Source organism: Sarcophilus harrisii, chromosome 3 (genome assembly GCF_902635505.1).
Source record: "Sarcophilus harrisii chromosome 3, mSarHar1.11, whole genome shotgun sequence".
Lineage (NCBI taxonomy): Eukaryota > Metazoa > Chordata > Mammalia > Dasyuromorphia > Dasyuridae > Sarcophilus > Sarcophilus harrisii.
Genome location: NC_045428.1, coordinates 3,489,817 through 3,630,106, shown reverse-complemented (window position 1 = coordinate 3,630,106; position 140,290 = coordinate 3,489,817). Strand labels below are relative to the sequence as shown.

Here is a 140,290-nt window from a genome sequence, read left to right as displayed (position 1 = left end):
ACGAGAAGGGGTACTGGTGCAGGATGGCGATCCCGCCCACTGGGATCTGGGGAGACACCACGATGCCCCGGCAGTGAGCCCCCGGATGGCCCAGGACAGAAAGCACTGAAATTTGGGGGGGGGAAGGAGAATCGGGGCCCCAGGAGAATGTTCAGGGTCTTACTGAAGCTAGAAGAAAAAGTCTGAGACACTGTCCTAGCAGCCGGCTTTTATTGAGCTCCCTGGGGTTACACATACTGTCCTTCTCCTCTCCATGGTGTGAGCCCTGCTGCAAGTGGGACCCTTCCAATTACCCCCATTTATATGTGTTTTCTCTTACTGCTTTCAAGCATTCTGAAGGCTAGGGAATACATGGGGAAACCCCCCAATGGAGTCTTACGTGGCAGGTCTTTTGGCTTGGCTTGACAATCATGGCTTGTGTTGGGACTCCTTGGATGTGGAAATCTTTCCCAGAGTTTTCCATTTCCTGTTTCAAAAGTGGATGTTTCATTTCATTGGTTTCATCCTGTGTCTCCATTCTATTGAGAGCTCAGGCCATATATATATGTTTATTTGCTGAGGCATTTGGACGTAAGTGACTTGCCAGGGTCACACAGCCAGGAAATGTTAAGTGTCTGAGATCAGATTTGAACTCAAGTCCTCCTGATTCCAGGACTGATGCTCTGTCCACTGCGCCCCCTCGCTGCCCCTCAGGCCAATATTCTTTGAGAGAGAATCCCAAAGCATGGGACACCTGTGGAGGGGGCCATCAGCAGGCAGCCGGAGGAGAAACTAAGCTAGGGGAAGATGTGGCTTTCACTGTGGCTGGGGCAGCCATCACCCTAGAGGTAACGGGCAATCCTGCGAGTCATTCACGTGCTTTGTCCCCCTTTCTCGGCAGAGAAGTGACATATCAAGGCACATCCAGGGTCTCTGAACAGCTCAAAGACAATTCCCAGAGGGCTTTTGGTGCCTTGATGATGCGCATTGTGTGTCCTTCCTTCAATAACACTGCTGCCCTCTACCCGTTCTCCTGAGACTCTTCCCAGTTGAGACCATTGGCTCCAGGACACAAGTCCCTGAGAGCCTGGCCAACATACACCTTCGATGAAAGCCCTTATGACAGCCCCAAATTATGCCTGATGCCCGCACTAGGAGCCCCTTATCCCAAGGGCCAGAGCACTGTATTCAGCAGCCCCCTCCTATCCGGTGCAGGGAAGGCCAGCTTCGCCCTGTGCTTGTAGAAAAGGAAACCCCCCAAGAGGAACAGGAAGCTTTCTGGTCAGGGACGCGGGCACCGGCTCCAGCTCCCAGTCACCGGCACCTCTCCCTCCCAGCTCCCCCTCCCTCTGCCAAACAAAGCACGCTTGCCATCTTAGCCGTTATGTGCCCGGCATCGTTCTTACCTCTGGGGACTAAAAAAGGGCCAAAAACAAACAAACAAACAAAAGCAAGCATCCCCTGCACTCGGGGAGCTCTCCATCTATTGGGGGAGAGAGCCTGCAGACATCTATGCATACAATGAGGACATGGGGTGGTCTCAGAGGAGAAGGTTAACAGGGGCTAGAAATGCCTCCCCTGGAAGGTGGGACTTTCACTGATGCTTGAAGAAGGTGGGAGGTGGTGATGAGGAAGGAGGGCGGGTTAATCGGGGAAAATGGCCATGCAGGAGATGGAGTGTTGTGTGTGAGGAGCTGCAATGAGACCCGGCCCACCGGGCTGCCCTGTGCTGAGGGAATGGGATGTGAGAAGCTGGAAATGAGGCAGAGGTGGGGAGGGGCTGGTGCACAAACAGAGCCCCTGATCTGACTGGCACTGGGGCACCCATGGTCCCTAACAGACCCACAATCTGTTCTTTGTTCAAACAGGGTGGGGCAGACAGAATAGACAGAGGGGTCACCAAAGAGCCATTTTCCTTTGACGAGCTGGCTCCCTCATCCACAGACACATCCAAGCTGCTACAGACGATCTGAGCACCAGCCCAGATCAGAGCTTACCCAGTTGGTGGCTTCAAACATCTTGATGTCGAGAGGGTCTCCTTGGATGGTCCCATCCAGAACGATGAGGGAGTGGCAGCTGGCCATGGCTCCACAGAGGGGCCCCCAGGGCAGAGCGCTGCCAGAGGAGAAGCTGTGGACCTCCTGGAAACTAAGGGAGGAAAGGCAAACGGACTCACTCCTTCAGTGGGGTCACCATTGCTTGGGGGCAAGGCCAGTGGGAAAGGTGGAGCTCTAGGGATCCAGGTGTTCTGTTTCTTTCTAGGCACGAGTGTGTTGGATTTTTCTGCTTGCCCCTTTCTGGTGCTACGTGTCAGGGACTAACCTGGGCTTCTTGCTCTTAGTAAGCGACTAGCAAGAAAGGAGGTCCAAAACATACCACTGATGTGTCTCCCTCTCATACCTCGCCTATGCTATAGTTCCTAAAGAATCACTACCTGAGGTCCATCTTCTCCATCCCCAATTGCTCCCACCAGTTACCTCCTCTCCTGTTATAGTTCCTAAAGGAGAGCTATCCAGAATCCTCCTTCTCCAACCCCAATTCCTCCCACCAGCTCTCCTCCAACATGGTTTAGAGATGCTTCCTTTTCATTTGCATTTACTCCAATTTGCCAGTATCCACATGAAAACATGACGGTCAGAACTCGGCACAGAACAGGTATGACCAAGCTCACCCTCATCGAGGGTTACGACACTAAGAGCTTGCAAATAAAATATTGCAGCCCAAATCTAAAAATGATGTGATCACTAAGGGTTGACTCTTGGAATAAGACTGAAAGCAGTAGATTTGGGGAGAGAAAGGGAAGAAGGAATTGCAAAGAGTTAAGCTTTATCCTCAGTGAATTTACATAGAAAACCAAACTCAAAAAAAAAATACTATGGCCCTGACCAGAATCACCCCCTAAGACCTCAGTGAAGATGACCCAGGCCATAGGAATGATAGCTACTCCTCTCCCACCCTGCCTCAGCCAGACCAGCAGCCATCCACCAAAGCTAGCTCCCATTGCTATCAGCCGGGGGAACAACCCATGTGGAGAAGGTGCCCACCAACAACTTCCACTCGTAGGACAGAAGGAAAGTCTGATTTCCAGCCTGGTTTCCCTTTCCCTTAGTCAGAGGGATAGCTATGAAGGTTGTTGCATTGCAGACAAACTCTACCCATAGTGCTTTTCAAGTGACAATGCCAATGGGGAGTCAGGTAAGGGTAGGGGATCCCCCCACATGCCAGGTCAGGTCCTTTGCCATCTTGCTCTGCCTTTCTGCTCATTTACCTACAGGTAGAACTGTGGGAAAGCAAAGAAAAGGAGGAAATCCCTTAAAGGGAGAAAATATTTGCAACTCAATCAAAGTCTATTCTTCTATTCCTGAAAGGTGTCAAAGGATAGGTGCAGAGTGTTGAAAGGATAGGGCTTTGTGCCCTCCTTCTCACCCCACTTCATCCCATCATCCCTCCAAGGTACTCACCCATTCCTATCCGAAGGGACCACACCCCAGAGATCCAAGCCATCCTTGGTTAAGGTGCCAGTCTGGATAAAAAGAAACACTTGCATTCACTAGGAAGAACTGAGAACTCCAGAAGAAACTCAATTACAAAGTCTTTCACCAATATTTCATGTGTGTCACAAAAGTATTGTAAAAAGCATCATTAGCTCCATGATTAAGCTCCTAGGTCAGGAAATTGAAATAGCAGGGCCCTGAAAGGCAGTGCTAATGCCCTATGACCAGGGTGAAGAGCAAGAGAGGGCTGAGATTTCCTTGCAGCATTATATTTCCATTAGGTAAACTTCCCTTCATCTCAGATCATGTTTTAGAGCCCGAGAGAGTAACCTGATTCATTGAGAAGATAAATATCATAACTGGGATCCCACACAAAGCTTCCAATGACAAGAATAATGTGGACTCAAAGACAGAATGATGCTACGATATAATAGATAAGTGGACAGGGTAGATTTTCCTCTGTTGTTTCCTCTTTCATGTCTGAAGCTGCTCCCTAAGAGCTGTGGAGCGCTAAATCCCTCTTAACAACCTGCCAACTCTTACCCTCCCTCTCTTGGCGTATCAGAACCTTGGACAGTGTTTATCAGGCTTCAAACGCTAACTTCACTTCCATCCTCTATGACTTAAAGCTGCATTAAGGCATGTGTGACTAAATGCAATTCCATTATTCGAGCCCTGGAACCCTCCTGCCTCATCATGACTGTCTAAACAAAGAAAAAAATGTCAAAAATAGAAGAGTGGAAATTTCTCACTTTGAGACATTCTGAAATGAAGGTTTTGGAGAAAAGTCTTGAAGGTGCCGATCTCTAGGGCACAATCTCTCTAGCTAAACCTGCCAGGATCCTATGGCTGTGCTTTATCCATCGCTTTTATAGTTGTAATCAGTTGTACGTCTTAGAATCCTAGAGGTGACAAAGACCTAATGAGTATGACCTTAGAGAGGTCATGTGTTCAATATGACCAGCTTTTAGAGGGCTACAGCATCAGGGTGTAGACTTGTAGAGGTGATAGTGGCCTCATGGATTATCTTAGAGAGGTTGTGTGCTCCACAGGACTGGCATTTAGAGGGCTCCAGACTTCAGGTCTTAGAATTATAGAGGAGGTGCTAGAGTCTCAAAAAGACTACCTTTTAGAGGGCTCAAGACTTCAGGTCTGTGAATTCTACAGGTGATTCTAGAGTCTCAATATGACTACTTTTAGGGGGCTCCAGAATTCACATCATATTCTAGAAGAGATAGAGAATTCAAGTATGATCTTACAGAGGTTGTGTGCTCGAGATGACTAGTTTGTAGAGGACTTCATTTCTTTAATTCTAGAGATGGTTCTAGAGTCTCCATATGACTAATTTTTCTAGGACCCTAGCTTCAGGTTTAGAATTCTAGTACTGATTAAAAAGTCCTGATTTCCTGTATCAGAATTCTAGAGATGATCCTAGAGTCTCAATATGACTAGTTTTCAGAAGGATCCAGACTTGAAGTCTTAAAATTCTAGAGGTGGTTCTAGATTCTCAATCTGACCAGCTTTTAGGGGGCTCCAGACTTCAGATCATAGAAACAGGAACACTAGTGTTGAAGATGAGAGTGTAATCACAGAAAGACCCCTTTGCTATGTCTGTCTATATAGAGTTCATCCCATCTCTTTGACATGAGGTGGGGGAGAGGGGAGCCCCAGACCTTGTCGAAGCAGATGAGGTTGAGCTGGCCACAGATGTTGATCCTCTGGGGGCTGATGCAGAAGATGCCGTTTTTTTTCAGCCTCCGCTGAGCATAGATGATCCCCGTCGTCAGGGCGGCCGGCAGCGCGGGGGGGACCGCTATGGTGATCACATCTAAAGCCTTCTTCACCACATCCTCTGCCGGCTCCTGGGAAAAGGGTCCCCCCTCCTGCTTAAGCGACGGAGACCTCCCAGGAAGGCGCTGAAGCCTTGGGGGCGGCTAGCTCGGGGCTAGGAGCCCTGAATTCAAATGCTGCCTCAGAGCAGTGCTACATGGTGACTTAACCTTTGTGAGCCTCAGTTTGCTACACTAGAATGGGCTCATGGCCATAGCCCCCCACCCTTAGGACACCTCCCGCCCCCGCCCGGGGACTTACGCCGCTGAGCACGTAAACGCAAATGGTGTAGACCATGCCGATGGTGGCGGTCCCGATGAGGCACAGGAGGAACCTGACGGCGTCTCTGTAGAGCTGGAAGTTCATGGGCTTCGGGTAGAGGATGGACCTCACCAGGTCCCCTTTGGCGGTGTTGAACCCTGCGGCCACAAGCACCCGGAGATGGGCAAGTCGTCCACCCCCCCCGCCCCCCCCATCCCAAGCGGGGCTCCAAGCGCCGGGCGATGGCTCAGAGGCCACCAGGTGGCGCCGCTCCTCTCCCCATTCCCACCCTGCCCACCCTAACCCTAACCCTAACCCTAACCCACCCTAAATTCGCGGCTGCCTCAGTCTTCTCTGCCATAAAATGGGTTTAACCAGAGCGGCTACCTCCCAGGGCGGTTGTGAGATAACGACACAGGGTTGTGCAAACTTTAAAGCCCGGTGTCACTGCGGTTCCCGCGGCTCCCACCCGCTCCCGGGTTTCACCTCGGGAATGAGCAGGGGCCAGGAAGCCTCCCTCCCGCACTGACTCAAACACCGCCGCCCCGGGCCGAGCTTGGCCCGCCCCCGACCTCGCTCCGGGCCGGCTCCCCTAGTTCCAGACCCCGGCTCCGGCTCGGACCCCCCTCCGCCGGCCCAGACCTCCCGAGGGCGCTGGCCTTGCGTCTGGCCTGGGTCCGCCCGAGCTCTGCCAGGGTCTGTCTGGGGCCCCATCTGCGGGGGCCTTTGACTCCATCTGACCGGTTAATTCCTGCCCCCCTGCGGCTCCCACCCCTCCCCGCACCTGCAGGGGCCCCGGGGCAGGGCACACCAGGCCCCGATCTCGGGGAACAGTTCCAGGTGCTAGGGAGGGGGAGGGGAGGGAGAGGAGAAGGGGAGGAGGAGGGAGAGGAAGAGAGGGAGGAAGGAGAGGGGGAGGAGGAAGGGAGGGGGAGGGGAGGAGTTCCCCTATCAATGACTGATTTCCATGCCATTGCACTGTGCCACAGTTGCCATGCCACAGGAACATTTGTCGGAGGGCCCTGAGAGCCCTTCCTTTCTCCCCTCCGGATCCGCTCACAAACACGTGAGTCCATACGCGTGTACGCCCCCCAGACCCCCCAACGCCACGGTGCACAGGCAGCGGAGGCCACCAGCGTGTCCGCAGGCTTTTCCCACACACGTACACCTGTGCCCACGGCCCGGCACGCACGTGCGTCCGCGGGCTGGACCAGGCCCCAAGCCTTTGGGGAGCTCGGGAAGACAGTGCTGGCACAACCACGGGAGGTTCGGGGTGGCCGGGGGCTGCGGGAGGGCGGGGCACTGACCGGTCTGCAGGACGACGGCCCGCACTGCTCCCGGGCCGGCCGACTTGGTCTGGATGACCTCGGTGCCGCAGAAGAGAACGTGCCTCTTGTAGTCCTCTTCCCCATGCAGCTTCCAGGGCACCGTGTCCCCCACCCTGGGCAAGGCTGTTTTGATGACGGGAATGCTCTCCCCTGAAGAAGAGAAGGCTCTCGTTAGGCAAAGCTTGGTGGTGCCCACGGGCGTCCACCCGCCAGGGGGGCAGATACCCCACGCCTAAGATGCACAACTGCCTCTTTGTTAAGTGAGACTTAGCAGCCCCCAAACTGAGGAAGAGCTTGATGGCACCTCAGGAATGGGGGCCTTGCTCCCCCTTCCCCCCAAACCACCAAACAGCTGAGGGGTATGTAGGACACCGTCTGTCCTCAGTCTGCCTGCTCCTGTTCTGGGCAATGGAAGAGAAGGATTAGATTCTAACCCTCAAATGGGCACGGGATCCCCGGACTCAGAGGCCCACCCAGTTCTGCACCCAATTCCACCCAAGCACTGGAGATGGTTGAGCGTTTCATAGGCGAGCTGCAAGGCCGCTGGCTTTCATGTTTCTCCACTGGCTTGGCTGGCACACTCACACCTGGGCCATGAATCATCCTCCTCGCTACCTCTGCTTCGGGAGCAGACAGCCCTTCAGACTGGCCAGAGACCAGGGGCGGCCCAGGAAAGGATTCAGACTCTCTCAGGACAAGGGTTATGTAAATATGGTCCTGATATTAATTCTAGGGGAGAGACACTGAAGGACAACTTCTCCTCTCAGCATTTCTGACACACGGGAGCCTGTCAAATAACCTTCAAGGCCCCAGACCACTTTGTAAGACTAAAGTTTATAGGCAGGCTGCCAGCCTGATCAGCAGAGGGAGTTTCCACACCAGAAATTCCCACATAAATGGAAAAGTGAAGTCACAAATACTTCCTCACTCCCCACCAAAGAACAAACGAACCAGCACCTTGGACAGTACTGTTTTGTGAGCATGATGGTTTGGTAGCCACCATCACAGATTGAAGCCTGTCTGTGACTCAATTAGTCAGCATTTATTAAACACCTACTAGATGCCAGACACCATGCTAGGTTCAAGGGCTATGGATCCAAAGAATGAAACAATTCCTACTCTGAAGGCACTAAGGCTCTGATAGGTAAAGAAGTCCCGCAGAGTTGCCTGAATTATGAGATTGTGTGACTAGAGCCACAAAACTAGCAATATCAGAGGAAATATTGAACCAAAGCCCTTTTGGACACCGATACTCAGAATCTAGCCACTAGGCTACACTGTCTCTAATTTTTACATAATAGGTGATTGATAAAGCTGTATCGGGTTGCATTTTGGATAAGAAGAAGGAAGAGAAAGAGGTCCCACAGGGATTCAATTGGCAGAGCCAAAATTTGCTCCCCAGATCTCTGGCTCCAAAACAAAAGCTCTTCTTCCTCTTCCATAGCATCTGTTATTCCTAAACACACAACTGTCTTCACCAGGGGCTACTGCTGAGAACCGGAAGCTTTGGCTGTGGTTAATGTCATCTGATTTTTTAATGTATTGTCACTGCAGGACAACTTAGTATTCATCTATTTATTGCAAATGAAGCAGAAGGGTCAAAACTCCACATCAGATTCTGGCCTTGCATTTACACTCTGTGTGACCTTCAACCATTCCATTCTTCTGACCTCAGTTTCCTCATCCATGAAATGAGGGAGTGAGACTTTATAAGACTTCCATGTCAATTCTCTAGTCTCTCAGTCTCAGTTTCATGAGGTCTGTGGGAGTGCTCCTCAGTCACCCAGTTCCATATTCCCCTCCCTGTTCCCTTTCACTTCAAGGCCCGCCATCGCCACTGAATTAAGATTATTCTCAAGTCACCAAGAGGACCCAAGCATGAGGTCCCCTGAGATCAAAGTTCTGGCTGAGGGGACACTGGGCTGCAGCTTTAGACAGTCCACAACACCCCAAATTTTAAGCACCGAGAGCTTCTTCCCACCTGTCAGCATGCTTTCGTTCACAACGCATCCTCCATCAATGAGAATGGCATCACATGGTAGCTGCATTTTGTTCCCACTCAATGATAACAAATCTCCAGGGACCAAGTGGCGGGACTCTAACTCTTGGGTACCTGCTGAAAGTTTGAAGGGACAGATATTGAGTCTGAATCACTCTCCTCTCCCAAGAGAAGCACCCCCAGCCAATGAGTCAATGCCAGTTGTTAGGACAGAAAAAGTGAAAGGAAAGGCTATGGCTGCTCACCCCCAAAAGCTAACAGAAGACTACGTGGCGAGGAACAGGGTGAAGATGAAGCTTGTCCCTGCATCAACATTTACATCCCACTTTCTGTCCTTTTTTCCAAGAGATGGGATGACTGGGTCATTCCAATCTAGAAGGTAAATGGGAATAACCAGAAGGGACTCACCTTTTTTCCTGCACACAGTGACCAGGACGCTATTATGAGATTCAACTAACCGGTGGAGCTTTATGGATTGCTAGAAATGCAGAGGTGGACACAGGAAACAGTGTTAATGCTTAGGATGCCCGGTCGAGGAGTCGGCCTTGGCAAGCCAACATGGAATATTAAGAGCCAAGCAACTGAGTTAACTAGCCCCAAGGACAGGGATAGAGATCCCAGAGTTCTGACACTAAGCCTGATCATCCCTTTCTCTGGGGATCAAGGAAGAGACGGAAGTAAGACTGACCCCAGAGAGGAATGCCCCAGCATTCTTTATGCCCTTGAAAGTGGTCTTCAGAATCAAGAAACACTAGAAAAATCTGGAATTAGGTAAGTTATACACAATTAATGTAACTCACTATATATGCCTATGTCGTGCCTGGCCCTGTGCTAGATGGGAAGTCCAAAGACAAAAAAAGATCTAGGTCCTGCCATCGAGGACGCTACGTTCTACTAGACCTTTCCACTATTACTGTGACTGGCCTCCAGAACATCCCACAAACAGGACATTCCACCTCTTGGCTCTCAGCATTTTCTCTGGCTGTTGACCAATGTTTCCCCCCCTTCTGCTCCCACTGGCTTCCGTCTTCAATAGGAAGGCTTCCCCAATGCCTCAACTCCAGAACCTTCTCTCTGCTAATTATTTCCCATTTATATTGCAGATAGCTTGCTTTGTATGTCTTGGTTTTCATGCTTTCTCCCTTATTAGATGGCAAGTTCTGTCTTTTGACTCTTTATATCCCTAGGATTGAGCGCAGGATCTGGTACATGGTAGGTGCTTAATAAACATTTATTATATTGTACTAATTATCTTCCTAGAACACATACTTAACAGTTACATTCACTTTGATGCATGTATCCTCAAAGCAACTTACTAGAATAGGGACCCATAAAAACGTTGGACTTTTAGGTTCTTTACCCCATATCTCCCCTCTCTCCTTGCAGTTTCAGAACCTCCAGATAAAATCCTGCCCTCTACAGGAAGCTTTTTCTAATCCCATTTAATGTGAGTCTATTCTTTGTTAGTTATCTGTAATTTTGCACATTTCTCCTCTCAGGAGAAATTAGTGACTCACCTAGCAGACAGCAGGGAGTTAATAAATGCTGAAAGGTTATATAGTTGTTTATATGTTATCTCTCCCATTAGACTGTGAGATCCTTTGAGAGTAAGGACTTCCTTTTGCCTGCTTTTGTAATCTCCAATACTCGACACACAGTAGGCACTTAATAAATGCTGAAATCCAAGCTCTTTAGAGAATGGAAGCTCATCTCCCTGCTTCCAAATGCTGCTCCTAGATCCCTTCCATCAAGGCTCTCTCAGCTAAAGACTCACCTCGCGAAGGTCATACACCGTTAAGGTGATGGAGATGATGGACATTATGATGATGGCAACAGCGTATTCCTTATAGTCTTCACTGAACCACAGGCAGACACTGAAGAGTTGGAACACGTAGAATGGATTGAGAACCTATTGATGCCCCCCCAAAAAAGAAGAGGAAAGTGTGACCACAATGGCACTCCCCAGCCATGACAAGAAGGACATCCCCAGAGTGTGACCACAGTGGGACTCCCCAGGCATGACAAGAAGGACATCCCATGACTTGTCGCCAACCATCCATGTTTGTTTCCATCTCTAAGTCAGTTGGTAAGCCTGTTTATCAAAATGCATGGAGTAAAGATGGTGTTTTCTTTTTCATGACCAAGGCAGAGTGGAAACTGTTCAATTTGAATCCAGCTTTGATACCAGCTCCTACCAGAGGTACCCACTATCTTTAGGTTATCATGTCAGTTTCCTCTCCTTGGGTTCCCCAGGGCAATGAAAGTTGCCACCAAATCGAGAAAAGCTCATTATTAAGCCAGTGTCTTTTTCTTATCCGTCTGTGTGGTTGGTGCTGCTTTTCTTCCATGCCTGAAACCTCAGAGAAAATGGACATTTCTGGTGTGTTGATACTTATTCCTTGAGGCAATATTGTAGGGAATGGAGATGGAAAGGACCTCACTTCCTTCAAGTCCTAAATTTTGTCTTCTGCATGAATCCTTTCTCAATTCTTCCCAATTCCAGCACTTCTCATCTCTTAATTATTTCCTTTTTATTCTGGATACAGCTTGTGTGTAGGATTTGCTTGCTGTCTCTCTCTTTGGAGGACAGGGTCTTTTGTCTCTTTCTGCACTTTGCACAGGGCCTGACACACAGTAGGCACTTAATAAATGTTTACTGATTGACTGATGGGAGAGTACCATGTTTATGAAGATATGGTGATGTGGTATTAGAGGCAAAATGGAGGCATTGTGGGACAACTCTGGCTTCTTCTGTTCAGGAACAGAAGTATTTATTGGAAAGATTATTATGTCTCCTCCAAGACAAAGGGTGGAACTTTTTATCTTAGGTATACTATGATGTTTACTCTAACATCATAGTATAAAAAAAAAAAGGCTCAGCATGAGCGTAATGAAATAAGAAGTATTTCACACCTATACCAGGCCTGATGTGTCATATTTTTACAATGCACCTGTGAACCTCTGTGGGATAGAAGGTGAGATATGGAGAGAGAAACAGAATCAGAGATAGAGACAAACAGAGAAAGAGAAACAGAGACAGACAGAGAGAAAAGAGACAGCAAGAGAAAGAGAAAGCAAGAAAGGAGAGGACAAGAAAAGAAAGAAAGAAAGAAAGAAAGAAAGAAAGAAAGAAAGAAAGAAAGAAAGGAAGGAAGGAAGGAAGGAAGGAAGGAAGGAAGGAAGAGAAAAGAAAAGAAAGAGAGAGGAGAGGAGGAGAGAGGGGAGCAAGGGAGGGAAGGAAGAAGGGAGGGAGGAAGGAAGACTCACTCAAGGCTGGAGGAAAGAAGTGAAGGAGAAAAGAAGACAAAAAAAAAGGAAAGAGAAGAGAAAGGAGAGGGGAGGGGAGGAGATAAGAGAAGATGGCTTCCACCTATAATGTTTCTTATTAAAGATCTATAAGCTGGTTTTCAAGACAAAACCTAATCGATGTACTTGGTGGAGGAGGGAGCGGAGGAGAGAAACCCTGGTTACCTCCTTGATGAGAAGTTTCCAGATGGGCGTGATCTCCACGTCGATGGCATTGGGGCCACATATCAGCCTCCTGGGGAGAATGAAGATTAATTACAGACTGGCCCAGCAGCTTCCTTCTGCCCACCCTTGTCCTAAGCGGTCCCCCCTGCTTCTCCTCCCTGAGCTCCTTGGAGATTATTCCCCCACCTCCCCCATTAAAATGCTCTTGCAGGAGAGAGGGCGCTGTCCAAACACCCGGTGCTTAATCAGGTGCCCACAATGCCGGGGCTGTGGCCTTTGCGGAGCGGGATCCCCCACAGGTGTCTGCGCTCGCCAGACCTGTTTGCAGGGCAGAGTGAATGGGGCAGGCTGACTTGCAGGGGCAGGGGGCACTTGGCACCTGACGGCTTCTCTTCTCTGCCTTCTCCCTGGGCCTCGGAGGGTCCCTATGCGCCTCATAGAAAGGGACCGGGTCATTTGCAGCACAAGTTACTTTCTTCAAGTGAGGGACCAGGAGCCTGACAGTCACACACACACACACACACACACACACACACACACACACTCATACACACACATACACAAACAAAAACACACCTTCACAAACATACTCTCACACACTTTCACTAATAAACATTCACACACACTCATTGACTCTCACACACATTTACACTCACAGGCACACACACACACACACACACACACGCATATACATTCAGTCTCACTCATACATTCATACACACACTAACACATACTCTCTCTCACACACACACAACCTTCTCCACGTCATCAGAGAATGCGTAAAAGCCAGTGCAGTTGTGGGGCCTTTAGGTCACTGCCTGGGATATCTGTAGAGTAAGGAACCGGACACAGAGCCCTGGGTCTGACCCACAAGGACACGTGCCGATCGTCCTCTGTCCTTTCCTGAAATCATCAGGACCCCCTAGGATGTGCTCTTCCAGGACCCCAGGACATATGCCACACGTGCTCCGCCAGGACTCCTAGAACATGTGCCTGCCGTGCTCGGCTCTGACCGGCCTGGAGACAAAGGGAGCAGAGCCGGCCAAAGCCTTTGCCCTCTGAGAGAAGCGTTCTCCCACATTCTGACACTCTGACACAGAATGGCCCCGGTGACCTCCCAGCCCCTATCCAGAGACCCCCAGATCCTCTAAGGGCCAGGGCCTCGGGCACCTGCTCTGGCCTCTGGCCCTGACCAAAGGCCAGGGTTCGCTTCCTACCGGATCTCTTGCTCTTCTCTGCTCAGGCCTGACCCAAACTTCAGGTGTATCTTAGCAGCCGAGAAGTTGTCCTCCAGGCACCTGAAAGAACAGACAGAAGCTCTCACCATGAAGCCAAGGGGCAGGAGCGGGGGAAGAGGGGGCAGGAACCAAGGGAGCAAGAGTCGAGGGGCAGGAGCTGGGACCTCGGGGGCAACTGCTGGAGTCCACTCACCCAACCTTCTGGAACTGCTCTTCCGAGTTGTTCCAAACATACCTGATCTTCTGCACCTGAATGCACCTCACCTGCCAAGAAAGAGACGCCGACAAGCCATGAGAGACCATCCCGACCGGGAGCCGGCCCGGGCATTGTGGGACCATTCTGCTTTCCTGCTTGGGGATGGCTCCATGGGGCTCATGTCCTAGTGGAGGCATAGACAGGAAGGCAGTGTGGGGTGGGAGAGAGACGGCCATCCTTAGGGTCGGGAAGACCAAGGTCAAATCCTCCTCAGGATTTGAGTCTGGGAGAGTCAGTGAACCAATCAAAAAGTGCCTTTTCCAGACTATGACCTCATATTAGAAATTAAGCCAGAACAATAAATTTAGGGACCTTACATCCTCAAAGAGAAAACAAAATAATCACTTTTATAAATAATCTAATGACGTACTTAGAGAGCCCAGAATAGTCAACTTAGACGTGTGGAAACAAAATTTCACTGAAATAGGATGATATAAAATTGTTCTTGAATGAATAAATGGGTGGTGAGTGGATGACTGAATGAATGAATGAATGAATGACATACTCTACAAGGTCAGGAGCCGAAGGTAATGTGGGCACAAAGTATTCTAAGAAAACTTAGGGGGTAAGAACATTTTCAGCAGGAGAAATTTGGGAAGGCTTCCCAGAAGAAGTGGTGCCAGAGCCGAGCCCCAGGAAGGTGGCAGCCTGTGAGCCCCGGAAAGGTGGCAGCCTGTGCAAAGTGCAGGCCAGACAGCAGTCCACTTTGCCTGGGCCCTGGGTCCAATCCCACCTCTGGCATCAGCCCTCCCATCCCCAGAACAACTAATGAGCCTCTTCCCCTCCTGCTGCTCTGTGGTTTGTGTGTAATTAGGTAGCCACATAAACAATAGTTCCCTGTGGGTAGGAGGGGTTTTGTTGGGTTGATTATATTTCTATAACCGTATCTCACAGGTTGTGGCAAGAACAAAAGAGAACGTTGTTGGAGAGCTTAGCACGGGGCTGGCACACAGTAGGTGCTTCATAAATGCTTGTTCCTTTCCCTCCCTCTCTGCTCTCCTTCCCTTTCTATACCTTCAGCTCCTCCTGGTACACTGGTACAGGCGGGTGGGCATTTAACACAGAACTCGCTCCATCTACCCAGTGGTTACAACTTTCTGAAGGCGCCCGTACCAGTATCTTTGCCACAGAACCCCTGCTGGGGTCACAAAGATCCACACATAACTGAAAGGAGGGAACAACAATGGCCCCCTCTTCCCAGGGTTCCTGAGTGTGGCCTTTAAGGCTTGACTCATTCTGACTCCCCACTACTTTTCTTACTCAGGGTCACAGGGATCTCATGGGTGTCCTTGGGGCTCTGGGAAAACATGGCTCCCGGCTGCTCCTGGAACCGGGAAACCTTTGGAGAAGGGTTGGCCCCTCCCCACTCAGCAGGTGGACAAAGGATCGTGGACTCCCTGGTGTAACCACAAAGCACCCACTCGGTGTTTGTGGACTTGATGATGATACTGGAGCCCCTTTTGGCTCAGGGCTAGGTTCCCAGGACTCCTGGGCCATTTCTGAAGCTCCTGAGTGACCAGCAATCCTAGCTGTCCCATGACAGCCAAGACTTCGACATCGGCCTGAAGGTTTGTGAGCATCCCTGGTCCCTTCTGGCAGGGGACGAGGGTCCCGGAGCCTCTTCCTTGGGCAACCCGGATTTCCTGGAGGTTGGGATTCGAAGTTATTCCACAGGAGGATCAGACTGGGCAGTAACTGGCCAACCCAGGATTAGCTGATTGTCCATGGGCTGCTTCCTGGCCAGCCTCAGGGATCCTGGTTAGCCCTCCTACCCTCCAGCCTCTGGGGACGTCCTAGAGGTGACATCACTGGGCACATCCTCAGGGAGCTATGTCACCGAATCCTGAATCCCACAAAGCAAATTGCAGTGACCCAGTGGCCACGTGGGGCAGTGGAAAGGGGGGAGTCTCCCTTGGATCAGCTGCCTTCTGCTCCCACTCTCGGCCCCCTCTGGGTCGCCAAACCTGTAAGGCCCCTGTGGACTTTAGATCTCAGAAGAAGTCATTTCATGTCCTGGACTCAGTTTCCTTATTTGTGAAATCAGGAGGGTCCCTGTGGTCCCTCCAGCTCGAGAGCGAGGATCCCAAGACTTCTGTGCCATGTATCCTGCTCTATTTGGTAGGTATGGAGCAGTTCCCACCTGAAGAGAACCCCCAACATCCCCCGCGAACTAACTGCTCACTCTTTGTGACCCTTTTTTTCTTCCTTTTTTAAAGCAGAACTCAATAAGTTCAGGAGCTGGCCAAGGTCCTAGTCTGGTCACTCCCTGCTTCCCCCATTCTTGCAAGTGGTGCAGCCCCAAGGTACGAGGCCAGGCAGGGTAATGGTTAGAGCATGGGATAATGTTTCAGATTCTGCTTCTCACACTTAGGGGCAAATGGCAGGACTCTCTCAGCCTCAGCCTTCTCATCTACCCAATGGGATCAGTGCCCTCCCCCCCCCACCTCCCACAGGGCACCAGGTGCAGCAGTTTTGCTCATTTTAAAATTTAAAATTTAAATGCGGACACATCTCCCCCCCCCCCCCCAGCCTCCCCCTTGGACGCCTCTCTGCCCAGAAAGGCTCCACAGTGCAACCCAACACAGCAGGTTGGGGGGGGGGGGGGCTCGCCAGCCTCGGGGCGCAAGATCCTAGAGGTCATCAAGCCCGACCTCTGCACATCAGGGAGCAGGGAGTCTAGAGCGCCTCCTGCTCGCTCAGCGTGTGGGATTCGAACCTGGCCCTCCGTCAGGAGATCCAGGGATTCCCCCCACTTCACCACACTGCTTTGGGGGAGTACCGGAGGCAGGGGAACCCCCCAGAGAACCTGTGATCCCGACGGGCCCCCCCCACATCCGTGCCCGGCACTGCTCACCTTTAACTCGGGCCTGAGGATGGCCCGGTTGATGACATAATCCTCGTCGGCGATGAGGGGGTGGTCCGGCGTGAGGCTGACTGAGCCCTTCAGGGAGGACAGGTTGATCCATGTGACCTTTTTTCGAGAATATATTTGAAATTCATCCTGATGAAATAGACCCCCAGCCACCAAGAAGAAAGGAAAAGGGTCAGTCAGCCCAGCGGTTAGCCTAGGGTCAGCCCAGGGTGCTCCCGCCGGGTTTCCTCTAGGTGGCCCCAAGCTTGGCGCAGGGTCTTTCTCTGTTTCCTCACTGGGCATCGTGGCCCAAGGGGCAAACACACACAGATACAACCTTTCTAGACACCCAAGGGGCACAGTACTACTCATATTCCTCCCTTTGATGGGAAGTTTGGGGTCAGAGAAGAACTGCTACAACCTTTCCAGCCTGCATCCACATATCTGTGTATAGCATTATCATGCACCAATATCTGCCTGCAGGGTATTATATATACTATAACCATATACATATATATATATATGCTATAAACCTGTGCTATTTTTAGGACTATTTTAGCCACCTAAGGGACACTCACGTTCCTCACATCCAGAGGAAATATTGCCCACAGTGTTGGAACCTGAGGGACTGGCAAAAGAAGTCACCGCTCCCAGGTGAACAACGTGTGTCTCTGTTTGTAAAATGGAATGGAGAACTGAAGCAATTTCTGAATAATTCAGAGCTTGAGCCCACTTTTATTGATCATGGCAGTAGCTTTGACTCGTTTCTGGCCTTAATTATCTGGATCATTTTCCCCCTTTTTTCCTGGTAGATTTCTACTACCAGAACAACTGGGTCAAGTATAAAATGATCATGTCAAAGGACGGTGGGTGTGAGGCTGGTTTTCACAAAGAAACAAGGGGGGATGCAGAGGAAGTGGGATAAAAGAACTATGTGACCAAAATTAAAAGAGCTGGTGACTTAGTGAGAGGAAAAGGTGATAAGCCCACGTGGTCCATTGTGGAAAGAGAATTCAAGGAAGATCCCCAGCATGGTGAATGGACTTTCTTGGAGATTTTGGGGAGGACCTGGATGAAAGTCACCCAGGATGATTAGAAATTATGGGTGGAGGGAACCTCCACATCATCAAGATGGCAGACTAGTGTCTTTTAAAGCAGGTGTGGATACACTAGCTCTCCAGCTGCCACAGCTTGGTCACCACGTACACGCGACCAGCAGTTTAGATTGCAGAACCCTTTATGTTATTAAGAGTTGAGGCCCTCCCCACCAATGACTTGTATTTTATTTGGGCTATATCGATGGCCATTTACCATTCTGAACATTAGAGCAAGACCCCAGAGACCCTCCCAAGGGTCTTTCCCCAGACCATACTTTGAGAACCACTCTTTTTTCCCAACATTCCTAGACCCCAGAGTATCTTCAGATCCCATGAGCAGCCACATGGGACAAGTCCAAATTAGCCCTGGCTCTGTTCTCCTGCCCAAAGTTTCTTCTGTTTTTTGACATCTCCCAAAGGCTCAGATTTAACAGGATCCTCAAACTTCCTCAGGCAATGAGAATTCCCAGGGAAGGGGATTGAGCTGATCAGTACCTTTGAAGTCACCAGCCCCAAGGCAGAAAGCCCCCTGTGGCATCACAGACCCCTGAGGTTTGACAAGAGAGACCAAGTGCTTGAGCCCTGACCCTAAAACTGAAAGGTTGCTCCCCTCAGAGCCAAAGGGGATTATCTGGCTAAAGAGCCTCCTTTCTCCCCAAAGAAATAACAGCTTTCCTCTGGAGTCTTGGGTATCATGCAAGTTGGTGTAGCTGATATCTAAAGTGTTAGAGATGTTGCTGTTCTCCCAACTTAAGACTTAGGGGAAAGGAGGGGATGAAGGAAGCCAGGCCGGGCAGGGAAGGGGGGAAAGTCAGGGTCACCCACAGCATAATAAATCTGGTAAAACCAGTAATTTTTCAGAGCTCTCCTGAGTGAGAGACTGATTTACAAAGGGCTCCCCAGGTGCTTATTCCCAATCAGGGGGCATGAAACTGTCTTCGCATCTGCCAGCCTGAATCAAACAGCTGATCCAAGCCAAGGAGGGCCTTTCGGGTCCCAGCCCCAGAGCCTCCAAGCGCCCCAGGGTGCCTCTGGGGAGTGTGTGCCAGGGCAGGGAAACTCAAGAAAGAGACACTGCTTTAATTATAATACTGGGCTAAACCACACAAATCATCCCCAGCCTTTGACTCTGAATCACCAGTGAATGCAAATCATGCTATTTGCATAGAAGTGTGGCATCAAAGCCAAGTCTCCATTGGTTAAAATTCAGATGCGTGTGAATAATGAATAAAACTGCCTTGAAAATGACAAAATAAAAAAAAATAATAATGACATTTCTTATCTTTGGGAAAAATTCACCTCTTAGAAGCCCTTAATAAGAAGAGACAAGCAGGAAATAAAGTGGGTTTTGTGGAGGTCCATTTAAAAGTTGCTTTTCTTTTTTTCTTAAGAAATGACTTACTTAATCAGCCTCCATGATAATGAGCTGTAATCTTTCAACAGTGGGCTTGGCGATAAACCCCCAAAGCTGATTTCCAGACAGAGAGAACAGGTAGCTAGCATCCATGCTGACAGGCAACTTCCCTAATGGGAAGTCTGGCCACTCCAATAATTGTGATTTCAGTTGATAAAATGCCTTTTTCAGTGTCATTTTAATGTAAATGACCTAGCTGGAGTTTTAAAACCATTGGTTCCCAAAGCATATTTTTACCCCAGGCTCTGAAAAAAGAATGTTAGGAATAATTGAGCTCTTGTCTAATTACATAAAGGCTAATTTAGAAACTCATTTATTTGGAGAGTTTCGAGCATAGCAAATCCATCTAAAATGGCACATGAGAGAAAGTAATTAAAAATTAAAGTTGAAATCTTAAGAAGTCAAGATTGAAGCAGTTTGAGACTGCTCTGGTTAGTTGGAGGCAGGACAGGGAAGGCAAAGCAGGGAACCTTCATGAATTTTCAAGGAAGGAGGAAAAAGACTGAAAGTCAGTGGACAGTTTTGCCTCGGGCAAAAGTCTTGTGACCTGAACCGGTTTTCTAGTCTTTCTAGTAAATGTGCCAAAAACCACATGCCAAGCATTTTTATATATCACCAAAGTCCAGCAGCAAGAGAAACAAAGAGAAATTCCATTTAAAATAACTGTAGATAATGTAAAATATTTGGAGTCTTATCTGCCAAGGCAAAGTCAGGAACTATATGAAGACAATCACAGAACACTTGCCACACAAATTCAGATCTAATCAGTTGGGAAAATATCAAGTGCTTGTGGGTGGGCTGAGCAAATCTGCTAAAAATGACAATACTTCCTAATCTATTTATTCAGTCCCATACCAATCAGACTCCTAAGAAATTATTTTACAGATAAAGAAAAAAGAATAACAAAGTTCATCTGAAAGAACAAAAGGTCAAGAATTTCAAGGGAATTAATGAAAAAAATTGCCAGTGAAAGTAACCTAGCTGTGCCAGACTTAAAGCAATGGTCATCAAAATCATTTGGTACTGGCTAAGAAATGGAGTGGTCGATCAGTGGAATAGGTTAGGAATAGGTTAAGTTCACAGGACAAAATAGTCAATGACCATAGTAATCTGGTGTTTAACAGCCCAAAAACCCCAACTTTTGGGATAAGAACTCGCTATTTGACAAAAACTGCTGAGAAAATTGGAAACGAGTATGGTAGAAACTAGGCATTGACTCACACCTAATACCATATACCAAGATAAGGTCAAAATGGATTCATGATCTAGACATAAAAAGTGATATTGTAAGCAAATTAGAAGGACAAAGGAGGGTTTACCCCACAGATCTGTGGAGAAGAAACTGGAGTATATTATTGAGCACAAAAAAGATAATTTTGATTATATTAACTTAAAAGGGTTTTGTACAAACAAAACCAAAGCAAACAAGATTAGAAAGGAAGCAATAAACTAGGGGGAAATTTTCAGTCAAGGGTTCTGATAAAAGTCTCATTTCTGAAATATAAAGAGAATTTTAACTCAAATTTAAGAGAATTCAAGCTATTCTCCATTTGATAAACGGTCAAAGGATACGAATAGACAAATTTCAGATGACGAAATTGAAACTATCTCTAGTCATATGAAAAGGTGTTTCAAATCATTATTGATCAGAGAAATGTGAATTAAGACAACTCTGAGATAGCACTACACAGCTGTCAAGATTGGCTAAGATGACAGGAAAAGATAATGATGAATGCTGGAGAGGATGTGGGAGAACTGGGACACATACATTGTTGGTGGAGTTATGAAGGAATCCAACCATTCTGGAGAGGGGAAAGGGGGAGGGGGAAAGGAGAAGGGGTGGAAAGAAAGTGGTGGGAGGGGAACCCTGGTTTTGTGATGACGATGATGGCAGTCAAGACCTGAGCCCTGATCAGAAAGAAGAACATTGTAGTTCCTACAGGGCTGACTATATTTGGAGATGGTTAGACCTGGATTCAAATTCCACTTCTGACAGGCTCTAGCTCTGTGACCCTGGGAAAATCACAAAGACTCCCTGATTTCTACTTCCTTGGCTCCAAAGGGAGCTCGAAGCAATGGCTTCTGCTGTCCCTTCACGATGTAAATCTATGATCTGTGACTTGACAAACAGGAAAAGTTCTGAGTTTAAGCCTGGCAACAAACCAGCATTAACTTTCAAAGGACTAGCTTGGGGAAGGGAGAAGAGCCTGGTAATCCAGTCACCAAGTGAGGAGGTTCTCAGTGATCCCCAGTTAGATAGAAAATGGACAGCAAGGTGTTCTCAGGTGCCCACTCCAGCTTCTAAGCCCCCGCTGCATACATAGAGCAAGACAGGGACACGGGGCTACAGGCTGAGCTGAACCGCTGGTCATCCAAAGCTAACCACGTCATGGCCATAGCCCGTTCTAGCAGTTTCAGAGAAATGAACCCGGGCCATGCAAGGATTGCAGCCAAATGGAGAGAGAATCCATGGGCTCCTCGTGAAAAAGAGGCTCCAGGAATCACGGAGATCCTTTGGGGCTCACTCAAAGGCAACAGGAGACATCAGGCCGGGTTCTGGGCTGCTCACAGAACTCCAGGTGAGTGGGAGAGAGAGACCCGGTCTTAGGGGAAGGAGGAAGGGGGGATTCTCTCAAGCATCGAACTTCAGTGACTCACAAGCTCGGTGGGAGCCAGAATAACCCCAAGCAGCAAGGTGAGCTCCAGCTTCACTGGGCAAGGCATCGCTGCCAGGCCTGAGGGGAGAACAATTGTGGTCTGCCCAGGTCAGGCTACACTCAGGGCAGCAGCTCTGGCACCAAGGATGTTCCCACACTGGAATGCCTCTAAAGGAGGGAGCCCACGGTGGGGGGGCTGGGCCAGTCCAGGAGGAAACATTACAGGAGCCATGGGGGGCATTTAGTCCTGAGCCGGGAAGCCGGGAGGGGGGGTAAGATGGGGGGCAGGCGGAACAGTCACAGGAAGGGGTTTGAAGAAGGGAAGTCCAGCAGAGGAAGGACCGGGGTCTTTCTGTTTAACCCCAGAGGGAAGAAGCAGGAATAAACTTTCACAAAAGTGAAAATTGAAAGAGAACAATGTTGGGGGCGGGGGGCAGAGAAAGGAGACAAGAGTGAAAGGAACTGCCATGGAGTTCCATGGATAGAAAGAGGAGCACGGAGTCAGGAGGATCTGATTTCAGATATGGCGTATATGACCTGAGCTAGTCACTTAGCCTCCAACTGCCTCAGTTTCCCAATTTGTAAAATGGGAATCATACAGCACTTCCCCACATTGCCGTGAGGTTCAAATAAGATCCTATTTATAAAAATCTGAGCACAGAGCCTGACACATGGAAGGGATTAAATAAATGTGTTAGGGGTGTTATGGAATTGTATTCTTTGGGGTAAAGGCTGGACCGGATGTCTGAGAATAAGCCTGGCCAAGTCACTTAATCTCCTTATTTGTAAAATAATACCAGCTACTCACTGCCCTGGTGAGGATCCTGTAAGAGTATATTATTCAAATCCTATAATTTGTGGATTCTAATCAAACTCGCTATTAAAGCACCATGTCCTGTAATACTCGAATTTCAATGCAAAGGTGAGCTGGGGGAAGTGCTCATTGCTCCCTAGGCTTGCTCTTCTCGAGGTGAGATCCTCCCGACCCTTCTGTTAATCCTCACATAGCAATGTTAATAATGATGGCGATCATGACAATGGCATTTCTGATGGTTTTAAGATTTGTAAAGAAATATGAGTCATGATCAATTCTGAGAAATGAGACTCAACAACGAGAGGATCCAAACCATTTCCAAGTGATCAGTGATGAACAGAAGCAGCTACACCCAGAGAGAGAACTCTGGGAAATGAGTGTGGACCCCAACCTAGCATTTACGCTCTTTCTGTTGTTTGCTTGCATTTTTTGTTTTTCTTCCCACATTATTTTTGCCTTCTTTCCAAATCTGATTTTTCTTGTGCAACAAAACTGTATGGATATATATATATATATATATATATATATATATATATATATAGTATTTAACATATACTTTAACACATTTAACATGTATGGGACTGCCTGCCATCCAGAGGAGGGGGTGGGAGGAGGAGGGGAAAAGTTGGAACAGAAGTTTTTGCAGTTGTCAATGCTGAAAAATTACCCATGCACATGTTCTGTCAATAAAAAGCTATAATGAAAAAATATTTTAAAAATATATATGAATTCATATGGTTCAAGGTGAGACCCTTGGGAATTGAGTGCTGTTATTACTCCCATTTTACAGATGAGGAAACTGAGGTAGACCGTCAGATAACTTGTCCAGAGTCACATACCTATAAGGTGGCTGTGGCAGGATTTGAACTTAAGTCCACCATGTTATTCACAGTATTGTATTATATGGACCTGAGGACTGGCTTGGTTCTTCCCACAATCCCCCTCATACTCCTGCTCTAGGACCTCAGCGGGGCCCTCCAGGTGTGGCCTGCTCAGGGCTGCTCAGGGCAGCACGGGCCCCTCCCCGTTCCTGCGGCTATGGAAGATTAGGACTTCTCTTGGCTCCCATCACATTGTTGGCTTGTTGGCCAATAGAAGCAAACCTTCCTTGTTCACTGGGGTTTCTGGAGAGCACATCCGCAGTCTGGTCGGAGAGTCTGGAGTCAGAAAGCAGCCCGAGCCGGGCACAGGGCAGGGAGGAGCGGTGGCGGGCGCCTCCCATGGCCCGTTTCTGCTCGGCGGGGCAGCCAAGAGGAGGCCACTGGGCCCTGCCGACCTCACTCCTAATTCCAGGGAGGGCCCCAGGTGCCCCCTTCAAGCCCCGGGAGCTGCTTGCCGTGGTCACCCACGGAACCGGATCCACAAAATTCTCCCACTCATCCAGAAGGTGTCCCTGGCCCCCCGCATGGGGGGGGGGCAGGGTACAAGGTAAGAGCATTTGGGGTTAGCTCCAGAACAAGAGGGCCTGGGGTCAAGCCCCGTCTCTGGCTTTTACCGCCATGAGGCTGGCAAGGCTCAGATGCCAGGCATTGCATCTGTTGGTTGAGGGGCCTGCCCTCGGCTCCCCAACAGCAGCCAGAGCCCCTGGACTTGATCCCTGCAGACTCCCCAGAGGCAGAAGTCAGGGACCATTCTCTCGGGCCTCCGGCACCTCCTCCCACAGCTGGAAGCAGCAAGGCTGCCTGGGAGGAGCTTCCAAAGCAACTCCCTTTCCTCCTGGGCCCTCCTGGCTGAGGCCTGAGCCCGGCCACCTGGCCGGGTCTTGCCCCGTACCCGCCATCCTGCGTGACCCGCCAGGGCCTCTGGGAACTGAAGTCTCTGTGGGCCGCTGGACACAGCCCCCCTCCCTCAGGGCCCCCCTCACCTGTGCCAATGGGGAAAGCCAAAGCACAAAAGCCAGGGATGGCAGGATGAAGGCGGGGGACAGCAGGGACTAAGTAACTAAGACTCTCTAGTCTAGAGCCAGTGGGGGGGGGGGGGGGTGCCAGGCTGCCGTGGCCCGGCAAGGAAGAGCCTGTCCCGGCCTCCGCCAGCCTGACTATCGCTGCTGTGCTCCCTGCCCAGCCTCCTGACGAGGGGCTTTGAGGCTCAGGAGCAAGCGGAGGCTGGACCTTCCTGCGCTCGCGAAGCCGCCTGGACGGCTCCGGAGCCGGCTTCTAGCCCTGCCTCTGGGCCAGTGTGGGAGCCCCTGCCCCTCACAGTTCCGTTCCCCTCCTTCAGAGCCCACCATCCCCCATCCCACCCCCCACTCGGTAGCCCCCGGCTTCTGAAGATGAACGTCCCGCCCCCTTCCCCAGTGTCCAAGCACAGCCCCGGGGGCACCTACCGTGGTCCTGAGGAGGACGACGTCGGCTTCTCTCAGGGTGCACGGGACGCAGTGGGCCCACACGCTCCAGGCCGGGCGCCAGTAAAATACCAAGGGCAGGATCCCACAGGAAAACACGTAGCCCACGATGCAGAGGGTCCTCCGGCAGCCTTCCGTCTGGTAACCAAATATCTCCTGAAACACAAGGCAGAGGAGTCCGTGACCTGTGCAGGACAGAAAAATCCCCCTTCCCCACATCCTCTTCCTGGAGCCTCCGGTGTGCCCATTTTCCAGATGAAGAAACTGAGGCTGAAGTGAAGGAGCTCTAAGATCTCTCTGCAGAACCCTCCATGCTCCCTTGAAAGCGAATTCTCTCAGCGCTCTGTGCCTCTGTTCCCTCATCTGGAAGAACAGCCCGGAGCTCTCGCAGGGCGTGAATCCCGCGGCTTCTCTCCCTCGCTGCAAGTTTCCTAAGCTGATTTCTGCGCCCTTGGGTGGGCGCCAGTGACCCCCCCCAAGCCCTTCTCCTCTTAGGGGGGCACTTCCTGAGTCACTGGGGCCAGGGTAACGGGGCGGTTGGCAGCGCGGGGCTCCTCACTGGCTCGTCACCCCGGGGGCTTTGCTGTGTCCCACAGCTCTCTGCCTCCCAGCTCCGTCCTCCCCCCACCCCGCCCCGGCGCAGCAGCTCTGGGCGCTCCCCCCTCCCCCAGAGCAGCGGCTCTCCGCGCTCCCAGCTTCCCCCCAGAGCAGCGGCTCTCCGCGCTCCCAGCTTCCCCCCAGAGCAGCGGCTCTCCGCGCTCCCAGCTTCCCCCCAGAGCAGCGGCTCTCCGCGCTCCCAGCTTCCCCCCAGAGCAGCGGCTCTCCGCGCTCCCAGCTTCCCCCCAGAGCAGCGGCTCTCCGCGCTCCCAGCTTCCCCCCAGAGCAGCGGCTCTCCGCGCTCCCAGCTTCCCCCCAGAGCAGCGGCTCTCCGCGCTCCCAGCTTCCCCCCAGAGCAGCGGCTCTCCGCGCTCCCAGCTTCCCCCCAGAGCAGCGGCTCTCCGCGCTCCCAGCTTCCCCCCAGAGCAGCGGCTCTCCGCGCTCCCAGCTTCCCCCCAGAGCAGCGGCTCTCCGCGCTCCCAGCTTCCCCCCAGAGCAGCGGCTCTCCGCGCTCCCAGCTTCCCCCCAGAGCAGCGGCTCTCCGCGCTCCCAGCTTCCCCCCAGAGCAGCGGCTCTCCGCGCTCCCAGCTTCCCCCCAGAGCAGCGGCTCTCCGCGCTCCCAGCTTCCCCCCAGAGCAGCGGCTCTCCGCGCTCCCAGCTTCCCCCCAGAGCAGCGGCTCTCCCTGCTCCCAGCTTCCCCCCAGAGCAGCGGCTCTCCGCGCTCCCAGCTTCCTTTGCCCTATTTGATGTTTTCCTCAGCCAGCTGTTCGGCTGCACCAGCTTCCCAGAGTCCTCCTTCAGACCCGCTCCAGCTCTTGCTGCTTCTTTTTTTAAAAAAATAACTCCCCAAAGTCCCCTTCTCTCAAGACTTCCAGCGGTGGTGGATCTCCTGCCCCTCTGTGGCAGCGCTCAGTCAGCAGGCTCTCTAACAGTGGCTGCGGCCAATGGCGCCTCCATCACCTGCCTCTGGGGTGGGGCCCTCCTGTCCCGATGCCTGGAAGGCTCTCTGTGCACCTGAACATTCTGGCTTCCCTCCTAGACCCACCTGCTCCCCCCACCCCATTCCCACTGCTCCTGCCCTGGAGGCTGCCTTTCAACAGGTCTGGCTCTACCTTGTACCTATGGAGTTACCGGCACGTGGTCTTCCTGCCTCTCTCCACTCACTGAAATGAGAGGAAGGACCTTCCTTTGCAGCCTGTCCTTGGCAAGTTGGGAGCTCTTAATAAATGCCCGTTGGTTGACTGACTAGCAGACTGTAAATGGACTGGCTGGCTCTCTGAGGTCAGGCTCAAAGCCCACCATCTTGACAAGACCCAGCTGAGCATGAACTCTGTAGGACAGTCTTGGAGAACCTAGGATCGATTCAACCACAGAAAATACAGGGGGAGTCAGAGCAGATGTAACTAGTAATAATACTCCAATGCTTGGCCAGCCAATCAAGCCTCCTCTCCCAGAGCCCCCTGTCATCATATGGAGATGTGACCTTGAAGGCCCAGTGAAGAGAGTGCTGGGCCTGGAAATAAGATGTGAGTTCAAATATGATCTTGTTCTTCTAAGCCAGCTATGTGGTGCCAGACAGGTCACTTCCTTGTGTCTGCGTCAGTTTATTCCTCTGCCAAATGAGAGTGATAATAGTGCCTGCCTTCGAAGGTGGGGTGGTTGTAAAGTCCTGAGCATAATGCCTGGGACATATCAGGCGCTTAATAAATGTTTTATTTCTTTCTTTCCTTGTCAACAAGATCAATAGCAGAGGAGCTCTACCTGGGGTTGCCACGTCAAGCTGGGAATCTGCCTGGAATATTCAGAAAGGCTCATCCCAGAAGGAGGGGTGCCAGGTGCTGAACAACCCTTGAAAACATCAACTGAGGGGAAGGGCTTGTGACCCGGGTGAGTGGGTAGGATCTAGCACAGCCTTGACATGCTGGGTATTTCAAGGGACTTTTAAAAACATGGCACTAGCCAAGGTGCCTTCCCCCTCCTGCATGCCCTAGAGCAGTCAAATGCTTGGGGAGTCTCTGAAAGGGCTTCTCTGTCTTCTGGAGTTGCCCCCTCTGCTTCTTTTACCCTCTGCCTTTACTGAAATCCCAGATGGGGGTGTGTGGGGGAGAGTGGGGAGAAGCAAATTGTGGGTCAGGGAACAGTAATGGGAGCATATGGGGCAATTGTGGCACAGGATGCTCTACAAATGTTGTTATACTATTGAATTGTTGAGTTAAATAAAATTGACTCATGGAGATTCTGCCCTGGAGATCATGGAGATCCTCTGAGGATTTAGGAAGTAAATAGATAGATAGATACAGAGATACTGAGATAGATGAAAAGATAAAGAGATACAGAGATAGAGATAAATACATGAATACAGAGGTAGATGCAGAGATACAGAGATAGATACATAGATACAGAGGTAGATGCAGAGATACAGAGATACAGAGATAGATACATAGATACAGAGGTAGATGAAGAAATAAAGAGATACAGAGATACATACAGAGATACAGAGGTAGGTGCAGAGATAGATACATAGATGCATAGATACATAGATAGATATAGATATATGTATATGTATGTGTATGTATATGTATGTGTATGTATATGTATGTATGTATGGAGTATCCCCAAAAAGTCTTGATGCAGGTTTGAAGGTCAATAGCTTAACTAATAACAATAATAATAAATAACTAAACAGAGCTTTAATAATTGTGTTTGACCACACTAAGATTTTGAGGATGCCCCGAGCAATAACGGAGGTAAGTGCCAAATATCTCCCTCCAAGCAGCATCAGCAAGAAGGCTAGCCAAGCCACGGAGCCAGCTCTATAGGCTCCAAGGCCGCCTCTGTCCAGGGCTTATGAGACCATCAAGACTTTTTCATTGTATCAGCTAATTGTCGACTGAGGGGGCCCTAGTGAATTTATCCCCCTCCCCTTTCTCTAACCCAGCACCACTTGTATTACTACAGTGAAGGGGGATAAGTACCTACGGTGTGCCAGGTATTGTGCTAAGCACTTTACAAATATTTCATTCAATCCTCATCACAGTCCTGTGAAATAGAAGTTTTTATTCTAATTTTACAAGTGAGGAAACAGGCAGGCAGAAGTATTTACTTTTCCAAGGTCACACAGCTCTGAGACCAAATTTGGGCAACTTCCTGACTCCAGGCCCACCAAAGGTCCCTCCTTTAAACCACCTAAGTGCTTCTAAGCAAGAAGCTGCTTCCTGCTTTTTGACTCTTAGGAGAAGGATAGCAAAACCCCTGAGTCCAAGTGGACTCATCCCCCAGGTAGCTCCAAAGGGATCGTGACACCTTCTGGTTACTTACTGTTCTATCTGGTTATTTTTAATTGTGAGTAGATGACTATCTCAGATGAACAGCTAATTATGTAGCATGCAGGATGAACTTGCAGGATACAGGAAAAATTCAGTGTTGTAAGGAAATAGAACTCAGAGTTTTGTTACATTACTGGAATACATCACTGCACTACATGGCAAAATTCAGAAATTAGATAAAACCCTAACTCACAACTCTTACATTTTATTGGTAATTCATTCCAGGAACCAGAGGGGAGAAGGACAGTAGAGTGTTTGGCACACAGTGGGTGCTTAATAAATGACACAGTAGAAAGAATTTGGGTGAAGAGCAATTGAGGAAAAAAATCAAAAATGATGCTGTTATTTGAGAAAACTACAAACTCCTTAACCAGGGAAATAAATAAATGAAAAGTTTGGTAAACAGACCCCAAGTCTGGCATCAAGGCATGATATGTGATGGTTAAGGGAAATTCAATTATCCAGGTGCCTGCTAGAACTCACTCACTCTTTCATTCTCACCTCTCTCTCTCTGTCTCTTTCTCTCTGTCTCTCTGTCTCTCTCTTTCTCTCTCTCTCTCTCTCTCTCTCTCTCTCTCTCTCTCTCTCTCTCTCTCTCTCTCTCTCTCTCTCTCTCTCTCTCTCTCTCTCTCTCTCTCTGTCTGTCTGTCTCTGTCTCTCTCTCTCTGTTTCCGCCTCTCTCTCCTTCTCTTGTTCCCTCTCCCTCTTTCTCTCTTCCCCCCAAGCAGTGAATATAATTTCTCAACTTGCCTTAATGATGATTTCATCCCTCTGAGAGAAATCATTATTTCTCTCATCTATTAATAACCACTAATTAGGACTAATGAACTTTCCTCTTTCTCATCCAGAACTCAACCATAGTGGGAAGTCTTGGGCAGGACTTACACAACTAGGAAGATCTAATCAAAGAGAGTAATGAAATTCTAAGTTTAGGTGAATGGACATTGTATTACCCAGAAAGGTCTGGGGAAATAGAGATTCTCCCTTTTGTCAGATAAGTGATGTGGATTTTGAGAAGCATATGTGACCAAGACAAGATATTCTTTCTTACCCCCCCCCATTGGAATAAGCCCACTTGTCATTATAATATTCATTTCTCATTACTTATTAACCAATCAGAGTTGATTTCCGCTCTCAAGTGCACCCCCTTTTCAAAAGACTATAAATATTGAAGGTTTACAAGCTCTGTCACCAAGAACATTGGGCTTATTTTGTTCACTGCTTTCTAAGTGTAGTTAATAAAATTGATAATTTACCCAGAAACTCCATCTCCCAGAAATCTTTAATTGTCACACCTCAAAAGGTAAAGGAACCCACAAGAGTAGATGATATTCTGGACCTAATCCTGGCCAACGAGGAAGAATGGCTCATGGGTCACAGTCAGGAAGCATTTTTAAGTACCCACTGTGTCAGGAAGGATCCACTGAAAAGCAGAAACACAGCCCCTCCCCTTGAGGCGCTCGTGGACTAGTGGGGCATCACTGGGACGGAAAAATAGGAACACTGGGGGGCTTCCACCTAAAGAATTCTCACAGCAGCCAAGCGTGGTCTGATTAGGCTACTTGTCTAATGAAAATGTCAAATGGTTCAGAAAAAAGCTAAGGGCCTCATATCATGTAGGAAAAGTCAGCTGGGAAGGACGGGATGCTCTTGTCCTAGAGAAATAAGGGGATTCTCAAGTGCCAACAGAGGCCCACAGAGGTGCCTGGGGTGGGTGACACGATGAGCCCTAGAGTCTCCTTCCTTGTCTCTGACTTCTCTGCCAAGGTGCCCATCTCGGAGGTACTGACAGATTGGCCAGTGGGCTTTCCCCTGTCGGGGACCCCAAGAGGCTGCGGAGAACAGAGAAGGCATCCGGGAATCAGAGGAGGGGCACTAATAGTTAACACACAGAACATGAATACGTGTGCACAGGTTGTGCGCACTCACACACACAGATTGCCATCATTGGATCCACGTGAGAGCCCTGGGAGGCAAGCGCTGTTGTATTTTTCAGGTGAGGAAACCGAGTCAGAACCCAGTTTGGGGACCCAACTTGTGTCTGAGGCAAGATTCAAAGCAGGGCTTTCTGCCTCCAAGTTCTAGGCTCTGTCTGCTGCTCCACCCAGTTGCCAAGAGGTTACCAACCCCATTTTCAAAAAGAAGAGGAGAAGGAGAACTAAACTAAAGAGTTTGTCTCTTCCATGGCTTTGAACACCTTAAACCTTCATTAAGAGCTGGATTGATCGGAAGGCTGCATGCCGGCAGTGGGCAGCAGTGGCAGTGACGTAGCTATGGGCCCTCAGTGTTACATTCTAATCTTCCTTCCAGGTCCGGCCCCAAGCGGACAGTCACCAAAGCCCAGATCTGATGCGCCACCCCTGCTCCATGAACTTCCCCGGCTCCCCATCACTGCCAGCGTCCAACTCCTCCATCTGGAGCTGTAGGCTCTTCCCCAGTCCCACTTTCCATTTCCACACTTGTCCCACACGAGCTTGGTCCATGTACTCCATGTTGCGGCCACATGACCATCCCTCAGGGATGCTCCACCATCCCCCTCCCATCAGCAGACCGGACCTTGGCCATGCTCACACTGAGCCCTCTGCAGCTCCCTAAAGCGTCTCTGGTCCCCTTCACCCCCTCCTCCATAACGTCTGCTCTCCAATGGGCTCTCAGCCGAACGTTTGGACAAAAATGCCCAAGCTCATAGCTCGAAGTTCCTCTTGCAGAGGGCAAGGGTGGGGCAGCCCCAGGTTTCCCTTGTGGAGGGCAGGGATTGGGCAGCGGGAGCACCAGAGGCTGGAGGAGGTGGCCATTCTGCCCGTTGAGATAACAGGTCCGTGCCATGTCTGTGTAGATGTGCTCTGCAGGCGCCCAAATGGTTTTTCTTCCCAGCTCAAGCCGGGATTTTGTTTCCTTGCTGTGTTGATGATCGCACTGTTTCTGGAGCCGAAACTCCCGCCCGGCTAAGCCAGTCTCCCTGCAAAGGCAGCCAGTCGCACAGGCCCGGACCCGCCGAGCCTGCAGTTACTACCGCCCGCCTTCTGCACCCCCGCCACCTCTGGGCCGCTCCATGAGGGCCGGGCCGGGCAGCCTCCCAAACGCACCTGTGACAGGTGCCTCCCTGGCCCCACACGAGGGCCCCCCCGGGATGCCCGGGCAGATTGCAGAGCCTGAGAGAGCTTCACTTCCTTCCTATGGGTTGGAACCAGAGAGTAAGGCCGAAAACAAGCAGGGAAGGCTCCACCCAGTGACAATTAGGTGTGCCGGGCAGCTCCGACAAGGGACAAGGACGTCCTCTCTTAAGTCGGGACTTGCACCCAGCCCTGGGCAGCACCTCTGTCCCCCCCAGGAGGGAGCTCCCATAGCAGAGCTGCAGGATCGGGGCCCACGCCAGGCCCTGCTCCCCACCGCCAAACTCCGGGGCTGGAGGCTGGCTGACTGCCAGGAGTGCCGGGGTGGCAAGGAGCCTGAAGCATCAGAGGGCAGGCGCTTGTCTGCCAGGTCCCTCGGCTCCCTTCCCCCTCCTCGGCTCTGTGTGAGAAAACGTGGCAGGACTTCTAGGGCGCCCCAGGACTGGGGAGCAGGCACGGGGGGCAGGGGGTGCTTAGAGAAGGAAAGCAGGAAGCTCAGGCTTGGGCTCCCCAAAGGAAGGGAGCGGGAGAGGAGAGGGCTCCGCTGCTGGGCTCCCCAGCTCCGGGCAGGCTCTGGGGCACAAGGCTCGAATGTGGAGGGGGCAAGGAAGGCTGGCTGCCAGGGCAGCTCGGCGGGGACTGGCTCTCTCACAGCTTCTCCCCTGTCCTTGGCTCTGAGCAAGAACTCGTACTGGAATTCAAGGACAGCTCCCAAATAAGGCACTGCTCTCTCCCTCCCTTCCTTCCTTCCCTCTTTCCTCTCTTCTCTCTTTCCTCCATTCTTTTTCTTTCCTTCCTTCCTTCCTCTCTCCTTCTTTTCCTTCCTCCCGTCCTTATCTCCTTCCTTCTTTCTTCATTCTGTGCTTCAAAGGGCAGAGCTGAGCCCAGAGGCCTTGGTTTCCAGCTTAGCCCCAGGAAGTGCTTCCTGACAGCTAAAGCTGCCCACCCTCCAGCGGCTCTAGTAGGGCCGAGAAGCAGCTGACAGGAAAGAACGGGACAGAAGGGACTCCTGGCTGGGTGAAAGGCTGGTCCTCCAATCGCAGGCTCCTGGGCCTATGAACAACAGCTGCACGCTTTGTGACCATTAGCCGGTTGGGTGGTTCTCCCGCTGCCCGGGGCGCTCTCCCCAAATCTCAGGTGCTGCGCTCCAGAACTGAGCTCAGGTCACAAGAAGAGAATGTTCTCCAAAAACCATCAGAGGACCAAGCCTGGGCCAATGCAAACACTGGCCGCAGCCACTGAAGTTGCTGTGGGACATTCAGGCTGTGGGGGCCTCATGAATGGGGTTCCCTTTAAACCTCCCCTCAAATTGCCTGCCTCTAGGTGCTACACACTCACCCAAGGACCAGCAGCTGGTAAGAAACGGGCTGGCTCCAGGTCCAGTCTGGTATCATCCCATTTGATCCTCAAAGCACTGCTCATGTTCCCCCCATTTTAGAAATGAGGAAACTGAGGCAGCAGAGTTTAAGTTAGAGATGAGGAAACTCAGGCAGCGGAGTTTAAGTTAGAGATGAGGAAACTGAGGCAGCAGAGTTTAAGTGGTTTGGGGGATGGGGGAGTGGTTTGGGGGATGGGGGAGACAGAGCTGAAGCCCTGCACTCCCCAACTGCCCCTTCTGACTGACCCCTGTGCTCTGCAGCTGCCCCCAAGACTCATTCTCAAAGAGGAAGGAAGGGAACAATCTTTTCATGCGTTTTCCCCACAGTGGGACTATCCAGGCTGTCTCCCATGATTCCCACCTCGAGGAGTCAAGAAGCAGAGAACAGCTCGGATTCGAATGACAAAGATCAGATTCAAGTCTTGCTTCTAACACTTCCTAGTTATTTACAAACCCTCAGCTTCTTCATCTGCACAATGGGAGGGTGAGCGCCCGGAGTCCTGCCCGCACATCCCCACTCGCCAGCGTCTTGGAGACCTTCCCCTCCTGCAGAAATCAGAGCAGTGGCTACGGCAGAGCTGGTTCTGCCTGCAAGAGAGGCGACTCTCTGGGGCTGCTGGGGCTGGCCCACCCCAATCCACATCAGCGCCACTGCCCGGGGCAAGCCCAGGTGCCGGGGGCACGTGGATCGGGCTTGGCTGGGAGGCAATCGGCCTGCGCTGCCCACGCTTCCTTTGCTCCCGAGCTCCTGGGACCCGGGGCATTCCTCAGGGCAGCCACAAAGACCCAAGCAGGGCCAGGGCCGCTGATCAAAGGGCCTTAGGACACCCTGGGAGCAAAGCCAGGAAGTCCAGGGCTTGGTCAGTGTCCCCAGGGTCATCTTTGATGCCTTTTGGAGCCACAAACTCTGCAGTTATTGCTTCACTCTGCAAAGTGATTTCACGGGGTTGGGGGGGGGGGGGGGCGACAGGGGAGGGGAGTGGTTCTAAGCTCCTTATCAGGCCCTCTCTCCCACACTTGTGTTCTATATGGGCTCTCCAGGCTTTCAGAAAATCACTGACTCAGAAACCTGGCAGGGTCCTGGAGAGCACACTTGGTGACAGACCCTGGGGTGGATGGACACTGAGATGGATGGATACTGGGACGGACGGACACTGGGACAGATGGACCCTGGGACGGACGGACCCTAGTTTGGACGGACCCTAGGACGGACGGACCCTGGGACAGACGGACCCTGGGACAGAGGGCCCACATGACTCCTGCCCTTCAGACTCCCACTGACTGCCTCCCAGAGAACGTCCAGCAGTAAACCACCAATGTCCTGCAGCCCCATCCTGGTCAGGCCATTCTGTGAAGACAGAGCTGCAGGCCCTGTTTGTGCTCCTTCCCCCACAGCTGGCACCTCTCCCTGCGCACCAGCCCAGCGGTCGAGGCTTCCTGCTCCTCTGCCTCCTCTCCGCAGGAGCCATCGCCAGGGGCTCGGGGGATTTAAAGAAGTTCTCTGAGAAGAAAGGACCCTCACCGGCTCCCCATGCTCTGACACTGTCAGATTCAGGGCAGAAAAGCAGAACCTTTATGAAGCGAGCAAGAGCTAGCCAAGTGCTGAGAAGCTTCCCAAAGGAGAACCGGCCTCCCATTAGCCCGGAGAGTGAGGGGCAGGTCCAGGAACAGGCTTCAGCTGGACAACGAAGGGACAGAGTGTCCCCTGGGGGGAGGGGCCCGCCCTCCTGCCCATTCCCACAGCTTCTGGTCCCCTGGCCCCGGCCCAACAGCTGCTGCCCACTGGGTGGCCAGACCCCTGAGCACACAAGCGAGGGACTGTTAGCGTGGCCTCTCAGCTCGCTGGCACCTGCCAGACCTTGCCCTTGGCTTCTGCGGCCTAGAAGGACCCTCCGGGGCCTCCTCCATGCCAGGAAATGCCCTGCATGGGCGCCTGAAAGGGAGCTTTTCACTACCCCCAGTGTACATGTGGCTAATTAGCCAGGGAAGCCAGCCCGTTGCAAGATGGGAAATCTGTCACCAGGTCCTTCCAGCGTTCCGTGTTTCGCATCCATCCCAGGGAGACTCTGGCCCACTTTCTCTCTGAGTCAGTCTGAACCTCAAGCAAAGCCTCTTTCTCTTGGGCTTTTTCTTTTCTCCCCCAAATGCAAAACTTGTGGTTAGCCAGATTCTGCAGGCAAACCAGTCAGAGGAGCCGCAAAAACCCCCACCAGAAATCTGGCAAGGAAGGGAAGATGGGGCCGGGGCCTGGGGAGGCAGTGAGTCTCAGGGGCTGAGGGCTGGGAGACCTGGGCCCTGCAGCCTGGCTGGGAACAAAAGGGGGGAACGAAGGCAACCCGGGGCCTGGCTGATGAGTCGCCCCCCCTCTGAGAGCCCTTCAGACGTACAAGGGAGGGGTTGGGCCGGACCAGGAGCTCTTAATCTCTGATCTGTGGACCACAGGAATCTATGAAACTGGCTGGGGGGGGGGGGAAGGTAGGAACAAGGTGTGCAGAGACAACATTTATTTCTCTAAACTCCGGCTGAAATGTAACATCTTTTTCCATGGAGATAGTAGCAGTCCCTACGTTACAAGATGTGGTAAAGACTGAATGGCATAATATTTGTGCAGTGTCTGCATATAGTAGGAACTCAATAAATACTCAGTTCCTTCCTTCCTTCCTTCCTTCCTTTTTCTAGGTCTTACCATTTCCTGTCTCCCTTCTATTCAACTGATTACAAGAAAAAAGTCCTAGAAAAGATCAGATGCTGCCAAAAGTCCCCTGATAGGATGTGGATCACTACTGTGAAACTGATCCTGTCTGACCCTTTTAAATTTGGGGGAGGGCCCCAGCTATGTGATATTATCCATTTAAGGCTCTCCACTGACTTGCCCAAGGACACACAGGCAGCATGTGCCACCCAGGTCACCTGGGTCTAAGACCCGCCCCTCCAATCAAAAGGTGTGGAGGTGGAACTTCAAGCAGTGAAACTCTGTGTCCTCAACTTGGTTAAAAAAAAGGTTTTCGAAGGATAAGGCTCGCAGATGAGGCACCAGGTGGCCACAACCTGTTCATTTTACTGGGATGTAACCATAACGATCAAATAAATCTCTTCTGGAAAAAAAGCAGACCTTACAAATCCTCTCATTCTACAGATGGAGAAATTGAGGCCCCCACGGTTAAGAGACTTGGAATCACAGGACTCAGAGCTGGAAAGGAATTCTGGGGCCATCCGGGAAAATTTGGGCCTTCTGCTTATGGGGAAACAGACTCGGGCATTGAATGATGTACAAGAAGGTAGCCAGGGACGGAGTGGAGACGTGAACTCGGACAAGTCGGGACATTGGAAGTTGCAGGAGCTGGACATGAATCCCGGATGCCCTTCTGTGCCACCTGTGGGACTTGGCACAAGTCACTTCCCTTGTCTGGGTCTCAATCGCATAGTCTGCAAAATGGCCTGGCTGGCTCTGAATCCACGGTCCCAGGCTCCTCTGGCACCCCATCCTATTTCCACTCCCCCCAACCTGCCTGGGGCAAAGCAGGGTAGGAGCCAAAGGTCTTAGGGATAATTGCTAGAAAGAGGAGACAATGTCCTTTCCTCACCTGCCATGGGAGGAGCCCTTGGGTCAGCCTCCTCTGCAGGGGGCCTTTCCCAGAACCCCCAGGACGGAGCCCCTTCCTTCTAGGATCGCCTCCCTCCTCCTCCTCCTCTGCCTCTCATATGGCCCTGATTGCTGGCAGGAGGTCTCTTTCATCAGAGCGGGGACTCCCCGAGGACCCTCACTGGTTTTTGCCTTTCTCTGTGTTCCCAGGGCTTAGCCCAGAGCCTGGCCCACAGAAGGTGCTTAATCAATGCTTGCTAGGTGACTGAGAAGGGAAACAGGGCATCCTCCTCTGCCACAAAAGTCTCTCCCCAGCTCCTGAACAGGGACACGCCGAGGGCGGCGTTGGCCTAGGGGCCCCTTCCTTGTGCCTGCTGAGGGCCCGATTCATAGAATCTGGGCCGACGACATTCTCCAGAGCCCGAGAGGGGAGCGGAGGGCCTCCCTGCCTCTGCCCCGCTGCCTTCGGACTCGGGCTGTCTGGGCGGTGATGGTCCCAGCCCTGTTGGTAAAGGTGGATTAAGCTGAGTCAGCCGTCAGGTCGGGGAGGCCCCAGTGGGTGAGATCACCGGGAACCTGAGAACACTGGGAGCCCTGCGTCGGGGCCCCTTTTTTGTTCCCTTCCCAGGGAGGATGTTTCCCATTTTGGTGCTTCTTGTAAAAACATAAAAAGCTTGTTCAGGAGCCAGAGCCTCCTCAGGCAAAATGAGTCTGGGGAGTCTCAGACGTGCCTTGTGTGAGCCGGCCTCAAGGAGACCTCCCCGCGGCCCGGAGAATGAGGACTCGGGGGAGATCTGGCCAGGAGGAGGTCGCTGGACCCGCCCGGCTGGCAGAGTGGGGGATTATGGGTGGGAACATCCTCTGTTAGTTTGGGCAATCTCACCTTCCCTTGCTCTAGGCTAGGAGGAGAGGGGAGGGGAAGTTTTGGGAAATGGAGGTGACATAAAATCAGGTACCCACTTTTCGTATTTAGCTCTCTTAGTTCCAGTGGGGCCAGGGTCTCTCCACCATTTCTTGAGGTGTTTCCATTCAATCCCACACTTGGGAGGCTTTTAAAAGGGGCACTGGGTCACATGGGCACAAACTCGCTCAGAAGCCACCTCCAAGCCTGCTGGGAAGCCAGAGCTATACCACCAGGCTCTGGCTGAGTAGCTGTCACTGTAAGGGAGGGGGGACCAGGAAAACGTGGGACCTTTGGCCTCTGAGAAGGGCAATATGGGTGTCTGGGGAGCAGAGCGCGGGGATGCCCTGAGTGGTGGGGCCCGTTTGTCAAGGACTGACTTCTCCCCCCACCCATTGCATTCTCTCCTGGAATACCAGGGGGTCTTCCTTGTCATGAGGACCGCGGGGAGGGTCGGCCAAACACAACGGCCTCCAAGTCTCACCTTTCCTGAGATGCAGAAAATTGGACGGAACCACTAGGACTAAGGGGGGGAGCCCACAGAGCAGCCCCAGCCCCCCACCTTGAGCTCAGAAGAGAACAGATGGGCCAACTTGCCCCAATCCGGGCAGAGGGAGGCAGGGGGTGCTCCTGGCTTTGGGCCAGAGGATCTGGATTCGAATCCTGCCTCTCGCACCTGGACCTTCTCCATAAGTTTGTGGTCGCTTCTGTGGGTCATGTTTACTTTCAGAGACAGCGTCTCTCCAATTTGCTTAGTCTCTTATTGGAAACATTCATACAAAACACGTGAAAGGGCACATATTGGCCATAAAGCATCGCATCCATCCCTTGGCTTGCCCTCTATGGCCTTTCACAAACATCGTCACTCCCCCGGGCCTCCCTTTGCTCATCCACAAAGACGGGTCCAACTTAGACCCAGGAACCCTGCCGGGCCTCAGTTTCCCTGGCTGTAAAACCAGAGGATCAGACTAGCCAGCCCCTGATGTTCCCTCCCGGCTCTCCTTTTATGATCTGGACCTCAGAAACACAAACCAAGAGATCAAAATCTCGGGGGACAAAGGTAAGCAGGAAGGTGGGAGGGAAGGAGACAAAGGTCAGCCCGAGAGTCAGAGGGAAGGAGACAAAGGGCAGCCCGAGGGTCAGAGGGAAGGAGACAAAGGGCAGCCCGAGGGTCAGAGGGAAGGGGGACTGGAGGCTGGTGGGAGCCCCAGATGACGGGGCTCTGGAGAGGTGTTTCAGGGAGACTCCCGAGTCTCATCCCCATCTCCTGTGCTCTGACAGCAGAGAGCAGGGAATAGGCTCCTGAAGGCCCAAAAATGCTGTTGCTATAGGAGCAGGTAAGCAGATTAGACTCGAAAGACCAGTTTAAGCACCCACAAAGAATTTAATCATCAGGGCTGGCGTAATAACCCGAGAAGACATTTCCAATCATTCCCGGGTGCGTTGGGCTCTCGGTGCAGGGAGCCAGGGCAGCCTCACAGACTGCGGTCCCCTGGGGACCTGGCAGGGGCATCCTGGCAAAGGGCAGGAGGGTGGTCTCGGGCCCCGGCCAGGACCCTCGGAGGCTCAGCCTGGGCAGGGAAATCATCACCCAGTCATCATTTGCCATTTTTCATTTTTTTTTTAACAAGGAAAACCAGTTCCAGACCAGGAGGGCAGGGGAGAGAACTCTCAAGACCCTTGTCAGAGAGAGCTAGAAATTGCTGGATGAGCTCCAAGGATCCCCAAAGGCATCCTGTCTAGTTCTCCTTCCTCACCTCTTAGAAGAGGGAGAAAAGCCCCCTGGCTGCCTCCTCTCCAGGGGAGATCGAGGCTCCTTCACGGGGGTCTCCTGGAGCTTAGGGAGACCCACGTGGGCCAGGCCACTCTTCAGTCCCCCTGAGAAGGTCATCTGGGGGGTGGGGGCTCCTCCCTCCTCCCATTCAGCCCCGGACACTGGGCTCCACCACCACATCAAAGGAGGAGGGGTCGGGCAGACTTACCACCTCATTCTCCTCGCCCTTATTGAGCACGGCATGGTGGCCTTTGCCATACTCGTCCCCCATGGAAGAACGCTGGGCTGCGCCTCCTGTGCCTTCTGGGGAAGCTCTGCCGTCAGGGCAGACTCATCGAGGGCCGCCCGCTCTCTGCAGCTGAAATGGTTAATGACCCAGAGCCAGGTTCAAGGCTCTTTCTCGAGAACACACACACACTCACAGCCCTTCCTCCCGGGAATCGAAATGCCGAGAGCCAGGCTCCTCCCACGAGTCACCCTCCGCTGGGAGGACCTGCCGCTCCTACCTGGCTTTGGGCTCCCCGGCTCTCCCCCAGCCCCAGGCCTGCCCAGCGGGAGGCTTCTCCCAGGCCAACTCCAGCGCCTCGATGCCAGGCCGATCGGGGCTGCCAGGCCGAGACAATGAAGAAAGCTGGCCGGCTGCCTGGGAGGAGGGCAGAGAGAGGGGAAGGCTGCAGGGAGTTCCCATGGAGGAGGAAGGGGACGGGGGCGCAGCCTGGGAGCCAGAACACTGACCTTGTTCCCAAGGAAGGGTCACCCACAATGGCAGGACCCGGAGCCAGAGGCGCTTGCCTCGGCCCAGTTGGGATCTTAGGAGAGTCCTACCCCTGCTGGGCCTGGGAAGCTCGTCTCTGGAAAACAGAGAGCCCTGGGTGAGAATCCTGCTCCTGTGGCCTAGCAAGGAGGGGCTCTGGTGTGCCTTTTCTCACAAGGGCATTGTGGGACTCCAAGAAAATTAGGTAAATACTGTAGGAAAGTCAGCTGGGACTGTTTTTGATTAGATTCGATAACCTGACAACTCTGAAGAGAAGGAAAGCTTGCTTCCCGAGAAAAGGAGCGGCTTCCTTCTTTACACTCACATCTCCAGCACCCAGCACAGAGCCTGGCACCAGTGGGTGCTTCTAAACTTCCTTGTTGGGGGTTACCTGTGTGCACAGATGGATAGATGGTGAGAGAGTGGAAAGACAGTTGGATGGATGCATAGTTGGAAGGATGAATGGATGGATGGACAGATGAAATTATCACCTGCCAGCTCGTCCCAAAGGTTCCCTGGAACACCCGCTCTGCAGGAGCTGTCCAGGACCCTAGGAGGCACCCCTCCCCCCCACAACTCCAGCTTGAAGATTTGAATCTGAAAGGGACCCCAGCATCCTCTAGTTTCGGTCCTCATGTCATAGGATGACCCCACAATTCTGCAGGGTTTGGGGATGAGTGAAACACTCACTATCTCTTGAAGGTTCCTAGAACAGGAGATGGTCCAAATGCCCCCTCACCATTTACTTTGTATTTATGTATATGTGTGAGATCAGAGTGGGAGAAGGGTCCTTGAAGGGACCCAACAACCTCTACTAGCTTCTTTTCTTCTCTCTGTAAACCATCGAGAAGGTCGGCTGTCACTTGGTAGATTGATTGATTAAATGGCAAGGGAATTAAATAGACAATTCTTGTACCTAGTAACCAGCCAAGAGGTTTCTTCAATCTCTGGTGTGCTTGGGTGGGCTTCAGGGATACTCTGCTCCTCCCTCCCCTTCCCACCATCCATTGCAAAGGGGCTGTGACGCTGCTTTGGGTCCCGACGTAGGAATGCCCAAATTAGATAATGTTCCAAATGAAAAAGTCCGGAGCTTCCAGAGGCTGCCGAGGCTCCGTACCTGTCTTGCTCTACGCTGACATTTCAGTCGGTAGCCACGGGCTTATCAAAATGCCCCAAACCCCCAGCCTTGTCACATACCCAGATCAAGAACCACATAAGGGTCCATTTTTATCCCACGGAGACCAGTTCAGCAAACCCTGGAGAAACGGGGAATGGGGGAGCACCGGGGACTGGAACGGATCTCCTGATCCAGTTTCTGAAGCTATTCCCCCCATCTTCTTCTTCTGCTTGTGGCTTTGCCTCATCATCTCATGTCCCTGGGGCTCCATCTCTTTCACTTGTGCTGTTTTGTCATTTTTAATTGTGTCCAACTTTGCCCGACTCCATTTGAGTTTTTCTTGGCTGGACACTAACTCCTACATGCCTCTGTCTCCAAGAGAGTGATCCGGCAAGACTTGTGTCTAGTTCCCATACATCAGGTTTTGAACTCCAGTGACAGAACGCCTTTTTATGATAAAATTCACTTCCCCTGATCACTCTAAGGGAAGGGAAGCATTGGCTAATCCTTCAGCAGCTTAGCACACTCTCACCAAACACATCACACAAAAGACAATCATGAGTAACATTTAATTCTTAAAGAATAACATTTCGGAAAAAAACGAAAGGGAAATCCAAGGGGAAGTTAAACAAATCAGTGGAACTGATAGAATGTACAAGAATAAAGCTCCCCCGCCCCCTGACTCAAGAATAAGATAAAATCTCACCTCAACCATGAAGAGAATGACATCACCAGGAAGTTATTTTTAGCTGGATAAAGGCTTTGGGTTTCCAGCTTTGAGGGAGATGATGGATGTTGCCAACCCCACTCTACACGACTGAAGGAAAAGACTCCGAGGAAAAACCAATGTAAGAGGAAGGCACAGTCACCATCACGTCTCTATCCCCAGCTTGCTCCATTAGAAAATTCAAGAACTTCCTCTTGAGTGAGATCTAGGACACCCTTGGTTTCACTGAGTTCAGTTACAACAAGGATCTCACTGGATATTGTCTGCATAGATATTCCTTAATTTTGTGTGGCTGTAAACTTGACTGAATGGGTTTCTTAGCTATTCCCCATTCAGAGTGGACCAATTGGCATTTGGTGGGAAAGGAGTCAAGCCTTGCATATAAAGCTTGGGGTCCTGCTTCCCCCACTCAAGAAAACCACCATCCCCTAGATGAACAATTTGGGGAGCAGATAAATGTAATTATAGCCCAGACCTCTTCTCTTGGGAGCTTCGGACCCCAATCTCCTTCCTCTCCCAGCAGGTAACAAAGTTTTCTTTGGAGAAAGGTGGGCAGACAAGAAGCCAGAAATGTTTATTCTGCCTTCCTCTCCTGGGAAGCACACAATGACATCCCCCCTCCATGTTACATATGAGAGACAGCCCTTGCTACACTTACAAGATGTAGACAGGATAGATAAAAGGTAACCTCGGAGGGAAGGAACTAGCAGGAGGGAGGAGGAGCAAGAAGACAATGGGAATGAATTCAGAGAAACTGAGAATCAGAGGGGAGGTACAGAGTTGGAGATGGAGCCAGGGGAGGCTGCCTGCAGGCTAACTTACAATCTCAGGGAGGTAAGAGAGGGAGGTTGAGGAAGAAGGCTTGCAAAGGAAGGTGATCTAGCTGTACCAGATCTGAAATTATATCATAAAGGAGCAATCGTCAAGATTTAGTACCAGCTAAGAAAGAGAGTGGTGGATCAGTGGAACACTGACATAGTAGTCCATAGTAGTCCAGCATTTGATAAACCCAAAGACCCCAAGCTTCTGGGGTAAGAGCTCACTATTTGACAAAAGCTTCTGGGAAAACTGGAAAATGATATGGGAGAAACTGGGCACTGACCAGCTCCTCACATCCAGTACCAAGATAGGGTCAAAATGAATCCATAATTTAGAGAGAAAGAGTGATAGCACAAGCAAATTAGAAAGCAAGAAACAGTTTATCTGTCAGATCTTTAGAGCAAGAAAGAATTTATGGCCAAACAAGAGAACAGTAGGAAATACAAAGTGAATAATTTTGTTGACATTAAGTGATAAAGTTTTTGCCCAAACAAAACCAGCTCAATCAAAATTAGAAGGAAAGCAGAAAGCTGGAGAACAATTTTTACAGTCAATGTTTTTGATAAAGAACTCATTTCTCAAAACTAAATAGAAAACTGAGTCAAATTTATAAAAATTAAATCATTCCCCTATTCATAAATGGTCAAAGGATATGAACAGGCATTTTTCAGATGAAGAATCAAAGCTATCTATAGCCATATGAAAAAGAGCTCTAAGTCACTATTCACTAGAGAAATGCAAATTAAAATAACTCTGAGATATCACATTACAGTTGGCTAATGTCACAAAAAAGGAAAATGATAAATATGGGAGATGTGGGAAAACTAGGACACTAATGCATTGTTGATGGAATTGTAGACTGATCCAACCATTCTGGAGAGCAATAAGGAATTATGTCCAATGGAAAGTCAAATTGTGCAATATAACTACTGGGTCTGTATTGCAAAGTTAGCATAAAAATAGAAGAAGGATCCACATGTACAAAAATGTTTGTAGCCGCTCTTTTTTTGTGGTGGCAAAGAATTGGATATCCATCAATCGGGGAAAGACTGAACAAGTTGTGGCATATAAATATAATGGAATATTACTGTTATAAGAAATGATGAGCAGTCAGATTTCAGAAAAACCTGGAAAGACTTACATGAACTGATGCTGAGTGAAGTGAGCAGAACCAGGAGAACACTGTACACAGTAACGCCAAGATTGTCCAGTTATCAACTTCTCGGCAATACAACAATTCCAAAAGACTCAAGATGAAAAATATTCTCTACTTCCAGAGAAAGAACTATGGAGTCTGAATTGAAGCAGAGTATTTTCACTTTTTTAATTTGTTTTTTTTTTTCTGTTTTTTTCCTGTCTCCTGAGTCTCTTTTCACAACATGACGAATGTGAAAGTGTTTAATGTGATTGTACATGTATTACCCTTATCAGATTATTTGTCATCTTAAAGAAAGGGAAAGAGAAAAAAAGTGTAGAACTCAAAGTCTTACAAAAATGAATATTGATATTTAATATGCAGTGGATTACCTGCCATCTGGGGAAGGGAGTGGAAGGAAGGAGGGGAAAAGTTGAAACAGAAGTTTTGGGGAGTGTTGAAAAATGACCCATGTTTATGTTTTGTATATAAAAAACTATAATAAACAAGTAACAAAAAAAAAACAATAACAAAAGAATGACTACTGAAATGAGATGATTCAGGCCAGTTCCAATTGTTTAGTAATGAAAAGAGCCATCTATACCCAGAGAGAGGACTGTGGGAACTGAATATGATTCACAACATAGCATTCTCACTCTTTTTGTTCTTCTTTGCTTGCATTTTGTTTTGCTTCCTTTTTTTCTGGTTTGATTTGACTTTTCTTGTGTGGCAAGATAATTGTATAAATATGTATGCATTGGATTTAACAGATATTTCTACCGTGTTTAACAAATATTGGACTACTTGCCATCTAGGGGAGGGGGTGCAGAAGTGGGGGAAACTTGGAACACAAGATGTTGCAAGGGCTCATGTTGAACAATTGTCCATGCATGTGTTTTGAAAAATAAAAAGCTTTAATTAAAAAAAAAAAGAATGAATGGTGAAAACTATCTTTGTAATTGGAAAAAATAGAATACTATTTCATGGTGGGGGAAGAGGAAGAAGAAGGCTGATCCAGAGATTTTGCCCAGCTTCCAGGGCTAGTGTGAGAATATCAAAAGTGATTGCTGAGAATTCTCCTTAGAGCAGGAAAGCTTGATTTGGGGAGAATGGGAGCACAGAAGCACACATCTAGGAGGTGGTCTAGGCAAAGCTATAGCAAAGGAAACAGACATAGAGAGGCCGCACAGGTATAAAGCCACATGTTAGACCCAAGCCCACCGACTCCAGAATCCTACCAAGACACGTGGGGGATTTGGCACATGATCAATGTGAATCAGACCCTCCACTTTGGAGGCCCGGGGCAAGTGCCCAAGCCGTCAGCGCTTCCATCTTTCATCCAAGAATCTCCAAGTGCATCATAAGCATGATTCCTTGCAACATCCCTGTGAAGAGGGCCGGGGGGCGATGATATTATTACACCCCTTGGCCAGCTGGAGGAGCTGAGTCACACAGAGAAGCGGAGACGAGGCTGAGGTCATGTAGACTCCAACTGGACGTGAGCCAGCAAAGGGAATAAAGCCTGTCAGCCCCATGTGCTGATAGCTCGCCCTTCCTCTCTCTAAGTGCTTTGAGATCCTCATTACAAGAACATTAGAGAAATCCAGGCTGTTATTAGGATGAGTTAGCCCCTAAATTGCCTGGCTGTGCATGAAGGAGGGTCATTAGGACACAAAAGTGCAATATCTCAGGAAGGAATTACCGGCCACTTTGGGGTATCAGGGACTTAATTAAATTAATTAATGTTTGTAAAGCTTCTAGCAACCTTAGATGAAAGGGCCCGCGCCCAGATAAAGCTCCCTGCTTGGAATTACCCAGGAAAAGATATGAGCAGGGGATGGATTGCTGTCACTCGCTGCTCTCCCGGGTCCTGGCTCAGCATTTCCCCTCTGACCTTTGGGAGGAGAGTTCACAGAAAGGACTTGGTGGGAGCAGGAGCATGTATTGGGGGGAGATGTCTGGAGAGGGGGCGTCCGGAAGACCCTGATCGGGATCCCCAATATAAGGGCCCCTCTGTGAGTCTGGTGAATCCTGTTAAATGTACATGACGAAATGCAAAGGATTACAAAGAAAAGCAATTATAGGGAAATAATTATTAAAATGATTTAATACGTCCAATAGATACTGCGCTAAGGGGTCTGTGGCTCTGGGCTCGCAGGCAGAGCAGATTCATCCTGGACAAAGCCTGGCATCCAATGCCAGTCAGCCTCGTTCTGCCATTCCCTCCCCATCTCTTCAGACCCTTAAGGGAGGCGTGGGGGGGAGGGAATCCCTCAGAGCTCGGTTTGGGGCTTCTGCCCAGTGTCTGCCCAAAGGGAACACTCCCTGTGCATTGCCCAGACTGCTAGTTAGTTAGTCGCTTCACTCACACCCATTCCCAGAAAAGATACTTAAAACATAAAAGGGCCAAGTGAGCACTGACAAAGACTTGGTAAGTACCACGGGAGCCGTCCAGTCACCCCAGGAGATCGATACACAAGACAGGGAGCTCTCGGTGGGTCTGCTGATCTCTAGTCATCCTCATCCTGGCTTTGCTTGGCCCAAACAAGTCCTTCCCAGGCCGTCTCTGCTGGCAGGCTGGGGCCAGGGCCTGCATCTCTCAGTGGCTGACCAGGAAGTGGACAGTGGCAGGAGCCCCCTCCTGCTTTAGCCGGGGGGCCTAGGAGCTGCCATTTTCTCGAATCTCCAAGGGAGCCTCCAAGCATGGGAATATCCAGTTCAAGATCACTCTTCATTCACTTATGCTCAGGACAAGAAGCCCAGAAGCAGCCAGAGGCCTTGGAGTCCTGCCCAGGTTTGTGCAGATGGCGCAGATGAACTCACTGGTCTAAACCATAAAGAGAAGATCATGGGCACTCTCAGGAAGGGGAAAAAACAGTCATAAAGTAGAAAAACTCCACATTCATACACACTCCATCGACACTGGAGGTGAGCAGCTCCAGATGGGCACTGATGGCAAAGGCACCCCCCTCCATGCTAGCAAAGGAAACCAAGTCCCAGAAGGGGCACAGAACAAGAAAACCACTGCCTTGAGTCACAGGATCTGGGTTCAAATTCCTTACCATCCAAATAAACATAGACAAGTCACTTGAACTCAGCCTTGGGCTCCTTAACTCTAAAACGAAGCTCTAGATCCAGTTCTAAATTAATCCTCATGGAGCCATCCAATCTGCCCCACTAAACCTGCTCCGTTTCCTGTGCCCTTTTCAGATGAGATGAAACTTGTATCACTACCCAAACACAGGAATGAGGAGAGATAATGCAATGAGAGAATATTTATAAATAAAGTACTTAGTGCGGTGCCAGCTGGCACTTACTAAATACTTGCCGGCTGACTGACCTACTCCAATGTCTCCCATATTTGTGAAGTTAATTTTGGAATCCAAACATAAAACTCCACATTTCATCTTTCCAGGGAAAAAAATTCAGGGGCAATGTGACCTCGGAAGCCATTTCTTCAGCCCCAGTCCTGGAAAAGAATGCCTTCTCCTAGCCCAGAGAGGTCACCCAGCTGTTGCTGCCCGAGGCCCCATGTGGGGAAGGACTGAATACCACTATTGTGATGACTTGAGACCCAGAGAATGTGGCTTGCAATGACCAGGTGCAGGTTACTCAACCGCTCTGAACCTCCAGAAAATGAGCTCATTTAATAACATGAGAACAGAAGAATGGGTTTGGAGTATCCCCGAGTCACCCAACATGGAGGCTGCCCCCAGGGTCCCCAACATGGAGGCTGCCCCCCAGGGCGCCCAACATGGAGGCTGCCCCCTGGTCACCCAACATGGAGGCTGCCCCCAGGGTCCCCAACATGGAGGCTGCCCCCAGGGTGCCCAACATGGAAGCTGCCCCCAGGATGCCCAACATGGAGGCTGCCCCTAGGGTCCCCAACATGGAGGCTGCCCCCAGGATGCCCAACATGGAGGCTCTCTTCATCTCTTCTCACTTCCGCTGGATGCACGATCAGGACAGTCGCTCTCCTTTTCCCCTGCCCAGACGGCGAAGATCACACTTCACCCACAGCTTGGGTGCCACAAGCTGGACCAGGCGGGCGCTACCTCCCCCTTCTCCCCAAGGAGCCGTAAGAAATGGGCTTCTGTGGTCATCATCGCTCTTGGGCGCAGCAGCCCCTGGAGCCAGGATTTAGGGTGTTCCAGCCAGCCCTTGCGGGGAGGCCAAGAAGTCAACGTTCCTGGAACAGGACAACAAATAACCCTCTCATTTGGGCTGTGGCTCTTGAGACAGGTACAGGATGCTCCATCACAAGAGGCTCACTAAGGAGAGTATCTGTCCGTTCCTTTAGGAGGACTGTGTTTCCCCAAGGTTTCCAGGGTAAACACCGGCCTGCGATCAAGGAGACTCATTAATCCACACACAAAAAAGAATGACCATCCCTTCTTTGTGCTACTTGGCACTCTATCAGACAACTGAAAGCACGTTCTCGTGTCCTTAGCAAAAGTGACACAAAAGCCATGACCGAGACTCACTTAAGTTCTTTACTCACTAGGATTCCTTTCATCTGGCCATAGTAGGTGCTTAATAAATGCTTATTGACTGACGATCAAATCCTGAAAAGCAAATAAATAGAGGATTACTGTTGCCTAGAATACTTCATATGGTTCAACGAGCAGCCCAGGGAGTGGGTCAATGTGTATGTATATAAATAAATTTGTAGGTGGGCATGTATACGTGAGTATGTATGCATATGCACATGTAACTGGCATTGCTGATGGGAAATAGCCCAGAACTAAATGGGAGCAAAAGAACAGGGCCAACTGAACCTGGGAATAGGAGCATATTGACATGGGGGCTTTTATTGATAAAAGGATTGGGTAGTGCCCTAGTGCCCAGGATATTGGCCATGGAATCAGGAAGCCTCATTTTCCCCAAGTTCAAATCTGGCCTCAGACACTCACCAGCTGTGTGATCACTTGTTCCTCTCTGCTTCAGTTTCTTCATGTGTAAAATGTGATGGAAGAGGAAATGGCAAACCAATGATGGAGCACGGATGCACATCCAGGACCCCTTGAATCACCCAAGAATCAGGTTTACAGATAATTGTCATGGACATCTTTGAGACTCCAATCAATTATGTCCAGGTTTTAGTGATGCCCTTCAAAATATTATCTTGTTTCTATAGTGTCTAGGAAAGAGAGAAAAAAGAGAAAGGGGTGAAGGGAGAGACGGCTTATCCTTCCCAATAAAGACGTCAGGAGCGGTTCTATTTCTAATTTTTTGTCCCCAGTTTCCAGCACTAGGCCTGGAATAAAAGAAGCATTTAATAAATACTCGTTGATTGATTGGTCATCCAGCCAGATAGGGAGGGGGGAAGGGCAAGAGTAGTGTTTCCCCTATTTTTATATGTTCTATAAGTATTTGGCATAAAATGTTTACATATAGCTCTGAACGCTGGGAATATTAAGATACTGGCCATTAACCCTTTCTCAACGGCGACAAGCCATTTCCCACCTCCTGGCCTTTGTACAGGTGACCCTTTATTCTTGGAATCCATCCCTCCTCCTTCCTGCTTTGATTCTTCTCTTTCTTTCTCGACGCTGTCTCCTGGGTGTAGATTTCCATCTTCCCACCATGTTCTCTTTCTTTTCAAGTTTTCTCAGAGCTTTTCCCGTGTTGCGACAGGGGAGCCCCCTGCCAGTGACTGCTGGAGGTCCAACTCAGGCTGTAGAATGGAGCTCTTCATGTGAGAGAATGAGGATGGCAAGGAGACTGAGAGGCCGTTGTGTTCTCTGACCTCCCTCCTCCTCCCTCTGCCTCCAGTTTATCTCATTCCCCATCCACAAACACCTGGGTCAGTAACGGCTGCTTTACGACCCCTTAGGGTGTTCCCAGCTGGGGAGGCTCTGGGAGAACTGACCTGCCCCCACCTAGCCATGGTGCTTACCACCCCCTGCACCCTTTTTGCCCTCATGATACAGTTTTAGCCAAAATTAGACTTTTATTTGAGCCCAGTGTGATTTCTTGTAAACTTAGAAGTCTCTTTGGGGTTCAGCTGCTGCTTGGGACTTAGAAAAGCCAGACCAAAGCTCTCCTTGACTGTCATTTCAAGCCACAAGTTGCTTTTTCTGGACAATAATGATCCACAGATTCACTTGGGCAACACAGAGTAAGACAAGGGGCAATGCAGAGTAAGGCGAGTTCAGACCAACCTCTTCAAAAGCATCAAAGTAAAAATAAATAAAGAAATAAAGAAAACCCAGCTGCTGCTCCCTGAGGTCCCACAGGGATCTCCATAAAGCTACCCTGCTTTCCCTGGAAGCCCCAAGCAGTTAGGGCCGAATGGGATTTAAACTGTTGAGCCTGTGTCTTTCCTGTCCCTTCAGTCTTCTTCTGCTCGTTTTGTGTTTTGATCTTCCTCATCCTGGCTCCCCCCACGCCCTGGAACTGATGTCATGAGAGTCTCCAGGTACATCGTGCCCACTTTGGTCCCGGGTGCAAGTAGATCTGGGATCTTGTCCGTTTTCCTGCCCAAAGGCACGCATGGGCGCCCCTTCTTCTGACCAGTGGTGATAGCTATTTTGTTCCACAATGTCCAAGCACACAGGGAGCTTCTGACTCCCCCAAACCGGGCTTCCTCAGACCCAGAAAAGGCAAAACTCCACTAAAACCAATATTTGGACCTCTGTCACTCCAGCCTTGATTTTTCCCGCTGCCATTCCATGGAGGAATCCCTTTTACTTTGCTCCAGGCCCAGATAGCCAACGGCCACACACTTTTTTTTAACGAAAAAGCCCATCAGACCCCCCTGTGCTGTCTGGTCCAGTCCGTGCCCATCAGCGAAAGGGACAAGAGAGACGCTAGGACTTGTAGCTCACTCTCGCAGTTGCATGGTAACGGCCCAGCACAAATACACTGAATAAAAGGAAGCCCCTTGTTTCATGGTCCAGCACAGACTCGGACTCTCACCGTCGGAAGTCCCCTCAGCTAAAGCTCAACCTGACCTGGAGTCTCTCGTACATCATGCCCGAGGAGGGGGAGCCAGGCCTTGGGCTTCCCCAGCCGAGCACACAGAGGGAAGCCGGGTGGAAGCTCTGGGGGTCAGGCCGCTTGCCCTGTATGACTCATGGGCTGGGACTTTTCTCACAGCTGCTGAGTTGGAGAAACCGATAAAGTGTCACAACTGGGAGCAGAGGGGACTTCCAGCCGGGCCCCTTGGAGGCAGGCTTCCAGATGCGCCTCTGCCACACCCCGCATGTGCCCTGGCCGGGCCGGCAGGTCTGTATCCCTGGTGTCCCTCTTCCCAGCACTCAGGCAGTACAAGGGGAGAATGACTAACAGCCGCAGGACTGGGCAGGCTCAAGGGAAGAGCCGCTGTTGGAGATGGGACTAGGAGGGTGTAACAGCCAGGCCGATGAGCAAACAGTGTCCCCGGAGGTGGGCAGGAGCGGCTAATGAGTTGTTCAAAACGTTTCTGTCCCAGTGCCTGTACTCATGACGGCTGAGGCTGCTGGACCCTGCTCTGATCCTTCTGCCCTGAGCTCTAGGACTCCCCCACACTCAGCCATCAGCCCTCTGTGGAAGGATGAACCACATGTCCTATACCTAGCCTGGCTCTGTGCCCCAGGCGCCGCTTTTTCCTCTCCCTATGTGTGGAGAAAGGCCTTCAGTCTCCAGTCTGTCGCTGTAATCAGCTTCTTTCCGGGGGATCCAAGGTCGAGGCAGTGAGTCAGTGACTGTGGGACTCGGGGAGCCTCCTCTGCTGACCATGATTCAGGGCTGCTTGTCTGGCTAGCCCAGCAGGGATCGGTCTCCTCCTCCATCAGCTTGGGAGTTCCAGTCACTGTTTGCCTCAGGCCTATGGGATCAGCCTGAGAAGGGATGACTACGAACAGCCTTGAGTGTTTAACCCACTTGGGAGAGTTCCACTGAGGTCAGGAATTACCTGCTCCTGTTTTCTATCTTGCGGAACAGCTGGGCCCCACAGAGACCAGAACACTGGGCCCAGAGTCCCAACAATCTGAGTCCAAAGCTGTCTTCCCAAACTTAGCAGCTGTGTGACCCTGGGTGAGTCCCTCAATTCCAGTCTGCTTCTTTATCCTTGTAAATAGGGATAAAAATTGCCTCCCACAGTTTCCAAGAACCCAATGAAATAATATTGTAAAGTGTCTTGCAAAATGTAAAATACTATATAAACATGAGCTATTGTTATTAACAGCCTGGAATCGTTCTATGTGGTAGAAGGAAGAACTGGTGCTACATAGTACCAATTGAAGATTCTTAGAGAGAAGCAAAGGGCGACAGTGGCCAGAGCAATGGCCTGGGAATCAGGAAGCTGCATCTCCCCGACTTCAGATACAGTTTCAGACACTCCCTGGATGTGTGACTCTGGAGAAGTCATGTAAGCCCTGCCTGCCCGTCTCCGCACCCGTAAAATGAGCCGGAGAAGGAAATGGGAAACCAGCATCTTTGCCGAGAAAATGTCACATAGGCTCACAACGAGCTGAACAGGACTGAAAACCCGTGAACAACCCACCAAAAGTGAGTCAGCGTCCTAGAGCAACAGCTCCATTCAGGGACTTTTCTCCTTGTATCAAGTTCAAGGTTAATCCTTCACAATGTCCCTGCCACCCTTTGGGACCAAGCAGACAAGACTCGTGGTCTGCATGAGACAGTCCTTGGTCTGAGAGCATAGTTCTCAGGTCCCTCTCGAGGGTTCCTTCTCCAGGTTAACATCACAGAACTTTAGTGGCCCTCCTGTGACATAAACTAAGAATCCTCCTCCCTCCCGGCCACGCTCTTCTGGACTCTGTCCACCCTGACAACGTCTGAAAATATGGTGTCCAGAACAGAACACAACGCTCAGATGTGGCCCGAGCAGGGTGGAGTTTGGCAGCGTCCTGGCCTTCCTGGCCCTGGAGGCCATGCTTGTGGGACAGTCACGTGAGGGGGTGACAAAATCGGGGAGAGGGCCAAGGGATGAGATCCAGCTCTAGCTCGTCCAGCATCTGCTTTCTGGGGAAAATTAGTCAAAATGCACATTGGGCAGATGATTTCTCCAGAGGATTTAGGAGGGTAAATTCATACAAGTTTGTATATCTTTGATCAAGAGAAATCAGAGTAAAAATTCTTTGGCTCACCATAGGCCCCTCCTGTCTTACACATGCAGCTCTTCTTTTGTGCTCACCGGCTTTGTTGCTGCTGCTTGCTGACAATTTCTGGATCTACGTCAAAATTCAAGCTAATGATAATGTTGCTTTCAATAAAGCTTCTGAAGCACTGATATAAGAGCACCCTCTTGTGGTCTTATAGGTTCTTTCTCCCCTTCTCTCTATTTCTCCGTATCTCTGTATCTGTCTCTCTTTTCTGTCTCTCTCTCTCTTTCTCTGTCTCTTCTGTCTCTCTCTGTATCTCTCTTTGTCTCTGTCTCTCTGTATTTACTGTCTTTCTGTCTCTCTCTGTATTTCTGTCTTTCTTTCTGTCTTTGTCTCTCTGTCTCTATCTCTGTCTCTGTGTCTCTGTCTTTCTCTGTGTGTGTCTCTGTCTCTCTCTCTCTCTCTCTCTCTCTCTCTCTCTCTCTCTCTTTCTGTCTCTCTCTATTTCTCTCCCTCCCTCCCTGTGTTTAGTATGAGGGTAGGATTTGGAGGAGCTAGACCATGAGTCAGGCTCTGCATTCACTGGGAAGAAAGGAGAATGTCCTGGGAGTGAGTAGCTAACAGCTACTAGAGTCTGGGTTGGTTAATCAATATGAATTAAATGAACCTTTTGAGTTCAATAGGTCTACTACTTAGGGATAGGGGGAGAAGAAGAATCCTCAAGTACAAATGGGGAGAAAGGGGACGGGGGGATCAGGGCATCTAGGAGGAACCAGTCTCAGTGAATCCAAGAAGATGGAAGGAGTGAGAAAAGTAAGGGTTTAACACGGCCCTGCCTCCCATGTCCTGCCTCGTAGCAGGTGGTAATGTTGGGATCTGAGAAATCTGGAGGCCTACTTCACCAGGCAAATCCAGGAGAAGGCACAATCTCAAGGCCAAATGAAGTAGGCCCTTTAAAAAAGGAAACGTCCACAAGGAAGTTAATTTTAGGAGGGCTTGAAACCATACCAGAAACTAGGTTTCTCTCCACCCCCCATCTGCCACCCAGCCCCAGCTCCTTCCTATGGGACAGGAATCCAAAATTCTGGCTTTACGCAAATCAGAAGTTTGTCTGTCCAATCATGGGCTAGGATGAGACATTTTAGATGGGGACCTGAGGCAAATTGCCAGATCCCCCACCTAAAACTTCTCCCTGGGAACTTCAGCTCTTAGTTTGCCTCCAGGTCTATAATAAAGAGCCGAAGGTCATTAGATCTTATGTAGGCACCCAGGCTAATAAAACATCAAATACAAAACAAAACTCAATCCTCTCAAAAGTCCAGAACAGAAGCTCTCATCCTAAACCCAAGATTGGGCAGAAAAACTCTTCTTCCTGAAACTCTGGGCCTGACAGCCCGGCTTTCACCATCTCCAGAACCAAGACACAGTTTGCTGTAAGCCATGCTGTCCATGGGAAGATCTTTCCTCCTCCTCCAGGAAACCAAGCAGGAGGCATTTGCATTGAAATCCTTTAGATCTCATGTGCTTTCCCCACCACACATCGCTTATCTAGAAAAAAGGACCAGTTAAAGAAAGGTATCACACCCATTCTGATCATCATTTTTCCACCAGTTGCCTTAATTTGCATTTCTCTAATCAGTAGTGATTTAGAACATTTTTTTTTATGTGACTATAAATAGCTTTCATTTCTTCTTCTGAAATGTTCATATTCTTTGACCATTTATCCACTGGGGGTTCTCCTTTTTAATCAGTTTAGATTGATTCCCTCTACATTTCAAAAATTAGGCTTTTTTCACAGAAACTTGTAAATCTCTCCCTCCAGTTTCCTATTCCCCCCCCCCCAACTTTGGCTGCATTAGTTTTGTTTGATCAGTTTTACATTTTTTGATCCTCTCATTTTCTTCTTTGGTCACAAACTCCTCCCTTATCTATAACTCTGACATTTTTCCATTTTCCTATAATTGACTTATGATATCACCCTTTAAAACAAAATCACTTCCATTTTGATCTTATCTTGCTATATGGTATAAGATATTGATCTATGCCTAGTTTCTGCCTGACTACTCCCCAGTTTTCCAGTCAATTGCCAGTCAGTTTTTTTTCCCCTCAAAGTTTGGATCTTTGGGTTTATCAAACACTAGATTCCTATGATCATTTACTACTGTGTCTTGTATACCTAATGTATTCTGCTGATTCACTCACTTTTGGCCAGTATCAGGTTGTTTGATGATTATCACTTTGTGAAATACTTTGAAATCTGGAACTATCCAGTTGCCTGTTTGTTGCTGTTGGGTTTTTTTTTTCCCCATTGATTCCCTTAATTGTTCTTGATCTTTTGTTCCTCCCAATGAATGTTATTATTATTATGTTTTTATCTAGCTTAATAAAAAGATTCTTTGGTAGTTTGATATGGCACTGAACAGTAAAATTGACTTAGAAAGAATTGTCATTTTTTCCCAGCCTTCCTCCCCATGAGCAATGAATATTTCTCCAGTTGTTCCGATCTGAGTAATTTGTATGAAAAGGTTTTTTGTTTTGTTTTGTTTTATGATTGTTTTTACATCATCTCTGGGTTTGTCTTGAAAGTTACTACAAAGTATTTTTATTGTCTGCAGTTATTTTATGATCCTTTCTTTAAATAAAAATTTCCAAAGTAAAAAGGGGCACCACCTTTCACCATTTGCACAAGAGAGATCTTCACGTATTTGGAGAAAACCGTCATTTCACTACGTCTTCTCTTTACTGGGTTCTGCATCAGTCTCCAAACAATATGGCATTAAGGTCCTTTATCATCCTGATGGGCCCACGCTCTCTAATTATCATTGTCTTTTGTAACACATGATACACAGAATTACATCCACTACTCCACGAGTATCTAAGGCAATGGACACCAACTATTTATTACCTCCCTTGGCCTGAATATTGTTCCTCTCTTAATTCGGGCTAATATCTCATTAGCTTCTTGTCTGAAAGATAGCTCTTTTGACTTAGCCCAAGCTCACAGCCCACTAAAAAAAAAACAGAATTTTTGTTCCAGACGGATGATACTCACTAATTACAATGACCTAATAAAAACAACAATCCCAGAAGCATATCCATGTTATACACACCTAAGATAAAAATAAGGACAGTGTGAATACTAATACTTTTTTTTTTTTTCGCTGAAGCAATTGGGGTCAAGTGACTTGCTCAGGGTCACCTAGCTAGGAAGTGTTAAGTGTCTAAAGCCAGATTTGAACTCAAATCCTCCTGACTTCAGGGCTGGTGCTCTAACCACTGTATTACCTAGCTGCTCCTGAATACTAATATTTTATTTTTTTATTTTTATTTTTTTAAATAATTTTTTATTGCCAGAATCCATGCCAGGGTAATTTTTTACACCATTATCCCTTGCACTCACTTCTGTTCCGATTTTTCCCCTCCCTTCCTCCACCCCCTCTCCCAGATGGCAAGCAGTCCTATACATGTTAAATAGGTCACAGGAATACTAATATTTTAAAGGCTTCTGGATTGGAGTTAGCAAACCATAAATAACAGGTGCTTACAAGCAGTAGCAAAAATGGTTTCTATTTACTTTACAATTTTCTTTTTAAAAGGGCTTTCTTATTCTATGCTCCTTTTTCTGTAGTAATGTTCATACTGTTGACTCGTTATGGATCACTGAGTCTATTCCATTTGAGCATCTGTGAAGGAGCAGGAGGGTTTAAACTAGAAGAGAAGGTTCAACAAGCCACAAGAGCTGCCTCCCAGTGTTTGAAAGGCTCTCATGGGGAAAAGAAATTGGCCCCAGGGGTAGGAACAAGAGCCAGAGGGGAATTAAATATCTGCAGCCACCTGGAGCCCCCCAAAGGGATAGGAGCTGCCTGGGGATGCAATGGGCTGCCCCTCCTTCAGTCTCCCAGCAGAGGCTGGACCACTGCTTCTGGGGTAGCAGGGATCCGGTCTTGAACGTTGCTTGGAACAGGAGACACTGGAAGTCTTGTCTGAGATTCTATGATGATGGCAGTTTGAAGGATCACCAAGCTCAAACTGTTCATAGGCAGCATGTATGGAGGGGTGGAAGATGAGAGACAGAGACAGAGAAAGAGACAGAGATAGAGAGAGACAGAGACAAACAGAGAGAAAGAGAAAGAGACAGAGGAGAGGGAAAGGGAGGGAGAGAGAGAGAGAGGAAGGAGAGAGACAGAAATAAAGAGAGAGATGGGGGTGGGGGGGAAGAGGAGAAAGAGGGAGAAGAAAAAGGGAGAGGGAGAGAGTGGAGGGAAGGAAAGAGGGAGAGAAAATCAGCACCTGGAATTAAGAGCAGAAGAAGAGACATTGGTCCAGCAGGTTAGGAAGGAAAAAAAAAAAAAAAGATTTGGAAGTCATTGAGAAAAGTGGCTTAGAAAGTTAATGAAAAGAAAATAAAAATTTTGCCAGATAGAAAGAGGAGCCCAGTTGAAATAAGTCGAGGAGGACAGCCAGGTGGTCATAGAGCTCGCCTCACTGTTCCTCCCTTTTTCAGACTGACAAATTTAACTAAAAGATACATAGAAAGTAATTTAAGGATCTGACTAGATTTTGAGAACAGTTTGATATGCTAAATCTCTGGTGATTATTGAATGGGAACATTAAGAAATATACTAATTTCCCAGGCATATAATTTATGAATTTGGCCATGTATTAGGGCATAAAAGTCTCAAACAAACGTAGGGAATCATCCATTTTAAATGCATCCTTTACTGACCACAAGACAATAAAAATTCTAATCAATAAAGGGCATTTGAAAAAAGGCTTCAAATTTAACCGATGACAGTCATTTAATTCTAAAGAATGAATGAGTCAAATCTCTCGTTCAATCAATCATGAGCATTTATCCACTATGTCCCAGGTATTGTGTCTTAGGAGCTGGTGGTTCAAAAGCAAAAAGGAAACACTCCCTGCCCTCAGAGAATATACTTTCTGAAGAAACAACATGTTCATCTAGTAATTATGTAGAAAATAAACAGAAGTTAATTTGCCATTTATTAAGAGATTGGGAAAGACATGATTTTTCAGGCCTTTGAGTGCTATAAAACTGTTACTATTTTTTAAATAATTCATGTTGACGATGGCTCCTGAGCTGAACAGGGGAGAACCTAGGACAGAGTTGAGAGGTTAAGGAGTAAGGCCCTTCATTGTTCCCAAGTCTCACATTATACCAGTAAAGCACTGAAGCATATTTTTAAAAGGGGAGAAAAGTCCTATTTGTGGATAGAAAAAACATCTCCATTATCACTACATTTAAGATATTATCTAGTTTCTACCAACTATAAGATATCACCTGAATCTTCATACGACGAAATAAGGTTAAAAAGCCAATTCCAGAAGTAATGGACAGATTTTTTCAAACAAAAGACAATAAGACAAGACTCAAAAACTTTTGGGATGTAGCCAGAGCCGTTCTTAGACCTTTTCTGAAGTTCTTCCAAAATATCTTCAGCTGGAAAGTTGTTAGACTCCAAATATTTGTGGGTTCTGTACCTCTAAAACCTGCTCAGAGGATTGATGGTGTTGACCTTGGAAGAGCTCAGATAGAGACCTTTCCTTTCTCTGCCATTTTGGCTCCATCTCTTCAGTAAGATCTAAATGGATAAGTGAGTGCATCCAAAGCAATCCCTTCAGACCACTGCCCTTCTTTTCTTCCTTGTTGAAATTTTAGTCTTCAAAATTTCCTCTCTCAGGAGGAAAGAATTTGTGACCAAAGAACTCGAGATCATTTCTGATCACAAAATAGATAATTTTTATTATATTAAGTTAAAAAGCCTTTGTATAAACAAAACTAATGCAGACAAGATTAGAAGGGAAACAATAAACTGGGAAAACATTTTTAAATCCAAAGGTTCTGACAAAGGCCTCATTTCCAAGTTATGTAATTGATTCAAATTTATAAGAAATCAAGCCATTCTCCAATTGATAAATGGTCAAAGGATATGAACAGACAATTTTCAGATGAAGAAAATGAAACTATTGCTAGTCACATAAAAAAAGTGCTCCCTATGAACAGACAATGTTCAAGGGGATGTGGGGAAACTGGGACACTGATACATTGCTGGTGGAACTGTGAACAGATCCAACCATTCTGGAGAGCATTTTGGAACTATGCCCAAAAGCAGTGTTTCTACTGGGCTTATACCCCAAAGAGATCTTAAAGGAAGGAAAGGAACCCACATGTGCAAAAATGTTTGTGGCGGCCCTTTTTAATAGTGACAAGAAACTGGAAATTGAGTGGATGCCCATCGATGGAGAATGGCTGAATAAATTGTGGTATGTGAATGTTATGGAATATTATTGTTCTGTAAGAAATGACCAGCAGGATGAATACAGAGAGCCTGGGAGAGACTGACATGAACTGATGCTGAGTGAAATGAGCAGGACCACGAGATCATTGTACACGGCAACAACAAGACTATATGATGATCAACTCTGATGGACGTGGCTCTTCTCAACAATGAGATGATTAAGGCTAGTTCCAATTATTCAGTGATGAAGAGAGCCATCTACATCCAGGGAGAGGCCTGTGGGAACTGAGTGCGGATCACAACATAGCATTTTCACACTTTCTGTTGTTGTTTATTTGCACTTTATTTTCTTTCTCAGGTCTTTTTTTCCTTTTTGATCTGATTTTTTGTGCATAATTGCATAAATATGTATACATATATTGGATTTAACAAATATTTTACCATATTTAACATGTATTAGACTACCTGTTTTGTAGGGGAGGAAATGGGGGAAGGAGGGAAAAATTGGGAACAGAAAGTTTTGCAAGGGTCAATGTTGAAAAATTACCCATGCATATGTTTTCTAAATAAAAAGCTTTGATAAAAAATAAATTTAAAAAAAAGAAAAAAAGTTCATGAGAAGCCCTCTTGAAAGCCCTTACACCAGAGGTATGATTAAATAAGTACAATTTAATAATTAAAAAAAAAATTCTTCTCCCTCCTCCTCTGCCCTAAGGATGAACAAACTTGGTTCAAGTTAGAAACAGAACAACTCCAAGCCATCCTCCCCTCCAACTAAATCATACAATTATCTCACTGCACTAGAAAAACTGGATCAAAAAGGAAAAAAAAAAAATGAGAGAAAAAATAAAATGCAAACAAACAGCAACAAAAAGAGTAAAAATGCTAGGTCGTGATCCAGACTCAGCTCTCACTGTCCTCTCTCTGCGGCTCGATGGCTCTCTTCGTCGCTGAACAATTGGAACTGGTTCGAATCATCTCATTGGTGAAGAGAGCCACATCCGCCAGATTTGACCATCGTATAGTCTCGTTGCCGTGTATAAGGATCTCCTGGTTCTTCCCCCTTCTTCAGTCGGCATCAGCTCATGCAAATCTCTCCAGGCCTCTCAGGTCATCCTGCACAACATCCCATCACATTCCTAGACCACAGCCCTTCTCCAGGGGATGGGCACCCGCTCGGCTTCCAGCTTCCGGCCACTACATTCTTGCCATGTGGGTCCCTTCCCCCTTTAAGGTCCCTTTGGGACGAGGGACAGTGCGGCAAGGGCGGGCGCGGTTTGACGCCCTCCCTCCGACGGCCCAGGAAGCTCTCCGGGTGGCCGTCCAGGATGGATGCGGCCCCCCACCAGTGGGTCAGCGCCCCAGTTTCCCGCGGCCCCTCCCACCCTCCTCGTTATCTTTTCCCACCCTCTGGGCCACTCTGAGAGGTGGGTAGCGGCCCTACTCCTTCTGTTAAAAACGATTATTCACCACCTCTTTAAAGGCTGGAAGGGAGCTGAGGACAGGGGGACGGTTGTAGGCGGGATGCGCGGAGTCCTCCCCGGGCAGAGTCCTCCCAGCAGAACCCTCCCGGCAGAGCCCCACAGGCCCAGGCAGGCCCCCCCGGCGGCCCCAGAGCCCGCCCCCGCAGAGCCCCCCAGAGGCCCCGCAGAGCCCTCCCGGAGGTCGGAGGCCCCGGAGGCCCCGCGGGAAGGAGGGCCTCCCGGAGAGGCCCGGAGCCCGGAGGCCCTCCAGGCCGCCCCGGCAGGCCCACCCCGGCAGGCCCTCCCGGCCAGAGCCCCGGCAGCCCTCCCCGGCAGGTCCCGGAGAGCCCGGCAGGCCCGCCCGCAGAGCCCCCAGAGCCTCCCCGGCAGGCCCGCAGGCCGCCCCGCAAGAGCCCTCCCCGGCAGGCCCGCCCCCGGCAGCCCTCCCCGCAGGCCTCCCCGCAGGCCCGCCCCCGGAAGCCCGCCCCCGCAGGCCCTCCCCGGCAGGGCCCCGCAGGCCCGCCCCCGGCAGAGCCCTCCCCGGCAGGCCCCCCCCAAGCCCCCCCGGCATAGCCCTCCCCGGCAGGCCCTCCCGGCAGAGCCCTCCCGGCCCAGAGCCCTCCCGCAGGCCCGGCCCAGGCCACCGGCGGCTCCCTAAGCTCTGCGCAGAGCCGGGAAGCTTGCTGAGGATCCGTCACCGAGAGAAAAGATCGCGGCCCCATCGGGCTCTCCGGACACGCAGAGCCTCGGGCGAGGGCGCCCCAGCCCCAGGGGCCCGCCCGCAGGAAGGTTTTCCCGGCCTCCGGGACCGGCCGCAAGGGCCGCCGCGGGTGGGACCGCGTGCGGGAGGCGCGGGCCCGGAGGCGCGCACGGACACACGGACGCGGTCACACCGAGCTTGCCCCGCAGCGGGAGGGAGGAAAGTAGCAAGGGGAAGCGGGGCCTGAGACCGCAAACAAAAAAGTACAAGCTGCACGTCCGCGCGTGCGCCTGCGCTCTGCCTGGGGCGTCTGCTGTGCATGCGTGCGCATGTATTAATAAGTGCATCTGGCGGAAAGGTTCTTGTAGAGTGAAACACCTCTCACATAAAAAGCGTACACTTTTCTAACGGGACACATCGTGTCCTTCCGCCCCACGCCGCCTCTCTCAGCCCCTGGAGGGCCGGCGCTACAACTCGGGTTCAGAGTGTGCGCATGTCCTGCGGTTGCCGAGCCCCGCCCCCTGCTCCCACAACCGAGCGCGTGCGCTCGGCACGCTTCCGTTCTAGCTCTCCTGAGGGCGCATGCGCTCAGCGGCGCGCCCGGAACGTTTGCATCTCCGGCCCCGGCGCCCGGGGGGACGCTTTTTCCACGCCGGACGCGCTACGGAAGCCGGCCGGGCCCCCGGAAGCGGAGGCCGCTCTCCCAGCCGCGGCTGCCGCTGGATGTCCTTGCCGTCGCTGCGCGCTCCCCCCTTGGCCTGGGCCAGCCGCCGCTGACGCCCGCGGAGCAGAAGGAGCAGGAGGGGCCGGAGCCCGCGGAGGAGGAGCAGGCAGCGGCCGGAGGCCTCTCCCGGAGGCGACATGTGGCGGGCGCGCCGCGCCGCCGAGGCCTGGTGAGCCGGGGGGAGGCCCGGGGGGGGGGGCAGCGCCGGAGCCGGGGGCCTGGTGAGCCTCCAGCGCCCCCGCCGCGCGGGCCCCGCCTCCCGTTCCGCCCTCCCTTAGTCCCCTCCTCCCCACTGCGCTGTGTGCGGGCCCGGGAGGGGGGCGGGGCGTGCGGGAGCCGACCCTTCACCTTGCGGGCGGCGCTGCTTCCGGACCCTTCCCCGGGCGGGTCAGCTTCGGGCTCGGGGCGGGCCCTTCTCAGCGGCCGCGGCTCTGAGAGCGCAGCCTCCTCGGCAGGGCCGCTGCGGCCGGGGGTTATGCGCCTTTGTGCCCTGCTGGGGGTCCCTGCGTGAGGGCCTTGCTCCTGTCCCGCCGGGAGGGGGGCGGCTCCTCCAGGCCCCGGGGCTGCGTCCCGCCCGGTGCGGCCTCCCCGCAGCAGGTGTTCCAGGAGCGTCCCTCACAGCCGGGCCGGGCTTAGCGGGTGCTCTGTGGCAGAGACGCCCTGGGGGAGGGGACCCGTCCTGCAGGACCTGGGTCAGCCCCTCCGCTGGGGGGCGCCGTGGGCCCGCCCCTTCCTCCCCGGCCGGGGCCGCCAGAGCTTTGGGGGCTCCCCCGCGCGGGGCTCGGAAGGCGGGGCCTCCCCTACAGTGCAATGCTGCCGGCTCTCTCTGTGGCCCGGCCCGGGGGAACAGTGCGCGCTCCTGCCGCGGGGGCGCGGCCTCCGCCCTGGCCCCTCCCCGCCGGGGCCGTTTCCCGGGAGATCCCCCCTCCTGCTTTTCGGGTGCACCGGGCGGGGCCTTTGTTAGGGTCTGGGGGGCCACAGCCCCCGCCGGGCAGGTTGTCTCAGGGTCTGGGGCCCCCTGCCCCTCCCCCAGGGGATCCTGTCTCACAGGCGGCCCCGCCCCCAGGCTCCCTCTCCGGCCTGGGACGGGGGCGTCGCCCTCTTAGCTCAGCGCCCACAAGGGGGCACCTAGCGGGGCTCGCAGCCGGCGTCCGTGTGCGGGGCGACCCTCCCTCCTCCGCCTCCCCCGGCGCGGGCGCTCGGGCAGAGGGGGCTGCTCGGGGAAGGGGACCCGGGATGGGCCCCAGAGGAGCCCCATGGGAGAGGGCCGAGGTCCTGGGGCGGAGCCGCCGCTGGATCCGAGGAGAGGAGTTTGCATCGGCAGGGGGAGAAATTCCCTGTCGGACCTTGAGGCTGCAGCCCCCGTGGGGCGCCGGCTCTGGGGCCAGGGCCCCGCCTGATGCTGTCACTGGTCACCGGCCCGGCTCGCGGGGCCTTGGTGGGGGAAGATCCGAGAGGGCTGTGCCGGCCGTGGGGAGCCCGGATCGCTCTGCACGGCTCAGGGACCGGGGAGCCCGGAGCACCATCAGCCCCTCAGGGGAGCCCGGAGCACCATCCATGGGGATCCTGGAGCACAGCTGGCCCTGCGCAGGGAGCCCGGAGCACCATCAGCCCCTCAGGGGAGCCTGGAGCACCATCCATGGGGAGCCTGGAGCACCATCCATGGGGATCCTGGAGCACAGCTGGCCCTGCGCGGGGAGCCCGGAGCACCATCAGCCCCTCAGGGGAGCCCGGAGCACCATCCATGGGGATCCTGGAGCACAGCTGGCCCTGCGCAGGGAGCCCGGAGCACCATCAGCCCCTCAGGGGAGCCTGGAGCACCATCCATGGGGATCCTGGAGCACAGCTGGCCCTGCGCGGGGAGCCCGGAGCACCATCAGCCCCTCAGGGGAGCCCGGAGCACCATCCATGGGGATCCTGGAGCACAGCTGGCCCTGCGCAGGGAGCCCGGAGCGCCGGAGCCCGGTGTCTGGACCGGAAGGAAAGGCCGGCTGTTTGCCGCTGCAGTGGGAGAGAGGCGTAGAAATGCAACAGATTGTGCACGGGGCTGTTGAGGACGGGCCAGGGAGATAACGGGGGCAGTAATTTAGTGACAGAGTCCAGCTGTGGTTCGGACGCTACCCTCCCCCTACAGCCGTTTCCATCCTGTCGAGGCAGCAGCGCCGTAAGGCTCCCGCCGGGGCCGAGACGCTTCATGCCGGGGCCCAAAGGGGAAACGCTCAGCTTCTGTGCTCAGAGTTTGTAGGAGGGGTGGCCGAGGGCGCCGTGCAGCCCGTTGGGAGCCGAGACTGGCCGAGGGGCAGGGCTGCCCGGGGCAGAGCCGCGGCCGGCTCCCTCTTCTCCGAGCGCGGACCCGGGGCCTGCAGTCTCCGGGTGTCACCCAGCCAAGGGCCGGGGGAAGGTCCCCCCAGAGCGGCGGGGGCGGGGCACTCCCTCACCAGCAAAGCCCGGCTCTGTTGGGAGCCAGCAGGGGCACCAGGGCGCGGCGGGCTGGCTAGCGAGGGTCCGAACCGGCCCAAACACCAGGTTTTATGTCAAGGTCACAAAGAATCAAGGTCGCCCATCCACGCCGGGGCCGGGCCTCTGTGAGGGAAGTTTGTGAGGAGGCCGAGTCCTAGAGGAGGCAGCGGCTGGGCCGGGGGAGGACTGGGCACTGCCGGGGGAGGATCACACTCTGCCGGAGGAGGACCGGGCGCTGCCGTGGGAGGATTGGGTTGTGCCGGGGGAGGACCGCGCTCTGCTGGAGGAGGATCGGGCTCTGCTGGAGGAGGATCGGGCTTTGCTGGAGGAGGACCGGGCACTGCCGTGGGAGGACCGGGCTCTGCCGGGGGAGGACCGGGCTCTGTCAGGATGGGGCTGGGCTCTGCCAGGAGAGGACCGCGCTGTGCCAGGGGAGGACCGGGCTCTGTCAGGATGGGGCTGGGCTCTGCCAGGGGAGGACCGCGCTGTGCCAGGGGAGGATCGGGCTCTGCTGGAGGAGGACCGGGCGCTGCCGTGGGAGGACCGGGCTCTGCCGGGGGAGGACCACGCTGTGCCAGGGGAGGACCGCGCTGTGCCAGGGGAGGGTCGGGCCCTGTGGCCCCAGAGTCGGGACTTCCTGCCCCCCAGCTTCTCCTTGCCCTTCAGGGTCCGGTCAGAGCTTGCCGAGTATGGGCTGCGGGCACTGCCTCCAGCTGTCACTGCCGTTCTCGGGCAGAGGAAGTCTTGGCTGGGGCCCCCGTTTAACCCTCTGCTCCCCCTTGTTTTCAGTGAGGCCTGCCGGAGCCTGCTGAGCGCTGGCTGCGCCGTCAGAGGCGCGCTCTCCCTGCCGAGGCCGCGCCTCGTGTCCCGGAGCCTCCACCACCCGCGCCCCCCCATGGCGAGGCCTCTGCGGGCCCAGCTCCAGGGCTCCTGTCAGTCCTTCTCCTCCCTCAGCCACCTCCCGCTCCGAAGATGGAAGCTCTCTCCGGCCAAGCCCAGCTACCAGTCGCGGAGGCACTTCTGGCCGGCCCGCCTGGCGGCCAGGCTCCTGCGGCTCCGCTACCTGCTCCTGGGGTCGGCGGTGGGCGGCGGCTACACAGCCAAGAAGGTGAGGGGGGCGGCCGGGCCCAACGGCTGCCTCGGGGGACGCCCCGCCTTGGGTCCCGAGCTTGTTTTCTCTGAGATGGGGCCCAGTTAGTTGGAGTACAAAGGTGGGAGCTCCGACCCCGCCCCCAGAGTGCCCGGCACGTGGCTCCCAGCAGCCATTCTGAGGGATGTCCCCAGGCTGTCAAACGCTTGGCAGAGGCGGGCACAGATGGTCCCGATCCCGTGGGGGCCGCTCTGGGTGCCCCGTTGTGCAGGTGCAGGGCCTTGCTCAGTCAGGGCTTGTACCCAGCCTTCCTGCCCCGGGCACAGGGCTCTCCCCCCACCCCCACCCGTGCTCGTGGAGAGGCTCTCGGTCGCACTGTCCAGGCCTGGGGTGGCCTTCAAGCTTCTTCCCAGGGCTGAGCACAAGGGGGGATTTCGGGCAGTTCACGGAAATTCTAGAATCTCAGGCCTAGGTCGGATGCCAGCCAGACACTTGGCTCTCGCCGTCCTGGGGAAGGAGGCATTGGCCGGGCGGCTGGTTGGGATCCGAACTCGGCTCTCGAGATGGACGTCCACCCCCCGGGGGTGGGAGGAGGGGTGGGGGAATGCGTCCTTGTTCCTGGGAGAACTTGTGAGATCCCTGTTCACACCGAGAGCTCAGACTCGCTCTGTCGGGGAGCCAGTGCGCGCTCAAGCCTCGGGGGGACGCCCGGTCTCACTGAAGGGGCCTTTTGTCTTCTAGACCTTCGACCAGTGGAAGGACATGATGCCCGACCTCAGCGACTACAAGTGGATCGTGCCTGACTTTGTGTGGCAGCTGGACGAGTACATCGACCTGGGTGGGTGCCCTCGCCCCGCCCCCACTCAGACCTCACGGGACCTGACCGGGGGTGGTTGGGCCGCAGAGGTCCCAGGGGTGCGATGGCCGGAGGCCAGGCTTGAGCTTTGCTTGGTTTTGGTGCTATTTAAATGGGGGGCCGGAAGTGGCCGCTCCTTCCTTTCCAGTGACTAATGACACTCAGAGAATGTGTGTGCTTCCTGTGCTCAGGACAGTGTTGTGCTTCAGGTGTCAGTCTGCACGTGGCCTTTTCTCGGGACACCCCCTCCTCACACAGACCCCTGTGCCATAGACCCAGCCGAGGCTTCCCGAGGGCTTAGCAAGCTCCACTCCCAGCATTCTCTCTGTCTTTCTGTCTTTCTCCTCTCTGTCTGTCTCTGTGTCACGCACACACACACACACGAAAGACCCATTTGATTCCAGTGATTTCAGGAGTGTACGATGATATTTAAGCTTCCTTTGGTGAGTTGCTCCTTCTCTTTTCCATCGGTTGCTCTGGTTTTCGGGCAATAGCAGATGTTTTTGATGGCTGTTGCTCTAAGCCATTCCTTCCTACCTTTGATACTCTAGCTCTTTTCTTCCTCCTGTCTTCCAACAGTTACATGGAGGCGCTGCCCCATGTGCAGGTCCAAGTCTGGTTCTTGTTCCCTTTGCTGGGGGCTGGAGGGAGCAGCCACGGCCCTGGTCAGAGGCGAGCACTATCTCTGGGCCGTCCCTGACAGGCTTCCTCTTTCCACTTCTCCAGAGAAGCTCAGTAAGGCCCTTCCAGATTCAGAGGCCTTGGCAAAGCTGATTCCAGACCTGGACAAGCTGGCAGGAAGCTTCAGCCTGCTCAAGGACTTCTTCTCCACAGGTGAGGTTTGCACATGCCTAAGGTCACACCTTGGGAGGAGAATGGACTCCAGGGCCGAGCCACTGCTCCAAAAGGGGACTTAAAACTTTCTCCTCAGATTAACGGGCATAGGGAAGCCGGCCGGCTGATCTTTGAAAAGAATCAGAGCTAAACAGGGCAGGGTTAGCCAGAATATGCTCTTGAGGTTTTTTCTTTGTCTTTAATTGTTAATTCAAAATGTAGGGATTAAAATTATCCCACTACAGTAAAAGAGACTGAGACAGAGCTCTGAGCAAACGCCATTTTATAAAAGGGTCCATGATCCCCTGTAGTGGAGGGAACCTCAGAGCTTCCTCACGATCTGAGGTGCCTCCTCCTTCCCAAGCCCTGTGCATCCCAGAGCAGACAGTCATGTGATAATCATGTGATACATAAGTTAAAATAAGCACAGTAACATGTTTCAGGGACCCAGGAATATCTCCACACAACCTCCCCTAAGGTCGGGCAGGAGGAAGTGGTTCAGGCTATCAGTGACCTGAGTGGTCCCAAGCTGGTCACCTGCACCTTTAGAACAAGGGATTGGTCCGGAGGTACAGAAATATTTTGGGATTTTCCACGTAGTTGTGATCTCTGCCCCGCTGGGCTTGGTCACCATGACAAGGCAGAACGAGGGTGGAGGGCCTGTGGTTAACTTATTATAGTTACTTAGAATCTGCAGCTCACAGCTCTGGGTCTTATGGACAGAACTTGGATATGCTTCTATCAAATTGATTAATACTGACTGGAATAGAGGAGGGGTCTCACAATTTCCCGCTTCATTCTACAGGAAGACCCCAGTCTTTCTATGGATCATTACAATCTAAATGCATGGAGGGCGGTCCTCCGTGGGTAAGGTACTGAGAGGCACAAGGGTGACATTAGAGAAACAGCTTACAACATACTGATTGGGTTTCATTGGATCCAATATTAGCTCATCATATCCTAAATACACAATGAATGTCTGAGGTGACTCACTAACCCACGAGAGAGAGGAGAGAGGGATCCTGGTCAAACGTGCCCTATAAGGTACAGAAATTGGGGGCCCATAGGGCATTTGATCTAGCACAGCAACACAAGCATTGTCTGTCCTGTGTGTGTTTGTGGAAAAGACAGTTTAACAAAGAGCTACTCTATTATAGTGTTGCAAGGCCTCGAATGCAGTCCTTGGGTCCTCTGGAGATCTCTCTTAGGAATACTGGAAGAACTGGGGCTTCAGAGGATTAACTTTGCCAGTTCAGGTCACTTGCAGAGGCCCTCTTTTCTGTTAAAAATCTCTGACAAAATAGATCTTCCATTAATTTTAGGGAGGTCTAAAATTTTAGACTAAATAGCTCAAACCTTATACCTGTATCTTGTTGTAATAGCTCAGATACCTCCAGTATTAACTTTTGAAATAAAGATTTTATATTGATAACCTTCCCTGGTGATAACAATTGTTTCATAGAAACAAAATAGGGACATTTTACATTAAGAGAAAAATACATTTCTAGCTTCGTGTCAGTTCCAGGCTAGAACCGGAAGCAGTTGTTGTTTGGGGAGGGTGGGGGGGTGGGATTGGTTTATTTCTTTTTTTGAGATTTTTACAATAGCATTTAATAAGCCATTATGTTTGATGTGTCCTTTAAAATGTGGGAAATTTAAGGACTTTTGGTTATTTTTACAGATCTCATAATTTCATTTAATATTTTATGTCTGATGGGGAGTGTGATCTCTCTTTTTTTTTTGGAGCACTTTGGGATTTATCTTTAGTCAGAGTCCCATGTCAGGATTTGCTTGGTGTCCTCAGGTTGCTTGTTTAAAAGCGGCAAACAACAGGTTAAATAAACTGCAGTTCTAACCACATTTACTCTTTGCTGAAGATAGTCTAAAATTTGCCTTCTACTAATAAATATTCCTTCCTGCAACAAACTTATCCCAACTTTAAATAGTTTTTTAAGTATCCCTTTATTCTACATTAAAATTAAAATCAGTTTCACATATTGATACCCCCGAACTTCAGACTTAAGAGATTAGGTAGCTGACACTTCTCTAGACTTAGCAAATGGGTTTTCTTTTTTAAATTCTGAGTTGTAGAACTATTTGAGCTCACAAAGATTTTAAGCGAATTTCTCCTATAACATTTCTTAAGGTTTTATTTTAATACTTCCGTGAATTCGTATTTCACTAAATCCCTCCTAAACATGTCATAGCTGTGATGAAACAGTTCTTCCAATGCAGACTTTAGCTTTAAATCAATCCTTAATCATTTAAAAGGTCCCGTTAAAGAATAACTGATCTGTGATTTTTTTTTTGCTGTTGTTATTGTTGTTTTCATTAAATCTACAGTGTGGTAGTACCCATAAACTCATCAAAATACTTTATAAAGCTATCTCAAACTATAATTTAGAAATGGAAGAAACTTTGATTATTCTGTTTTTGGTTTTTCACAAAACTTGGTTTCTAATCTTTTTTGGTGGGGGAGGGGTAATCTTAGTTTTCATTTCTGTATCTGTCTTCTCATTGATTTCCAATGAAAATGGAGAAAAAATTAGATATTTGTTGTCTTTTAAGCCTTTTTTGAAAGTTAATTATTTTTATAGTTTGTTTCTTTTGGTTGACTATGACAAAAGAAAAGGCTTAGGTGAAAACCTGTTAGCCATGGTTTAGCACAAAGCATAAACAAATCAGACAGATTTTTCTTATTCTCTTAAAAGATTTTCCTGATTATATAAGGTTCATTTCTATCTGAAGTAAACTTTGTATCATCATTTACAAAACAGACACACACATCACAGAATCAGGCCTGAACTTCTAAGTTTTTCTCCAGGAGATTTTGATCAAGATCTTGCCTCTCTCGTCTATTTTTAGGGTACTTTGTATTTAGGCCCTAATATTCGTTCCTCATAGATAGAAGAGCTGGTTAAAGTTGCATTTCTCTAGACTTTTTTTCCCCCCAAAGAAAAATCACAGAAAGAAAAACTGAGAATGATGAAGAATTTGGCAATACCTGTTGTTCGTTTGCTCTGAGACGATTTGGGGAGATTGTTCAGTAAAATTCTGTAACTTTCCAAGTAATCAAAAATGCCATGCGTTGGCCAGAGCAGTTTTTTAAACTTTTTGTACAAGTAAACTTGGCCCAGCTTACTAGCTCTTTGTTTAGTCATCCCCCACGCGGAGTCAGACTCATGGGCTGGTTTTCCAGAAGCCTTCCACAGTAAAGTACGCGTTGGGGGAAGAGCTTGGGGGAGAAAGAAGAAAGCGGTATCAGTAAGCACCCGTTACGTGCAGGCCCTGTCCTCGGTGCTTTGTAAGGGCGGCCGTGGTGACCGTCACAACAACCATCTGAGCCGTGTCTCTTTACAGAGAGGGAAACTGAGGCCAGCGGAGGGTGAGAGCTTGGCCAGGAGCTCGGCTCCCCGTGTCCACGTTCATTTCACGTTATTTTTCGTTTCCCCTTTTGCTGACTTTTCACAGGTGACAAATGGGTTAGTGAAGTCGTAGGAGCTTCTGACCTTCTGTTGTTAGGTGTGTACAAAGCGCTCTGCTGACCTTCGTGCTTCTCCGTGTTTCTGACACACTAATTACAAATCAAACTGGGAGTGCTGCTCTGATAATCCTCCTCGATTCCGGAACCCAGAATTGTCTCCGGCAAACTTGGTGACGGCGAAGTCGTTCCCTCGTGGGAGAACAAATTCTTAATTATGTGCCTCGATAGTAAACTATTTCCCCAATCCTTTGCTTGGCCCAAGCATCCTCCACAGAGCTCTCCGTATCAATGTGAAAAGTAATTTGGGGGCGTCTCGTCTGCTTTGTTGTGGCTGGCATTTAAAATTTGGCCTTTGCCCTCTGTCATTTTTTATAGCAATATCTGTTCTTACGCTGGCAGAACTGCCCATGTTACCAGCAGTGAGCCTAACTCAAGGTTACTTGTTTATTCTCTGTTGGAATGACTTGCCATGTTTTCTCAAAGTGCTGAGGTCACTTTGCATCTCTGAGTAATTGGCTGGGCATTTTTCCTGAGAAAACGGAACAATCTCGGGCAGGGCATCGACTGCTTTTAGCCCGGATGATAAGTTGCTCTCGGACTAACTTCCAGACGAGGTCTGGGTTTGGGAGCGGGTTGCGGAGGGGTCACAGGTGTACGTGCTTGTCTTCCAGGGACCTCGGGAGAAACGGCGTTTCGAGCCACAGACGCGTCCGAAAGCGACAGGCAGTTTAAAAAGGTAAGAGGGAAAAGAAAGCCCTGTCTGTGTGGGTGCTTGGGAGGGCACAGGAGCGCTCCCCTGGTAACAAGCCACCTGCTGAGAAAGACTCCCCCAGGCAGCTGCTCTTTGAGATGTCCTTCTGGAGGATTAGTGCCAGTGTCATGACTCAGGTGTCTTTTGTGTTTTGGGAAGGACGTGGGTTCATGGGCATGGGAATTCTGGATGGGGAAATGCCTCCCCTTGTTTCGGTTGGCATTCATTAAACTGGAGAGGGCCAGGGCCTGCCTGCCCTGCCTCTTGTGAGCTCAAAAGTAGATCCAAAAGCCTGCAGACATTTTCCTTTGGGGGCAAAATGTTCATGTTAAAGATTTCCATGAAAGACATTTTTTTGGAAATAGGTTTTGAATGAATAGCTTTTTATTTAAAAATTAGATATTTGTTATTTTCTTTTTGCAGTGAAATATTTCAGTGCAGCATTTTTGAAAGGTTCCTGGTATTAATCACAGGGGAGGGAAAGTGGGATCTCCTGTGTGATGGCGATGCCCCGCGGGCTTTCAGTTTGGGAAAGCAGAAGTTCAGAGGAGAGGTTTTTGTTCCTCCTCGTCTTTCACTCCCTTTCAGTTTGGTTTTAGACAGTACTGGAAGGCACATGTGTTATGATTATCTGGACTGTGGAGGAGGGAAATGGCAATCAGACAGGTGGAGCTGTAAGGCTCTAAGAAGGGTGTCCCGGGGAGCTGAGGCCCCAAGATTTCAGGGCTCATGTTGGGCTGTGCAGGCAGCAGCTGTCCACCATCTTTGATTTGCATCCCTTATCCTTGGGAACCTAAAGGACATCTTGCCCAGAATCCTTGTACCTCAGTTCCCTTCAGGGTCTAGAATCGGGTAGATGAGTTGCCCTCCTGTTTGGGGGGCTGAAGTTGGTGGCAAACTCTTGACTTGGGTAGAGATCTGTTCATGCGCTCTGGGCTCAGTGAGACGTTCTGGGAGGAGGGAACAGGAACACAGCACAGAAGGGAGATGGCAGCTCAGGTCAGAGGCAACGGTGGGGAGGCATGTTTCTTGCTTTAGTTACATGTGGTGTTTTGCCTCCTTACTTATTTCAAATTAGTTCTTTATTAAAATGCATTTTGTTGGCATAAAATTTTTATTTAATTATGACACGTCCACAAAATGCTTCACAAATTTCCCCATCTTTTTATGACAATTAGTTTTAGACATGAAGATACTTCATTGCAGGTTACCCCGTGTGACAGTGAATCATGTTTGGGCACAAAGTCTCTATTGACCAGAGATTTCTGGGCCCCCGCCAGTGGTCTTCATTATTCAGGCAATTCTGTTCATAGCACAGAAAGCACTGGACAATCCCCTGGAGGATTATGTAATGGGTGCCTATGATTGTAAGATTGAGGTGTTAGTGGCCCTGACTGGTCTGAAACGGCCCAGAAGATAGGACCGGGCAGAGCAGCAAGCCGGTGAGTGCAGAGTGAGATCTGGCAGCCATCTGACTTCGCTCATATGTCTGACCCTGGCCTGATTGCCTCCTGCACCCACGGGGCCTCAGCCAGAAGTAGAATCCACAAGAAGGAATGGCCGGGAAGGAAGGCAAGACCTGGGACCTGCTAAAACGACCAGCATCTGCTAAAAGAGCGGCTCTGGACAATCTGCAGATAAGCATTCGTCCTCGAACCGACCACGTTGGAGGCTCCTCGAGGGCCCACCAAGCACTTACAGAGTGCAGATGTCAGCAGAACTACGAGCCAAGCCTGCTGGGATCCCGGCCAGAAGCCCTGGGCACAGTGAGCAGTTGTTGGAGGAGGCCCCCGGAACCCAGGGGCCCTGCAGAGGCAGCTGTCTCTGGCTTTCAGGAGGCTGTGCCCATGTTCTGTGGGTGCTGGACCTCCTTCACAGAGCCAGAGAGGCTGAGGTTTGTAGGGCCGGGGCCGCTCCTCGGATCATTCTGCAGGGTCAGGGCTTGGCGCTGTCTTGGGTGCAAAAGAAACACCTGTGAGGTCTTTTGAGGAAGAGGAGCGAAGCTTCCTTCCCAGCCAGTGAGTAGCCACGGTACCCCGAGCCACAGCTGGTGAGCTGCTGCCCGTCTGCCCTCTCTCCCCCATTCTCCCTGATGGGCTTGGGGGTACAGCCGACAGCATCCAGCTCGGGCCATAAAGACCAAGCACTGGTATTGCTAGGCCCAAGGACCCATCTGGTTTTGTGTGATCGTCGGGCACAGCCCCACCATCTGGGCATGGGGTCTGAGAAGAAGATGGGAAGGAGAATGTCGTTCCCGGGGCGATCGGGGCAAATTTCCCCTCATTTTCATCACTGCTGCTTGTGGTCCAGTGGATTGGGGCAGTTCCCACCTGACAGAAATGACACTTCATCTCCCTTAAGATTCAGCTGATTGTTTATTGGTCAAAAGAGACCATTTGTACTAAGCTCGGGCCAGCCCATGGGGGCCCTGCAGAAAGCGCTTCCTTCCTCCTGCTGTGCGGCCCCTGGTGTCCCCATGGGCCACTGTGAGCACCAGAACACCGCTGCCGTTGATGCCGTCCCTCATGCTGTGTACTCTGCTGAGCGAAAGAACCCAAAGTTGCAGTTCTAAGCCAGATCCCGGCCCAGTCCGTGCAGGAGAGGAATTTGAGTCAGGATGTACCCCCCAGGTGTGGCCTCGGCTCTGCTTGGAGACCTCAGGCCTTTCACGAGGCAGCTTGTCCTCCTCTGGCCACGTTCTCGCTCAAGCTTTTCCTAGCCCTCCTCCCGGCTGGGCCGAGCTCCTCTGTTCCTCACGGACACAGCCTTTGGTACCCCATGGACGCAGCCTTTGGTATCCCACAGACGCAACTTTTGGTACCTCACAGACGTGGCCTTTGGCATCCCACAGGATAGAGCTCTCATTCCCCAAATTTCTCTGGACTAAGCATCCCACAGACACCATAGGTCATGGAGGCGGCAGCCTCTTTGCCCTCTGCTGCCTTCTGGACCCTGAACACTGTCCGCTGAACCCTGAGTGGGAAGGCCAGAAGAGGGACTGGTGTGGGGGAGGCCCCCAATGCAAGGGCCAAAGGTCAGTCGGGCAGCTGGTATCCCACGAGTCCCAGGGGGGAAGTTGGCAGGAGCAGTCGCAAGGTGGCGTGGACAGGAAACAGCTGCCAGCCTCGTGGAGGGCTGCGTTTTGTGGCTGACCTGCTTGTCTACGATTGTGACCTCTGTGAGATTTGTCAGAGCTTTGTCCTGTGAGAAGAAGATGGCCAGAAAGAATGGCTTTGGGCCAGTCTGTGAGCAGCCTTCTGACCGGCTGATGCCCCAGGAAGTCCATTGTGACCCCAGATGTGTAAAGGTGGTCCTTTCACTCTGAACACTCGCCCTGTTGTCTGGCCGCTGAGGCCATAGCAGAGCCCCTGGGCGAGGAGCTGGGGGCACGGGATTCATTTTAGCCAGGACCGAACATCACTCAGCGCCTCTGTCCCGGCAGAGGGCTGTCCCAGGAAGCCCTCACCTTTGTAGGGCCGAGAGCTTGTCCCGCTGGGGATGTAGCCCAGGGACGTTAATGTACTCAGTGCTGTCCAGGGCCCTGGTCACCCTTGGGTGGGGCTCACTGACCAGCTGCAGCGCATCAGAAGGCAGCGGGCAGCTGGGATGGAAAAGGATTTCCTGGTCGTGATCCATGAGTACTGGTCGAAGGGATTGAGAGAGGAGAGCCTGGGGCACATGAGCACCATCCTTGGGGCTCAGGGTTGATGGATTCGGTTCGCTCTGTTTGGCACAGGTAGCAAAGATGGCTGAAATCGGGAGAGAGGCAAAGGGAGGACCTAAGAACAATTTCATCACACCACAAGTGCTCCCCAAGTTGAGTGGGAGCTGTGCAAGGGTGTGAGCCCCCTCTGCTTTGTGAGAGAAGCTGCAGGGGCCTTGGAGGGAGTCCAACAGATAGTTCCTTAAATGGGGTTTCAGGAGACTTTTCAGTTTGGGGTTTAGGTTTCTGAGGCTGTCGCCTGTTTTCTTGTCTGAAGAAAGGAGAAAAGTGGTCGAAGGCCTGGCCCTCTTCAGTGACAGCATCTGGGGACATCAGTCCTGGAAGTTTTTCAGAGTGTTTAGGGAGGGGGATTCTTGGGTACTGTTTATCCTCAATGCTTTGCCTTGATTTTTTTTGTTTATTTACTTTTAAAAATTTATTCCTGGAATTAATCAGTACTTTGTGGGAAATCACATTTCTTTGCCCTTTGTAATAACCCTTTGAATCACCTTTTTAATCAAAAGCTTGCCTGGGTTTGATTTGGAGGCTTTGGGTATCACCAGAAGATTGGCAAATCATTCTGTATTTTAGAGTAGAATTTTATCTACTAAAGTGGAGAAATCACCTTAATTTAAAAATAACACATGCTGAACAAAAACAGTATTCGATTAATTGCACCGCTACAGGAGCCAGCTTTAATTAATTAATTGATTGGTTATCTTAGTGTGGAGTGAGATGGGCAAAGGGAAAGCCTACATGGTGATTCCTGAAGTGCCTTGATGTAAAATAAAAACAATTATTAATAACATGATTATAATAAATATATAGATATATTTTTAAAAAGAATACTTAGACTAAAATAATGTAGTGTAGGCCTTTTGTTTTGTACCTAATTCTTATTTTCTCCCCAACTTTTTAGGAAGTAAGACTATTTATTTCAGCTTTCTCCATTGACAGTCTTGGAAGGAAAACAGAAGCCCTAGGAGGAGGACTAGAGTTCTTTGTGGCCTCGTTCTTTCACTGCTTCACACCCTTGGGTTGGGGAGCTTCCTTAGAAGCCCAAAAGCACGTAATGCAGCCCATGTCAGGAGATTAGAAAGATGCTTTCCCAGGCGTAGACAGATGCTTGTACTTTGTCGGAAGCACCGATGGCATGTCACAGCCCCTGACAAAGTCGGTGAGGTTCCCAAAGCCAGTGAATCCCCCAAGTTGAACAGTCTGTTATGGTTGGGGCAGACAGTGGTATGATGGAGCCAGCACTCGGGGGCAGGTAAGAAGAGAAAGGGCCAGTGAATCATCAGTAGCCTTTGTCCTGGAGGCCTTGTCCTCCACCACTGACTTTCAAAGGTATGTTGTTAAACTCACAATTAGTTGATAATATTTTATTAGTGAAATATGCGGTTTTGAAATTGGAAGTAATTGCTACAATTTTAAGTGGCTCCTACAAATAATTATCTACCAATTATAATTTAGAGTTTAAAAAGTCCTTCAGGTGGCTGCTGTTTCCTGTATTTAAAATACGTAGTTAAAAAGCAAAACTGTTCCTCTTAGAAAATAATAGAGCTTTGTTTTCATATTCTGTAGAGGTGAAGGAGGTTTTGTTTTTATTTTTGTTTTAATTGCATATAAGTTAAGGTAAGTTAAGGTAAAACTTTTGAGCAAGCGTCCGGAAGTATTTAGTAGTTTTAATCATTACTTTGAAATGCTTGTTATACATTTTCTTTTCAGAAAGTTCAAAGCTCCTTATAATTGTGTGGTGCTGGTATGGAAGACCAAGTGTTATGTGAATGCTTTTATACTTTCCCCATTATTTGGAAAACTCAGATATTTTTTCAAATTCTTAGTCGAATTTAAATGATTCTCATAATTGTTGAGATGCACGCTGATGGGCGTTTAAATGAACACTGAGTACATTGTTCTCCTCATGCTGATGAAATAATTCCCTTAGTCATCAAGACTCTGCTATATTTGAATTTCTGAGTGGTGAGATGGGCCCAGGCTTATTTCCATTGAGTGTCCATTTTGATTTTCTCCCCATTTCCTCCAAAGCATTGTCCTTGGACTTGTTGACTCATTAAGAAAAGAGCATTTCACATGCAGGCCCAACATCTCTTCTTTTCCATTTTTTGCTTTAATGTCTAAATAAATGTGCTTTTGAAGTTAAATTTGGTGGTCCTTCCCCCCCACATGTGCTTTGGAAATTGACTAGGGCTCTCAGAGTCTCAAAATACTAGTTAAAAGTATCCAGTGATACCAGTCACTTTGTATATTGAGGAAAAAAAAGTTTGTTCAATTTTAAAATACTAAATTCAATAATTTTTATATGTACAGACAGCTTAATTTTGTCTCGATTTCCCTTTTTGGATCTGGACTTCTATAGGGAATTTCTAACATGGAAGTTCCCTCCACTGATACCGATCATTAATCTGCTTCTCACCTACACTATTACAGTTAATTTGCCCTGGCCCCATCATCTGGTGTGGCAGGAGCGAGGGCTGAACCCAGGATTCTGCCACACAGAGCTTCCCTTTCTCCTTTGTTTTCTCCCTGCCTCCTTCCCTTCTTTTGTCATTCTTCTTCCCTCGTTCTTCCTCCCCTTCATCCATCACTCATCCATCCCTCCCCTCTCCCTTCTTTCCTTCCCTCTCCTTTTTTCCCTTCCTATCCATTGTCCTCTCCTCCCTCATCTCTCTCTCCCTCCCTTCTTCTTTCCCCCCTTCCCTCCTCCTTTTCTTCCCCTTCCTTCTCCTTCACCCCCCCCCTTCCCTTATTACTCATATATCTCTGCCTAGCTGGCTGTCTTTTAATTAACTGATTGTTAGCAGAATCTCAAATGGATTTTTTTTTTTTTTGACCTAAACACTTTCTGTGAGCAGAAAGAATGAAGGAAATGGGAAAAACCATTTTGCAGATTTATTGTGTTAGAAAGCCCACAATTGTCAAAAGCACATAAGCACTGACCCTTCCTCCCCCTCCCCCCCGGCGTCATTCTCCTGGACGATGAGACGGGTGTTGACCGATGGCCAGGGCGGGGCCTCCCGCCGAGTTATCAGAGACGGTCTGCCTAGTCCTTCTCCTATAGACTAGGAGCCTGGGCTGAGGGCTCGCCCTCCCAGGAGCCCAGCGGTCTGGGCTGGCCCATCAAGATTGCCCCATGTGGAGATAATACAGAAGGCCTTATGGGAATGTTCAGGATGAGTCAAATATCGTTTTGTTTCCATTTTATTTGCACCTAATCCCTTTCATCCATTCATTTTCTCTGATGTTGCCAGGGGAGAAATGGAGCTCCACCCCCGCCTCCCCTGTCCAGGGCCCTGGTCGGTGTCCGTTTTTGCTCCATTCCTTCCCATCTCATCTGTCTTTGTTGTGCCCTTTGGTTTAACATTGTTCTCCTCCCCAATTTTCCCCTTCTCATGTAAACGTGTGGCAGGGTCTGCTTGGTGAGCTCATTATCTTACAGCAGCAAATCCAAGAGCATGAAGAGGAAGCCCGCAGAGCAGCTGGCCAGTTTAACACAGGCTATTCCCAGCAGAAGCGCAAGGTGATGGTCTCAGGGGGCTACGTGTTGTGTTCCTACTAATCGGGCAGTCCACCCCAGGGCCCCGCTAGCAGAAGGGGATACCCCGCGATGGAAGGTGGTGGAGACCAGAGCTGGCCGTACCGGGTCACGCAGCTCTTTTGAGTTTGCACGTAGGGCCCGTCAGGTGCCCCAACATGACGTGGCCCCGCTGTGAGGTCCCCCTCCTGGACTCTGGGGCAGATTCCTCTTGTAAAATGGACTTTGTGATTTCACTTGGGCCATGTGGCAGGATTCATTATCAGTATCTGAGCAGGCTGTTGTTCCTGGCACAGATAAAAGGCACAGGGGGACGGTGAACCAAGAGCCCAGTTAAATCTGGGTCGGCAAGGTCCTCACAAAAGTGGGGTGTTTCCTTCTGAGTTCCCGCATCCAGCAAAACGAGTCTCCCCTGGGTTCTAGCTTTGGGAGACCAAACCGTGACTGTTGGCTGTCCCATTCGTGTAAAGAAATGCTTGAGAGTATCTTCTTGTTTGATTTCTCTCCTCCAAGTCCCCGACTTTTCTCAGTTCAAAGGCTGTGGAATCAGTTCTAGAAATGCAGGCTCAGTTGGGGTGGATACAAGAAGTGGAGAAATGTGGCCAAAACACAGGCCGGTTCCACGTTCCTTTAGTTTTCTGCTCACGAGAAGGGTCTTGCTTTTTCTGTAGATCCAGAGAAAGGGCCTGTTTTAAGCAGGTGGCTGCCAGGTCTCCCATTGTGCCTTTGAGATGCCCCTGCATCAAGGACAGGGTGCCCTCCTTTGGATAACAAACTCAAAGGGGCGGCTGCTGAGAGCTAACACGCAAAGAAGGAAAGACCAGGGGTTAGTGCATTTGTACAGGCGGGGGTCCTGAGTATCCCTTTACCTCCAAATGATTTTTGTTGCTGCTGTTACTGTGCTTTTTGTTTTGTTTTGAATTTTTCTCATGGTTTGGCCAGTCTTGCCTCTGAATGGAGAGAGGATTCTATTTTCCTCCTATAAGAAAGTAAAAATATCCCAGAGTTGAGGGGGTGTGCAGTGATACCATTAGATTTTGGTGATTCTTAGGGATTCTGGGAATAAAAAGCCTTTTTTTTTCCATTTCATACAGCGGTAGCCTAGTGGCCGTGTCTCTTAAGTGTGAGGAGGCAAGCAGCAGATTGTCACGTAGCTACTAACCTCATCTTACTGTCTAGAACTCCAAGATGAGACTTAATCCTGGCCTAGCCTGGACAGTCCATTGGGAGCCCGTCCTGGGCGTCCTGCGGGGAGGCAGGAACGGGTAGCTCTGTGTGAAAGGAGTGGGCCGGGCTGGTGGGGCCCTTTGGGGCTCGGTGGGCTGAATGCAGCCCCAACCGGAGAGGCCGCAGCAGTTGGGGTGAGGAGCCCCCTGGTTCTGAGGTGAAGAGACTCCTTTTACAGACAGATCTATTTCCTGTTTGCTTTGAGGGGACAGCAGGGCTCTGATAGGAGGAAGGACCGAGCACAGGGACCTTTGGGGAGGGCCCAGGGAAGCTCCCTCTTGGCTTTAGCCATGATCTCCACAGCCTTGGGACTGTTGAAAACCTTGGGGAACCAGGCCAGCCCAGGGCTAGTTTGTCTTCTGGAAGGATATTTTTGGATTTGGGATGGCAGGTTTGCCTCCTCCCCACCATGTGCCAGCCCAGACCTGCCATTTTACCCAAGAGGAAGCCCCTCCCCTTTTACCAGATGACCTTTGGCTTTATGAAGCCCTTACCCAAGAAGGACCCCTAGTGTACAAAGTGAGCTGTGGAGTGACTTTAGGCAACAGGACCACCTCATGTGGGTGCCTCGTTTTCCCCCAGAAGGGCAGGGAGGGTGGCCTGGAGTTAGGGGGCTATATTCTGGAGGCCCTTACAGGGCTTTGCCTGTAACAGGAGCCCCATGGACGCCCCGTGGACACCCCTGGAATGCAGCCTTAACTGTGGGCATATGTCCTTTCAAAGAGCTCAGGCCCTTGGCTGGGGTTCCACTGCTAGGAAGGGGGGAGGGTCTTCTGACTGGCCACTGTATACCATGTTGCTTCTGGAAGGAAGGCTAGAGAGTGGCTGTGACCCCCTGAAGAGGCCTAGAGTTGTAAGAGACCTCAAACCTTACCAGGGGCCCTCCACTGGTGAGAGATGGGCAGGAAGTCCGCTCAGTGTAGACTTGCACCCAGGACAGCCAATAGCAGGGGTCGTTAACTCGAGGTCCTCACGAGCACACCGAGACAGCAGCAGGGTAGTTCGTGGCCCCCTCAGCCTCCCAGGCCCCCCAGGCTGTCATCTTCGCCAGGCTTCTTTGCTCCCCCATGTGTTTTTAACCCTTTCCTACATCCTGCCTGTCTTGTGTCTACAGATGTCGCACCACTAACATGCCTTTGGAAATGGGGAGAAATCTTGGGAACCTTTGTAGGTTGTCAGCATCCCACTTCCTGGTTAGGGAGAGGAGAGACCTGGAGGGCACCAGCCCAGCTTGCCTGCCCCAGGGCAGAGGACCCAGAGGGACTTGGGGGTGGTTGCTTAGGACAGCAAGGGGGCACCCTGGGCCAGGGCCAGACAGGCCAGGTGAGAGGGCATCCTGGGCCAGGGTTCCATGGTGTCCACACTGCAAACAGGACATCATCTTATCACTTTGGAGTCTCTCTGGCTGACGCTGGTCATCCTTGTTCCAAAGGGCTTTTGGGGCAATGTGGAGGACTGGGGCGCTCCCCTCTGTTTTGGCATTCCATGCCCCTTGATCTCACAAGGGGCACCCTGCCAGGATGTGCGCTTCATATTTCAGTCACTCCCCTCTGGGTCATCTGGCTAATGCTTGGACCTCATTCTGCTCTGAGGCATCACAAAGGCCTCAGCCAGGGAAGGAAACTCTTCGGGCCCATCCCTGGTGCCGCAGAACGGGATGCCCGCACGGCCCGGGCCTGAGGGATTCGCCTTCCCCTTTGCTCAGGGCTCTCCGGGTGAACACGACAGTTAGCTTTGGGTCGCATTTTTGGAACTACTCTAACCTGTATTCACTTCTTCCCCATCTGGTTCCCGAAAAGAGTCAAATGGATGTTTATGTGATTTTAGGTGACAGACAAGGAGAAGGTGGAGCAGCTTCAAGAAGAACTCCTGCGAACTCAGGTGAGCTGTGCCCCCAGCCCCAGGGTCATCCTGTGGTCCTGCTGACCAGCAGGGACACTGAGGGGTGGGCTGGACAGAAGCGGGGAGAGGGGAAGCTGGGTACCAGTTCTGCCCCCCCCCCCCTCACTTCAAGGCTCCTGAGCTCCAGAAAGCCCACCAGAAGCCTGTCTAAAGATGAGGGAATCAAGCTAAGCCATAGGGCCTGGTTGGGAAGGACCTTGTCTGTGCACATCACCAGCAGTAGCGTAGAAAACGAACCTGAAGCTCGAATTCCCAACGTGCTCTGGGGAAAGCCGAAGGTGCTCATAGCCTTCCCCTTTGGCAATGTTGCTTGACTCGAGAGAATGGCATCATTTTTGCACAGCTGCTCCGCCTGGGAAAAAGCCTCCAGCCCGACCAAAATCATTTTTCTTCCATTCGCAATTTTTTGAATAGCTCACTACTAGGGTGAGTGGTCTGAGGCCCGGGACCGGAGCCTTGCCAATATTTACTGTATGAGCGGGTGGGAAAGGCCGAGGACCCTCCCACAGACCACAAGAGCCGGGCCTCCCAGGAAGGACCAGCTGCTGGGAGCCAGTGGGGCTGGCAGGGCAGCCCTCCAACCTACTGTCCCAGGGCGCTATTGAAGGGGTGCAGGACTGGGGAGAACTCCTTGGGAAAGCCAGCGCCCCTGGGGTCTCTTCTCCCCATCGTCAGGGGTGATTTCCAGGGGAGAATTTATTTTGACATTTAGTTGAGCCTTCTATTGAACAAAGGACCAGCCAGAATTCTTGGGAAGAGGAGCTGGAGGGAAGTGAGTTTTGAGTCACTCAGTGACCAAAGGAGCCTCCCTAAAGGTCCCAAGTGGCTCAGCCTCTCTGGGTGGGGCTGGAACTCTGGGGAGTCTTGGTGACCCCTGGACCACAGCCAAAGGGAGTCTCGGCAGCCAGTGTTGCCTCCTTGCTGACTTTGGGCAGTCAGTCCCTGTGCCAAGCTGCGGGAGGGGTCAGTGCAGCTTCATGGTCTCCGCAGAATGGTGTGAGTGCTTCTTACTGGGCGGAGGCCCTTTTTATTTTATTATGTTTTGTCATTTATTGTATTTTATTATGGTTTATTCCATTCTGATTTTTTTTAATGCAAAGCATTTCTCACCTTGGAGTATCAGGTGATGTGATGGGCTTTTCTGGGCTTGCTGTGACCTTCGCAACCTTAACAACTAGGAGAACTCTTCCCCAAAGCATATTAATTATTTCAAAATAGCACCATTAAAAGCAAGACTTCATTTGGGGGCAGGTTGGTCACATTCATTCAATACTGCTTTTTGTCTCCCTTATCGACATCTCTTATTTTTTTGTAGCTGAAATATCAGAGAATCTTGGAGCGTTTGGAGAAAGAGAACAAAGAACTGAGAAAATTAGTGTTGCAAAGAGATGACAAAGGGATCCATCACAGAAACCTGAAGGTACCGTCAGCCCCAGGTTCTCGGTCCCCTCGCCCTCCCCTTGTGCCGACTCTGGCGGGGCACTCTACTTGGTGGTTTTGCTTTTGGGCACCCAAGGAAAGCATTTGTTATATCAATGTAGTTTTTGACTCGGAGCATTGAACATGAAAGCCGGGGAGCTCTGGCTGGGTCGGGGTGAGTGGTGTCTGGGACTCCCTTGGACTGCTGGGCGGCTCTTTGCCATTTTGTCCACAAACTCCTTGGTGTTTTATGGGATGGAAGGCAGGATGTGGCTCAACTGGTTAGTATTCCTCACTGACAATAGCATTTGTTTTTAAAGAAATCTCTCATTGACATGTATTCTGAAGTCCTGGACGTTCTTTCGGACTACGATGCCAGTTACAACACCCAAGATCATCTACCCCGGGTGAGTAAAAGCAGAGGCGCTTGGCACCTTGGCTAAAACGCACTGGGCCATTTTACAGAGCTCTTTGTTCAGTGGCTAGATTTAATCGCCTTATTGGCACTTCCTGTTTGATCTTCCAAAAAAGCAAATGCCCCCGTAAAATCCCCCCGCCCACCAGGCCTGGGAGTGAAAGAATCCCTCAGCTCAATGTCTGTCCCTCTTCAATGGAAGAAAAATGTCCGTCTTGAAACAGCGCTGACAAGAAGGCCAGGTTTACGCCCATTTGGTGAATGGTTTGTGCGGCTGCCGCAGAATCGATTCTTTCAGTCTTTGGTCTGTGGGCCCCTCATTATCGGGAGGATGTTTACTTGGTAGCTTGAGCTAATGAGCTGAGGGCCGGAGCTAGCAAGAAAGGGCTTCTGTGAGCCAGGTACATGGACTTGGGACCCTTGGGCTCTTTCTGTAGCGTCTGTTCCTCCTGGAACTGCTTCTGGCCTGGTTTGAGACAGATCTCACACACTTTGTGATTGTGAGGCTCTCAAAGAATCCCGAGGATAGGCAGGGGGTGTGCCCTAGAGGCTGACCCCTGATAGCAGCAAAAAGGGATGGTGTGTCTAGTGGACAAGGAGTCAGAAAAGCTAGAACCCCACCACCACCACCACCTCCAAGGTTTTTCTGCCTGGCGGTGCTGGGCCCCATCCCTCTGGGGCTGAGAGGAGCTCGCCTCGTTCCCTGAGGGCCTGAATGCTAAATGATGCTCGCTGATCTCTGAGAGGGCAGGTGCTCCAGGTGCATTGTAGGAAGATTTATTTCCAGAAATAGGACATGGGACAATGGGAAACAAGAGTTTCTAAAGCTTCAGGTCTCGGAAAATTCACTCATGTCCGAGCCGCTATCCCCAGAGGATGGCAGGGCTGTTCTCCAGACATTTCACATCATTAGCCCTTGGTGTTTCAGTTGCGTTCACAAGCAGATGTTGGGCCATGCAAACGGACTCGCTGTATTTGATGAGTCTGGGGCAGCCTCAACTTGGTGACTCGATTGAGCAGAGTCTAAAAACATCCCTGATCTGGATGAGAAGATATTTTCCGGTGTCCCTGGTCCTTCCCTGTGCTTAAGGGGCCGAGTTAAATCCTCGCTGAGTGAAATGTAGCTTGGTAATTGTGCCTCCCATTAAGAACAAATTGCATTCAGAGCAGAAACTTCTCCTGAGTGATTGACAAAGAGACTGACGCGCCCTATTTTAAGATAACCTTTCTTGGATGCTGCTGGCTTCCCAATCCCCGCCCTTTGGGGGTTGTCCCGGGAGGGCCGATGATCAGCCGTCCCTTGGCCATCTGCCTTCTGTCTCTGAAGGTCCACACTCGGGGCAGGCCGGCCCTCCCTGGGATCCCTGGAAGCACTTCCCACAGAGCCGACCCCTGCCCTATCCCCCCCTCAGTGGAGAGTTCAGAGAAAGTCGGCTGCAGTCGTGTGCCTGCTCCTGGGGGCAGACCCCCCACCAGCATGCATCAGGGCTCCAGAGTGACCCGTTCCCCTGCCGTACCTCAAGAGTTTTGAGTGCAAACTTCAGGGGCCTCAGGTCCACTTAGGGAGAGAAGAGTCATGGGGGATTTGATCTTGTGCCAGGTTGTCGTGGTGGGGGACCAGAGCGCCGGGAAGACCAGCGTCCTGGAGATGATCGCCCAAGCACGGATATTCCCTCGTGGCTCCGGCGAGATGATGACCCGCTCCCCCGTAAAGGTAGGGCTCGTGGCCAAACTCTCCCACCTTGGCCCGCTCCGGAACAGTCAGATTTGATTCAAACCTGGGTGCTGTACAGAGGGACCGTGGAGGTTCCAGCCACGCTGGGCCCGGCCCCTCCTCCTGGCTCGGCCCCTCTGGCAGGTCCTCGTGGCCTCTGAGAGAAGCTTCAGTGGCCTTTCTGTGTCTCCCCCCCTGCCTCAGACCTCTTCCATGTGGTTGCCCCAGCACACTTCAGGGTCTCCCCGCTCCCCTCCCACTTCTGCCTCCTGGGGGCCCTTCCCCAGGTCACCCCAGGTGTGTCTTGTCCATGGCCACCTCCTTGGTCCAGGAGCTGAGTCATTGTGACTGGGGCTCATAAATGACTGAGGGCCTTGGCCTAAATGACCATTGCATGAAGCTGGCCCTATGGACACTCCCTTAGCTACTGAGTGGCCCAGTGTGGTGACAGCTCCCGCCCCCAATCGTACCAGGGGCCTCATGCACATCCTCTTCCCCAAGTAGAGTGAGTCACCCTGGGGCACCTGGCCTCCCACCCTCAGGGATGGCTTTCAGGCCGGGCAGGGAAGTGTCCAGCTGCACCAGGTCTCGGGCAGGGTTTTCTTCCCGAGTCCATCCAGAAGCTTTGATGAAGCACCTGCTGTGGGCCAGGCCCTGGGCTAAGCCCCGGGAACAAGCACAAAGGCAGGGACGGCCCCGAACCTCCGGGAGCTCCTGGTCTAGGCCGGGACGCCGGGGTCTGTCCTTGTGAAGTGGGAGTAAAACCTGGGGAGGAGCTCCGTGGGGGGGGCTGCCGGGACAGAGGGGCGTGGACTTGACCCTGGTGACCTTTCAGGTGACGCTCAGCGAAGGCCCTCACCACGTGGCCCTGTTTAAGGACAGCTCTCGGGAGTTTGACCTGACCAAAGAGGAAGATGTAAGTGGGAAATTGAGACACCGTCCTCGGCTTGTAGCAGGTCGCTCAGTGCGGCCCATGAGCCGGGCTGTGGGGTGGGACGGTGCCCGAGACCATGGGAGGGGTATGGGAAGGGCCATCGGGGGCCCGTCTCACTCTGGTTGTGTTCTCGGCCCAACAGCTCGCAGCCTTAAGACGAGAGATCGAGCTCCGGATGAGGAAAAACGTGAAGGAAGGCTACACCGTGAGCCCCGAGGTAAGGGGGTGCGGGGGTGCCAGGCTGGCCCCCGGGGTCTGGGAGCATGGCCGCTCCTGGTCGGCAGCAGGAAAGTGACTGATTCTGGTGTCCTTGTGCAGACCATCTCTCTGAACGTCAAAGGGCCCGGCCTGCAGAGGATGGTCCTGGTGGACCTGCCTGGGGTCATTAACGTGAGTATGCTCTAGCTGGGGAAGGCGGTTCTGGTTCTGGTTTGGAAAAGATGGCTCACCTCTGGCTTTCCTGCAGACGGTGACGTCGGGCATGGCTCCAGACACCAAGGAGACCATCTTCAGCATCAGCAAAGCCTACATGCAGAACCCCAACGCCATCATCCTCTGCATCCAGGGTAAAGCCGGGGCTCCCAGATCCGGCCTCCCCTTCTTGGGGCTGTCCGCGGGCCCCCAGGCTCCTCAAGGGCACTCGACAAGAGACTCGAGGAAGGGGCCCGGCCCTCATGGCCAGACACAAACCTGCCAAAAGAGCGGGACCTGCTCCCCTTTGTGCGAAGTGGTCTAGAGGGTGGTCTGACAAATGGGGACGGTGACGCTGCGTCTGAGACGGAGCCTTTGCCCAGGCTCAGCCTTAGTCTGGGAGCGCTGGAGAATGGGCCAGGACGTCTCCTCAGGGAGAGGGGACGGGCCCCGCCAAGCTCAGCCGAGCCCCGTGTCCTCACCATGGCCTTGATGGCTCCATCCCTAGTGTGAGGAGACTAGGGGAAGAGCTTGGCTGGCCTGGCCTGGGGATACATGGAGCAAGGAGTGGGGGAAGGGGCTGCATGGAGTGGGGGCTTACATGGCCTAGGGTTATGTGGAGTCGGATCATGGGGACCTGATGAGCTTCCCTTGGCCCTTCTTTGTTGCAGACGGGTCGGTGGATGCTGAGCGCAGCATCGTGACGGACCTGGTCAGTCAGATGGACCCTCACGGCAGAAGGACGATATTTGTGCTGACCAAAGTCGACCTGGCAGAGAAGAACGTGGCCAGTCCCAGCAGGGTGGGTCCCGGGCGTTGGGGGAGGGAGCTCACAGGGGCCTTGGCAGGCATGGGCGCGTGCTCTGGGCTCCGGGTACCAAGTTGTGCTAGCACACGTAGGCCGCGGGGACATGAGGCCTGGTCCAGCCCCCCAGGGGCCTCCTCTGCCGGATCCCGCAAGCTCTCGCGAGTCTCCCTGGGCTAGGAGCATTCCTGGGCACCCGGGCCGGCCGCCCTGGCAGCAAAGGGGCACGTGGGCTGTCGTCCTCCCTTCTTGGATGGGGAGGCTGAGGTCTAGGGGTCTTCCTGATTCCACGTCCCACCAGGCCTTGCCCACAGCCCAGTCGGGTGCCCGGATGGGGATTTATTCCCATCTTGCAGCTGCATGCAATGAGGCCGAGGGGGACGTGGCCGCTGTGTGAGGCCTGTGGGGCTGCCCTCGTTCCAAATCCTTGCCTTCCCAGTGCTCCCCAAAGCAGGAGGCATCAATTAGGTGCCTACTATGTTCCCAGCTCTCTTTTGTGTAGCTTGCTCACCTTGTGTTTGCCGCGCGTTTGTTTTAATAGATTCAGCAAATCATTGAAGGAAAACTCTTCCCCATGAAAGCCCTGGGTTACTTTGCTGTCGTCACAGGAAAAGGTACGCGCCAGGGCCCAGATGTGGGGCTTTTGCTTCCGGTTGGTCACTAACCATGGTCTCCCTGCCCTGGCTGGTCCTTAGTGACGGTGTCCCCGCCCTCGCTGGTCCTTAGTGATGGTGTCCCTGCCCTCGCTGGCCCTTAGTGATGGTGTCCCTGCCCTTGTCTCTAGGAAACAGCTCCGAGAGCATCGAAGCTATCCGGGACTATGAAGAGGAATTCTTCCAGAACTCCAAGCTCCTGAAGTAGGTCCCGGCTTGAGTGCGACCCCTTCCCTTTGCAAAGGAGGCCGCATGGTGGCCTGGGGTCTGGTGGGCGGGGGAGGACTCGGCAGCCCTCAGGGAGAAAAAGTGAGGTTGGCGCCAGGGGGCAAGACCCAGGCTGGCTGGGTTGGCATGAGAGAAGAGGCCTTTGCCCTCCGTTTGTGGGCACGGCCTGTTAGGGAGAGCCCCAGGGAGGACGCAGCTGAGACGGGGGGGGGGGGGGGGGGGGCGGGGGGGGGGGGGGGGGGGGGGGGGGGGGGGGGGGGGGGGGGCCTCCCTTTTAGGGGGCAGCACCAATGAGGAGCCTTGAGCTCCCCAAGCCCACGTGTCCTCTAGGTCAAAGGCAGGACAGCACAGGGCTGAGGACGGGCCCTGAGGGGTTCTTGAGTGTTCTCGGGGCTGGGGCCCCTCTACTAGGACAGTGCAAGGCCCCCAGGGCTAAGGCCTCCCTGAGCCTAGGCTGTGGGAGTCCTGGGGCTGCAGGGGGTCCTGGCACCACAGGGGACACTGGCACTGCCCACTTGCAGGAGAGGAGGGGCCAGGGAGGACTGGGAGTCGGGCCCACCTTTCTCTCTTTGAGTCTGGGGCCGGGGCCACCCCCTCATTCTTTCCTCACTGCCCTTGGCATTTTCTTCCGTGTCTGTCTGTGTCCCTGTGCTGGCGGGGCCTGACCCACAAGAGGGGCCAATTCTGGGGCAGGGCCTTGGGTAACTGGTCCCAGAGACCTCCGGGGCAGGAGGGGGTGAGGTCTCCTGGTTGTGGATGTGCCCCCTCCCCCCAGTTGGTGATTCCCTGAACACCAATTCTTGTCTATTGAGGATTATTAAATATATTCTTATCTAGTTACTCCGGATCGGGACTGGTCTGGTGAGTGTGAGTATGAGTGTGTGCTCTGTGAGGGGGGTGGGATCACAGGACGAGCCGCCGGCCTTGTGCTTCTCCTGCAGGACGAGCATGCTGAAGGCCCACCAGGTGACCACAAGGAACCTCAGCTTGGCCGTGTCCGACTGCTTCTGGAAGATGGTGCGTGAGTCTGTGGAGCAGCAGGCCGACTCGTTCAAAGGTCAGCCATCTCTGGGAGTGGGGCCGGGCCTCCCACCCCCTCAGCAGCGGCGGCCGTGTGCCCATGTGTGCCAGCGGCTGTAGATCATAGAATTGTAGCCTGTCATTGAACACCGTGTTCCAGGGCAGGCCTGGGCTCTCTCTCTCTCTCTCTCTCTCTCTCTCTCTCTCTCTCTCTGTCTGTCTGTCTGTCTCTGTCTCTGTCTGTCTCTCTCCATGTTTCTCTCTGTCTCTGTCTCTGTGTTTTTCTCTGTCTCTGTCTCTCTTTTTCTGTGTTTCTCTTTCTTTCTCTCTGTCTCTCTCTCTATCTGTCTCTGTCTTATGTGTGTGTGCGAGAACCTGTAGTGGCGTGGGCAGAAGGGAGCGAAGACCAGCCAGGGCCGCTCCCTTTTGTCCCAGGAGCCGCTCTGTCGGAGGCGCTGGGAGGGACCTTCCCTGACCGTCTCCTCCGCAGACTGAGATGGGTCCTTGATGGGTTCTCCAGTGTGCGTTGAATAGCAGTGGGAGCAGAAAGGGGAGGGCGGCGCAGCGGGTGGCGAGGAAGAATTGAGAGATCTTGGTGCGAGGAGCAAGCGCCGGCCTCAGCTGGGACCGGGCCAGAGTTCTGAAAGGAAGAAGGGACAATGGGAGCCGAGGAGCAGGAAGAAGTAGAGGGAGATCCTGCTCGTCTCCCCCAAAACTGCTTCCCAGCAGATCAAGAAAAGGCATCAGGCTGAGGCCTGAGCAGAAAATCCGAGAAGAAATCACGGCAAGTCAGGATTTTAGGCTGGGCTGGCAGACACAGTCTGGGGTCGCTGAGAAAATGGGGTCTAGTCAGGAGTGGCCCCCTGGGAGAGGCTGCGCTCCCCAGCTCATTCCTGAGGGCGTGGCCTTGTTCTGCAGGGAGCTGAGGACCCAGCCCAGCCTGCAGCGGCCTCCTAGGCAGTCCCAGCAAGCCTGCACCCTGTCCCTCTGAGCTTCCTGGGCAGCGGCGGGGAGCTGGGTCCGGGGTACTTGCTGGGTGGGACTCCAGCCGGGGCAGACCCACTTCAGAACATGAAGAGTGCGGATGAGGAGCGCCTCCATCGGGCCCTGCGCGGGATCAGACCGTGGAAGCTGCCCGGCCAGAGCTCTGAGACCCCAGAATAACCCATGCGCACCCCTCTGGGGGCGCAGCAATGGGACCGTGGCAGAACTTCCCCCAGGGGGCACCAAGGCAGCCCTGACACCAAGTCCAAAGTCAGAAAAGAGATGCTGTTACTGTGGCAGGAGCACAAAGGACACAAATCCAGAGGAAGGAAATGACTGAAACAGCTGTGAGGAAAGCCCCAAGTACAGCTTGGGTCTGAGTTCTGCAAGGATTTCAGGAAGAGCTGAAGCAAGAGTTAGGGGGAAAAAGAGCTTAGAATGTTTTTTGTAGTTAAAGGAAAAGAAGGGAAAAGTAACGCGTTATAGAGGAAAGAACTAGGACGGAATCAGCAGCTTGGCCCAAGTGGCACAAAGCCTTGCGTGCACAGCAATCTTTCTACAAATGTGTTCCCCAAGGACACGGGAAACAATTTAAGTCAAAAGACTTATGGAAGGTAAAAGACATTTTGTTTTACAGAAAATAGAAAAACGCCTGAGGTGTGTCTTGGTGAAAACAGATCAGGGAGAAATAATTTAAGTCACTGGACTCTCCAAATGCCGCGACACAAAAAATAGACAACACACTTTGAGGAATAAAAGAAAGCGGCCTGGATTGGTCAGGACACGTGGGCCAAGTAGAAGCGGAATCTGTCGGTTGCCTCCTGAAAGAAGTCCCTGGACCAAAACTCCCAGAAACAGCAAATTTTGGAAGTTCTGATCCAAAGGAAACGACGATGCTGCCAGCCAGGAAGCAAGAAGGCGTGCGTGAGGAGCCGCTATCGGGGGTGCGTGGGGTCTGGCAGGGAGGAGTTGGGGAGCACTCGGCACAGCAGCTCTAAGGCGGGGCAGAGACTGCAGCAACCTTCTGGGCGTGACGGACGCTGGAAGCCGAGGGGCACCGGGGAGCAGGGGAGGATAGAGCAGTGAGAGGAATCGGGGAGGACTGAGGGAAGCAGCCTTGGAGATAGGCTTCCAAGGCTTGGGAACCCCAGTGACCAAGGACTCTGCCAGCCCCCGGGACGAAGGCCACTGCCCGCCTCCTGCGGAGGGCCCGGGGCAGAACCCCGCAGTCCTCACGTGTTCCCGTCTAACAGGAACTTGAGGCTGGGGGAAGGAGCTTCAGGTGAAGAAAAGGTGGGCTTTGGATTTTTTAAAAAGACGAGAAGTGTGAGACGGCCACGATTGAAAGCCTTTGGGGAGTCGGCAGAGCAGCGTGTCGTGGCGTGGCAGGCCTGTCTGGATGATGGCCGGATGACGGCTGCGGAGAGCTCCGATTGTCTGACCACTGGAGCAGGAAAAGAGCAGCCGGGGAAGTCAGAGATGGCGCTGGAGTCGGGAGGCCCAGGCCCAGGAGGGGCCCGAGGAAGTCACGCGGCACCCGACCCAGTCTGGCAGGGCCGCCACGTTTCAGAGAACAGAAAGTGCCAGTGTCGTGGATCCGGTTCTCACCGACCAGGAAGGCTGATTGGCAGGATGGGAACGGGACATCCGTGAGAGAGCCAGGAACCCTCCCTAGGCCCAGACTGGGAGAGAAATTATCTGAGGGCCCAGAGCGGGAGCACGGGGTCCATCCTGGGGGTGGGAAGATGTGCATGAAGTGGGGGAGCGGGGCAGAAGCCCAGGATCTCCCAGCCATGTTCTGAAGCGGGAGGAAGGCCACGTGGCCCAGTCCAAGGAGGACCCCTGGAAAGTGGGGGAGGGGAGGCTCAGGGAGACACCGAGCCCCTAGGCAGGACAGGGCCTTGGACTTGGGTCCAGGAGATCGCAGGGCGAGGGGCTTACAGAGCGGCGTTGTGTCTGTGGGGATCGCAGGCTCAGGCGGCCTGCACCCGCTCACCCCTGGAGCGTTCTCCCCCGGGCTCTCGATGGTTTAGTCCCAGAGTTGGCCACGGTGCCAGGGAGTGTTGGGGGCCATGCCCGAGCTCCCACGATCCTGACATCGGGGCTCGCTCTGGGGCATGCGGCTCTCAGCGGTAAGGGAGCCCTGTCCACCGGGGAGATGTGGGGGTGAGCTCCCTGACCGACTCTGTCAGAGACCAGGAAGGTCAGCAGGGCCTGCGTCTGGCCTGCATGGCCCGCCCGTCTGGCGGCCTGCTTTCCATGGATGGCCTGAAGTCTTGTGCCACTGGGCCCTCGGCATCCTCGCCAGCCTCATTCATCCCCAACACCAGTTTTAGGGGAGCCGGCCCCATGGGAAAGCATCCTCGCTCTTAGTCTTGGGCCCCGGAGCTCTCGGATCCCAGCCCTTTTCTGTCTGGGACAAAGTCAGGCCGTCTGTCCAGAGGCTGAGAGAGGAGGAGAGTCGGGGCTCAGACTGGGGCGGCCTGAGGGGCCGGGGGCTGCAGGGAGGGAGGCCCGCCACGCGCCCATTGTACAGATGTACAGATCTCTCTTCAGAGCATCTTGGTCAGACAGGGCTTGATGGATGTTTTCCTTCTCACAACGTTTCTTTCGAGACAGTGGAAGAATCTTTCCCCATCAGAACTTGACGGGCGCTCCTTCCCCTGTGGCCTTGGCCTCGGCTCCCAAAACCCAAACTTATCTTGATCCTGGGGTGGGAGGTCCCGGGAAGGGGCCCCTTTCAGAGTCAGCCTCCCCCTCCCAAAGCCTGGTGCAGGCCGCCTCCCCGGTGAGCCCTTTGTCCCCGTGCCCTGGGACGGCGAGGCCGTCCCGGGTGGGGCAGTGCTGGTGAGGCCGGAGGGGCGGGTTCAGCCTGGCCCTATGAAACCCCTCCGCCTCAGGGCCTTCCTGTCAGACTTGGGAGGAGGCGGGGCGTGGGACCCCCTCCACCCCTCCCGAGGCCCCCAGGCCAGAGGTCTGAGGGAGTCTCCGCCTCATTTCTCTCCCACCCAGAATGAACTCTTTGAGAAAGCCAAGAACGAGATCCTGGATGAAGTCATCAGCCTGAGCCAGGTGACACCCAAGCACTGGTGAGTGGGTGCCCCCCGTGATGTCTGCGCGGCCGGCCCCGTCCCAGCGCCATCCGGACCCCGCCTCTACGCTCCCCCCACCCTCGCCAGATGCTTGGCTCCTCGTGTCCGTCCCCTTCTCTGACAGCTGTCACTCAAATCCAGGTCCCCTCCTGCTGATCTCTCCACTTGCTCCCAAGTCCTCCGCCCGTCCTCCACCCTCATCTCCTCAGGCAGGGCTGTGACCGGGAAGCCCCCCCCCCCCCCCCCCCCACCGTTATGATTCTCCTAATAGGGACAGAGTCCCCTCGGCGCAGCGGTGGGCACGCAGTAGGTTCTATAGAAATGCATGGGTCTTGGGGGCCCCCTAGGATGGCCGGGTCCCTACCTTTCACAGTTGATGCCTCTTGTCTCCTCCTCTTACATTAAGCTGCCTCTGCTGCTCTCCGGCTCACTCCTGTACTTCCCAAAGTACGCCCAGCAGCCCCCTGGGAGGGCGTCTTCCTTTGGACTTCTGTCTGGGAGGGCCTGGATCTAGCACCGCCCTTGAGTAGCCCCAACAGCTAGAACTCTACTTTCATGGGGGAGAAAACGGCGTCCCACCAAAGGGAAGCCCTCTGCCCAAAGTCTTGCGGGCTGTCTCAAGAGGGGGCACTGATCCTAGGCCCCTTGCCTTCCATCCCTTCACCCGAGGTCACTGCCAAGCCCAGGGCACGGCTTCCACGGGATTGTGGAAGGCAGACCCGGGGCTCCCATGAGCAGACGTCTTCTTGGTTGTCTGCGGGAGTCGAACATCCCCTTTCTGGCAGCATCTCCCATTCTTCTGGTGCTTCTCCCTGGGCCGTTGTGGGGCCTAGTCACGCTCGTGGCCCCACTCCCCTGGGTCCTGCCATGGTGCTCTGCCCGGCTCAGATCCCTGAGGGCCATCTTGACCTTGGTCTGATGTCATCTTGTCAGAGGCCCACAGCAGCCCTTCGCTCCATCTTGCCCCAGACTGGCCCATCTGCCTTTTATCTGTTCCCAAGGCCGAGCCATCGGCTTCGCCTTCTCCTCCTAGAATCACTATCTCCTTGCCAATGAGCTCAGCCCAGGGCTGGCACAGGCTGGCACGGGCCAGCACCGTGGAGATGTGAGGGCGGTGAGCCCAGCCATCTGGGCCCCAGCAGCCTGGCTGGTGCTTCCCACATAAAGCCAGTTGGGTTTAATGGTCCCGTGGGACTCTGCGGGCCGGGAAGGTGGCCACGCTTGGGCTTGTAGTCCTGGCCGAGAGGCGGGGACGCCGTGGCAGCTTTCCTGTGGACCTGGGGTTTTCTGGGGCTCCACGGGCACGTCCGAGGGCAGCTCTTGGGGGCCTGTGACCCACTGGGGGGGCGCGGGGCCTGGCGCCAAGTGCGGGAGGGCCCTGATGGCTGGTCTTGTTGCAGGGAGGAGATTCTCCAGCAGATGTTGTGGGAGCGAGTGTCGACCCACGTGATTGAGAACATCTACCTTCCTGCCGCCCAGACCATGAACTCGGGCACTTTCAACACCACGGTGGACATTAAGCTGAAGCAGTGGACGGACAAGCAGCTGCCCACGAAGGCCGTCGAGGTGGGCCCTCCCGGGGTGGAGGGCACGGCAGGCTGGACTCCCCTGGAGGGGAGGCCCCCCGGGGGACAGCATCCCGGCCCCAGGGAAAGGGCCGTTTTCCCCCTTGAGGATGTGTAATCTGAGTGTAAAATGTGTTTAACCACCTTTCCTGAGTAAAGACGGGGGCTCATCCAACTGACACCCAAATAATGGGGGGTCACAGGCTACAGGAGGCGCTTGGGCTGTTGGCAATCTCCCCCAGGAGAGGGCAGGTGCTCCAGCCTCCCTCCTCTTGCCTTCTGTGTCCGACTCCCCTGGGGCCTTGGCACTCATTTCCAGACATCGGCCCCGGCCTGGAAGGGCCCGTGGGGCCGTCTTTGGCCTCTTGATACCGTGTAGCACATGGTCAGCCCCAGGCCCCCCTTCTCTGCCTCCTTCCGGCTGTTGTCTTGACCCTGCTCCAGGCCCAAGGGATTCCTCCCTTGTGTCCTCCCTCGGCTGTCCCCTCCCTCCTCCAGAGGGCTGGAACTCCTGGTGCTTTGAGTTGGGCCTGGCCCCATGGGGAAGGGGCCCGTCCCTGTCAGGGCTCCAGAGCCTTGATCTCCCAGAGCCTCAGCTGTTCTGGTCTGAAGCTTCCCCCTTGCTTGGGATCTTCCTCCATGTCCCCCTTCCCAAGGCGGGTCCTGGATGGGCCCCTGGGGGCAAGCCGCTAGGAGGAGGACAGGGGTGGGAGCCCAGCCCCCTGGCAACATCTCTCTCCTCCCACGGGGCAGGTGGCCTGGGAGACCCTGCAGGAAGAGTTCTCGCGGTTCATGACCGAACCCAAGGGCAAAGAGCACGACGACATCTTTGACAAACTCAAGCAGGCCGTGAAGGAGGAGAGCATCAAGAGGCACAAGTGGAACGACTTTGCCGAAGACAGCCTGGTAGGTGGGGCCTGAATCACCTCGTTGCTGAAGAGCCGTGTCCCTCAGAACTGATCATCATATAGTGCAGTTGTTGAAGCATATAATGATCCCCCTGGTCCTGCTCCCTTCCCTCAGCATCGGTTCCTGTCAGTCTCTCCAGGCCTCTCTGAAATCCTCCTGCTGTCATTTCTTACAGAACAATAATATTCCATAATATTCATAGCCCACAATTTATTCTCCAGCTGATGGGCACCCCTCAGTTTCCAGTTTCTGGCCCCTACAAAGAGGCTGCCATAAACATTCTTGCACATGTGGGTCCCCTCCTCTTTTTTATGATCTCTTTGTGAGATCATAGCAGCAGAGACACTGCTGGGGCAAAGGGTAGACACAGTTTGATGACCCTTTGGGCAAAGATCCAGATCTCTTTCCAGAATGGCTGGATCAGTTCACAAGTCCACCAACCATGTATCCGTGTCCAGTTTCCCCACATCCCTTCCAACATGTCATTATCTTTTCCTGTCATTTTAGCCACTTTGAGAGGTGTGTGGTGGTAGCTCAGAGTTGTCTTAATTTGCACTTCTCTGATCAACAGTGATTCAGAGTATTTTAAAATGACTAGAAATGGCTTTAAGTTCTTCATCTAAAAATTGTTTTTATCCTTTGATCATTTATTAATTGGGGAATGGCTGAGTTTGCCTCATATCTCACTATGGTTTAGAAATGAGGCCTTCATCAGAAACCCCAACTTAAAGATTACCCCCAGCTTTCCACTTCCCCTCTTGCTGTGTCACAGTCTCTTTAGCCATTTCCCAAGAGGAGGACACCCCTTGGTGCTACAAAGAAAAGCTGCTATAAAAGTCTTGTGCTTGTCAAGAGCTTGGGTTTCTTCCTTTTAAGCTGCCCGGCTTATGGCTGGGCCTTTTCACTTACAGGAAAATCATTCTTGGTCTTAAACCCTGGGGATGGTTCCTCACAGATCTTGGCTGTGAGATCTTCAGAAACTTCCTTCTGGAACATTAGACTTGTTTCTGCCCAAAAAAACACGTTTTACAGGCTTGAGATTTTCCACGTTATCTTTGGCGATCCTTTGGGTTCTTCCTTCCCCTAGAGACAGGAAAGGTGACATCGGCTCTTTTGTCCAAGTCCTTCCTCCTTTTGGAAGGAAGTAATTGAGGGGGTGCAGGAGGTGGTGAGAACCACGAGTCAGTCACACTGGCCCCCCTCCCGGGACTTGGTTCCAGACTAATCCGCTCCCTCTTTGTTCAGCTGTGGGTTTAGAACAATTCCTGTCTTTGAGAAAACGTCTTTCGGTTATGGGAAGTGGGAGAAAAGTATGGCGTGGACTAGGGCTGGGAAGCCGGAGCCCGTCCGCTGTTAAAGATCCTTACCTAAGGGTCTTGTCTTGCTGACGGAAACGGGTCTGCGCCCAAGGGTGTTGCGAGGAGTTTTCTCGGAGTTCTGCAGCCCAGACAGCCCAAAGGTCTTACCCGAAAACTGGCCTGACTCGTTTCAGTCACCATTTCCACATTCCTCCTTTTCTGGTTTCAGTGAATCACTCTCCCCCTCCCAGCTCCAAAAGTCCCTCCTTTTCCTCCAGTCAGAAATCAGATCACCTGATCTTGTATCCTGGTTAAGTTTGTAAATGATCGGCCTCTTTTGATTATTTTTGGCACATAAAATTATCTCCTTGCCCTGTCTTTGGACTCCAGTGTCAGAGCGACGCAGCAATCTGCTCAGAATCCCAGGCCTTTGTTGACTCATTTTCCCTTTCACCTGCCGCCACTTGGGGAGCACCAGGATGTCAGCCCAGGAGGCCCCTACTTTGTCTTGTCCATCAGTCTTCGGTTCTCAGTGGTCACTGCTTCCCCCCTCCCCCCAGACCCTGACCAGGAGGCTCAAGCCAGGGTGGGCCCAGGGGGCTCGGGCCAGGGCGTCCCCGATGGGCCCAGGGGGCTCGGGCTAGAGCGTCCCCAATGGGCCCAGGGGGCTCGGGCTAGAGGGCCGCCAACCTACCCCTGCGTGCTGCGTTTGCGGGGTCGGTCGGTCGTGCTCAGCCGGCCACACGCTGGCTCCTTGTGCTTTCAGAGAGTCATCCAGCACAACGCCCTGGAGGACCGCTCCATCACCGACAAGCAGCAGTGGGACGCCGCCATCTACTTCATGGAGGAAGCCCTGCGGGGGCGGCTCAGAGACAGTGAGTACAGTCGGGGACCCCCGGGGCTGCCGTGGCCCAGCATGGGCACAGGCTGGGAAGGACACGCGTGCAGTCGCCAAGGTGCTGCCCCGAGTGCATGCACAGGGTGACCTCCGAGCGGGGCCGGCTTCCTTGGAAGGGAGCCTTGGTGTTGTGGGGAGCATTCGGGGGGCAGTGAGAGACCCCATGTTGGCAGGGAGGGAACCATCTGAAGATGTAAATGGGGAGTGGGGAGTGTGCTTTGAGGGTCAGGAGAGGCTTGAGGCTGGGAGCCCAGCCCGGAGGCTGCTGCTGTGATCACTCCAGTGTGGCCGGGGGGCAGCGGGGGTGCAGATGAGAACCGCTGTGAACCTGGCAAGGGAGTGCCTGAGGTGGTGAGGGGTGAGGGTGCACGTGGCTGCGTGCCTCAGCCAGCGTCGGAATGGCGCTGCCCTCACAGGGATGGGGAGGAAGGGAGGCCGTGAGGCTTCTGGGTCGGGTTGTCCGGTGGCCAGGCTGCTGGTCAGCAGAGACAGACTAGCCCTGCATCTGTAGGTCTGAGGGTCTTCAGACCCTGGCACAGCTGGTGGGACACCAAGTGAGGCAGCCTTGAATAAGGAGGCCTCCGGACAGGGCCCTGGGCGTCCCCCACGGTTGGGGACCTGGGGCAGAGGCATAGCACCAGCCTGCTGGGCTGGACCAACAGGGAGGCTCAAGGACAGGAGAAGCTGGAAAATGCCATCAAGTGTCAGGGATTGGGGGGCGATAGTGGGGGCCGGGGACACCAGAGGGTGCCAATGGAAGCGCAGCCTGGCCAGGAGAGTGGGTCACGCCCCGGGCTGGCTCCAACCCCGGCATTCAAGGACCACACGGTAACTGGCACACAGTCATGGAAGGCTTGTCCAGCACTCAGTGTCGTGTCCGTGGGCTGCTGAGGAGGCCTCAGGCCGCCCCTGGAATCAGAGTCTGAGCCGGCAGGGGGCCAGGAGCGGGTGAAGGCCACAGGCGAGGGCTGCAGGCTCGCCCCCGTCGTCTTGGAGAAGGGAGACCTGGGTGACTCGGCTGGTGCTCCCGGCTTCCCTCATTCAAACCTCTCCTTGTTCTAGCGGAAACTGTCCTCGAAAACATGGTGGGTCCAGATTGGAAAAAGAGGTGGATGCACTGGATGGGACGCACCCAGGAGCAGGTAGGCGCCGGCCCTGGCCCCGGCCTCCCTCTTGCCTTTCTCTCTTTCAGCAGCCAAAAGTCATTTCCCAGAGTTTTTATCTTTGCAAAAGCCAGAATGTTCTTTCACTGAAGTGACCCTTGAAAAAGGAAGCCATGAAAGCCCCCTCCAGAGGCACTCCCCCGCCAGCCTCAAAGCCAATGGCCCTTTGCTGGCCTCAGTTCTTTGGCTGCACGTTTTAGTGCCAAAGAATAGGAAGGTTCTGGGTGTTTGGGGGGACACAGGGGACCCAGCACTAGAGGCTTTGACCCTCGTGAGGAGGCGGCCCTCGGATACACCGGGTCACAGCGGTCCAGAGGAAGCGCGCTGTTCCCCCTCCGCTTTCCCATCCAAGACGGCATGTGAGGGGACCACTCTTGGGCGTGCTGTCCAGCCGAGATGCCCACACCCCCCGAGCTCCAGTGTCCCAGACCATTGGGCAGCCTCTTCCCAGCCACGCCCTTTTCAGCGCACAAATCGGGTTTTAACGACCTGGAAAGCACAAGCGTAGCCCCCCAGGAAGAGCCGGCAGCTTAGAGGTTCACAGAAACGAGGGTCTCATTTCCCATCTGGCATCACAGAGCCCGAGTTAAGGCCCAGCTCGGGAGCGCTGCCCTAAGGGACGTGGGCCCCGCCTGGGCGCCGCACTTGTGCTGTCGGGTCTCTCATCCTACTCCAGAGGAGTTGGGGCCCCCTGGTCTGGGGCATCTTCTCCCTAGCAGACTCCCCCTTGTTAGACTTGAAGTCCCCCTCAGCTCTGGTTAGAAGGAAGACCCCACGTGTCCTCTGCGTTGCCTTTTTTCCCTTTCAGTCTGTTCACAATGAAACAAAAAATGAACTGGAGAAAATGCTGAAATGTAACGAGGAGCATCCGGCCTACCTGGCCAGCGACGAGATCACCACCGTGCGCAAGAACCTGGAGTCGCGGGGAGTCGAGGTGGACCCGTCCCTGGTAATGACCTTGACCTCCCCCGGGCTTCCCCTGCTACATTCTTGAAAGCAGAACCGCTTAACCCAACCTCGGGCCCGGAACATGGGAGGCTGGGCCGTCCCCTCTCTGGGGGCAGCTGGTCTGTGGTTGGCCATCGTGGGCAGGAGCTGCGTCCTGTCACATCAAAACCAGTCTTACGGACCCTGGGCCCACCACAGGCAGATGATGAGCATCTATGCTATTGAGGGGAACAGACCGGGGGGGATCCTCTGGGGGAGGAGATCTGCAGCCCACAACAACTCCCCCTCCCAGAGCTGCCCCTGACGCCTTTTTGGGTGTATTTAGCCATGAGGCCACCAGAGGGCAGGAGAACCTCAGCAAAAACGGTGAAGGGGCGGCCAGACTTTGGGAAACTTCTGTGGGGAGAAGGAGGGGGCGTAGTTTAGGAGACAAATTTACAGCAGAGGAAGAAAGCTTGCTCCACCATCGGTGGCTTTAACAGGTCCTGGGGGTCACCGGGGACCAGTGAAAGGTCAGACGCGCGAGTCGGGGTGGACATTTTAGTAAAAGGTGATTCTCCAAGTGTATCAGGAAATATGATCCAGAAACCTCAGTGTATGAGCCTGGCCCAGTGCCCGGCCCACCCTGGGCTCTCGCTCAGCACCCACTGGGCTGTCTTCCCGCCTCCCTGGCACTGTCCCTCACCTTCCCTCTCACACAGGCCCGGATGCCTGCTCTCCAGGCCTTCTTCCCGTGACTTCCCTTCTGGCCTCCTTAGCCCGATTCCTGTTGGAAGTAATGGGCGGCCATTGGCTGCCTGGACCAACGCTGCTTGTTCCTGTAGGCCCTGCCCTGCCCCTGCCCCTACTCTCCCTGGGAAACCCCACCCACCCCCCCCCCAGGATCTCCCCGAGGGAGAGATTTGGCCAGAGCCCAAACTTTTCAGGGAAGGGCCCATGTCACAGGGGCCGCCCAAGCGTCCTCACCCCATGGCCCTTACTGAGAGACTGGGTTGTCAGCCTGTGGCTTTGGACAGAACCAGGTCCAGCTGAAGCAGTCTCTGCTGAGGACCGAGGCCCAGCCCTTCAGGGGCCCAAGGCCCATCACCCTCCTCACTTTCCTCCCCAAGACCAGGGGCACAGATGCACCGCCCCGGCACCCGAGACCTGGCCCTCGGCTTCGGTTCCCAGGGGACAGCTGGGTGATGTCGGGGCTGGCTGATCATTGGGCTGACTGACCGCAGGCTAACTGCCTCTTGCTCCTTCTTCAGATTAAGGACACCTGGCACCAGGTCTACAGAAGACACTTCTTGAAAACGGCCCTGAGCCACTGCAACCTCTGTCGGCGAGGCTTCTACTACTACCAGAGGCACTTTGTGGATTCTGAGGTAAGGGTCAGGGGACAAGGATGCTTGGGCGGCCCCTGTGACACAGACCCTTCCCCGAGAGGTTTGGGCTCTGGCGATTCTGGCCCCGGGCTTGGTGCCCGCAGTCCTCTCACAGCCAGGAGGCCTCGGGCTTGGCACATGCCCCTAGGCAGGCGGCTCCCATTTTCCCCCAATCCCTCACCTCCTAAAAGAGAAATGGTGCAAGGTGTCTGAGCCCCACCATGAGAAGGAGCTCTTCCTGTCCTCTCCTTCCTCTTGCCAGTCTCCTCCCGACGGAGTAAGGGCTTGTCCCGGGCCACATGTACCCAGTGGGGGGTGCTCAACTCAGGGGCCCTGGGCACCCTTCCCTGGGCACAGCTCCCTCAGGTGGCCCTTCCTCCCCCAAGTGCTCCCCCTGTTGTGGCCCTTCCTCCCCCAAGTGCTCCCCTCTGCAGCCCCTCCCTCCCTAGGCACCCTCTGTTGTGGCCCTCCCTCCCCACTGCAGCCCCTTACCCTTAACCCCTTACAACGACTTTGGGCCCTTGCAGTTGGAATGCAACGACGTGGTCCTCTTCTGGCGCATCCAGCGCATGCTCTCCATCACGGCCAACACCCTGCGGCAGCAGCTCACCAACACCGAAGGTGAGACTCTACCCCACCTGCCCCTGATTCCCCCCTCTCCCCACCAGGCCCCCCATCCCCCTGAATCCCCCCCCCATGTGGCAGGTAGCCTCCTGAGGGGGACCTCTCCCTCACATCTCCCCTTTGTCCCGAGCAGTCCGGAGGCTGGAGAAGAACGTCAAAGAGGTGCTAGAGGACTTTGCTGAAGACAGTGAGAAGAAGCTGAAGCTGCTCACAGGGAAGAGGGTCCAGCTGGCTGAAGACCTCAGTGAGTAATCCCTGTGGGGGCCATCAAAGAGCTGGGGGGTTGAGGGGCACATACAGACAGGCCAGAGGTCTGCAGGGGATGTTCCCACAGCCAGCAAACATCAATCTGAGGGCAGATTGGACTCAGGCCTTTCGGCCCCCTCGACCTGCTGGGGGTAGCTTGGGCCCAAACGCCTGGTGGGGGCAGCTTGCTGGGAGCCAGGCCCCGAGTCTTTTCTGTTACCGCGTCCTACCCTGAGCTTGGGTTGGAGGAGAGGGAGTTAATGGCTCTGAGGGACTCCGAGGGGACAGGCCTCCCTTTGGAGTCCCCACTGTGTGTTGCAGCCAGACCCTGCGAGAGCCCCATCTTGCTCTGGCAGATCAGCCACATTATAATTGGGAGAGGGGGCCGTTGGAACCCAGCCCCTCCCCCTAGGGAATCGGCTCTGCTGGTGCACCTGACCCCAGTCCTGGTCCTTCGAAGCATTAGCGGAAACAGGAGTGTCAGGGCCGGCCTCTCATCACCCATCAGGCCGACCAGCGCCTGAGCATCTCCCTCGCAGCAAGCGGTTGTTCGTGAAAGTGGACAGTTTGTTCTTCTGGGAGGTCGGCCGGCCAATTTTCCTTAAACTGCCATCCGGCCCGTGACCGTGGTCATAGTTTTCTTTCAATTGATACTTGACACTTAGCGTAGTTTAGTGTTTCTGAAAATAGCTTTTCTTTAAAGGCGAGAGCAGAAACAGAGTTTCATGGAGGATCTGCTCACGAGATGAAAACGAGCAGAAATGGTGACCCAGGGCAGACAAGAGGAGGAGCCGCTGGGAGGAGCGCCAGGCGCGCCCAGGAAAGAGTCCGCTTGACACACAGCTCACTTGAAATTGATGGAGCCGGGACTATGTTTTAACTCTAGAAAGAGACCTCCTGGTCTAGAACAGAGTTTGACCCGTACACCGAACAAGAACTGGAATAGCATTTTTGGAGCAGAGCCTCATTGGCTCATCAGAATCCCGTCCAGAACTCTGCAAACCCCGGCCTTTCTCTATCCTTGACAATCATACTGGTGAGAGAACGTCCAGGAAAGCAGTTGTTCGTGGTTTTTTCCTCCTAGTGAATTTATTTTTAATCCACATTGTTTTATGAATCATGTCGGGAGAGAAACCAGAGCAAAAGGGAAGAACCATGGGAGAGAAAGAAAAACAGAACAAAGAAGTGAACATAGCATATGTCGACTTACATTCAGTCTCCATAGTTCTTTTTCTGGATGCAGACGGCATTTTCTGTCCAGAGTCTCTTGGGATTGCCTTGGATCACTGAATTAACTGAGAACTAGCTTTCATAGTTGATCATCCCATGTTCTCACTGTGACTGTATACAATGATCTGCTTCTGCTCATTTCTCCCAGCATCAGTTCATGTAAATCTTTGTGAAATCAGGTTGTTGATCATTTTTTATAGAACAGTAATATTCCATTACCTTCGTGTAATGCAACTTGTTCAGCCAATTGATGGGCATCCACTCCTTTTCCAATTCTTTGCTGCCACAAAAAGAATTACTACAAACATTTGTGCACATGTGGGTCCTTTCCCCTCCTTTATGATTTCCTTGGGATACAGACCCAGGGGAGACGCCGCTAGATCAAAGCTCTTTGATAGCCCTTTGAGCATAGGACTACCCCTTGGGAGTCATGGACCCCCTTTAGCTCTCTGGGCTACCTTTGAGCTAAAGAGCAGTGAAACTTTCTTCCCTTCCAGGTCCAGAGACCCTTGACATTTCTCCACACATGTTGTGGATAAGGACCCTTGGTGAAGAAGTTTCTGAATTCTGACTTAATTAAATGTAGGCTGTGTGTGAACCGATATTTAAAAGAAAAATTTTTTTTAATTAAAGCTTTTTATTCTCAAAACATATGCAGGGATAATTTTCAGCATTCATCCTTGCAAAACCTTGTGTTCCAATTTTTTCTCCCTTCCCCCTACCCCTTAGAGGCAAGTAATCCAATATATGTTAAACATGGGCAATTCTTCTATAAATATTTCCAGAATTATCTGAAAAAGGCATAAGAAGAGTCAGATCAAAAAGGAAAAAAAGAGGAAGAAAACAAAATGCAAGCAAACAACAACAAAAAAGTGAAAATGCCCCGTTGTGGTCCACATTCAGTCCCCATATGCTTCTCTCTGGGCACAGGCAGCTCTCTCCATCCCAAAACCAGGAACTGGCCCGAATCGTCTCCTTGTTGAAAAGAGCCCCATCTGTCAGAATGGATCATTGTGTAATCTTGCTTGAACTGGTATTTTAAGTCTGGAAAACTTTACTAGCAGATATAGAAAATACAATTTCCACAAAGCTGTAAAGTTACCCATACATATAATCTATGAAGAAAAAGCTATTTAAAAAAAAAAGAAAGAAAAGAAAATGCGATTTCCTGAAGTCTAGTTCTCCAAGAAGCGGGTGATCGATCCTCAGGAGGCCAACTTCATCCTTAGCAGTGCAGCTCCTCCGGCTCTGAGTCTAGCCAGCTGTGCATCTCTGTCTCCATACTCCCTTTGGTAAATCCGCTGCCACATTGGATAGTGCTTGGGATTTCTACCTCCTCCTTTTTTGGAGTTTTGGCAAAACTGAGGACTCAAGAGTTGGAAGAAGCAGGAACTGCCAGGGGCGAGGGGAATGGCCATCTGGCCTCAGTGATGTAGAAAGAACGAGCAGTTTGCTATCTGACTTCTTAAATGGTTTTTTTAGGCCCGGTGCAGAAAAAGGAATCGATTTATAAGAAAATGAAGAGAAAGTCAAGAGATGGTTCTGGACACATCAGTCCCATGAACTGCCTCCCGGGTCTCTGTCTTTGGCACTTGGGAAGGCTGGCTGGCCTGGAACAGGGGCAGGCTGAAGGCCTGGGTCCTCTGCATGTCCTCCCACAATCTGGTTTTACCTTGGATATCACAACACTCCTCAGAATCACCCAGGGCCTTGTGCCATCTTGTCGTCAGCCGCAGCATCCCTTATACGTTCTCCTCATGAAGCCGCCTATTATCCTTGTTGGCCCCAGTCCCCTGGGCAGGTTATTGCTAGGCCTGTGCCCCACAGAAACCCCTCCCCAAGCCCGTCCTGGGCAGCTGTGCCCCTTTCCCTCAAAGGCACATGCAGCAGGGGCTGGGGTCTGCCTGCCAGGCCACTTTATTCCTCCTGGCCTTTTTCATCCCCCCAGTCTTTTCCACAGCTGTGGCCAGGCCCCCTATCTGGGGCCCAAAGCCCCTCGCTAGAGCCTCCAAGAAAAGCAGCCTCAGGGCCAAGGCAAATCCATCAACTCGGCTCAACCCTAAAAGGTGTTAGTACCCAGGCAGGATCCCCAAAGCACCCAGACAACTTTCCTTCCTCTTCAGATCCAGGCTTGAGCCAAGACCTGAAACAGGGCATAACCACATACTGATGCCTCTGGGCATGGCTTTCATAGCTGATGAACTACTTGTCCTTTCCAAAAGAGATTTCTTTTTTCAACAGTGATTCATAGGCCAACAAAAGTTGAAGTTAGAATTTAGGATATATTTTTTCTGAATAGAAAAAGCAGTCCATCTGCACTGAAAACCTCCAGGCAAGGATGACAGTTTTACCACAGTGTACTCCATTTCTTAAAAGAAGAAACTGTCTCTAAAACTCGAGAGAAAAAAAATCTGTAAAGCAAAACATCCATTAGCAAAGAATACAGCCTGGGGACAGATTTCAGACCATTTATGTCAGAACTGACATGGATTAAAAGCCAGGAATCATTGCTTAACTGGGTAACATCCTGCTTTTTTTATTTAAAAAAATACTTGTCTGAGGCAGCTAGGGGGCACAGTGAGTGGGTAGTAGAGTCCAGAAGACTTGAGCTCAGATCCAGCAGAGACGATTGTAGAAATTAGTAAGCAGTCACTTTCCATTTATAGACTAAAATGTGTCTAATTAAATTGCCATCATTTTATTGTTTTAATGTTCTACTTTCTCTAGTTCTATGTCCTTAATTTTGTAGAAATTTGATGGAATTTGCCCAGTACTATATTACCATTTTTTTGCATATAAAAAGACTAAACAATTATATGGAAAGCATAAGTAGAACATAAATAAAATTTGCCTCTGTAAATAGTGAGATAAACTAGGAAGTCAGATGGGCCAGGCTGGGCCACCTGAATTTGAGTCAGAACCAGTGTTGTGACCACGTGGTACCTTTGCTTCTGAAACAAGTAACCTGACCTCTGTGGGCACATGAAATGAGGGGTCCCTTTGGGCTCTAGACCCTGGGACTATAAACAGGCAATGAAAAGCTGTTAAAGTTTTATTGTGATCTGCAGGACAGAAAATGCAAATTACATATTTCTTTCTTTTTGTCTTCCTAGAAAAAGTTAGAGAAATTCAAGAAAAACTGGATGCTTTCATTGAAGCCCTCCATCAAGAGAAATAAATGTGAGTAAAAGAATTTGAGCTGTTGCTATCCTTACACTGCCTGGAAACGTGCTTAAATAGAGCTCTGCCCGCTGTCCTTCTAGTGACTGCCCTTCGGCTTTATGGGATGGCTCATGATGTTATGGGTGAGAGCCTTCAAAGTTGAAATCAACCTGTTAGGTGACTTTGAGGGACCTGATGGTCTGCAGCTGAACTGAGCATGCTCCTCTAGATGTGAACTCCCTTAGAACTCTGAGGTTGTTGGGATTTAAGAGGTGTCCTAGTGTGAAGACTGCAAATACGGGGGCCACAGCTCATGGAGCTGGTTGTGTGAGCTTCCCCTGGGCCACGTGGGAATGAAAATGGCCCCAGAGCCTTTTACACTGTTGTTAAAATCCAGTTTGATTGATAGCTTTAGTTTCTAAATTCTACAAGAAACCACCATCTCTATCCCCGAATGAATTGACCCCCCCCTCAGTCAAGACTTGTATAGTAAAATTCAGCAACCTGGGAGTAGTAGGAGCTGCCCCACTAGGGACCTAACTAGCCAGATCCATTTGGCTCCTTCTCCCCTCCCTTCTTCCTTCCCCAGATCCCTTTCTTGGGGACCATGCCTTGAACCCAGATCATTGTCTCTCTTTTGGCCAACAAGAAGTCCCAACCCGAGCCACACTTTGTCATTTGGGGGCCCCGCATGGCCCAGAGTTAATCGCATTTGCTTCTGTTCTGGCCAGAAACCCTGAGCGTCTTCCCCTCCCGGAGTGATTTTTCTTTTTGATGAGATAAGGGGACCTTTCTCTGCCTCATTTCTTACCCAGCCTTAAGCACTTAATGGTGTTACCTTGGTCTGACTGAGGCCAGGGAAGGACTTGCTCAGTCTCCTGCCGCATTCTGATCCATGACTGCCGCTGGGCCCGAGGCCGGGACCTTGCTCAGCCCTCCCTCCCTGAGACCCACTTGGCCTGTGGGTCCCAGTGTCGCCTCTCTGCTCTCTTGTCTTAGAGGCCATAGGACTAACCGAAGCGTGTGGACCGTGAGGGCCGAGTGGGTCACCCTCCCTGGCCTTGTTTTCTGCTGAGCTGGAGCTCACCCCCTGCCTTTGTTTGGGCTGAAAGAATTGTTGAACAGCCACATTTTTTTTTTTTTTTTAATTATTATAGCTTTTTATTTACAAGTTATATATACAAGTTATATACAAGTTTATTTACAAGCTTTATTTACAAGTTATTATACAAGTTATACAAGTTATAAAAATTGGGTAATTTTACAGCATTGACAATTGCCAAACCTTTTGTTCCAATTTTTCCCCTCCTTCCCCCATCCCCTCCCCCCGATGGCAGGTAGACCAATACATGTTAAATATGTTAAAGTATAAGTTAAATACAATATATGTATACGTATCCAAACAGTTATTTTGCTGTACAAAAAGAATCGGACTCTGAAATAGTGTACAATTAGCCTGTGAGGGAAATAAAAAATGCAGGGGGGTGCAAAAATAGAGGAATTGGGAATTCTATGTAGTGGTTCATAGTCATCTCCCAGAGTTCTTTCCCTGGGTGTAGCTGGTTCAATTCATTACTGCTCTGTTGGAACTGATTTGGTTCATCTCATGAGCAGCCGCATTTTTGTAGCTATTTTTCTAATGGAATGGTTGAGAATTTCACTTGATACCAGAATCAACTGTTAATTGTCTCTGTGAGGGAATCATGGTCAGGAAATCTTCATGTTCTCGTCAAAGCGCTTAGGAGAAGAGGAACCGTGGGGTGGGCCGGCTTCCAGTCAGCTTCTTTTCTTGGCTCTTGGTCAGCATCTTTGCCAATAGGATTTCCTTACAAAGCAATGTCTTCCCAAAAGGCTGCCTTTGAACCCACAGAATTACAAGGGAAGGAGATTGTCGATAGCTCGGGAAACATCATCCAGCTTAACCTTTGGCTTTCATGCATGCGTGTGTGTGTTTATAACTCTATGTATTTTATATATTTAATAACATGATTCTGAGACGGAATCAGTGGTCCTCCTCAGGCTGCTGCCAACAGAGAGAAGCCCTTGCTTGACCCCCCACATTAATGATGGTATTGGGTAAATGAGCCCAGACGCTCCACAGTCCTCAAAGTGCGTTCTCAGAGAAGGAAGCGCATAAAAACAAGCATCCTTTCCAGAGCTAAATGCCAGGCACTTTTCACCTTACTCTCACAGTGTGTGTGTGTGTGTGTACATAGATTTCTCCTCTAACTCACAGTGTCATAAAACTCATTAGAGAGGCTTTACTGATGGGCAGCCCATCTCCCTCTGGAATTGCCCCATTGTCTTCTGCCTCCAGATCTGACCCTTGAAGTAAGCTGTGAAATTCAAACACATGGTCACATTGCCGCAAAGGCAGAAGCCCAAGGCGGTGCCTCCCAAGGATCTCTGATCCTTGGTCCCCAGCCGTAGTTGGTCTCTGGCACCCACTGGCCTTACGTCTATCCCAGCAGAGCAGCCTCTTCTCCAGAAGGCACAGAGCACAGGAAGGCGGTCAGGGGAGCTGTCGCTGCTCAAGTTCTGCTCTCCAGGGGAGAAAGGGAAAGGAGGATGCTGACCACTAAACGACCAGGGCTTGAGATGGGCAAAGAAGCCAGAGACCGGAGGTCCATATGGGGCATCCTTGAGGAGAATGAGAAATGAGAAGATGGATGCATGGAGACTTGCACTCATCACTTGGGCTCTCCAGCCTCGATCAGGAGAAGGGAGCGTCCACCTTAGCCGAGTCCCACCGTCACATCTGGAGGCCATCTTTTCTTGCTGGAGCATCCTTGTTTTCACATCCTAGGAGAATAGTGGGAATTGTTACAGGGTTTGGACATCTTTTTAACTTACATTTTGTGCTGGGGATGAGCAGGACAGTGGCCAGGCAAGCAGCCACAACAGCGACGCTGGCCAGTGCGAGGACCCCCAAGCAGTAGCTCTCAAGGTCATGGCATAATTTGGGGCCTGACCCTAATTTGTGTGTTTTTAACAGTCTGTGTCAAAGGTCAGAGCTGGAGGAAGAAGGCATTGGCGGCACGCTGGGCTGAAAGCTGGGATTTGGGGCCCCCCGTTGGTAGCCGAGCCTCGTGCTCTGACAGGCAGTGGGTGGTGGACTGGCCTTTGGGAAGTGGGCTGAGGGCAGCACCTCGGGGCATCCCCTCCTTGCCTTTTTTCTGATAAAGCTGATTGTTCCCAAGGATGCTCCTAACTTCCAGTGTTCTTCCTCTAACAGAATAGAATCCCTCCCAGCAGCAGCTGCCTCTGAATACAGTGAACAAAGAAAAACGCTTCTCGGCCTTTCTCTTCGGAGAGCCCACACGTGGAAACATGCCTTGTCCAGAAAACAAGTAATTTATTCTTGGTGGAGCCTCTGTAGTTACCAACACCCCCTGTCTCTGCTGGCGTGGCTATATCATCACCCTCTGTTTGGAGTCCAACTGCTCAGGGCACAGGTCCTTGTGATATAGGGACTGGTTTTACACGGTAGCCATTGCTTTTCCAGAAAGTATTGCTGAGTGTTTGAAATAAAAACCTGGAGCAACACTGTCATTTGTATATAAAGTAATCCTATCCCCAAAAAGTCATCGTTTGGATCTGTGATGTCCTGTCAGAGGATCAACGGATTGCCCCCATTCACTTTAAGCTTGCCACGTGAAAGGGAACAGTCTTTGGCAGGAAATTGGGAGCTTGAACAATTCCGATGTCCTTGAATTTTGGGGTTGTGATCATGTTAGCCATAATCATGGCATCTCCAGCCTGAGCTTTGGACTCAGTGTTTGCTAGGCTTCTTTGTGTCCAAAGGGAGTGAAAAAACGGTTCCGAGCAATCTGCTGCCACTCGAGATCATCTGCAAGAGAAGGATTTTTTCTTTTTAGAGGTGTACGAGAGCCCTTGATTGCTAGTACGAGCCTCTCCCTACAGTCATATACACACGTGCATGCCCTCAAACACGTGCAGTGATCATTTCAAAGCACAGTTTGAGGGCAGTCAGTGACAGGAACCAAGGACCCGGCCTCTGTCACCCACGCTGGTGGACCCGACGTGTCCCACTGAGGCGGGACCACTCCCTTTGGAGCCACAGGAGCTCTTCCTTATGACGTGTCGCTATCCTTGGCATTCAGCTTCATTTTCCGGCCTCTAATAAAAACTCCCACTTCACGACAACCTGCTTCCTCCTGTCCACTTAGGGTTCCTTTGCCCAAAATTCAAGTTTTTATCACTAGCCTAGGAATTTCTCTTCAGTATTCCAAGCATTCCTGCCCGTTTGAGTAACATTTCTCAAGACTTGGGGCCTGACAAGGAAGCTGAAGGGGCTTCCTCCCCAGGCTTGGAGCATCACGGCACATTTTAAGTTTGTTAAACTTTTGGATTCTGGTAAAGCAATCACCTCAAATGTGTTTTCTCTTTATGTTGGTATGGAGGGACTCATATTCCTGAAAGTTTCAGCCTTCAGAGAGGTCAGGACTATAGAGCAAGGTCAGACCTCTGGGTCAGGAGGAGAAAAGGCTCCCATCCCCAACCCTCTGGAAGGAAAGATTCCTTGACACCGTGTGGATTTGGGGGCCCTCCTGGTGGTGGCTGCCTGGGTCACTCATGGAGAAGCATGTTGAGGAGAAATGCCCACAGGGTTCATTGTTCCTATCTCGCCCTTCTCCATTTACCTCAGCCTCTCACCCGGTGCCTGAGGAAGCTAAAAGGCTTTCCACACCAACACCGGTTCATTTGCACATTAAGATGTTCCTTTATAATCGATCTCATGCTAAGTGTGATTTTTTTATTTTTGAGGGAGGTGGGGGGTGGAAATGTAGGTATTTATTGAATGCAGATGTAATTGAAGGAAAAAATAAAATGCCTTTGGAACCCCTGAAGTTGGGTGTGTTGTGTCTCTGGCCTAAAGAATCGGCATCTCTGACGCTTCCATCAATCTAGGTCCAATTTTGAGGATCTGAACGCGTCGGAATAGCTAAAGCCTTCATATCTGAAGAGCAAAGATTTCCAGACGACAGAGTGGGGAGCGAAGCTGAAGAAGGCCTGGAAACTTAAGCCGAGCCTCTGAAAGCCCCCTTGGGCCAAATATTGGTTTTAAAAATCAGACTCTGGAGAAACAAGATCCTTCCTGTGGAATAAACTGCCTTGTGGGAGGCCCCACACCGGCCTCCAGGAGCCTCCTTATGCTGCTCCTGGCGACATGGCACCCACCCAGCCAAGGGAACGCAGCGTATGCGCAATATTGGAGCACTTAAAATCCGCCACTTCACTCCTGGAGGCGTGGGGCCCTTGGGACTTTTACTTTGGGAATCGGACCATGAAGTTGAGGCTGTAGGAGCCGCCTTTTCCAGGCACTAGTTTTAAATGGAAGTGGTGTTCTCTGGGATGGAAAATGCGGTATTTGGGAGGCCGAGTCGGGTTCTGTCCCTGGTGCCCGGGCATCTTTCATTGCCCCAAACCAGTCTGCCGTGGAGAAGAAGGGTCACAGATTCAGACTGCACGTGCTTGTTTTGGCGAAGGTCAGATCTTTGAGTGGCCCGTGTTACGAAGGCATTGGTGGCCTGGCTGGCCCGAGGAGGAAGGCTCGCGGTGCTCTCTGTCCCCCCGGGCTGCCTCCCGGCCTGGCCCCACACAGCCAGCAGCAGGCTCTAGCGGTGGCAGAGGGCCTCTTAAATGGTTGGGGTTGCCTGCTTCCCTGCGGGAGGCATTGGCTCCTTTGGCTTTGAGGAAATTGGAGTTTGATTGGTTTTGGAAGCCAGCTGGTTTGTCCACCTGAGAGCCGGGGTCTTTCTAGTGTGTGAGAAGAAGGCTGACCTTGGCCTTTCTGTCCCATCATGGCTCCTCTCGATGCCAGGGCGAATCCCAGGGGCGGGGAGGGACAGGAGCGAGAAGCCCGGGCTGGCGGCCTTGAGCTGTGGGCCTGGGCAAGTTCTCAGGAGGTCCCCTCCAGATCACAATGAAACCTGGGTCCTCTCATGCCCTTGACGGCTCCACCCGTGCAGGGCATTTGTTAGGAGTCATCGGCTCCTCCATCCAGGTGTCTTGGAAGTTTGGACGTCAGCAGGGTTGGAGAAGCCGCCCGGCGGGATGGGTAGTGTTCAGAAGCGGGGACGGCCCAGCCTGGCTGTGACCTAAGGGATGGTACAGAAAAGGGGGTGACCTGTGTGGGCCACAAGGAATCCCCCCCAACTGTCCCGTGAGCCCTGGGCCTGCGCTTAGCTGAGTCTTCAGAAATGCATTTCAGCTTCATGGAGCCCGTCCCTCTTAATAGTATGGAAATGTTGAATTAGATTAGTTACGTCGCCCAAAAGGCCGCTTCATGTTACCCTGGACTTATGTGCATGTATGTTATTAAGCGTGTGCATGTGTGAGGGCCGGGGCTCTGGGGCTGTGGCAAAGGCCCCACGCTGAGACCACCAGGGCTCCACATCTGGAGAAGGGCCAGAAGCAGAGCCGAGGCAAGTGGAGAAACAGAAGTCGCCGGTGACCCAACTGAGAGACCTCTGGGCAGTCTTTTTTTTACCAAGACCGTGTCTGACCCCAGGGCCACCTTGAGGTGCTTGCCCTCCTCCAGAGGAGATGGAGACAGACATTTATTCCCAGATGGCACAAGAGACAACTTCTGGGGAGAGAGCGCTGGGGTGGGGAGGGGGAAAACACAGGGGGTGGGGGTCAGGAAAACCTTCCTGTACAAGTCAAAGTGGAATCCTAAGCCTTTGGGTGGAGAATTCTGTCCTTTGGTCACTGTTGACTTGGACCCCTGAGGGAGATCATGCCCGGTCCCTGTCCAGAGAGCTCCAGGACACGTTGCGGACTTTCAGGATGTGTCAAGCTTTGAGCTGGGGGTGCTCGGATGATGGTCTGGGAGCACCGGGGTCAGTCCCCAAGCTGACCTCACACTGTAATGCTGAGGGAATCATGTCTGTACATTTTGTTTCTGGCTTGAAGAAGTTACGCTATTTAATAAAAGAAGACATTTCATGCTTTCTCGAAGGAAAGTCCCATTTTTTCCCTTTTAACATGGGAGTGGTCAAGGGAAGGAAGGATTGGGAAGTTTGTATAAGGGAGCGTGGTGCCCTTGTTCCTGCTCCTGTGCCCTTGTTCCTGCTCCTGCTCCCTCCAGGACAGTTCTCGAGCTAGAAAAGTGTGTGGAAAGCTGCCTTAGGTGGGGAGGAGTGAGGTAAGGAGCCATGTTACTTGTCCTTCCCATGAATGGGTCACAACTGCCAGGGTCATCGATCCAAAAAGTTAGATAAGAACCCACCACGGGGCACACGGAAAAGGATTCCCTCTTGTCTGGTTCCCTAGTGAGGACATACAAACCAGGGCCCCCCAAATACCCAGACTTTGTGACCCAACTTGTTGAGGATTAGTCTGTTGAGTGGATTAATTGGGGGGGGGAAGTTAAGTAAATATTTGGGCCCCCAAAAAGAAGAGGGAGCTGTGGCTTTAATTAGGTCTTACAAGGCCTTAAGGCAAACTGGAGAAGGTGCCAGGCTGGGGCATGGCCCGGGGTCGCCTCTGCCCAAGATGGCTGCCCTGGTACCCACGAAACATGGATCGTCTCAGCAGGGGGCCCCCCACGGGTGGGAGCCACGCCCCAGCCCAGCCCCCCACGCAGCTGCCGAGAGGCTCTGCACGCAGCGTCATCCCCAGGTCGCCTGGGCAGCTGCAGCTCCCCCACTTTCCCTCCTGTGAGTCCTTGGGCCCTTCCAGCACCGCTCCCGTCCATGTGATAAAACAAGGCTGGAAAGCTGAGCAGCGTCCCCGGCCTGAGGGTGCACCGGCATTCCGGGCCCATCTGGCACCTGAGGTCCGCAGGGGCAGGCGGCTCTCCCCAAGGTCGTCCAGGCCATCGGCAGCTTTTCTTCCCCGTTCTCCATTTTGATCCACACAGTGCGGCATCCCCGGGGAAATGCGCAGCTGGTGCTGAACCTGCCCTGGTGATGTGGGGGGCGGGTCTGGGGGTGGGGGGCACACGGGCACCCACGGGTGCAGGGGGTGGGACACAGGGCGGATAGAGCATCCAGCCTCGGGCCCTTCCTCTAACTCTGAGCCACTCAACTCTGCCTCAGTGTCCCCATCTGTGAAATGGAGAGTTCTGATAGAGCCTGCCTTAGAGGCATCGGGAGGCTCCACTGAATGTATGTAAAGTGCTTCACCAGCTTTAAACCCTGCCTCGGGGTCTGCGAAATGGAGAGTTCTGATAGAACCCACCTTACAGAGGGCCATGAGGACCCACTATATGCCTAAGGTGCTTCCCGAGCCCCGAGGCCCGTTACTAATGACGGTCAGAGAGCAGAGGGCAGAAGTAGGAGCCATGTGGCTGGGCCAGAGTCCGGATCCGGGTTTGGGGTGTGGATGGCGCGTGTGGGGACGGCGCTGACCAAGGGCGAGGCAGCTTTCAGAGAATGAGCTCAGTTTGGAACATGTGACTTGCAGATGCACCAAAAGCTCCAGAGAGGTGAGAGCTGGAGGCACAGGGAAGCACCCAGAGGAGCTGAAATCTCTCCCCGGAGACGGCACAAAGTGTGTCCCCGTGACTTGCGGCACGGCCTTCGCGTGGTTATAACAAAGCTCTGGAGCGAAGGGGCTCCGGCTTTCGGTAGCTATGGGCCCAAAGCACCGTAGGCTGAGAAGCAGGTGGCTCGGGATGGAGCGCCGGGTCTGGAGTCGGCAACACCCAAGTTCAAATCCAGCCTCGTTCACACAGCTGTGCGACCCTGGGCGAGTTACTTAGCTCTGCCTCGGTTTTCTTATCTGCAAGCTGAGCTGAGGAAGGAAATAGCAAACCCTTCCTGTATCTTTGCCATAAAGACATTTAAGGGGATCATGGGAGCCGCGACTGAACAGCTGGGAGACCTCAAAGGAGCTTAAGAGACCCTCGAGTCCACACCTTCATTTTGCAAATGAGGAGACTGAGTCAGAGGAAGGTTAGGTGAAGCTGCTCAGGATTACCCAGGTAGGAAGTGTCCGAGGAAGAATTTGAACCCAGAACCCCCCGATCCAACCCCCTCTGCCAAACTTGTTGCAGCTTTGACACAACTTAGCAGGGCCTGCCCAGGGCCCCCTTCTCTCGTTCTGGACACTCTCTTTTGGTGACTTTTCGGTTACCGTTGCCTCCCAGATCTAGGTGGGCGGCCCTAACCTCTCCCCGCCCTCGGCCTCCTGCCTGAGCTACTGCCGGGCCCTCCTGAATGGTCTCCTGGCACCCTCTCTCCCCCCTCCAGTTCACCATCCATATCGCCCTCCTGTGCCCACCAACCCCGGAAGTTCCGGTCCTCCAGGGGACGTTTAAAGCTCTCCCCTCCCGGCAGTAAGAGCCCCCTGGCCAGTCCAGCCTCCCGGCTCGGCTGTTTCTCCCACACCAAGCTGGTGAAGGCTCCGCTTTGTGCCAGGGCAGGGAAGGCAGAAGGCCTTGAAGCTGGAGAAGACAGGAGCTGGTGCCCAGCATGGGGAGGCCGGGCCCTAGAGGGCAAAGCTAGGGACGGCCAGACGTTTCCCGGAGGCCGGTCAGACGTTTCCCGGAGGCCGGTCAGACGTTTCCCGGAGGCCGGTCGGACGACATGTAGGGGAAACCTCCGAGTGGCTCCACGGGGCAGGGGGTCCTCCCGCTCACTAGGAGCCTTTAAGCAGCGGGTGGACGACCCCTGGTCAGCCTGTCCGGGCTGCCCCAGACCGGGACCCGAGAGGGCATCTGCGGGGATGGCGTGAGATTCCCAAGCAGCAGTTCTGAGGGAGGAGGTAGCGGGGAGCGACAGGTTCTGGTTCTGCCCCAGCAGCCGATCCCGGGGGTCAGACCTGCTCATCCCTGGGAGATCCTCTCCGATGGGACCCGGGGGTCTGTGGGCCTCCCCCAGGGCACTGTGAACTCCTTGGGCACAGGGACTGCTCTGGTTACTTCTGCATTTGGTTTGGGCCTTTCTTCCCCCCCTTCCCTCCCCCGCCCTCACGCCGGCGCCTGCCGGCCACTTGACTTCTCCCGATCCCCGTTTGCCAGCGCACCAAGCCCGGGGGAGTGTTTCCCTCCCGTTAACTTTGCGGCCGCTCCGTTTCCCGTGAGTGTCCGTGTGTAATCGGGCGGCAGCGCCCCGCGCCCCGTTTCCGCGGGTCCCTCATGGGGCCGCTCTCCCGCCGCGGACTGTCCGAGCGGCCGGGCTTTGATGCGCGGCTGCCGCGCGGCGGCCCCGGGGCCGTCCTCCATGGCCGCGTTCTGGCTCAGGAGAAGCCGCCCCCCTTTTCGGCGCCCCCGCTGACAGGACGGCACAATGCCATTAGCATTTGCAAAGGGGCGCTGGGTCTGAGAGCCCCGCCCCCGGCGCGGGCTGCTCGGTTCGCGCCGCACACAAAGAGGCGGGGGCGGCCCCGAGCGCCCCCGCTCCCGCCCGCCCCCGGCGCTGAATGGGCGCTGAGGTAGGTAAATGAATGCAGGGTATGGTCGGCGGCCGGCTCCGTTCTGACCTCACCCCTGTTCCGTTTGTCTCCGGCCTTGTAGGGGGGCAGGAGGACATCGGGGCCGCCTTTGTTTCCCGTCATTTTCTGGCAGGTTGGGGAGTTAATGGAGACTTTGTCCGGAGGCGGCCGAGCAGAAAGTACACTGGTGCCGCCGTCAGGGCCGAGCCAGGCCGCCTCGCCGGTGCCGCCCCCAAAATGGGCGCAGAGAAGCGGCCGCCCGCGGCGCGGGCTGGTGCTCCAAGCGCCCGAAATCCGCGGCCAGCGGGGAGCCTCCGCTTGGGCCCCGCGCGGAACCTCTCAGCGCCGGCCCTAATGCCGGGTCTCGGAGCCACCGTGCAGGTCCGCGCGTTCTCCCGGGCAGACCCGAAGCCCCTTGCGGCGGCAGCCGGCGTCCCCCCGGCGGGGTCCGAGGGCGTTGGGAGGCCCGAATTAGAGTGGCTCCTTCCCTAGTCTTTCACCACATCACAGTTAGAGGGAAAGGCCTTGGGGCAAGAGTCCTTCCTTTTACGAATGAGTGAATTGAGGCACAAGGAGATGGGGGATCGTGTCCAGCACATGGGTGAGGCAGGATTGGAACTCAAGCCCAGACCCCCGTCCCTTACCCAGCACTGCCCCACCCCGACTTCCCTCAGCCCGGTGGCCCCAAGCGCCGTCCGCCGGGGAGCAGCCTTCCCCGACTCCTAGAGCATTAGCCCGACCAGCGGCTCTCAGGCGGCCCCGCGGAGCCGGCTGCGGAGGAAGGGCACCTCCTCCCTGCGGGGCAGCAGAGACTGCACGAGTTCCCGCGGGCCGCCCTCTGCCCCGCAAGGAGAAGTCGGAGGGAGGCCGTATTCCCGCACTCCATCTTCCTCATTTCCTAGTGCCCCCGGCAGCCTCCCACCGGCTGGGCCCCCGCTCCGGTGGCTGGGATGACGGTCACGGACAGGACTGCGAGGGCGGGAGGACGCCCAGCTGCCGGCCCGGCCCAGAAAGAGCAGCCAGCGCCAAGAGGACGGTGACTGTCCCTCATCCTGCCTTAAAAAGAAAAGAAATATTACAAGGGGAGTCCAGGTGGCCCCCGCCAAGGCAGTCAGCGGGTGCCATTTCTCAAGGGAAAATGATGCCTTGAAATTAAGTGATCAGGAGCAGCTGGGCGGCGCAGTGGGTAGAGTCAGGAGGACCCGAGTTCAAATCTGGTCTGGGACACAACACAAGGACAGCCTGGATCTGTAAAGTGCTTAGCCCAGGGCTTGGGCATGGCAGGAGCTACATCAATGCTCATTCCCTTTTCCATTTAAAGCCCTTCTCGGTCTGGCCCCAGCCCATCTTTCCAGGCTTGTGGCCTTGGGACACTCCATGCTCTAGCCAAGCCAGCCTTGCGTCCTTTACTCTGATTTGATCCATATAACGGCCTCAGAAGTAGGTGTTGTCATCATTCACATTTTATAGATGAAGAAACTGATGTGAAATGCCCTGCCCAGGATCACACAGCTAGTGGGGTCTGAGGCCAGATTTGAACTGGCTTCTGGACTCTTCTCTATTCTCACTGAGCCTTCTAGCTGCTTTAACTGAGAGGACTGGAGGCAGGGAGTCCAATTAGACGATTATAATGGTTTAGGTGGGAGTTATGTGAGCTGAGAGCAGGTGGAGGCCGTGTGAGAGGGAAGAAGCAGGTGGGAGGGATGGAGAGGGACAAGTGCCAGGGCTGGCAGCCGGTTGGCACCCAAAGCTGAAGGTGAAGCAGCCAGGCTGGTGCCCAGGTGGAGCTGGGGTGATTGGAAGGATGCTGTGTCCTCCGCAGAAAGAGGAGAACTGGGGGGCAGGGGCGATGCTGAATATACAGTGTGTGTGTGTATATATATGTAGTATAACATATAATATACATGTGAGTGTGAAGGGGCCACATTGTTGAGGGAGGACTTGCGGGGGGTTGTTGGGGACGCAGCCCCCACGGGTGGCTTTGCAAAGGCTGCTTTCATTTGAGTCAGGAGGTGGGAAGCCAGTTCATGTAGATGGCTTTTTCTGAGGGGAAATGCTAACAGCATTGGGGGAAGTCAAACCAAGCAAAAGGCTTCTCAGGGATGTGTGTGTGTGTAAGGCAGGACAGAAGGAGGCGACAGAAAAGAGAAAGTCAGAGGGTACATGAGTGAAGGGGGCGGGCTTGGCCAACACAAGAGCCGGCAGAATTGGAGAGGGAATTAAGGGTGGGCAATGTTTTCTTTTCTTTTTTTTTTTAATAGCTTTTTATTTACAAGTTATCTGCATGGGTAACTTTGCAGCATTGACAATTGTCAAACCTTTTGTTCTGATTTTTCCCCTCCTCCCCCCACCCCCTCCCCTAGATGGCAGGATGACCAATACATGTTAAATATGTTAAAGTATAAATTAAATACAAAATAAGTTTACATGAATGACTTGTTTTCTTGGGAAAGGGATGAGGTTCTCAGATAAGAGGAGAGAAGGAGGCTGGGGCTAAGGATAGAGAAGATCCAAAGTCTCCCTCATTAGCCATAGTCCAGCTGAGTGCAGACCTCGGGAGACTCGTCCACCAGCACAACTGAGCTGTTTCCTCGACCCCACGAGTAGGAGCAGAGATTTGCTGAGATGGGAGTACCCTAGTCTGATGCTTGGCAAGGTGGGATCATCTTGGACAGGACCCAGGAGGAAGAAGAAGAATGGGGGGGGGGTGGAGGGAGAATAGTGGTGACCTGAAATAGGATGGAAGGATTGAGGGACTGCAGGACCCAGTGAGGAGGTGAGAGAGGCTCTGGAGAAGGGATTTCTGGGTTCTCCATCATGGAAGTACCACTCTTATGGACAGCGGGGAGATCAAGGTCCTGCCCCTCCCTGGTACGCCTGTGGTGGGATGAAGGTAAAGGTCATGGGAGTGGAGGAGGCTGATCCACTCTGGGTTTTGGGGGGTATGGACACGGAGTCTAAGGAGCAGGGTTCGGATCCTGCCCCTGGGACTTTCCACAAGCCGTTTCACTTTTCTCATCTGTAAAATGAGGGGGCTGGACAGTGTTCTCTGAAGCCCTTTCCCTTCTTTAAGTTTGAGTCTGCAGATCAAAGTCATCAGGTGTAAGGGCAAGCTTGGGGGGCAAGGGAAGGCTGGGGACTTCTGAAAAGAGGGCAAAGGGCATGAGGGGGGGCAGGGAACCAAAGCAAAATGGCCGCATTTGTCTGCAAAAGCTTCTTGGTGCTTCCTTTGGGCCATCACACTTCCTAAGCGCCCCAGTTCCTGCTGGTCTTTAAGTCACCTGCGGGTCCCTGTTTCCAGATGCTGGCCACTAAGCCTGTCCTGAGCAGCAAAGGGGATGAGGAAGACAGGACAGTGGGAACAAGCCCAATGACTTGATTCATGTGGCCCAAAGGGAGGAGGGAAGGGAAGAAGGGAGAAAGGGGAAGCCAGAAAGCAGCCCCCTCCCCCTCCCCTCCTTCTCTTCCCCTTCCCTCCAGCTTTGAGTGGGGTCCAGATTTCTCATGAAAAGGACTGGCTCCCAAAGGATTAGGGGAATATTCATGACTGGAAGTTCAGCAGGTGACACCTGAGGGCTGGCCGCTCATCCCTTGGACAAACAAGCCCTCCCTGGGATCCGGATGCAGCAGGAATGGCGGTTGCCAGGCTGAGGGCGGGGGCCTTCCCCAGCCTGGCCGGGCTCGGCCTCCCTTGCTTTCCCCTCCCAGTCTTTCTGTCCCGAGCAGAAGCCGCCTTCAGCCTTTCATTCCCAGAAGACAGCGGGGTGGGAGGGGAGTGGGGGAGCAGGGCTGGAGTCTCAGGACATTACTTGACAAACAGAATGGTATCTTAGCATCGGAGACCCCCCTCAACAAGGCGAAGAAAGGGCCTTTCTCGAGCAGTGGGGGGAGGCTTTGTCCTGGGGACGGGGGAGGGGACTGGGGCTGCCTTCTCCAAGTTGGTCCTGAAGTGTCTGTAAGAGGAGGCTGGGGGGGGGCTCCCTCGGGAAGCTAGGGGGGGCGACTCTCCCTCGAACCCTGGGCATTGGGGGGGCATCAGTCTTGAAGCACAATAATCCACATGAATTCAGTCCATCCCTCAAGGGGGGAAGTAGCAATGACTGCTGTTCGTAATGATAACTTGCAGCGTGATTGGGAAAACCAAAGGCGATTGTACTCACACAGTGACTCAGTGTCCTTTGCTATTATTGTTACCGTCCGAGGGAACAACGTCCTTCCCCTGCCGCAGGGATGCTGCTGGGGCTGGGGCCCCCATGTTTGACCAGGGATTTTTGCTCTGGGAGGAAGCAGAGCGTGGACACTGGCCTTCTAAACCCCGATTAAGCCCCTTGATCTCTTGTTATTGTGACAGGCAAAATCACTGTTTCCAAACACCCCACAGAAGCGGCCAGACCAAGACATGGCTGTGCAGGGGAGTGCCCCCACCGCCCATCCCTGCGCAGTCCCGGACCCCTCAGGAAAAGTCTATTTTAAGGATGGCCCGCCCTCTTTGTCCATTCCTTGACAGCTTTTGCTGCTTGTGAGAGCTTCCCCAGTTGCTTTGGCCATTATCTTGGGGGGGACAAGTGGCCGGTGCTGAGGGCAGTGGGAAGACCCCCACCCTGGCCATCGGACATCAGGGGTTTGTCCCAGGCTGGAGCAGGACTGCAGGCAGGCCAGTCAATCCGGTTTCTCTCGTAATTGGTGAAGTTAAGTCAACAGAGTGAGCCGGGCCTGGCGGCCCTCAGCTTGGCAAATATTGAGCCAAGTCTTCAGGCCAGCGACGCTGTTGACCGCACGAGACGTGGCTTTGTGCCCTTTGTCGCTGTGAAGTGCAGCCTGGCGGAGCCCGCCCCGACGTCCTCTGTACACAGAGGGGAGGCTGTGATCTGGAGCCGAATGTGTTTACTTGACTAATAGAAGCCGATGGCTCGCTCTCCGGAGGCACGATGCTCCCCCTGCCATGGCGACTCCCTGAAACAAGCCCCCTCCTCTTCTTGTCAACATTCTATTGATATTTTGGGGTTTGGGGAGGAAGTCGGTCCTGGATGTATTAAGTGGGGAGCAGGACCCGACCTCTAGGGAACTCCCAGATATAGAAAGTCCCTTCACCTGTTCAAGACATCACTTCCTCAGTCCTTGCAGTCAGGTGTCAGAAGCAGGGCTTTTCTGTCCCCTGGGCCACTGCCAGCCCTCCTATAACAATGCAGATGGTCGTAGAGTTCTCCCAGTGTCCCTTTCTCCAGCTGGAAATGCTCAGTGGCTCACCAGCCCTGGAGCCTGAGGCAGGAGGGGCCCAGCAGCTTCCATGGTGACCCCAAGAATGAGATCCTTGACAAGGTGTCCCTCCCTTACCCTCCCAACACAGCCACATAATTGCCTTTAAAATATCCCGCCAGAAACACCCCTAAAATGTGCCGGTGCACAGGGCAACACAATAGAAATCTTAATGAGACGGGTGAGAGCCTGCAGCCGGGCGCCCAAAGTGAGGCTTGCCTGTTCAACTGACGCCCTTGACAGGACTGAGGGATGCTGGGTTTCCTGGCCTGCGCTCAAACCTAAAAGGGCATCTACCTCTTCGGGGCGGGGGGGAATCACTGTGGCCTCTGTCTGCAGGAGGAAAACTGGCCCTCTGTCAAGAGCCAGGGAGGAACCTCTCAGCTCAAGGGGCCTGAGGACTCTTACCCTGAACCCCATGGACTTTTAAACATACATGTAATTATTGTAATGCAACTGGTTCTAGAGTCCTGTGTGCCCATTGTGTGCCGCGAAAAACCTTGTTAAATGTAAACAGAGCAAAAGCAAATGGCTCCAAGGTTGTCCCGCACTGGGGGGGTTGGCAGGGAGGCCACTGGCAGACGGGGCAGGGGGAAGGCGGTGCTTGAGAGGAAGGAAGGTGGCTCTGAGAGCTGGCACTCAGTGGGGAGCCTGGACTGGGAGCAAGGCTGAAGCTCGGGGCAGGATGGAGTCTAAGGGAAGAGCAGGAAGGAGACCATGGAGATGGGACCATGAGAGCAGGGATGGTGACACGGTTGAGAGTGGGACCTGGGAAGGGCGGACTGGGAGGGACTAAACATGGTCTGTAGAAGCTGCACGGGCTGTGGGCTAGAGAAGGGGCATGGAGAAGGGAACGGCTGGTTTGTGGTGCAAGGAATGAAGAGAAGCAGAGACATAGAGACAGGGACACAGAGACACAGAGCCAGAGAGACAGGGACACAGAGACACAGAGACAGGGACACAGAGACATGGGCACAGAGCAGGGCACCTTGAAGTCCAACCCCTTCACTCTGTGACTGAGAAAACTGGACCTGAGACAGGCTAAGTGCTTCATGCAAAGTCCTGTAGATGGGAAGTGACAGACTTCCCTCCTGGCCCCCATTCACCCCCCCCCAGCGCCCCTGCCTACCCAGTCCCCCATTTTGACAGGTCTCTTTTATTATTATTATTATTATAGCTTTTTATTTACACATTATCTGCATCAGTAATTTTCCAGCATTGACAAGTGCCAAACTTTTTGTTCCAATTTTTCCCCTCCTTCTCCCCACCCCCTCCCCCTGATGCAGGTTGACCGATACATGTCAAATATGTTAGAGTATAAGTTAAATACAATATATGTATACATGTCCAAACTGTTATTTTGCTGTACAAAAAGAGTCGGACTTTGAACTAGTGTACTATTAGCCTGTGAAGGAAATCCAAAGTGCAGGTGGACAAAAACAGAGGGATTGGGAATTCAATGTAATGGTTCTTAGTCATCTCCCAGAGTTCTTTCTCTGAGCGCAGCTGGTTCAGTTCATTCCTGCTCCATTGGAACTGTTTTGGTTCATCTCATTGCTGAAGATGGCCCCGTCCATAAGAGTTGATCATCCTATAGTATTGTTGTTGAAGTGTATAATGATCTCCTGATCCTGCTCATTTCACTTAGCATCAGTTCGTGTAAGTCTCTCCAGGTCTCTCTGAAATGCTCCTGCTGGTTATTTCTTACAGAACAATAATATCATTAGGACAGGTCTCCCTCCTTATTGAACCGTGGAGGCATTTTGCTGCCTCACATCCACGCCCACGATCCTTTCTGGGGCACAGGAGGAGTCGGTGACCAGCTCTTATTTCCAGTCCTTCCCTGTGGCTAAGAGTGGATGGTCCTTGAGGTCAGGAATCTCTCTAGAGGCTATGTGGTTCCTGGCAGGGGGTCGCACAAGCCCCTCCCCAGTCAATGAGCTATAGTGATTCTAGCAGCCCCAATATAAAACCCTCTGTTGTGTTCAGCCTTCCCGGCCTCCTCTCCGTCTCCCAAACTTTCCCAGCCTTCTTGGCCCTTTCTCCCTGACACATGCCTCCCATTCGCTGATGCTGGCTGGGCTCTTGCTCCCACATCCCCCTTCGTTTGTCTCCTGTTACACCCTTCCCCAGGACACTCTCCCTCCTCCTCATCACCTTCTGGCTTCCTCCAAGTCCCACCTCAGCTCTGATCTTCTTGAGGAAGCCCCCCCCCCTTCATTCTAACCCTTCCCTCTCTCATTTCCAGAGTCCCTGTCCAGACCTTCTCTGTTGTTTGCATGGTGTCTCTGACTGACTGTGAGATCCTGGAGGACAGGGCTGACTTTCCCCTTTTTGTAGCCGGCATGGTACTGGCACACAGCAGGCACTTAATAAATGTTTCCTGACTGACTGCCTCATGTGTAGGAGGTTCCTGTTGATTGACACTTCTTACCACTGTTCTGGGCTCAGGTGTAGATCCTTCCCTGGGGGCTGTCTCTTCTATTTTCGGTTGTGATGCTCAAGGGCAGCCAGCCAACTTATATTGGTGAAGTCCCTGCCTTGTGCCCAGCATTTACCAAAGTCCCTGCACTTACGGGGTCCAATGAGCTGACACCAAGAAAGAAGCAGGATGGGCTCGCTGATCGGGGTCCCTGGCCCCCAGTCTGTGCTGCCCTCTGCCTCTTTGTGCACTGTGTGCGACTTGCTCGTGTGCACATTCATCCCGGCTCTGGCTTCTCCTGCTCAGGGTCATTTGCAAAAGCAAATGGATCAGATTTTTTTTTCTTTTTTATTACATCTTTTTATTTTTCTAAGCATATGCATGGATAATTCTTCACCGCTAACCCTTGCAAAACCTTGTGTTCCGATTTCTTCACCCCCTCCCCTAGATGGCAAGTAATCCAACACATGTTAAAGTATATGTTAAATACAATATATGCATAATATTTATACAGTTATCTTGCTGCACGAGAAAAATCGGATCAAAAAGGGGAAAAAAAAGAAAACAACAGAGTGAAAATGCTCTGCTGTGAACCCCCCTCAGTGCCCACAATCCTCTCCCTGGGTGTGCATGGCCCTCTTCATCACAAGCTCATTGGAACTGGCCTGAATCATGAGATCAGGTTTGGTTGTGCTTTGAGATCTTTTTGTCATCCAATTTTCCTGGGGGAGCAAGGAAGGCAGATCCCCTTCTCATTCCCATATTTATTTTTGTGCAAGGAAAGGAGGAAGCTGGGGGTTCAGGAGAAGATGGATCTCTCAGCCCCCCTTGGATCTCCAACGAGCACCAGGAGGCTCCTGGGTCGCAGCCCGGCATCCTGGGAATAGGAAGGGCCCTTTGGATCCCAGCCCTACTGAGGTGTCCCAGGACAGAACCCTGAGGGGATGGTCTGCTGTCTCTGAGCGGCCATTGCTGGGGCGGGGGCTCGGATCTAGAAAGACTGCGTCGGAGGGTGACTCATTCAGCCCCGGACAGCCGTCCCCCCTTGCCGGTCCCTGCCTTTCCGCTATTGTGTCCCCCCCTCCCCACTGGCCATTGATCATGCGGACTGCAGACAAAGTGCCCGGTGTCAAGCAGGCCCTTTGGGGGACGGGGCCCTTATTGTCTGCGCAACTTCTATGACCACAAAGGCGGCTGCTGTCAGCTCTGTAGACGGGAGCCGGCCGTGGCTGCAGCTTTCAGGGAAGAACAAGGGCCTGCCTGTACAGTCAGCTCGGCTGAAACGTTCCCAGCCGGGGCAGCCTTGTCCCCAACTTGGGCCACAACAAAGACACTCCCCCATGGTCCGACCTTTCATTCCCGGGCATCTGGGAACAAACACAGGCCGCGGAGGGAGGGGATGGGCTTCCAGCTGGCCCGGAAGCAAGGGAGCCCGCCCAGCCCCCACCTGGGACCCCTCCTGAGGGGGAGCCCTCACAGCAAGAGGGTACAGCCCCCAGCGCTCAGGAGACGGAGAGAAGCCATCTCTGCCCTCCCCTACTTCTGCAGAAGGGAAAAGGAGGGGGGGGGACGGCTGTAATGCTTTTCCCAGGCTAGCAGGTAGGAAGCGTCTGAAGCAGCAGCATTTGAATCCAAGTCCTTCCTCTCCAACTTTATCCACTACTCTAGGCTTCCTCTCAAAGATGCCAGTACCTACCCTGGTCCTCCACGACGTGGGGGTCCTGGGCCACCTGAAATTCCACTCAGAAGGTGAAAAGAGCCCAGGGAAACTCCTCACGGCTTCCAGAAGGTGATGGGCATGGGAGACCCTCCCTCCCTCACATGAAACCGGCTCCCCGTGGTCCCCAGACACGCTCCTCCCCAAGCTGTACCAAATCCTCTGGGGCATGGGCTCCAGCACCTGCAAAGCAAAGAGAGAAATAAAGGCAAAGTGCTCAGAAATGGGCAAGGCTCAGAGCGGGAGACCTGGCTGGGAACCTACCGTTTGTTGTTACCATGGGAACCCATTTGTTGTTACCATGGGAACCCATGTGTTAGCTCCCTATCTGTAAAGTGGGATGATCTGATCTCTAGGTTCTCACTACTTCCCAGGTTTATCAGGTGGGCAAAGTGGTTTGGTGGAGGCAAAATTCTTCAAGAGCCTTACAACGGCCCCGGACTAAGACCAAGTAGGGACCCTCCCAACTGGCTCCATCTGTGCCTGCTTCCCTGCGTCCTCTTTTCTTCCTCCTGCTCTCACGTTCTCTTCCTGTTCTTTTTCTCTCTCCCTCCCTCCCTCTCCTTCAGTGATGGTGTTAGAATGGGGTCTGCTTTCTAGTATCTTTCTTTTGAAAAGTTCTTAGATTGTGAACTAGGAAAGTGGAGGGTTTCCCCCCATGTCTGTGTGTTCATCCTTCCTCTTGTGGCCCTGCTAGAAAAGGCGCCCGTCCCATTTGTAAAAGCCTTGAATGCCCAAATTCAGCCCCATCCAACCCTGAGAAAGGGCTTTGGGCCACGCTCTCTCTGCACCTGAAGCAGCTCATCCGGCCGGAGGCATCCATGCAGGCTTCCACGGTGCTTAGGAAATGATGGGAAAGTCCCACTGCTCCCCCCCAGGTGGGAGAGAAAAGCCCCCCCAAGAAGGAGGAGGGGGAGGAAGGAAGGGAGAGAGGAAGGAGGGAGGAAGGAAGGAGCTGCCCCAGGAGACAGACCTGCCGAGAGGAGAGAATGGCCCCGCCATGCCACAGTGAATCCCGACACAGGACCATGGGCGCCTGGACAAAGACCTGGAAGAAGCTATTGAGATTTAATTGTGCAAACCCACGTGGCTGATTAGGAGAGGCAGGGAGGGGCCGGCTCCGGGCACTAAGATTTCCGAGGATGCTCTGGGAGGTGTTCTTTTGAAAAAGGACAAAACCCCAACAAAACTCTGGTGGGCGAAACAAAGGGGCAGCTCTGGGGTGGAAGGCCTCCTCGGCGTTCCCAGGAACGGTATTCCCAAGTGACCCCCGGTTCAGCCTGCCTCACAAAGGGCTTCCCGTGGAGTCCCTGTGACAGACCCCACCGCCATGTCCGACACGGCCAGACCTGGCTCTGACCCATATGGGGGATTCTCATGGATGACTGGAGGCTGGGGTCTGACGTCCCCCGCTGGGGAATGCCATGGCTACTGGGACCATCGAGGGGCTTCTGGAAAGAGAGAGAGAGACAGAGAGAGAGAGAGAGAGAGACAGAGAGAGACAGAGACAGAGACACACAGAGACACACAGAGAGACAGAGACACACAGAGAGACAGAGACAGAAAGAGAGAGAAATGGAGAGAAAGAGAAACAAAGAGACAGAGAGAGACAGAGACAGAGACAGAGAGACAGAGACACATAGAGAGAGACAGAGAGAGAGAGAAATGGAGAGAGAGACAGAGAAACAGACAAAGAGACAAACAGAGAGAGAGAGGCAGAGACAGAGACAGAGACAGAGACACACACAGAGATACAGAGAAACAGAGACAGACACGAGAGAGACAGAGACAAACAGAGAGAGAGAGACAGAGAGAGACACACACACATACAAGCAGAGAGAGACACAGAAAGAGAGACAGAGAGAATATGGGTGTCTGAAGGAGGGGGCCTTCAAATTCCTTCTTGTATTTGGACCTCTCGGTTCATCTGTAACTCACCTTCAGAAAGCAGCACTGAGCCCAAAAGCCCTCCAAGGCAGGTCAAAGAAAATTAAACCAAAGCATAATTTGGGGAAGGGGGACAGGAGGGAGAACAGCCCTCCAAGGGCTGGCCACATTCCAGCTTGACCCTTGCCAAGACTCAAGAAAAATTACAAGGGAACACTCGGCTCCCATCAGGCCTCCATCTTACGTGCCCACCCTCCCTAGGTCCCCTTCCCCAGGCACCCAGAGCCCTTAGGCTTCTCTGAGGGTTACCAGACCCATAGTGGCACCTCCCCGAGCTCCCACTTTCCTCCATCGGTCTCCGAGTCTCACCCAGACTTGCTGTGTGGCCTGCTTACAGAGCAAGTGTTAACGGCCAAGCTTGACCGAAGGCGTGCTCCGTCTGTGCATTTTGTTGGAGACCTTCGGTGCCTTTGCAGAAAGGAAGGATTTGGATATTTTGGAGAGAAGAGGGAGCCGACCCTTAAAGCAGACGGTCTCCAGCCAGGCAATGCTCCCTTAGGGGCTGGAAGCCGGGACCCGGGAAGCCGCTGGTGCTGAGAATGAGCAGGGAGCAGCCAGGATGTGCCCCCAGAGCCCTTTGCGGCCGATAGGAAAGTGCGGCTCGTTCCTGTTCGTGGCTGTGTTCTCCCAGTGAGCCAGCCTGAGCCCTGAGTTCTCTGGGCTGTCCAAGGGCAGATGGGACTTTTGTGGGTCCAGGGAGTCAGCTGTGAATTTTGTTAGTTCTGGGAAACACTCTAAAAACAAGGATATTTTCTTTAGGTGTTAAAAGGGCGACTTTTTCAAAATGGCTGCGGTGCCCATGGGCTGCCACCTTTGCCAAGAGGGGGCATTTCCTGCTGCTCCCGGGCCCGCCGCAGATACCATCACCTGGGGCATGGACATTGCCCCGTGGTGGTGGGCATGGAAGCCTCCTTCCCTCCATATGTTGACTCCCACAGATATGGGGGGCTCCAGGCTCCACTGGGGATGGCTAATAAAACCAGACCTTCTTAGGGAAGGGCCCCCTGGAGACTCCCTGAGCTCCCGAGTAATCACCACCAGCCTTGGGGGAAGCACTGGCAGGAGTGGCTTGTTGTATGTGAGTGTGTGTGTGTGTGTGTGTGTGTGTGTGTGTGTGTGTGTATGTGTGTGAATGTGAGTGTGTGTGAGTGTGTGTGTAAGAGTGTGCTGGGCCTGGGCAGGCACGCGGGGAGCAGGGGGCTGAGGTGGTCCCTGACCTTCCCTTTCTCTGACCACCTCAGTGCCAGACTTCAAAGTGGGGCTTAAGGGATCGAGAGCTTCTGTGTGGCCTTGATGTAAGTATTACAAGCCGACAGTCCCCCCGGCTGGGGGCTTTCATTAACTGGGCCAGTTAAGCCTTGCTGAGTTTGCATAGCTCAGCCTGTGGGCTGGCCGCTGCCCCGGCCTCCGCTCTGACCTCCCCGAGCAGGTTTAATAAACTGGCTCCTTCTGGGGCCCATGGGCATTATGGTTCTGTGGCCCTGCTGCTTCCTGGGCCTTTCACTGCCCGTCCCCCTCCCCAGCCCTCTCTCCTGTTCCCGGGATCCCATGCTCTCCTTTCATGTAATATCAAAGGATTTCAAATACTGAGGACAGAGGCTCAGGAACAATGGTCGGGCCCGGGCTGGAGAGGCTCCATCTCTTCCTCCTGCAGGGAAGGAAGCTTCCCACAACCCCACAGGCTTTCCTCCCAGGCCCTGCTGCTCTCCTGGCCCTGCCAAGGTGTGGGTTTTGATTGCTACAAGGCAATCCCATCGGGAAGACCCTCCACCGACGCAGACATCGGCCTTCCTCCCAGGGATGGTGGCTCGGCATCCGGCGGGTGCTCGCTGGGGGACAGTGAGGTTGGGAGTGATTGGTCATAAATGAATGAGGGGGTCAGAGCCAGCTTCTGGCCCCCGCCCCCATTTCCACAGACAAGTCTCCTCTGCCCTGGTCTAGGGTCTCTCTCTCTGTCTCTCTGTCTCTCTCTGTCTCTCTCTCTCTGTCTCTCTGTCTCTCTGTCTCTCTCTGTCTCTCTCTCTCTCTCTCTCACACACACACACACACACACACACACACACACACACACACACACACATCGTCCTCACCGACAAGCGGATGGAGGAAAGGTTTCCATGGCACATGTGATGGTTGTGACCGGGCTTGGACTGGCAGTTCAGCCACCCAGAGCCCTTTCCCTGTTTGGCTTCCAGGCCCCCCCCCCAGCCAAGGGACAAGACTTGGCTGGGCCAGGGGGCTTGGGATCCTTTGTTCTTCTGGCTTTCTTTGTGGTTGATAAGCCTCCGAGGCTTCCCCGTGGGTCCGTTTCTGGTTCTGACTTCGCTGCCCCCTTGAGAAGAGGGGTGGGCATTTGTGGTATGTGGGGGGTGTATAATGTGAGTAAGAGTGTGTGTGTGTGTGTGTGTGTGTGTGTGTGTGTGTGTGTGTGTGTGTTGTCGGAAAAATCCCTGGGCTTGGCTGCGGAGACAAGTTAGCAGGGTGAGCCTGGGCAAGTTCCTCCATCACTCGGGGCCTCTGTTTGCTTAGGGGTAACTTGAGGAAGCAGGACCTGACCCCCTTCAGGGCCCCCTTTGAGGCTCGGGAGGCGCAGGGCCAGGGCGCTCTGTGCCTCCGGAGCTTGGACTGAAGCAAACCCAAGCTGGATGTTCCTAAGGAAGCCCTGGGGGTGGGGGGTGGGGGGAGAGTCACCACCGGCGCTTTTCTCCTTGATGTCCGGTCTGGCAGCCTCCCGGACTGGTCCCTGCAGAAGCGACCCGCAGCCCCCAGGTCTCCCTTCACAGAAGCGCCCTCTTTGTCTTTGTCTGATTTTCCCGGAGCCGTGCCTGAGAGTGATTGGGTCACAGAGGAACAAGGCGGTGAAGGCAGGTGCCCGTGTGAGCCGTCGGGCTTCTGCTGGAGTCCCTAAGCCCCGGAACGTCGCGCCGTCCGGCGGCTCCCGTGCCCACCGCTGGCAGGGATCCTCCGCTCTCCCTCTCCTCTTCCTTCCTCCCCAAACCCTCTCTCATTCTCACACGTTTCATTTCTACCCCAGCAAAGTTAGCTCGATTGCGTCTGAGGAACATGTAAAGGCAACCCAGGATGCGGCGCTGGTCCAGGTGCTGCCGACTCCGTGCGGCAGAAATCGTTACCCAGCTGGGAGTGCTGAGCCGGCCAGGCCAGTGCTGAGCCGGCCAGGCCAGTGCTGAGGCGGCCGGGCGAGTGCTGAGGCGGCTGGGAGAGTGAGCCAGGAACCATTTTTCCAGCCTGTCTTGTTCACTGTAGAAGCTCACTCCCTTTGTGAGCCATAAGATAAAGGGGACCGCAGTCCTTGCAGGCAGGGACCACATTCTGCTCCCTCTGTTTCCCAATGTTTAGCAGAGTCCTTATCGACTGATTGTAAGGTCATTGGTGCACACCTCACATGGGAGGGATCACACCAATTGAACCCCAGCTGGCGTCTGCCCTTTCCAAGCCTGATACTCCATCAAGACCCCAGGGTCGGAGTCCAGAAGACCTGGATAGAGATCCCACCAGGACTGCCTGGGGCACCCCTGACCCCAATTTTTCACCTAACAAGGAGAGGGTTGGATTAGATGGGCTCCAGGTCTCTGTTCCTATGATGTGTGAACACTGTTGGGGAGAAGAAGGAACCAGTGCTGCACTGTGCTATAGATCTTGGAGGATCTCCATCCATCCTCCATGAAAGGCCGGCTGCTCCTCCCTGAAACACTGCTCATGGTTGTCCCCAGGAGGGGTCCTAGTGACTCCCAAGTTGATGTTCCTTTAAGGTCCCCAAAGTTCCCTTTAAAGCAGAAAATGTGACTATTATCAGGATTCCCACAATAAACCAGGACTCTGAGAGGTCAAGCTTCTTGCTATGATGTGTCAAAGGCAGGATTTGAACCCAAAAGTCTTAACTGCAAGCTTCAGAACCCTCTCCATGCTCCTGTAGCCACAACTGTAACCTGTCTTCAGTTGGCTCCGGGTCCTTTTATAGTTTTTGATAAGCAGATGTCCTCCTTTAGGCACAGTTTTCTCTATCCCTTCCTTCCCATTAGAAAAACAAAGCTCGGTGGGACCTCGTGCTGGGTGCTGTCCATTGTACCCACCACATGGCACTCAGAGAGACAGTCAGGAGTCCTTGGGCCATGGCTGTCTCTGGCACTGGGAGTGCATGGTCCTCCCTGGGAAAGGAAGGAGACAGACCAAGCACATCCCAATTCCACAGCTATCTGATGGAAAGGCCCCCCCTCCCAGGCCCCAGACCTTTACCTCACACAATTGCAGTCCCCCTGACAATCAGATAATGGCTTTAGTTGACAGCGAGCTGATTTTTTGCTGATTAAACTTCTGAGAGCAGAAGATGGGGCCGTTAAGGGTGGTAAACATGCTCTCAGCACAGGAGCCTTCAGAAATCTCGTCCTGTCCCCTGCATCATCCCCAGCCCAGTGCCTGCGGTCGCTGATGTTTTCCTGAGAGGTCTCAGACCTGCGTTTGCCTGCCCAGCAAAAGGCAGCAGATATAGTCAGGAGAATCAGTGACCGTCAACAGAGTGGGACATTTCCAAAATTAAGAGTGTTCAGAAGCAATCAATATAATCGGGTGCTAGAACAACACTATGGGTGCAGGCAGCGGGCTGGGGATGGACCAGGAGACCCGGTGATTTCTGAGCAAGTCCCTTCTCTCTTTGGGCCTCAGTTTACTTTTCTGAAAGATGATGAGGGTGGATCAAATGGTCGCTGAGTTCTTTTCCCAACATCTCTCTGCTCTGTGAAAACCATGAGAGCTGGGACTAGTCAGAGGCAGAGGTTCTCCTGCCCTGCTCATTAGAGCAAGGGTACCCTCTGATCCTGGAGCTGTGACCCGGGGGTGTCTCAGAGAACCAGCTTGTTGCCCCCCTCTCCCCACAGGAGTGGGAAGGCTTCAGATCTCAGGGACTCGTGGCCCTTTGGGATGAGCTTCCCAGCCATTCTAATATCTGCACATTGTCTCTCTTAGGGGCACATTTCTGCCTCCCCAACCTGCTTCTCCAGCTGAGCCCAGGCTCCCACTGAAGCCTCCAATCTCTGGCTCGGGACACCCAGGATCATGACTAGCATCCAAGGGCATGAGGGTGTCTATATTTCCTGCTTCCTTCCTACTGCCGTGGGCACGCTCCAGTGTGGACACGTTCCCCATTTTGGCTTCTAGGAGCCGCCAGTCACCCTCACTCAGCCACGCTCTCTCTGGCTCTGCTCAGTCGGCTGTTCCCTGGTTTGCTGTCGATACGAGCCGGAGCCATTTTTCAGCATGTGCCGATGGCTGTAATTGAAAAGGCACCGGGGGCTCTCCAGAGACCCCCTCCCCAGTTCCCCACGATTGTCTGCTGCCTCGCAGCTCTATAGACCGGCACCGGGCCATGTATCATTTTTTCCAGATAACCAGTTAATTACTAAACGAAACAAGCCAGCTTTCAGCCTGATTAGCCCAGATTAATGGCCAGCAGCATGTTTCACTCTCCCGGACAATTTATCATGGAAGAGAACCAGGTCTTTTAACGATTTACCTGCTGGGCGCACTGGGACTAGTTCCCTTCCATAGGCTCCGGAGCAACTTAATTGCCTGCGTGAGCTCATGACCTGGAAAAGCCAAAGTGACAGCTGCCATTAGTGCAGCCAGAACTGCCACCGACCCTCGTTGTGACAAAGGCTGCCGGGGAAGGGGCTTCATTAGGGAGCTGGACGCCGGTCACGTGCCACAGGGACACGCGCCCCTTCGGCTGCTCTTGCCTCACGCCGGGGCTGTTCCTGCATCTCTTTTATTTTCCACTTTTATTAGACCATGGAGATGGCAAATGACTCTGCCCCTGCCCTCCGCCCTGGGCTCCTCTGGGTTTCCATCCAGCGAGGTTATCCCAGTGCCTTGATGGCCAACTTCAAAGTGGAAGGCGCTTGAAGAGCAATCTAGCCCAGGCCCCTCATATTCTGTCACTGCTGAGGGAGCAGAGACCCAGGAGTGTCAAATGATCAGAGGATCAGAGATGTAGAAATTAGAAGTCACAGTCTAATAACTCCCCCACCCCCATTTTGCAGATGAGGGAAAACAGGGTCAGAAAGTTTAGTGATGTGTCCAGAGTCCCACATCTGAGACAGGACTTGAAGCAGGGTCCCATGATGCTCAGTGGTTCCTTTCCACTGTGTCCCAGCTTAGGATGGTGACCTGAGGCTGGGGTTCTGGTGAATACTGGGGATCCCTCCCTTATACTCCTTACTCGGGATCACTTTGCCTTGAGGCTGCTCACCCCACTGGGTCTCCCTCATTTCCAGCTGTGAGAGGATGGGGTCCTTGGTGCCCAAAGCAATCCTGGGCACATCCAGATACAGAGGAGCAGGATTGGCAGAGGGACAGATGAAGAGGCAGCCGGGTCCGCCTCCTGCCCGGCTCCTGTGAAGTGGGCTGAACCATCCTGAGCTGGGGCTGGGTCCGGAGCCAGCTCTGACCCCTCCTAATAGCCACCGCTCTTCCCAGCCCCAGAGCCTCATCCCCTGAACTTTCCTTTGATTTAGTCACAGGGAGAGAAGATGAGAGGAACAAGGACCCCATTCTCTTTGTTCACTTTGACAGAATGCCAGGCTGCGCAGAGTGCCAGGGGCTGAGCTCAGGAGGCAGATCCTTTCCTGGGTACCCCAATGGGTAGTGTCCTCCCGCCCCCACCCACACATGGATGTGCCATGGATTTCAGTCATAGTTACTTGGAAGCAGAAACCCCTTTGGACCTCCAATGTGGACCTCCAACAGTGGATTCTGACCTGTATGGTCTCCGCTGGGGAAATCTGGGAGCCACTATCGTCCCCTCTCCCCAAGCCCTCCCCGCTGCTGGAACTTGGGTTCTGGGCCATTTTGTCATTTTAGTAGCAGCTTGTAAGCCAAACCTGGGTTTTGAGGGACAGAAGAAAGATAAAGAAAGCACTGTTCTGAGGAATAATAATGATTAACGACAGCAGCTGTTGCTGCCTGTGGTGCATTTATGGACAGCTTTAAAGTGCAGAACACTTGCCCAAATTGTCTCCTTTGATCCCCACAAGGAGCCTATGAAGTAGGCACTAATCACCATTTTACAGATGAGAAATCTGACACTCCCAAGTTCAGTGACTTGACCAGGGTCACACAGCTAGGAAGTGTCTGGGACAGGATTTGGATTCCGTTTTTTCTCGCCACTTTTAGTCATTTTGGGGATCAGGTCTAGAGCCAGGAAGATCCTCAGAAGGCTCCCAGCACAACACACTCCTCCTCTAGCCTGGGAAGCCCAAGGAGAAGAGATACAGATGGAAATGTGAGAAGGGAAGAATGCTTTCAGGTGGGAGGGAGGTGAAGGTGACTTCTACTGGTGCGTTGTGGGAGGGGAGTGAGAGGGGAGGGGACAGGGGCGATTCAAGTTTTTCTAGGCTGACTGGAGCCAGTCTAAGCAGGGCTTTAAATGCCAGTGTGGAGACTCCTAGCATCAGACTGTAGAGAGAAGGGGCCTCCCAGACTGTACTCCCTCCCTTTAGTTGTCCCCGAGAAAGTGCTGAATAAATGCTTGTTGCTCCACCTGCCCCCTGTGCAGAGTCCTTGGAGGAGCTCATTCCCTGTCTTGACTCCAAGTGGCTGATGCCCCTTGGGAGTCCCAGGGAGGGTGGGGCCCTCTTGGGCTCTGCCATGTGCAGCTGGGATATGTCACAGCAGCCCCTGTGACAGCCCTCGGGCCTTTGATCGTGGCCGGACCAAGCTTGGATTGAACAGGGCCAGGTGGAGCTCTGGTGGCTAATCCTGGACCTCCCTTCCTCCTCCCTCCCTCCACCCCCAGCTGCCATGGAGCCTGAGGTTTCTTGCTAAGGATCCCTCAGATCCCATTTCTTGACGTCATCCAGTCTCACCTTCCAGCCCCCCCCTCCCGGCCCTGCCACCAGTGCTCAGGGCACTCCTTAATGGAGCTGGGAAACCTACTGTAATCCCCCTCCCTCTTGCCCTGCCCCCTGGGCTCAGATCAAACTCGCTCCCATTTCCCCAGCTGAGCCCGAGGGGACCACTTTCTGGTGTCTCCTTTCAGTGCTGGGGCAGCCCTAGTCCCCTTTCTCTGTGAGGGTGAAGGCCTCAGGGAGGCCCCGATCCCTTTCTCTGTGAGGATGAAGGCTCCGTCCGCAGCTTTATGGGTCGGGGGGAGGAGATTGTTCTTTGGGGAACAGGAGAAGAGCCTAGGGCTGTAGAAGAAGGGCAGGCTTCCTGCTGTGGGCCAGTGGGCCTCTGGGTGTGTGTGAGAGGCTATGCAGGTGAGCGTGTGCATACGCGTATGTGGGGGTGCATCCATGGGCACGGCTATGCCCTATGTTCCGTGTGTGTGAGTGTGTGTGTTTTGTTTTTGAGGTAGGAGGGAGATAAAACAGATTTCTGTCCATTTAAAAATATAATTTAAAGGCAGAATTAGAATCCCCCAATCACAGGATCTCAGAGCTGGGGACCCATCGTAGCTAGAAGCAGTTGAGTCCAATCCCATTATCAGCGAGATGAAGCAACTGAGGCACGGCGGCGGGAAGGCCCAGCCAAGCCCAGGGGCCCACTGCGGGCCGTTTTGTGGGTCTGCTCCCCTGGGATGGGAAGCTTTGGGGGCGCTGGAGGCCGCGGCCTCGGAGATAATGTGTGGACGGGGCTGGGGAGGGCCCGGGCACTGTCCCCCGCTCCCTGGGGCTGGGTGTGTGTGTGTGTATGTGCTGTGCCTGAGGTAGGGGCAGCTCCCGCCCCCGAGCCCGGCCTCCGCACCTCGGGAGGATTTCTTCCCAGAGGACGCAGCCCGGTTCTCAGGCTGCCGGGAGCCGGGCGGCTCAGGATTTAAGCCCGATCGATCGGGCCGCTTTTGAACTCTCCGGCGACGCTAATGAGGGCGCGGCGGAGCCGTAGAGGCCGAGGCAGCGCTGCCCGGACGCTTCTCCGTGGGGCTTTTCCTCGTTCGCCATAGATCTTCATTCCCCGGGAGCCCCCTCTCCCTCCCGGTGAGAAGCTTAACGAGCCGTTCTAAAGTCACCCCCCCCCGCCCGAAAACGCCCGGGACTGAGCCACGGGCGCGCAATGTTGGTGGCCGCCCTTTCTGGGGTGGCGAGGACCCCGAAACTGAGCGGCTGCCGTCAGCTGGGGATGGCTGAGCGAGGGAGGGGACGGGAAAGTGAGGGAGCGTCATTGTTCTGTCAGGAACGATCAGCGGGAGGATGTCGGAGAGCCCAGGAGAGACTCACAGCGACTGATGCTGAGGGAAGGGAGCAGAGCCAGGAGATCATGGTACAGGGCAGCGAGATTACACAATGATCGATTCTGATGGACCGGGCTCTTCTCAATGAGATGATTCAGGCCCGTTCCGAGGATCTTGTGATGGAGAGAGCCATCGCACCGGAGAGGACTGTGGGACCCGAGGGTGGAGCACAGGATAGTTTTTTCTCCTTTGTTGTTGTTGTCATTTGCCTGCTTTTTGTTTTCTTACTCATTTCCCCCTTTTTAAGCTGATTTTTCTTATGCAGCACGATAAACGTGGAAAGATGTATAAAAGAACTGCACATGCTTAACATGTATTAACATTACTTGCTGTCTAGGAGAGAGGGTGGTGAAGGGAGGGAGAGAAACCTGAGACACAAAGTTTTGCAAGAGTGAATGTGGAAAACTATCTTCGCAGGGATTTTGAAAATTAAAAATTATTTTTAAAAAAGAAAAAGAAAAGAAAAATATCCTGAATTAAGAATCATTGACTGGAGCTCCTATTGGTGCTCTGCTCTGAGCAGGGAGAATCTCGGTTAGCGCCCCAGAACAAAACTCTGGCGACATCACTGCTTCCCATTTTATCACTTCTATTTTAGGTCCCAAAATTTTCCACATGCAAAAGCCCAGGGATGCAAGACAGGTAAAAAACGGGCCCTGCTCCCAAGGAGCTCACAGGCTTATCTGTGTACACACCATGGACAGAGTGAACTGGATAGAGAGAGAGAGAGAGAGGGAAGGCAGGAGCCTTGCAGTGAAAGTTGAGGTTTCTAGGCTCATTCAGGCTTTCCAAGCAGATATTATCTTAGTGGAGTCTGCGATGTAGACCCGAGTATTTTTATCTCTGTTTTATAGATGAAGAAACAGGCTCAGAGAAGTTTAAAAAAAAAAAGGGTCATCTTCAAACCACCAGTGAATGTACTAAGTGAGCTTCTTGATTCCAGCACTCCTAAATCCAGAATAGTCCTTGCCCGCAGCCAGTCAGTAAAGGAGCCCAGATGAAAAATGATTGGGGCCGGAGCTGGTAGTCCCATGTGCCTGGAAAGAAAGGGATTGATGCGACAAGGCTTGGTGAAGGTTTGGGTATGGGGTGGGGTAGAGAGAAAGAGGGGAAAGAAAGCTTAGGTGTGTGTGAGGAGGGCTTGGGGAAGCAAGTGGTAAGGAAACAGATATTAGTCTGAACATGACAAACTTCCCAACAAGAAGGATTAGCCCAAGTGGAGTAGACTGTCCTCAAAGGGCTGGACTCCTCCTCACTCAGGTCCTCAAGCAAAAACTCGATGGCCATTTATGTTGAGGGAAATCTTGGTCTGTTCTGCACAGGATTCTGGGGATTTATGAAGCCAGGATTTGGAAGACAAGGCTGTAACATGTCTTGTTCTCAACACGTGCCTTATGCACAGCCCGGAGACTGGAAAAGGCCACCAAAGAGGCGTCTCCCGTTTGGGTTCACTTATTGGACTTCACAGAGTTTCCAAATAATCTGATCCTCCTTGGCCTGCCCTTCCCCGCCATTTCTTTTCTGGAGAAATCCATCCATTATTTTCCTCTTCCCTCTGTGTACCCACCATGACACTGCCTGGGGAAAGCTGTCCAACATCCAGGAGAGATTTCTGATCCCTTAAAAAGGCCCCTTTCTTGGAAGCACAAACTCGTGATCCACCTGGGCTTTTGCTGGCATCTCTTCTGGAGGTGTTTTGTGGGGATTAGCTACAAGCTGGAAAAGGCACGCTCGGCCTGTGGGATCTGCTCTTCCAATGGCAGGCCCCGGGTTGCCCAGATGCTTGTTCCCAAAGACATGTCCGAGCAGCCATCGCAAGGCGGGAGTTCGGTCTCATGGGTCCTGCTCCATGTCACTCTCAGAGGGACCCACTTGTCCCCTCAGCTCATACAGCCCCAGCTCAG

General features: G+C 52.6%; 2 protein-coding genes across 6 annotated transcripts in view; one reads left to right on the top strand and one right to left on the bottom strand.

Moving 5' to 3' along the window:
• Positions 1 to 40,296, bottom strand: part of ATP13A4 (ATPase 13A4) — a 68,284-nt gene extending 27,988 nt beyond the window's left edge. Inside the window, exons 1-17 of one of the 5 annotated variants that reach the window (XM_031957398.1) lie at positions 40,212 to 40,296; positions 39,914 to 40,063; positions 25,016 to 25,189; positions 16,711 to 16,857; positions 13,794 to 13,864; positions 13,580 to 13,660; positions 12,363 to 12,432; positions 10,666 to 10,800; positions 9,300 to 9,369; positions 8,874 to 9,008; positions 6,872 to 7,042; positions 5,565 to 5,722; positions 5,147 to 5,335; positions 3,441 to 3,502; positions 1,977 to 2,127; positions 380 to 466; positions 1 to 46 (exon numbers count right to left, since the gene is read on the bottom strand). The exon at positions 1 to 46 is cut by the window's left edge and continues 108 nt beyond it. In XM_031957398.1, the coding sequence (XP_031813258.1) occupies positions 1 to 46; positions 380 to 466; positions 1,977 to 2,127; positions 3,441 to 3,502; positions 5,147 to 5,335; positions 5,565 to 5,722; positions 6,872 to 7,042; positions 8,874 to 9,008; positions 9,300 to 9,369; positions 10,666 to 10,800; positions 12,363 to 12,432; positions 13,580 to 13,660; positions 13,794 to 13,864; positions 16,711 to 16,857; positions 25,016 to 25,189; positions 39,914 to 39,976 (1,810 nt within the window). In that variant the 5' untranslated portion in view covers positions 39,977 to 40,063; positions 40,212 to 40,296. The other 4 variants (XM_031957397.1, XM_031957395.1, XM_031957394.1 and 1 more) reach the window with 4 other exon arrangements.
• A 22,022-nt stretch (positions 40,297 to 62,318) lies between these two features.
• Positions 62,319 to 114,375, top strand: OPA1 (OPA1 mitochondrial dynamin like GTPase). The gene is made up of 33 exons (XM_031961104.1): positions 62,319 to 62,620; positions 65,701 to 66,019; positions 66,743 to 66,839; positions 67,584 to 67,691; positions 71,163 to 71,213; positions 71,847 to 71,911; positions 79,060 to 79,170; positions 82,240 to 82,293; positions 83,630 to 83,734; positions 84,054 to 84,140; positions 85,749 to 85,862; positions 86,698 to 86,778; positions 86,939 to 87,013; positions 87,115 to 87,186; positions 87,263 to 87,362; positions 87,879 to 88,009; positions 88,554 to 88,626; positions 88,797 to 88,869; positions 89,835 to 90,030; positions 91,726 to 91,841; positions 92,151 to 92,546; positions 92,869 to 93,063; positions 93,798 to 93,986; positions 95,390 to 95,555; positions 96,308 to 96,460; positions 98,528 to 98,636; positions 99,722 to 99,801; positions 100,631 to 100,771; positions 102,021 to 102,137; positions 102,665 to 102,758; positions 102,895 to 103,005; positions 107,351 to 107,417; positions 110,635 to 114,375. The coding sequence occupies exons 1-32, from the start codon at positions 62,589 to 62,591 to the stop codon at positions 107,413 to 107,415; spliced, it is 3,876 nt and encodes a 1,291-aa protein (XP_031816964.1). The 5' UTR covers positions 62,319 to 62,588; the 3' UTR covers positions 107,416 to 107,417; positions 110,635 to 114,375.
• Positions 114,376 to 140,290: the final 25,915 nt, after the last annotated feature.

What these genes read in the sequence shown, in the direction of transcription:
- OPA1 (XM_031961104.1), top strand. Translation starts at nt 62,589, where the DNA reads ATGTGGCGGGCGCGCCGCGCCGCCGAGGCCTG. An exon ending in GGACGAGTACATCGACCTGG is followed by an intron (nt 66,840 to 67,583) that starts GTGGGTGCCCTC and finishes CCACTTCTCCAG; the next exon opens with AGAAGCTCAGTAAGGCCCTT. An exon ending in ACCTGACCAAAGAGGAAGAT is followed by an intron (nt 86,779 to 86,938) that starts GTAAGTGGGAAA and finishes TCGGCCCAACAG; the next exon opens with CTCGCAGCCTTAAGACGAGA.